The following is a 127,049-nucleotide window of genomic DNA, read 5'->3' as shown; positions in this document are numbered from 1 at the left end:
ATTTTGAATCACGCGATTTATTAGTTTAAAATTTTTTGTTTTATTAACTTTACTACTTTTACTACTTTTAATTGAAATCATATGGAAACGCATTAAAATGGTGATAAAGTATTTTTTGATAAATCACGTGGTGATGTGATTAGATTGTCCGAGCCACTTCCATTGAAGTGGCTGTGAAATGAAATCAATGATGTAACTTAAAATATTAAGTTTTAAGTAAAGATAATAATATGATGATAATTATTCAAAATCAGTAAATCAGTTTAAAATGAGACATATTTACTCATGAATTTTTTTTTTTAAAAAAAAAAGATCATCTATTTTCACATTATTAATACCGTTTCATTCCGATTGCGCAATGTAAAAAAACGTGGCAAAAATACTCTCGTAACGTATCTTTTTAATTCACTCTCGTTAATAAAACAACAATTTACGATGATTGCGGCTCAAAATAATTATTGAAATCAGAATCTCGCATTCTCACATTATTAATATAAAGGTTAAAGTGGCTCTGCTATTCAATTGTAGATTTAACATGGCGCAATGTAATAAAACGTGGCAATTGTACGTCTTCTTTCATTGGTAATACCTGAAAATAAGCAACGTCGGCCCGCATTATGTGCGATTTTGGTCAGAATTATGATGACTTTGGCCGGAGTTAAATTTAAAAAAAAAAAAAATGGCTGCTTAAATTTCGGAATACTAATTAAAACAATGTTATCATAAATAATGAGTTAATATAGAAAATTTTCCTATATAAACACTTTGAGAAAGAGGAGAGAAATTTTTTATAAAAAATAAATTAACAAACAAATTAAAAATTTTATATAACAAATATAACATACATAAAATCAATCATGCGATCTAAATATTTGTCTTTACTATTGTTTTAGCGGGTATTACCCAATAAACAATTTCTTCATGTTAAAGTTTTTTCTTTTTTTTATTAATTTTAATATTAATTATTAAAATGGAATCTTTTAATAATATTATAAAAGCTTTGGGTAACTCAGAACCAAATGATGTAAAACATGACGCAGATGCAGAAGCTCAACCTAGGAAGTGGCCTGGGCCAACATGACGCAGAACCAGAAGCGTTGGAGGAACGTGACGCTGACGCAGAAACTTGGTTTCCTAAGAAACTTTGATTTTAAAAATTCAAAATTTTAAATGTTCTTTTTTTTAATTACTTGTTTATTTAACGTGCAAGACAAACTTAAAATGTTAAATGTTCGTTATAAATCATAAAAAATAATTTACTGTCCTGATGTATATAATAAAATTATAATATATTAAACTTTTTTTTGATCATTGATACATATTTACTTACTAATTGTATTATTATCTTGATTAGGGTAGTGTTTGGATCCGAATCCGGTTTGACCTGGGTCAATCCGGATAAAGTGCAATTATCCGGGTAAAAACCGCGGTTTTATCCGGATTTCATCGGATTTTATCCAGATTGCAGATTTCGGATAAACTGTTGTATTTCATGAACTAATGATCAGAACTTTATGATTTATGGCTTGTTTGAAAGCTCTTAGTGTTACAAATACGATCATAGTACTCAAATTTGTTGATAATTGGATTTAATTCCACCTTTTACAAAATTAAAGTTTTTATCCGGATTGAGTAATTATTTTATCCGGATAACGGTTTTTATCCGGATCCAAACACTAGATTAGGGATGCCAAAAGTTTCGGTTATAACCGATTATAACCGATTATAACCGGTTTTTACCAGTTCGGTTACAGTTCGGTTTCAGTCCAAGACCGACCGGTTAACCCTCAGTTTTATATATAAAAAAACCGACAAAAAAAACTGATCAGTTAATCATATATTCCAAAAGAAAAAAATGTTTGTTTTATTAATTTTATTGAGAATACTATTAAAAATTATGATTTAGTTGTATAAATACATATATATTATTCTTGTTTTTGAAATAATAGAAAATTTATATTTTACGCATCGATCACGTGATTTTTCATTCTGCTGAAAAAAATCGCAAAATTGACATTATTATCGTAAAAAAAAAATTATAACTTTAAGAAATATTATCAAATAAAATTATAATTAATACTTTCTAACATTAGTTCATTCAATTTGCAGTAGTTTTGCGATCGGTTTTACAATTCGGTTTTATCGGTCGGTTTTGCAGTCAGTTCGGTTTCAGCTGAAAACTGCGGTTTTAAAACCAAAACCGAACCGAACTGACCGTTGGCATCCCTATGCTTATTAGCACCCCATTCGATCACCAAGTGATTTATAAACATTAATTCTGGCCGGGCATTAAAATTCTGTAACATCTTAATTCTGGCAAAATTTATGGAGCAATTACCTGAGTAATACCTGGGTAATATGTCAACATAAAACGGATACTCATAGATACTCGAGTATACCCGAATTGTATCTGGGTAAACGGGTAACGGGTCGCAGCTCTACTTCGCAGACTTCAACTTTCGTCATGATAGTAAATGCAATGGATCGAAAATGTAAAAACAGAGAGAAAGAAACTTCTGATCAACGTGAACTTCGTCATGTCTACTGTATGAAATATAAACATAAGAAAGGACTACAGAATAGCATAAAAATTAAAATGATTAGAGATCAACCTCATGAAATTGGTTTCTATTTTCCTGTGATAACAAAAAATTAATTTTTCATTTTTTTTCATCAGAATTTTCATTAACACTGATCTGGTAATCTTGAAAAGAAGCAATGCCTTGCAATGGGAATTGTTCGGAAGGAATTGCGATTACTGCCCCCTATTTTAATTTACCAACCTACAGTATTTCTGCATTCCCATGCATCTACCCAAGGAATTCTGTAAAAAGAAATTTCGATATCCTCAGGAAATTAAAGAGCCGTAATATTTACTATTCAGAAAGTATTGTATTAGGATAATACTATCGCGTTGCACCAGAGACGATAAAGTAAGAGAGTAATAATAAATACACTTATATTTTATTTACCATGCAGTGTGAATAGGTCTAGTTTTTTACTATTATTATGATGGGATTAGTAGGAAATAAATGTAATAAATTACACAATTTATATGATTATACAAATAATAATGAGTTGTGTGCAAGTGTTATACAGTATATGAAATATTATTATTAAACGCAAATTTTATTTATCACACGAAATGAATGTTGCGGTACTGTGAAATTTATGATTTATTTATAAATTCATTACAAAAACAATTTTGTATAATAGTTTATTGTTACATTGTTACAAAAAAAAATCCTTTTTTTTTATCTTAAAAAATTTTATTGTAACATTAAAAAAAATTACATCCTCTGTGAAAAAAAATACATATATATTGTTACCATATCTCAAAGAAATTCATTATAGCAATCTATTGTTATAGAAAATAAAATATCTCACTAATTACTAATGTGAAAAAAAAATCCCCAAAAATCAATTATAACAATCAATTCCTCAGAAAAATTAATTATAACGTTCTATTGTCATGAAAAAAACAATTTCCCATAAAATTTACTATACCGATCTATTGTTACAAAAAATAAATAAGTAAATTAATTAGGGAAATTATTATTAATAATAATAATGATAAGAATCGGGGGAAAAGACAATTACCGTGAGTCCGTAATGCCGCAGCGTCAATCCGATCGCCGATCCAAATCTAAATGGTTTAAGAATGTGGTTCGGGAAAAAAAAATTCGATTTGAAAAAAAAGCCAAACCGAAAAAGAAAGGTGAAAAAAAGTTTTTCAGATAGCCAAACCGAAAAAAGAAAAGTGAAAAAAGAATTTTCGGATTGGAAAAAAGACCAACTCGAAAAAAGAAAAAGGTTTTAAAGAATTCGAAAAAAAACAGAAAAAAAAATAACAATAAAGAAAATTTGAAAAAAAAAACGAAAAATAAAATTTGGGGAAAAGTAAAAGGATAAAGAAAGAAATCGGTTTAAATCGGTAAAAAATTCTGATTAAAATTTCATTAACCGGAATTGGATTATTAAATGAACTTGACTTAACTTGGACTAATCAAGCGGGTCTTAGCTATAAAGAATACGGATCAGCAAATTCAGGCTAATCTAAACGTTACGGTTACACATTGTATTTTTTTTTAGTTATACAAGAAACTTTTTTTTGATTGACAATCACAAATCTCACCCAATCCAAATGATCGACATAGTTTATAAGCTGGAATTTCGGGCACAAAACATCAGATAAGAAGCTGTCCATGGTCAGATCAGACCATGGGATTTGATTGGTTAATACTTGATTAATATTAAGCTATCAAATAAGGCAATTCTATAATTTCTGACTGCAGATTTGCCTATAAACCAGCATGTAAGGATTGCAATAATATGTATTTTGTACTACCTAATAACCAAAAAAAGTCAAAAAAAATTTTAAGGTTACACATTAATTATAGCCAAAATTAAGGTAATTCAAGGTAATTTAGGCCAAATCATTTTGGACAAAATTGTCCACTTATTTTCAAATTAGCCAATCAAATTCTGCAAATCATTTTGGACAAAATTGTCCACTTACTTTTAAATTAGCCAATCAAATTCTGTAAAATTACACCATAAATTCAGCCAAAATTAAGGTAATTCAAGGTAATTTAGGCCAAATCATTTTGGACAAAATTGTCCACTTATTTTCAAATTAGCCAATCAAATTCTGCAAAACATTTTGGACAAAATTGTCCATTTACTTTTAAATTAGCCAATCAAATTCTGCAAAATTATACCATAAATTCAGCCAAAATTAAGGTAATTCAAGGTAATTCGGGGCAAATCATTTTGGACAAAATTGTCCACTTATTTTCAAATTAGCCAATCAAATTCTGCAAAACATTTTGGACAAAATTGTCCACTTACTTTTAAATTAGCCAATCAAATTCTGCAAAATTACACCATAAATTCAGCCAAAATTAAGGTAATTCAAGGTAATTCAGGCCAAATAATTTTGGACAAAATTGTCCACTTATTTTCAAATTAACCAATCAAATTCTGTAATCAAATTATCAGTTACGTAATAAATTCAGCCAAAATTGAAGTAATTCTGGCCAAATCACTTTGGACAAAATTGTCCACTTGCTTTTAAATTAGCCAATCAAATTAATTAACCAATTTAAATAGTCCAGTTAGAATTAAATAATGATGTAAAAATATCTATTTTTGGATAATTTTCTAAAATTTTCTGGAAGTAAAATTTTAAAATTTCCTTTTTAAAAATTTGTATAACATTATATAACTTTAACACAAATAGGATTAAATAGGATCCTGGGCATCTCTTATAGAACTCACAATTGACTTTTTGCCAAAAAAGACTCAATTTGCTCTTTTTTTATTTTCCGTTTTTTGCGATTATCTCAGCATTCAGTGATCCGATTCATGCGGATTATTTTTTATTTTGTAGAGCTCGATGAGAGCTACAAAACAAAAAAAAGTTCACACAAATTGGACCACTGAATGCCAAGATAATTGCAAAAAACTGATTTTTTTTTGTGAAATTTAGGTCAATCTGTGAAATAGTTACCCTCTGAGTTGTATATGTAATGTTCAGGATCCTGATTAAATGGTATAAATGCTGGTCAGATTACCAAATTTTAACTACCAATATGTAATTTTGGCTAATATTTAATTAACCAATCAAATTTTATGGGCTGATTTTGTCCATGGACAGTTTTATAGCTAAGATTTTCTGCGCAAATCTTCAGCTTATAAACTTTATCATTTTAACTTAACCAATCAAATTTCATGGTCATTTTGTCCATGAACAGTTTTATAGCTAAGATTTTCTGCGCAAATCTTCAGCTTATAAACTTTATCATTTTAACTTAACCAATCAAATTTTATGGGCTGATTTTGTCCATGGACAGTTTTATAGCTAAGATTTTCTGCGCAAATCTTCAGCTTATAAACTTTATCATTTTAACTTAACCAATCAAATTTCATGGTCATTTTGTCCAATGGACAGTTTTATAGCTAAGATTTTCTGCGCAAATCTTCAGCTTATAAACTTTATCATTTTAACTTAACCAATCAAATTTCATGGTCATTTTGTCCATGGACAGTTTTATAGCTAAGATTTTCTGCGCAAATCTTCAGCTTATAAACTTTATCATTTTAACTTAACCAATCAAATTTCATGGTCATTTTGTCCATGGACAGTTTTATAGCTAAGATTTTCTGCGCAAATCTTCAGCTTATAAACTTTATCATTTTAACTTAACCAATCAAATTTCATGGTCATTTTGTCCATGGGTAGTTTCTTAACTGATTTTTTATGCAAAACCTTTTAGCTTATAAACTATATTATTTGACTATCGGCCAAATTTATAAATATTGGCCAAATTTATAAATTAATTTTGATAATTCTGATGTTATAATATTATTTTTACATTTTAGTTTAATTTTACATATATATATATATATATACTATATAAGGAAATTATGCAACTTTATGCATTAAGGTTACACAAAGTAAATTTAGGTTTAAAATAAAGCTATACACATCAGGAATAATACTATGGAATCAAAATTATAAAATCTATAAATAAAAAAAATACTGTTATATTTAGATTACCTGTATAAATAAATTTAAATTGTATAACATTACTCCTATTAGCATTTTATCACGTGACATTATGCGAATTCCTAAAAAAGGAAATTTTGCTTCTTATAAAAATAGGAATTTTAGTTTTGCAAGTATTCCAAAAAAGGAAATTTTACTTCTTATAAAAATAGGAATTTTGGTTTTGCAAATATTCCAAAAAAGGAAATTTTTGCACTGATTATATAATTCTGGCCAGAATTAAAAATATTGCCTTTTGTTATGAAGTAATAGGTCATAACTAGTAATTGATTTTAAAGATTTGTTTATTTTAAATAATAATATTTTATTTAAATTGAAATAATATCAATAAAATAATATCAATTAAATTTTATTAATCTTCTTTGTATTTTTATAAATTATATAACAAATTTTATTAAAATTAGAATAATTTTAATTAAATTAATTTTATAGTTTAGCTTAATAAAGTAGTAAAATATTGTATAAATTTATTAATGATTTTTTTTTAAAATTTTATTATAGATGCAGTCTTATCATATTATAACTATCATAATAAATTTATTAATAATATTAAATTTTTTTTTAATAATTTAAAATTAAGTATTTTTTATATATATTAATTTTAGCTAAAATATAATTTAAACTAAAATCCTTATAATTTTTGCCAAAAATACTTATTTTTGAATAATATTTAATTTTAAAAAATGATTTTTTTTTAATATTTAATTAATATATATATTAATATATATTTATTATATTATATATATTATATTATTATTATTAGAAGTTATTTTAACATTACACTTAAAAAAATTATAAAAAAATATAAATATAAAAAAATGTTGTTTGTATTATGTTTTACAATTTATACATATAAAAAAATATTTTTTATGAATTTTTTTAAACTGTAACTTTTTTTCCAAACATACTATTAACTTCCAAAGTTTTATATTTTTTTATTTAATAACTTTAGAGTGTAATTTCACTAGTCACCACTTTAGTCAAATGAAATCCTTGTATATTAATTTTTATAAGTGTATGTATAATAGGACCCAAACAATATATATATATAGGTCAGATGAAAAATTCAAAATTTACTAAGGTCAATAAGCAAATATTTTTCATGTTTACTAAGCAAACTTTTATCTAACCCATAAATTTTTTACATTGCTAAGCAACTTATTTTATGACATATATATATATATAATTTTTTTTATAAAATATGTATATAAAAAAAACTAAAAAAAAACAAAAATTTTTGAAATAATGCATGGATAAAGCTATTATTATTTTTTATTTTTTTTGTAATATTATAAATGTTTCTTATAAATATTTTCGTATATCTGTTCTGTAACTTCGGAGCGTAATTTAGGCACTTCGGTCAAAGGATACGTCCAAAACCTTCTTAAGTAAAGTTGTTCAGCATGTTCGAATCTACTTATATACAAATTTTTATCATTATTGAATAGATATTTGTGGATTTATTCATGTTTTTTGTAATGCTACCAATACGCGGAATTTTTATTTTTTAAAAAAAAAATTTCTAAGTAAAAACGAAATAACTTTTATTGATTATTACAAAAATTATAGTGTAAAATTAAAAAAAAAAACCAGAAAAACACTTTTTCCCTTTTCACCCACCTGTTCTTCTCATATATTTTTTTTAGTATTACACAGACGCGTATATGTTATATTTTAATGTTACGCAATCACGTATTTGTTATGTCAAAAACATGTTACACGATCACGTCTAGTAAAAATGTTTCCTGTATCACGTATACAATTAACTAGTACACAAATATGTTTATAAATTTGTTTACATTATTTTATTAAATTTTTTTAATGTAAAAAAATGAAAAAAATGTAAAATATATATTGTATTAAAAAAATCTATTCTACTACACAAATATGTATCTGACTATTATTTTAAAATTATGTTATCAAATAAGCAATAATAAATCTCTCATAGGAAAAATTTTTATATTTCAACTAAGAAAACTCAAAACTTACATTTATATATATTGTTTGAGGTTCTGGTATGATACATATAAAGAAACCCATATTTTTTCATAATAGTATTAACTTTCAATTTTTTTATTTATTTATTAACTTCAGCACATAATTTTACCACTTTAGTCAAATAAAATCAACTTTTTAAATTAATTGAAAATTGTTCAGCAAGATCAAAACCACTTGTATATTAATTTTTATGGGTATAGGTATAATACATATAGAGAAACCTACATTTTTTATAATGGTACTAACTTTCAAATTTTTGTTCTATTTATTAACTTCAGCACGTAATTTTACCACTTTAGTCAAATAAAATCAACTTTTTAAATTAATTAAAAATTGTTCAGCAAGATCAAAACCACTTGTATATTAATTTTTATGGGTATAGGTATAATACATATAGAGAAACCTACATTTTTTATAATGGTACTAACTTTCAAATTTTTGTTCTATTTATTAACTTCAGCACGTAATTTTACCACTTTAGTCAAATGAAATCAACTTTCTAAATTAATTGAAAATTGTTCAGCAAGGTCGAAACTACTTGTATATTAATTTTTATGGATATAGGTATAATATATATGGAGAAATCTACATTTTCATAATAGTACTAACTTTCAAATTTTTTATTTATTTATTAACTTCAGCACGTAATTTCATCATTTTAGTCAAATGAAATCAATTTTCTAAATTAATTAAAAATTGTTCAGCAAGGTTGAAACTACTTGTATATTAATTTTCATGGGTATAGGTATAATACATATGGGAAAATCTACATTTTTCATAATAGTACTAACTTCCAAATTTTTCTTTTTTTATTTACTAACTTTGGAGCGTAATTTCACCACTTTAGTCAAATGAAATCAACTTTCTTTATTAATTAAAAGTTATTTAGCAGTATAAAATCTACTTAATACTTATAAGACTTATTACATTTTTTATATTAATACTAACTTATGAATTATTGTATAATATATTATTATATTTAAACTATATACTTTATATAAATATTTTTATTAATAAATTTATTAGTTTTTTCAAAACAAAACAATTTAAATTTTAATAAATTATGTAATATAAGTGAACTTTACCTTGGGTGAATTTTATCTCTGATAAATATTAAAATTACTCTTTTAAATAATATTTAATTTTAAAAAATAATTTTTTTAATATTTAATTAATATATTATTATTATTATTATTAGAAGTTATTTTAACATTACACTTTAAAAAATTTATGAAAAATATAAATATAAAAAAATGTATAAATGATTTTTAAAATTAATAATAGAAGTTATTTCAACATTATATATATATATTATTAAAAAATTTATAAAAAAAAATAATTTCTAAAATTAATAAATCAATATATTTAACTAATTATTATATTTTATTGTTTAATATAAATAATTAACAAGTATTTTTTTGTTTAATTTATAGTAAAAATTTGTTTAAATTATTTGAATTGTAAAAAAATTAAAATTTTTACTTTTTAATTAAAACAAATAAAATAAAAAAAAATAAATGCCAAAATCTGATTTTTTAAAATCATAAATAACTTATATTTCAAAAATCATAATAATTGAATTACTAGTTGTTAAAAAATTAGTTTTCAAAAATCACAAAAATTGATGATTTGCAATTTTTATACTTTCAAAAATTACAAAAATTGATGATCAATTTAAATAAAAATCAAAATTTTTGTGATTTTTGAAAATGATTTATTAATAACTAGTAATTCAATTATTATAATTTCTGAAATTTAAGTTATTTATGATTTTAAAAAATTAGATTTTGGCATTTATTTTTTTTTATTTTATTTGTTTTAATTAAAAAGTAAAAATTTTAATTTTTTTACAATTCAAATAATTTAAACAAATTTTTACTATAAATTAAACAAAAAAATACTTGTTAATTATTTATATTAAACAATAAAATATAATAATTAGTTAAATATATTGATTTATTAATTTTAGAAATTATTTTTTTTTATAAATTTTTTAATAATATATATAATATATATATATAATGTTGAAATAACTTCTATTATTAATTTTAAAAATCATTTATACATTTTTTTATATTTATATTTTTCATAAATTTTTTAAAGTGTAATGTTAAAATAACTTCTAATAATAATAATAATAATATATTAATTAAATATTAAAAAAATTATTTTTTAAAATTAAATACTATTTAAAAGAGTAATTTTAATATTTATCAGAGATAAAATTCACCCAAGGTAAAGTTCACTTATATTACATAATTTATTAAAATTTAAATTGTTTTGTTTTGAAAAAACTAATAAATTTATTAATAAAAATATTTATATAAAGTATATAGTTTAAATATAATAATATATTATACAATAATTCATAAGTTAGTATTAATATAAAAAATGTAATAAGTCTTATAAGTATTAAGTAGATTTTATACTGCTAAATAACTTTTAATTAATAAAGAAAGTTGATTTCATTTGACTAAAGTGGTGAAATTACGCTCCAAAGTTAGTAAATAAAAAAAAGAAAAATTTGGAAGTTAGTACTATTATGAAAAATGTAGATTTTCCCATATGTATTATACCTATACCCATGAAAATTAATATACAAGTAGTTTCAACCTTGCTGAACAATTTTTAATTAATTTAGAAAATTGATTTCATTTGACTAAAATGATGAAATTACGTGCTGAAGTTAATAAATAAATAAAAAATTTGAAAGTTAGTACTATTATGAAAATGTAGATTTCTCCATATATATTATACCTATATCCATAAAAATTAATATACAAGTAGTTTCGACCTTGCTGAACAATTTTCAATTAATTTAGAAAGTTGATTTCATTTGACTAAAGTGGTAAAATTACGTGCTGAAGTTAATAAATAGAATAAAAATTTGAAAGTTAGTACCATTATAAAAAATGTAGGTTTCTCTATATGTATTATACCTATACCCATAAAAATTAATATACAAGTGGTTTTGATCTTGCTGAACAATTTTTAATTAATTTAAAAAGTTGATTTTATTTGACTAAAGTGGTAAAATTACGTGCTGAAGTTAATAAATAGAACAAAAATTTGAAAGTTAGTACCATTATAAAAAATGTAGGTTTCTCTATATGTATTATACCTATACCCATAAAAATTAATATACAAGTGGTTTTGATCTTGCTGAACAATTTTCAATTAATTTAAAAAGTTGATTTTATTTGACTAAAGTGGTAAAATTATGTGCTGAAGTTAATAAATAAATAAAAAAATTGAAAGTTAATACTATTATGAAAAAATATGGGTTTCTTTATATGTATCATACCAGAACCTCAAACAATATATATAAATGTAAGTTTTGAGTTTTCTTAGTTGAAATATAAAAATTTTTCCTATGAGAGATTTATTATTGCTTATTTGATAACATAATTTTAAAATAATAGTCAGATACATATTTGTGTAGTAGAATAGATTTTTTTAATACAATATATATTTTACATTTTTTTCATTTTTTTACATTAAAAAAATTTAATAAAATAATGTAAACAAATTTATAAACATATTTGTGTACTAGTTAATTGTATACGTGATACAGGAAACATTTTTACTAGACGTGATCGTGTAACATGTTTTTGACATAACAAATACGTGATTGCGTAACATTAAAATATAACATATACGCGTCTGTGTAATACTAAAAAAAATATATGAGAAGAACAGGTGGGTGAAAAGGGAAAAAGTGTTTTTCTGGTTTTTTTTTTTAATTTTACACTATAATTTTTGTAATAATCAATAAAAGTTATTTCGTTTTTACTTAGAAATTTTTTTTTAAAAAAATAAAAATTCCGCGTATTGGTAGCATTACAAAAAACATGAATAAATCCACAAATATCTATTCAATAATGATAAAAATTTGTATATAAGTAGATTCGAACATGCTGAACAACTTTACTTAAGAAGGTTTTGGACGTATCCTTTGACCGAAGTGCCTAAATTACGCTCCGAAGTTACAGAACAGATATACGAAAATATTTATAAGAAACATTTATAATATTACAAAAAAAAAATAAAAAATAATAATAGCTTTATCCATGCATTATTTCAAAAATTTTTGTTTTTTTTTAGTTTTTTTTATATACATATTTTATAAAAAAAATTATATATATATATATGTCATAAAATAAGTTGCTTAGCAATGTAAAAAATTTATGGGTTAGATAAAAGTTTGCTTAGTAAACATGAAAAATATTTGCTTATTGACCTTAGTAAATTTTGAATTTTTCATCTGACCTATATATATATATTGTTTGGGTCCTATTATACATACACTTATAAAAATTAATATACAAGGATTTCATTTGACTAAAGTGGTGACTAGTGAAATTACACTCTAAAGTTATTAAATAAAAAAATATAAAACTTTGGAAGTTAATAGTATGTTTGGAAAAAAGTTACAGTTTAAAAAAATTCATAAAAAATATTTTTTTATATGTATAAATTGTAAAACATAATACAAACAACATTTTTTTATATTTATATTTTTTTATAATTTTTTTAAGTGTAATGTTAAAATAACTTCTAATAATAATAATATAATATATATAATATAATAAATATATATTAATATATATATTAATTAAATATTAAAAAAAAATCATTTTTTAAAATTAAATATTATTCAAAAATAAGTATTTTTGGCAAAAATTATAAGGATTTTAGTTTAAATTATATTTTAGCTAAAATTAATATATATAAAAAATACTTAATTTTAAATTATTAAAAAAAAATTTAATATTATTAATAAATTTATTATGATAGTTATAATATGATAAGACTGCATCTATAATAAAATTTTAAAAAAAAATCATTAATAAATTTATACAATATTTTACTACTTTATTAAGCTAAACTATAAAATTAATTTAATTAAAATTATTCTAATTTTAATAAAATTTGTTATATAATTTATAAAAATACAAAGAAGATTAATAAAATTTAATTGATATTATTTTATTGATATTATTTCAATTTAAATAAAATATTATTATTTAAAATAAACAAATCTTTAAAATCAATTACTAGTTATGACCTATTACTTCATAACAAAAGGCAATATTTTTAATTCTGGCCAGAATTATATAATCAGTGCAAAAATTTCCTTTTTTGGAATATTTGCAAAACCAAAATTCCTATTTTTATAAGAAGTAAAATTTCCTTTTTTTGGAATACTTGCAAAACTAAAATTCCTATTTTTATGCAAAATTTCCATTTTTTAGGAATTCGCATAATGTCACGTGATAAAATGCTAATAGGAGTAATGTTATACAATTTAAATTTATTTATACAGGTAATCTAAATATAACAGTATTTTTTTTATTTATAGATTTTATAATTTTGATTCCATAGTATTATTCCTGATGTGTATAGCTTTATTTTAAACCTAAATTTACTTTGTGTAACCTTAATGCATAAAGTTGCATAATTTCCTTATATAGTATATATATATATATATATGTAAAATTAAACTAAAATGTAAAAATAATATTATAACATCAGAATTATCAAAATTAATTTATAAATTTGGCCAATATTTATAAATTTGGCCGATAGTCAAATAATATAGTTTATAAGCTAAAAGGTTTTGCATAAAAAATCAGTTAAGAAACTACCCATGGACAAAATGACCATGAAATTTGATTGGTTAAGTTAAAATGATAAAGTTTATAAGCTGAAGATTTGCGCAGAAAATCTTAGTTATAAAACTGTCCATTGACAAACGACTACGAAATTTGATTGTTGCTTAAATGATAAAGCTTTATAAAGCTGAAGATGCGTAGAAATCTTAGCTATAAAACTGTCCAATGGACAAAAAATGACCATGAAATTTGATTGGTTAAGTTAAAATGATAAAGTTTATAAGCTGAAGATTTGCGCAGAAAATCTTAGCTATAAAACTGTCCACATGGACAAAATGACCATTAAATTTGATTGGTTAAGTTAAAATGATAAAGTTTATAAGCTGAAGATTTGCGCAGAAAATCTTAGCTATAAAACTGTCCATGGACAAAATGACCATGAAATTTGATTGGTTAAGTTAAAATGATAAAGTTTATAAGCTGAAGATTTGCGCAGAAAATCTTAGCTATAAAACTGTCCATGGACAAAATCAGCCCATAAAATTTGATTGGTTAAGTTAAAATGATAAAGTTTATAAGCTGAAGATTTGCGCAGAAAATCTTAGCTATAAAACTGTTCATGGACAAAATGACCATGAAATTTGATTGGTTAAGTTAAAATGATAAAGTTTATAAGCTGAAGATTTGCGCAGAAAATCTTAGCTATAAAACTGTCCATGGACAAAATCAGCCCATAAAATTTGATTGGTTAATTAAATATTAGCCAAAATTACATATTGGTAGTTAAAATTTGGTAATCTGACCAGCATTTATACCATTTAATCAGGATCCTGAACATTACATATACAACTCAGAGGGTAACTATTTCACAGATTGACCTAAATTTCACAAAAAAAAATCAGTTTTTTGCAATTATCTTGGCATTCAGTGGTCCAATTTGTGTGAACTTTTTTTTGTTTTGTAGCTCTCATCGAGCTCTACAAAATAAAAAATAATCCGCATGAATCGGATCACTGAATGCTGAGATAATCGCAAAAAACGGAAAATAAAAAAAGAGCAAATTGAGTCTTTTTTGGCAAAAAGTCAATTGTGAGTTCTATAAGAGATGCCCAGGATCCTATTTAATCCTATTTGTGTTAAAGTTATATAATGTTATACAAATTTTTAAAAAAGGAAATTTTAAAATTTTACTTCCAGAAAATTTTAGAAAATTATCCAAAAATAGATATTTTTACATCATTATTTAATTCTAACTGGACTATTTAAATTGGTTAATTAATTTGATTGGCTAATTTAAAAGCAAGTGGACAATTTTGTCCAAAGTGATTTGGCCAGAATTACTTCAATTTTGGCTGAATTTATTACGTAACTGATAATTTGATTACAGAATTTGATTGGTTAATTTGAAAATAAGTGGACAATTTTGTCCAAAATTATTTGGCCTGAATTACCTTGAATTACCTTAATTTTGGCTGAATTTATGGTGTAATTTTGCAGAATTTGATTGGCTAATTTAAAAGTAAGTGGACAATTTTGTCCAAAATGTTTTGCAGAATTTGATTGGCTAATTTGAAAATAAGTGGACAATTTTGTCCAAAATGATTTGCCCCGAATTACCTTGAATTACCTTAATTTTGGCTGAATTTATGGTATAATTTTGCAGAATTTGATTGGCTAATTTAAAAGTAAATGGACAATTTTGTCCAAAATGTTTTGCAGAATTTGATTGGCTAATTTGAAAATAAGTGGACAATTTTGTCCAAAATGATTTGGCCTAAATTACCTTGAATTACCTTAATTTTGGCTGAATTTATGGTGTAATTTTACAGAATTTGATTGGCTAATTTAAAAGTAAGTGGACAATTTTGTCCAAAATGATTTGCAGAATTTGATTGGCTAATTTGAAAATAAGTGGACAATTTTGTCCAAAATGATTTGGCCTAAATTACCTTGAATTACCTTAATTTTGGCTATAATTAATGTGTAACCTTAAAATTTTTTTTGACTTTTTTTGGTTATTAGGTAGTACAAAATACATATTATTGCAATCCTTACATGCTGGTTTATAGGCAAATCTGCAGTCAGAAATTATAGAATTGCCTTATTTGATAGCTTAATATTAATCAAGTATTAACCAATCAAATCCCATGGTCTGATCTGACCATGGACAGCTTCTTATCTGATGTTTTGTGCCCGAAATTCCAGCTTATAAACTATGTCGATCATTTGGATTGGGTGACAAATCTTTATGGAAAGTTCGCGTAAACTGAGATTTAATTTGGATATATTAATTATTTTTATAGAAAAGTTTGTACTTAAATTATATGATTACAGACTGTATAACGCGATAATTTAATTGTAACATTTATGGAAAGTTCGTGTAAACTGATAGTGCATAGTTTTCATATTCAGAACCAGTATTGGCAAAACATTTTTTTTTAAAAATCGCGTAAAATATTACATAATGTTCAAATAAAATCATATTACATACGCGTGAATATCCTAATTTGAATTATCATAAATTCATTTTTTTTAGTAATAACGAGGTGTAACCGTCGCGTTGCGGCGGGAATGATACTTGCCCATCAAGTAAGAGAGTAATAAAGAGAGTAATAATAACACACGTCTCCCATCACTCCTCTTCATCTTCTCATCACTTTTTTACGTCTCCCATCGCTCTTTTTCGTCTCCCATCACTTCTTTTCGTCTCCCATCACTCCTCTTCATATTCTCATCACTTCTTTACGTCTCCCATCGCTCCTTTACGTCTCCCATCGCTCCTTTTCGTCTCCCATCACTTCTTTTCGTCTCCCATCACTCCTCTTCGTCTTCCATCACTTCTCTTCGTCTCCCATCACTTCTTTTCGTCTCCCATCACTCCTCTTCGCCTCCCATCACTTCTCTTCGTCTCTCATCGTCTCCCATCACTTCTCTTCATCTCCCATCACTTATTTTCGTCTCCCATCACTCCTTTTCGTCTCCCATCACTTCTTTTCGCTTCCCATCAGGCCATCACTACTTTTCATCTCTCATCATGTCCTGTACTCCTATTTCTCCTTTTTGTTTCCTATCACTTATCATTACTCTTTTTTTCTCTTTCATCTTCTATTACTTTCCATTACTCCATTGTTATTTCATGTTTTTATTAGCATCTTTCTCCTTGGTCATTGTAATTTATTTATCTTTTTATTTATTGTTATTGTTTAAATACGGTGATTTTTTTCTTTAAAATCGTAGATGTGTGGCTTAAATTTTAATATTTGCAAATAAAATTTCATTAAATAAGATTATTTTGAATAAAATATGCAAAAAAATTTTTTAAAAAAATATCTTCGCAATAAAATTTTAAGTTTAACCGATCAAAATAGCTAAGTTAAAAAATCAACCATCAGCCGACTAATAAATTTGTACATCATGTGACATATTTGGAAAAAAACCCAGGCGGTGATCGGTTAGCAATCCTCCCAAAAAAATATCTCACAATCTCCCAAAAATCAATTATAACAATCTATTGCTATGAAAAAAAAATTCTCCAATTATAACAATCTATTGTCATGACAAAAACAATTTCCCATAGAATTTATTAAACCGATCTATTGTTACAAAATATAAATAAGTAAATTACATGTCAGTCTATTTATATTGAGCCTAAAAATTAATTAGGGAAAATATTATTACTAATAATAATAAGAAGAATCGGGAAAAAGGCAATTACCGTAGTGCCACGTCAATCCGATCACCGATCCAAATCTAAATGGTGGTTTGGGAAAAAAAAATAACAATGAAGAAAATTGAAAAAAAAGCGAAAAATAAAATTTGGGGGAAAAGAAAAAGGAATCCGTAAAAAAAATAAGTACCGAAAAAAATTCTGAAAAAAAAGAACAATAAATCTGGTCCAAAAAAGACTGAAAAAAAAATTTAAAATAAATTAATAATACGGTCTAAAAAAAAAGACCGAAAAAATAATAATATAAAAAAAAATCGGTCTTAAAAGACCAATAAAAAAAATTTAAAATTTTTCAGTTTGGGAAAAAAAACCAATGAAATTCTCGGGTTGGAAAAAAAACCAAACCGAAAGAGAAAAAAAAATGAAAATTTTTTTTTTAAAAAAAGGAAAAGAAAAAGGAAAAAGGAACGAAAGAGAAAAGAGGAAACTTAAAAAAAAGAAAGAACTGAAAGTAAAAATCGATTCAAGGAAAAAAAAAGAAAATTAAAAAAAAGGGAACTGAAAGAATTCAATTCGGTTCGAAAGAAAAGATAAAATTTTTTAAAAAAAATGAATATAAATCGGTCGATTAAAATTTCATACAATATCGAGTTTAGATGATCACTTACAATAATATATATATATATTTTTTTTTTTTTAAAAAAAAACTTTATTAATAACATGATGATCGCTGAAACAGCGCATCATGTTCTAGACGACATGCATCTGCTAATAAAGTATCTATCTACTACAATCAAAAACAAATCAAAAAAAAAACATACAAGAAGAAAAACTAAAACTAAACCCAACAATAAAAAAGAAAACACGAAATTTAACACTAGCTATTTATACTCCTGGTTTTAACAAATTTTTTTTTTAACCAAGCGTTTGCGCCAATGCTAAACTCCCTCGAACTCCCACATATAGATACTTTATTAATCACAAAAATCCTTCCTTACGCATTTCACACTTCTCAAAAGTAAAATGAAACAACAAAAACTACCCTAATTCTAAACCAAACTAAAAAATCTTCCTAACAACCTACATTTATTTACATTGCTACCGCCCAAGTCAAAACTAGAATCCTCATCTCTTCTCTCATGTGATTACTGCGGATATGGCGATCCCCTCAGATAATTTGTTGCCGCAATTTGTCCCGCAGTAAATCACCTCATTTCCTGACCATCCAATTGGTTCCTCACTGAATCTTCCGTTTCTACTTTTAGATTTCATCCGCGTGCTAAATTTTTGCTGCGCTGACAAAAAATTCTGTGACGAAAAATTCCCAAGAAACCACTATTTCCAAGCTATCCAAGAAGCTTCCAAAGGCCAACTTTTTATTTTTCCAAGCCTCTATTATTGCCCACTGATAAACTTTTATGTGGAGCAACACCTAGCCCTTCCTTGGCATTTTTGGGTCACTACCATTAAGTTGACAACGAGAAATAAATTTTTTGGTCGAAAAAATCTGTAACCTTCTAGCAAACTTCTTCTAAACTTCATATCAAAATGTTCAGAAAGGACTGAATAAACAGTTGGTGATGTTGAAATGCGTAAAACAATTAATTTCCATAAGCACTTTTGAACTCTTCCACCTTTTTTCGTCCTGAAATTTTTGGTCCGAATGATCGGCGGGAAGAGTTCCCATAGTTGGTTCCGCCATAATATATATTTTATCGAGTTTTTAATTATCATTAACCTTGTGTTTATCTTAATAATAATATAGGATTCCCTATAATAAATTTATTCCGTGTTTTTTATTCTGTTATTCCCGTAAATGTATTATATTCACGGAATTTATAGCCTCAAAATGTATAGATTTTTAGTTATTTTTCCGTAATATAGAAATTACGGATAAATCTTTTACAGAAATGATATCTTCTAACAAAAATGTTAATTTATCGTTACTTATAAAGATGATCAACTGGTCCTAATAAATATTGTGTATTTGCATCAAAAAGATTTTTTTTCTTATTACGTGATCAGCATAGAAAATTTTCTGTGTACACTATTAGAAAATTAGTTATGGTTTAGACAACTTTTAAGGCAACCTCAAACTTGCCAAAATTATTAGAATTTAGAACATTTTAAATAATGAATTTAAAGATGTGATTTTATTTTTGTAATTTTTAGAATACACAAATGATAAAATACAGATAGGTATGGCACGTAATTTAAAACAACATGTTCTAAAACAGTTTTCGTTTTATTATATATAAATTGATTTTTTAACCTAAATTTAAGATTTAAAGCATTAAGCTTATAATATCGAAGTGTTTTAAAACATTTTTTAACACATGTTTTAAAACACCGAAATCGTTTTAAAACATGTCCCTAAATACAGAATACAAGACAAAATATGTAATAGTGATTCGAATATTAAGTAATTTGATAATATAATAACACAAGTAAACTAACGAAATATATATATATAAAGTACAAATGTACAATGTATTATTACAAATAAATAGATAAACTATAGACAAATGATTATTTAACAATACATAAATGTTTAATTTCCAATCAGATCTGACGATAAAATTCGTAAATGTAAAGAATTTTATTTTATTACATAATTGTACAGCCACCAGATTCACCCGGTTTTTCAGTGGCTTCAGCAGTTGCGATAGATGGAATGGATAGTTTAATGGTAACTTCAGTCTGATTCATTTTGTTAGGAAATTTAAAGAATTTAATTGATTTTAATGAGTTTGAATTATGCGAAAAAAACTATCAAAGTATTTTTCTTTTTCTTTTTTTGATTGAATTTTAATTTTTTGTCTTCTAAAGAAAATTTTTTGCTAATTTATACTTTTTCATACTTTTGGATTGAAAAATGTTTAATATTGTGTGCATTTACGCATGTCTCCGTGTTTGAAAAAACAATTGTAATTGATCTACAATACGTCAAATTTTTAGTTACACTTTTTTAGGAGCTGAAACATCACAACATACAAAAGAATTTCATACAGACAATATTTTCACCATATTTGTGTGTTAACAATATTTTTTTAAAATTCAGTATGAGTATTGTCCTAAAATACTATATCATTATATATATTTTTTTTTTATATATTGTTGTATTATCTTTATCTATTATTTGAAATCATTGCAATCATGTGGTGTCACGTTAAGACTCCTTTGAATTGTGTAATTGTGTAGCTTTTCTCCCGCTCATCAGTTATGTTACACAAACAAAAATGAATAGTATTCCTAAAGGAAAATTTTTGGTTACATTAATTTCCAAAAAGGAAATATCGTCTCACGTCGCTTTTCAGCAACAGGGATCCGCCTTTTTTTTATTTTGTAGGTACCTATCGGGTACGACGGAAACATGTCATGTATAGAAGCCTATGTATGTCTGTATAGTGATCAACGTACGGTATGTATGGTCATTTTTACCATACTGTAGGGTGGGGTGGTGTATACTGTAGAGTGATGTATACCGGACATTGCCATACATTGACCACTATACGTACATACATAGCTCACCGTACGCTACATGTTTTCTATATAATCGTACCTATCTGGACAATTTAACGGTAAATGTTGATCTGTAGAATTTATATAAAATAGTCACCTTTTCTTAGGTAACAATGTCAATAAATGATCGGCAAATTCGTGATGAAGAAATTAAAAATTTAAATGTAAAATTTTTTTTAAAAGAAAAGGTGGATTTTTTTCGTCATGTGGGAAAATCCAAAAAAAACTGAAAAATATTTTTTTTTTAAAAAAAAAGAAAATTTGTCATATGGGAAAATTCAAAAAACTGAAATTTTTTTTTTTAAAAAAAACAATGACTATTTCTAAAAAGACAATGATGATTTCTCATGTGAAGAATTTCATTGTCCCGATTAAATTATTTTTATAGCTTAACAAATTTTTTATTGGTTTAGTTGCTTAAATCTGTCCTACGCCAATCATTTATGCAGCCTAATTCAAAATTGTATTAGGATTAGGGCTGCCCAATTAAGCAAATAAATGGCAAATGATGCGCCACTCTGAATCCTATATAAGAATCTGTAGCACAGGGCGCAGGCGCATGATGCTGGACGATCCAATTTAAATTAATATTTTTTTTTTTGTTTCATATCTTCATATCTGGCAGGTTATTAATGTCAATTTTGGTATATTTAACAAATATTTATCATGATCTGTGAAAATGGACATCAATTTTGGGGTTATGTTGATGAGAAGAGGAATTAAATCCACCTTTTTATGCGGGGTAGTCTAAACGTTATGGGCGCACAGGGATTTTTTTATAAATATAGATAGATAGATTAGTCATCCGTTGCTTCGCATCGGGACCAATGAGTTTTTTTAAATAGAAAAATTTAATATTAGAATAATATAAATTATATTTATAATAATTTAGCTTATATTAATGATTTGACGTTTGAGTGTAGAATGAAATTCGGATAATTAAGGAAGATTATATAACAATTTTTCACCTAGGGTGATTTAACCTATATAATTACCCTCATTATTATGCGCACCCTATTAAATTTTATTGGCTAATTAATGTGCTGATCATTTCTTATGTTTATTAAGAGCCGATCCGCCTACGAACGACAGAAAATTACTATATAAATTCGGGGCGAGGTTATTATAAAAATGCCAAAATTGGCTAAATTTTATGGGCTATAAAAACCGCAGATCATCATGCTGTGGCACCAAAATTCACATGATGATTCCTTAAATGTCAAAGATGAAAAAAATAAAAAAAAATTGAGAAATTTATTTATTTGTTCAAAACTTTACTTTGAGGCAGCGTCAGATTTGACAGGTATGTATATATATATATGTGAGAATTTCAAGTCGTATATTACGTTATTTTAACATATATGAACACTTAAAATTATGTTCTCATGTATTTTATATGTTTGAAACTACTTGTTTTATATAATTCTAATATTTTCTCTTGCTTTTAGTTCACATGTTACTATGATCTCTTTCTATTTTCATGAGGAGTAACCCGTAAATTAATTTCAAATGGTGGAAGTTTTGGTATATGTATTCTTATCTAGTTTTTCAATTTGAGTGCATCACACAAACTCTTAGCATTAGTTTGCAAAATATTATTAGCTTTTTGAAAGTGTTGTAACAATAATATAAAAAAAAATAACATACAATTACCAGAACAATAGGTAATAATGGCTTTTAGAAGGATTTATATAGCAGATAGGTTATTTTAGGTTGAATTTTTCATTTTTAGATCTTTTCTATTTGTACGTTAGTTACGCTTGTTTTTAGCCAAAAAACCATCCCTTTGACAATAATATTTGAGTAATTTTCATGCGTGAAGCAATTTTACTGAATAAATGAATATTTAAGACACGGTAGGTGTCAGATTTTAGCGTTTATTGTGAGTTTCTATGTGAAAATATTTTTCTCGATATTTTTCTTGGCATTTTTAAGTTTCATCACATGACTTGGTATCACAACATGATTTGTGATGATTTTGATTGGCAAAATTTTGCCTATTTAGTTTATTTTTTGCAATAAAATTTCCCCCGAATTTATATAGTAATTTTCTGTCGATCATAGGCGGATCGAATCTTAAGATAAATCTTTTTTTTCTTTAGGTCCTTTCACTCCTTTGCACGACACTTAAGGTACTTTTTTTTTCAATTTTGCTTCTTGCATTTTGTTTCCTACTAACTTTATTTTATTTTTTAGGTCCTTTGGCTCTTTCGATTTTGCAATTAAGATATGAACACCATTATATGGCCGTTTCGTTATTTTTTATTCCATTCTTAATATTTCGTTTCTTACATTTTGTATTTCGTTCTTTTTAGGTCTTTTGGTTCTTCTCTGCAACCACTAAGGTATGTTTTTTATTTTTTTGTTTTCGTTTATTTATTACATGTAATTTCTGTTCCCTACTAACTTTATTTCTTCTTGTATTTTATGGGTTTGGTTTTTACTTGGTCCCCCTGTTTATCTCATTTTCGTCCCTTCTCCATTTTTTTGTTTTGTCTCTTCATTTCTTTTGCTCTTTTTATTCTTCCTTTCCTTCGTTTTTTCCGTTGTTTTTTATTTCTTTCGTCTTTTTCATTCCTTTACACTACCTTCATTCCTTTCGTTTTTATTCCATTCCCACATCTCTTTACCCTTTGTTCCTTTCATTTTTTATTCCCTTTGCTCCATTTCGTCCCCTTCATTTTTTTCATTTTTTTTTCATTCCCTTTCGTTTTTTTCACTCCCCCTTTGCTCCATTTCGTTCCTCCCTCACTTCCCCTTCGTTTCTTTTATTCCCTTTACTCTCCCTATTTTTTTCATTCACCCTCATTCTTTTTGATTAATTTTTCAGAAGTATTTTCGAAAAAACTTTAATAATAAATGAAATGAACAGATTCTAACACATTTAATTATTCAAATATTTTTCCTAAGTTGGTTATAAGTTTAAGATTGACGTAATATAAAATAAGAAATAATTATAAAATTTATAATTAATTAAAAAAATATTTGTAGTATTTTCATAATATTATTCTTTTGATACTCGTTTTACTCGATAAATTATTAATTTAACTAAACCATTTGAGTTAAAACCTTTATTCAAAAATCTGGTGATTATTTAGAAAATTTCGGATATGGATTTGGTTATTATTAAATCAACAATTTCTTCAATTAATTAATTATAAAATATTGAAAAAATGTCAATTTTTTTGATTTTTATGAATTTGAAAATCAAACTATTTATCCAGCGTTCGATTTAATTGAAAAAATCTTAATCAACTTTCTATCAACGTCGACCTTATATGTTATATTGATTTTTTTTAAAAAAATAATAATTTTTTAAATATATTTATTATAATATTTTATTTCTTTATTTGATAATAAAAAAAGAAAAAAAAATTTAAAAAAATTTGGGGAAAGAAAAAAACAAAAAAAAAATCAATTTAAAAAAAAATAACAATACGGTCTAAAAAAAAAGATCGAAAAAAAAATAATATAAAAAAAATCGGTCTTAAAAGACCGAAACAATGAGATTATTTAATAAAAAAAAAAATTTTTCAGTTTGGGAAAAAAAAATTAAACCTGAACGGGAAAAGAATGAGAAAAACAAATTTTTTGGTCCCAAAAAAAAAAACCAAACCGAAAGAAGAAAAGGGAGAAAAAATTTTTTTCAGTCTGAAAAAGGAACCAAAAAATAATATTTTGGGCAAAAAAAATTAATAATCATTATGAATAAAGTAAAATTTATTAACTGAAATTGGATTAGTTGATTGGAATGCACATGGATCGAATAGTTTTTGACCATAGGCAGAGGCACGTCATGGGGTTTAATTATATGGTATGGGATTTCAAGTTACACAATTCAAATTATTTATACGGAAGAAAATTTTTTTAGTTATATAGATTTTATAATTCTTGAATGAAATTATTTATTTTTTATTTTTTTAATTATCACAGATTGGTGGTATAATTTTTAAAAGAAATTATTTGACACAATTAAATCATTATAAACACGCTATATAAATATTAATGGACGTATAATAAAACATTTTATTGAACACAAAATATTTAAAAGATTATGAACTTTTTATTAAGATACTACGACAATATATCTATCTACTATTTTGATAATTAAAAAAAAATTATAGGAATAGGAAGAAACTACATACAGTATATACTATAATATTTTTTTTTAAAAAAAGAATATTGTTAGGATTCACAAATCTTTTTATTTTTTTTTTTAAACACATTTAATTGAAGCTTCGGAAAATTTCTTTCCTTTATGCTTAACAAAAAAGGTACTGCCAGCAAGTTCTATAACTTTAAGACCTTTATAATCTTTTTGAAAAGGTGAAGTACCACCAGCTGAGAAAATTTTGACATTTTCAAATGTCTTTAGTATAATCAATCTTTTTCCCATCCTTGGTTATTACAAAAAATTCATAATTTTGGATATTCGTATCTTTTTCGAAACCTCTAGTAAATAATCCACGAAAATGATAAGAATCAGTACTGGACCTTTTATCAAATTAAAATAACCAGTTGTCCAGGTCCATTGACCTGCATCCCCATTAGAAAAGTCAGCGTAAGCGAAGGTAGAGAATGGAATCGATTCTAGCAAAATCGATTAATCAAAAATCGAATTAAAAAATCGAATCTTTATTGTGGCGCAGTAATTCAATTTTTTTTAGCCTTTATTTTTTTAAATTAATTAATTTATTTTTTATTATTTTTATGTAAATTAATTTATTTTCCTTTAGTTATTGCACAGTAAAATTACTTTAATTTCTTAATTTCGGCCGGAATTATAATTTGGCCAGAGTTAATTGTATAACCTAAATATATAAATTATAATTAACTTTTTTGTAATCATTATTAGACGTACATCTTGATAATAGAAGGATTGATTTCGGACTAACCTTTGGTCAATATGAAATTATTGCATCTAGAAGGAATGAAAATAGACAAAAGCATGGGATAACTTTTTGTTATCCAAATGATGATTTTTGATTTTATAAAGAGTTAAATTATAAATTTTACCTTATTTATATAATGTATAAAAACTAATTTTTAGGCAAGTTTTTATTCATTTATTTTATATATAATATGCACTAAAATTGTAAAAAATTTAGTTTTTTTTATACTGAAATAAATATAAATATATAATATGGTAAAGGTGAATTTTACCTGAGGTGAATTTCCCTCTGGTGAATTTTACCTCTGGTAAGTGCTACAATTCACTTATATATATAATAATATATATACTAGTAATATATATATATAGTACAGTATATCTGGTATTATAAATTATTTTAAAAAAACGTATATTTTGCGTAGTATCCATTTCTTTATTTTTATGAGATTATATCGTAGTACTAAATTTTATGATGTTGATCATAGAAGTTTTGATTTGAATATGAGATTTAATTATCTGAAAGGTATTACACATAGAAAATCATAAGGTAAATATTTGTTGGTGCAACATAAGATATCACAGTGATATTCGGAATGTAAATAATTGTTATATAATTTATTAGTATAATATGGGATGTTATATAATAATAATAATAATTAACAAATATTAATAACTTATATTATTAAATAAAGTTTCATATTTCCAACCAGTTTTATCATCAACTTCTTGAGCAACAACCTTAATTGTTATATTACTAAACAATAAAGTAATCGAAATAGCACTGTTTTTAATTGTACTGGGCGTACTAATCTTCAATGTACCAATTAAATTTACCCCAGGAGAATCACAATATTTTACATCATGTTCATCTGTAATAAATAAATCTATACTATTTCGTGAAATGAAATTTGAACTAAAAATCATTGAGATTCCTGTATCAATGGGAATTTCATTCCCTTGTTTAGCTATTTGTAAAAAAATATTAATCATTCCATCTGAAAGTTTACGTTCAATTGGATCACTAGGATTCCATTTGCGAGTAGCTTTGATTCCTAAAAGAGATAAAATAGGAGTTTATTATACTGTATTTTTTAATTAATTAGTTTACAACTTACCATATGTCTTTCAAAAACACGCGATGAAGATGAAACTGTTTTTATTTTATTTAAATTATCTAGCTCGTCTAGTATCAATCCATATTGTATTGATTTTACGAATTTGTAATAAAGAATTAGTCAATAAATTTACAGCCATTACTAATATTAATCTATCTTAACGCACTCATACCATAAATACGATGAACAGAAGATGCCTCATTTGACAAGTCGTGAGTAGGTTTAACGTTTAATCCATTTATTATAGCACCTCTAATAACTGCGGCTGTTGGCAATGCAATAATCGGAACTTGATCTATAAAGGCTTTTTTTTACTCTACTCAAAAGATAAGGCGATTTACTAAATTCACCTACTAAAAATATTGCACGGCATCGTTCCTTAACATCATTTAATTGACCATCAATCAATTTTATGATTCTATCTACAACTGGATCAAACATCCTTTTCACTGATTCAAAATCGAGCTTTATGATCCATCCAGCTTCTTCCATTTGCTCTTTAAATTCTCCCGTAACATATTCCTGTAAATCAGGACAATATTGTTGCAAATTAAGCTTGCATGTCCTAAAACATTCACGATCCTCGTTAAATTTAAATCTAATCCGAGTAGAAAAAAATTGTTTAATCAAACACTGTACTTGTCCATATTCACATTGTTTTAATTTTTCTAATGCTTGAATTCCAACTTTACGCTCAAGAAAGTGTAAAAATTCCTTATCAACAAATGTAAAACCACATAGATCGCCGACACGTTTAGTAATCTCATTTAATCGGTTGTTTTGAAGAAATTTCGCGTTATAATATCGACTGTGTCATCACCACAATCTGCAACTAGGAAAGAATCTTTATTTTTAAAAAAAGTATATAACAGATAAGTAATCTATAAAAAGCAATTATTATAATTTTTTTTTACATAAAAAAATCCACTACCTCCATAATGAAGATTATGCCCCTTAACATTTAGGCAATATAAAGCAATTGCATCCGCTGTAACAAAGAAAAAATTAGTTCACCGTCCTAATCCAATGACATGAAATAATTAATCATTATACACACGTTCAGTAGTAAACTCAAGATGTGTAGAGTTTAATGTAGTCAAGAGACTAGCTTTATATGCACATTCGCGCATGACAGTTGTATTATGGGGTGGCTTCAATTAATATTATTAAAGAATTTAATTATTAGTTGTAAAATAAATAACTACTAATAACATATCTTGTACGACATACCCATTCAGCAGGAATGGTTAGAATTAAACCAACTTGCTGCGGAAAACTAATTGTCGGCCACATCCTTTCTAGTGTACTTTTAATCAATATCCGCATTTGAGTTAAATAATCTACGATTGCTTTCTTGTAATTTAATTGCGGAGGTAACCAAGGTTTTTGATCTTCTCTTAAATTAGATAGATGTAATTTAAACAGTTCAATTGGACAAGAACGCTTATTTAAATCATCAACTGTATCATCCAGTTCCTCATCTAATGCCAAGTCACCCCAATTTATAACTTGAGTATAAGTTTCATTATACTTAAGTGCAGTAGGAATTTTAGAAACACCTTCACGTCCTGGCCTTTTAATTAATTATTTTACTAAAAACACTCGTCAAAAAAAAAGTAAAAAAAAAATATTTAATTTACCAAGTAGAGTTCATTACGATAGTTTCCGGATTTTCTATATGCACATAGACAAAACTCGAATGAGTCGTTCCGAAATCTATAGCAACAAGGATTCTAATTTTTTGCAGATCCATTTTTTTTCATCCAATTTTGACTTTAAAATTGATTCAAATATCATAAGATATTATTGCATAGAAGATATGAGCGGAAAATTTTTTAATGGAAGCGGTTTAGCGCATATATATATGAAACATTGTCGCACAAACTTGTGCTACATGCTAGGTGTTCATATCGCACGACATGAATTTGGCAATTTGGTAAAGAAAAAAAAATATTGATATTGTTTGATATAAAATAATTTTTTCAATAAGGACAATTATAAAGTAACGATAACGGATAAGTTGTAATTCATTTTTAACTTTAAACATATCAAATGTCCGCCAGGAGACCTATTTTGCAACAGACCCTTTGCTGTATTTGTATTTCGGCTGTAGTTGTAGCAGGTGATTATTACACAAGCAGATCGGTAAAAAAATTTCCTTTTGCAACAAGATTCTGCATTCCCCGTCATATATCCAAAATTATAGTCTTGCATCTATATTTTAAAGTTTTTTTTTTTTCTTCGGAAATTTTTTTAAAACCATTTTTTTTTTTATTAAAATACTAGGGTCGATACTTGCAAATTTTGGATTCATATGTAATGAAAAGACATATTAGAATAGCAATCTTCTAAAATTTAGATATATTTTCGGTTCCATCATTATAAAACATAAAATAGTAAAAATTTTAATAAATTATTTATTATTCATTTTTCAGGTAACTATATAAAATAAACCGTAATTGATGAAAGATTTCAAAATATTTTTTTGCGCATATTGATAATCTCGTTTGGAAGATATTTCATACCAATAAATCGCTTTAACTAAATCTTTTGTAATTCCATTTTCGTATTCATAAATGCCAGAGTTCTTCTAAAAAAGGCAAAGATAAATGGGTACGGTATATACCGAATATTACTCACAATACTCCATTACCTGATCATGAACGATCAAAACCTTCTCGTCGTCGTAGTGAAGATCACGTTGATCTTCGAGAGTATCGAAAATCAAATGATAGGTCTAATAATAATAATAATAATAATTCTGAAGCAGAACATAATCAATTATCCAGAAATACTTTTTTTTTTCTTTAGTGTTAAACGGAAGTTGTTGGCTGAAGAAAAGAAAATTATTTTTTTTTCTTGCATACTGTTGCACCCTTGAGGAATTTAGTTGCCTCATTTCTACGCGTTTGAGGCTAAGAGTGGAAAGATCAGACACAATTATTACATAATATATCTAACTCTAATAATAATATTAGGTCAATGTGAGTCATATTGAACTTTTGATTGACGCAATAACTATTATTTCAGATTCATATATCATGTTAAGGTTAGGTCGTTAGTGTTGTTACATAATGTATTTAAAAATGCGTAATATACATATCTAAATTACATTTCATTAAAAGAAATAAATAAGTAATGACTGACTTAACTATTGTAAATCGTTTGGTAAGAATGTTAACCATCACGTTAATAAGATTTTCATTTTGATCGAAAATAAAGCAAATTTTTAAGACTAATTAAATAAATATGACATAACAGATGATATACTGATGCTTTTGAATTGTTATTGTTAACTATGCCATTCATATGAATAAAATTTGGGGTACACGAACAAATAATTTTCTCTGGTTCGTGATCATGCTCATCGTTGGAAATCGATCCTGACCTAAAACATTTAGTAAATGTTTACTCATAATATGTATAGTCAAATTTGATGCAATTTTAATCACTAGTCAATGAAAAAAAAAATAATGTTATTGATAATATAAAAATTGTACAATTAATAAATTTTATGAAGAAACATTAATTTTATAACGTGTAAATGAATAAATTATTTGAGATGATCAGGTGATTCAGCATGTAGTACAATGATTTGACATCATCCATGTCGGACATAAAATTATTGTATAAAATACTATTTTTTTAATCACAAAGCCACTTTAATATCTTAAAATTATATTTAATAATATTATATCTAACTTCAAATATGATTACTAATCACTAAGCCACAACAAAGTATTGGTTATTATAATCATAAATAATATTATATTATAATAATTAAGCTCCGCACATCATCTCATCAATCTCATCAATTGCAGAATCACGAGATACAATAGATACAATGTTAGTCATCATTTTTTTACTCACGCGTCGCGATTTTTTTACAAATATATATATACTCTCAACATATATATATACCATCAGGTTTTTCTAAAAAAAAAAATACTCTCATACTCTACCCTTACGCACAACCCACACTTCCAGCCTACATATCTAATAGAAGATGTAAAGGAAAGGGAACTATAAGAGAAGACCTAGAGAAAGAGGGAAAACGAGAGAAGAGTGAGAAATACACAAACAAACACGCACCATCCACCCATACCCTGTTCCTTTATATCTTCTGTATTAGCAGAAAACTCATCATCACCCCTAGGCTAAGACCGTTCTGAAGAAGCCTAATAAACAAAGACGTCGCGTACACCTATGAAAGGGACGAAGTGACGTCCGTGATCAAATTTTTGTCAATATTTCAGCAAAGCTAATAGTAAATATTTATTACTTTATTATTTTTATACTTGAATCTTTATTATTAATATTAAAAAAATCTTTTTTTTTATTATAGAACGATAGGATAAAATGAAAATGAAGGTGCACATAAAACACTCCACATATTATTTGTGGAGTTTTCAGTTGTTTTATAAACTTATTTCTTAGAGGAGTTCTTGAAAAAGGGTGTGTATCAAATATTAAAAACGCGAAAATTTTTTTTTTTTTATGTTTATACTTATACTTTATATTTGTTATCTGACTTCTTATCATTGGATCATATTTATTCCTTTTTTTATTTATCAGTTATAGCACTATTTTGTATTGAAACATTAGACAACTGATGAAAGCTCTCTGAATGGTGCATTACCAGTTTTCTAGATGAGTGTAAAATGGCTCAAGAGACTTTAAAAGAGGTGTGTATTTTTTATTTGCAAAGTGGGTAACTTCCTAAGCTAAAATTAGAACGGATAACTCATTGAGTCGGGGAGTTCACAAATTTTACTTAGGAGGGTACTGGATTTATTTGTTTGGGTTGGGTAAGGGTGAGCAAAGTGGGTAATTCCTTGAAATTACCTGCTTTTTCTTTTTTATTTTTATTTTTATTTTTTTATTCCCTTTTTTTCTTTTTTTTCTTTTTTTTTATTTCTCTTGTTCACTTGATAACCAACTCAAGCAAATAACATCCTACTTTGTTATTGATAAAGTCTGCTAATTCTAAAGGAGGAATTGGCTATGTCTTCTTTACCATTAAATAAAAATTTAGCACACTATTAATAATTTCTTCTTTCTCATAATAGGTAAATGCAGAGATTTACAATCACTGATAGAATGAAGAAATTTCAACTTTAAAAGAAATAATATATGGTAAATAATTAATTTGAAAATTATTTTAAGAATATTATATTTATTTTTTTTCTTTTTTTTAGTTAATGGTTCTATTAGAAATACTAATTACGAATAAACTGAATCATTTACTGCTAAAATTAAAAACATAATAGGTAATATAGCTTTAGTTAGTGATCCTGGTGTGTGGTAAAGATTAAAAAAATTTTTTTTTTTGATTTATTCTTTATTCCCCTTTCTTTTTTATTTATATTATCCCTTTTTTTATTTCATAGGCCAGCAGATTTTTTTTTGTGAGAAGATTCAGTTTCTTTTTTCTTTTTTGTAGATCAGTTTGGAAGTTCTTTCCTTTTTGTAGGATGGTTCAGGATTTTTTTTTTTTTAGGTCAGTTCAAATTTTCTTTTTTTTTTGTAAGTTGGGTTCAGATTCTTTTTTTTTGTAGGTTGTTTCAGTTTTGTTACTTCAGAGTCTTCTTTTTTTGTAAGTCAGTTTTGGATTTATTTTGTTGTTTTGGTTTCTTTTTCATAATTCTTTTCTTTTATGTAGGTCAGACATTCTGGAGTTCTTTTTCTTTTTTTATAGGAATGCTGACCTTTGGTGACTTGGATGTTTGCAGATACTATATGAGGGGTGAGTTTTGTTTCCAATTAAGTTAAACATTCTTATGTTTCTTTCTTTTTTATTTTTTTAGGTTGTGAACTTATAGATAATTTTGGTTGCAATAGGTGGTTTTAATAAGGAGGGAATTTTTATAATGTAATTGTATTTTGTTTATTTTTTATTTTTTATTTAATTTAATAAAGTAAAATTAGATTTATGTGACCAAATCGTATAAATTTTGTGATAAAATCAGTGATCAAATCATGTAAATTCCATATGAATCCCGTGCAAATTCCATATCCAAACCATATTTTTAGTGATACGGAATTGTGCATTTTCCGTATCCTATTATGATACGTTATTTCTAAGGAAAAAAATCGTATAAAAACTTTATAAAAAACGTATCCAATTTTTTTATAGGGCTGGATAGAATTAAAATGTTTAAATAGTGAAATTAAAAGAAATTGGAGATTTTTTCATAAAAAGAGGGGAGAAATTATACATGGCCTGCGTTATACGATATATTTTTGTCCTATTTATTAAATCTCCAGATAACGTACGGAAATTTTTGTTTGATCAAAATATGTTGAAATTATTATTAAAAAAAAAATTGTGATTTCTAATACAGAAAATGTCCGGAATATATATGGAAACTTTTTTTTCAAAAATTTCTTTGGAAGGAATGTGTCCGAGGTACATATATAGAAATTTATTAAAAAATATTTTTGAATTTTTCAAATTAAATAAGTCATGTTCCAATTCTTTTTTTAATGTTAGCATTTTTTAAATAAAATAAAATAAATAAAATTAATTTGATATTAATTTGATGATGTAGTAGAATAATATATAATAAAATTTTATGAAAAATTTTGTACTTTGATGACGTACGTGCAGTTTTAGTGAAATAAGAAGCTAACTACCAACCGTGAGTTATAAGATATTTTGCAGTTTCATATAATAATATTTTAAATACTTTTATTTACTGTAATTAATTAATTTTGAAATTTATTATAAAGAATTTATTATTTTTCAACAAACTTTAGTATTTCTCAAAGTAAAACAATTAAAAGCTTTTATCCAGTATCATAATTTTGTGAAATTTGGCTCTATTATTATCATATATTGGATGTATTTTTTTTCGTTTTTTTTTATAAATGAAATTGTGAAATTCTTCTTTAAATAGATCTAAAATTGGAATTAAAAGAATGGTTTTATCAAAGAAAAAGGATTTGAATGATATTTAAATAGAATTTTAGATTGTAATAGTTTTAAAATCAATCAAACAAATTTTATGCTATCTATTATTTTTAATGTAAAATTAAGTATATCTTTTGTCAACGACTGTGTGAAAATACAACTTTTTTAATTAATGCAGTCAAACTAAAGTTCTGAGACAACTGAATATCATATGATGTACGGCATGTTATTCTTCGACATCTAAATCCACACAATTAGTATTATTTTCAGAGTCAACTATACTTTTATCAGTAAATGACTATTCTGTTTAGTAATACAAATAATCACGTGATTTGTGCTTCGAGTGCAAAACTATTTTTACAAAAATAAGTTAAATATATGCACAGACTGTCTACATTATACATGCATTAAATTCTACTTTATTTATCACAACCTAACTCTAAATTTAGCAATCATTAATTTATTCATATATATATATAAATGCGTATTAAAAATTGCTGTTTATAAAATATTGCATATTTTGAAATGAATTCGATTATCACGCCATATTTTTATTATTATGCCATATTTTTATGGAAAAATAAATTTAACGAATAAATTTATTATCCAAAATAATAAAAATTAAAAAACCGGGGAACGAAATCATGCATAAATACCCGGATAAAATAAATAAATTGTCATACATCACACACACACAAAAAGGAGGTTTTAGGACCCGAGTAATACATAGATAGTAGGTAATAACTCATTTACTATTAACTATACGCATCTCTTCAGGGTCAGAATTACATGACATTATCCAAAAAAAAGAAAGGTTTTGTGTATTGCAAAATAATCACTCAAATATAAACCTATCAACTTTTCTTGTACTATTCAAAAAGTATTGTATTAGGATAATATAAATTTATAAAAATGCAACAAAGAAAGATATTTCTATTTCATGCCCTATAAAAAAATTCTGGAAAAACTCTGATAAATAAAATTATTTTTCTAGTTTTTATTCCGAAGAAACTCAGACACGTGATCATTTTTCTGAAAAATTTTTTATAGGGATAATATATTATTGTACGATGCTTAATAATGATATGATGATGTGTGCACGAAGTGGCATAACACCCGTCAACCCGTAGAGCATCATATTGATTAGCGACAAACTTTTTATTAACTTTTTGTAAGCTTTATATTCAGATTTTAATATTAAATTATTATAACTAATTGATTTACACCATGTAATATAAATTAGATTTTTATAAATTATATTTAGTGTATAATATATAATTCTTGAACGAAATTATTTATTTTTTTAATTATCACTGATCATGGTATAATTTTTAAAAGAAACTATTTGACACACAATTAAATCATTATAAGCACTGTATAAATATTGGAGAGCGCATAATAAAAAATTTTATTGAACACAAAGTATTTAACTGATTATGAACGTTTTATTATTAAGATACTACGAAAACATATCTATCTACTATTTTGATAATTAAAAAAAATTATAGGAATAGGAAGAAACTACATACAGTATATATACTATAATATTTTTTTTTTTAAAAAAAAAGAATATTATTAGAATTCGTAAATTTTTTATATTTTTTTTAAGCATATTTAATTAAAGCTTCAGAAAATTTCTTTCCTTTATGATTAACAAAAAAGGTACCGCCAACAAGATCACAAATGTGAAAACCTTCATAAACTTTTTGAAAAGGTGAAGTACCACCAGCTGGAAAAATTTTGACACTTTTTATAAAGTCTTTAGTATAATCAATCTTCTTTCTATCCTTGGTTATTACAAAAAATTCATAATTTTGAATATTCGTATCTTTTTCGAAACCTCTAGTAAATGATCCAGTTAAACGATAAGAACCAACATCTATGAAGGTGCTTTCACCTGAAATCCCATTATTAAAGTCAGCGATAGCGGTGGCTTCTCGTTTATTCAATGGAGCTGTTTGAGTTGATCCAATAAAGATCATACAAAACAAGGCGACCGTGGCCAAAAGGAGCAATTTTCTTGAGATCATTTTGATTTTTGAAAAATTGTTGAATAAAATTAATTTATAATTAATAATTATCGTTATAATAGAATTATTTTTTTTTGGTTAGGGAAGTGAAGCAAATTGTCGCTTCTTTTATATTTGTCAAGAATCATTAATTTACCATCATCTTATCAAGATAAAATTTATTAAATATAAGTCTTACTTAATTTAGGAAAAAATAATTAATTAAAAAATATAATATATATATTTCAGGAAAAAATAAATTGCTCATTTAAAGTTCATTCTATAATTAAAAATAGAATACGTGCATGAATGCATCATGCATGCTTATTTATTTCGATTGAAGTCTTCCAATTATGGTTCTTTAGGATTTTTTTTTTTACATTGTTTGTGCATAAAAATTTGTCATATACATATGAATTCGTTCTTTGAAATGTATACATTTTTTTTATCCGATCGCTTGCTATTGTAACAATCGCAAAATATTAATACCCCTTTCCTTTTCTCTATTAATTACTAGTACAAATCGACACTATTTATAGAAAATTAAATAAAAAATTTTCTTAATTTATACAATCATCATTGCGAAATGAACAATAGAATTATTGTCCGAAGCATTACCGAAAATGTATGTCTGTCTACCCAATCAGGATGTGTAACCATTTTTATAGTTTAAAGTTTAAATGATCGATCGAATTTAATTTTAATAAATAGTTTATATTAGTGGATCGAAAACGTAAAAGCAGGGAGAAAGAAACTTATAAACGTAAGAAAAGAAATACAGAATAGCGTAAAAATTTATCTAATCAAAATGATTGGAGACCCAACCCCAGGAAATTGGTTTCTATTTTCATGTGATAACTAAAAGTTATTTCTTCATCAGAATTTTCGTTAATACTGTTCTGGTAATTTTGAAAAGAAGCAATGCCTTGCAGTTCGGAAGGAATTGTTACTGCCCCCTATTTTGATTTGCCAACCTACAGTATTTATGCATTCTCATGCATCCACCAAGGAATTATGTAAAAAGAAATTTCAATATTCTCGGGAAATTAAAAAGCTGACGAATTATGTTACACCAGTGTCGTACGTAAAATCTCTTGCATTGGTAGTTTTTTGTCATGTGATACGTACTAACGTATACAGTGAATTTGGGCTTTTTTTGTGTCATTTCCTTTTACACTCTTGTGATACAGCTGTTTTTCTAGCATCTACTATGGGATACTCATTCAACAGTTTTTAGTGGACCTATTTGTTCCTAAAGTACGATACAATGAAAATATCATCCTTCGGTCCCTAATGAAATCTGCGAAACTAGATGCTGTCATATTAATTCACTATTTGACCCACTTGAAACTCACGACACCAACATGTTTTCTCTTGCTACCTTTTCATGTTATCATCGTTGAGTTGCATAACAACAAGACATATTATATTTTTGACTTTACTATGTTCTAACAAGTAGAAATAAAAATGATTAGTTGTACATGACCGAAAATAAGGGTCACATTACCCGGATATTTCATGAAACACAAAACACAAAGTACGATTTGTATATATGATTATATGTCATAAGGTCATGTGTATGCGTCATCTGTAAGCAATATCAAAATATTTTAACCAAATTTACATAACAGCATCAGTTGAATATCAATGTTACGCTATGTCACATTCACCGTATATTAACGTCTTCTTTTAGAATTATATTTCTTTAAACAATTCCATTTTGTTAAAACCTTTCGATCGGTTCATCAAAAAGACAGACAAAATGGTTTTTGAAGGTAAAGTTCGTCTCATAATTTTGTGAATTGAAAATATTTAAAGAATGTAATTTTAACATTCTTTTTTTTTCTTTTTAGTAGGAAAATAACATTGCTTCCGGAATAGTTTTTTTTAAAGATCATAAAGTTCAGATTGACGAAGTTGAATTTTTGGAATTATTAAAGAATATAATTAACGAGAACGGGCTTCTTAGGCACTTTAGCAAATCTTGTTCAAGGAAAGTTATGGAAATGTAATTTTAGTTTAATTTTTATTTTTTTTATTACATTCTTTATTATAATAATATTTAATATTCAATAGAAATGTTTAATATAAAATTTTCCTTTTTTGTTGTATTTTGGCTTTGTAATGAAAGGCAAAGGACAATACGAATCCTGTTCAGATGGATCTTGAATATGTTGTCGTACCTTTTCATAAAGGTACCATTTTCGTTCTGGTGTTATTCCTTTAGGTATTATTATTTCTTTGGGAATGATGAATAAGTTACTCCGTGTCCTTTTTAGTCAAATTTATTGGTTGAAATCCTTCTTTTACTGCTGTTTTAATTTCTACATAACTCAATATAAAACGGTTTTGCTTTTTATTAATTTATGAAACAGTCGGCATTAACACAATTAATCGAACAAGCAAAACAGAAGAAAAAGGACAAAGTATGTTTAGTAGCAGGGCATACTAAATTCACACCTAATGGATTCTTTGGGTTATTTAAATTAAAGCTGCGACATTCTAGAAGCGGATGTTACATGAGATTTAGTCAATGTTGTTAAAGATAGAATCAACTCCTGGTGGATTCAACAGTAATGGCAATGGGATGTTTTTAATGGTTGGCGAACATCCTAATTAAAACATGTTTTGCTGATTTGAGCAGTTTTGAGTCTTTTTTAAATGCTTCAATATCTTGTTATGCTGATTTTTTATCAAACTACTTCTGAGCTTCAGACATTTCACTTTCTTCATAGTTCAATGAATCTTTGCTCCAAATTTATAAAATTCTTCAATTTGAGTATTAGTGATAATTTGATTGAGCTGCATTATCGTCTATAGGTTGTATATTTTTTTATAATCTTTATCAGTAATACTTATCATCATAATCAGTATTAAATTTATATTCTATCAATAAAAAGATTTCGAAACAATTTTTTTTTGTTTTTATGTGCGTTAATTGAAAAAAAAAAATTTAGTAGCTACTAATCTTAACCTGAATACTCATAGAAAGAATTTTGAGAGAAACCCTATTTTTGTTTAATTAGTGATTAAGAGACAAGAATTTTTAAAAGGAAACACATTCTTTATTTTACAAGAGTTTAAATAATGACGAGATTAAAAAAGAAATGATAAGAACGCCCATCCTGTTTCAAAAGTTTTAACCATTTATAAATAGTTAAACGCGCCAGTTTAAAAAGTATTTGATTTTATTAAAAACAAAATCAGATTATTTAGTAGACAATAAACAATTTATTAATTTATTAAAGATATTAACATTAATCAAATAATTTTTTATTTAACATAATAATATCGAAAGTACAGTACTCAAAACATATGAAAATAACTCATCAAGTAGAAGCTTTACAATATTTAATTATTAGAGATATTATTGTTAAAATTCCAAATACTATGATTTAAATTATTGCTCCTGTTAATAAAAGTGAGAGGTGGCGTGACTAACGTTTAGATTAGCCTGTATGAATTGCTGATCCATATTCTTTATAGTTAAGACCTGCTTTATCGGAAAGTCATGTTGTACATCTAATCCAATTCTGGTTAATGAAATTTTAATCTTTTTTTTTTATTTTCATTTTTTTAACCCATCTTTTTTTAATTTTAATTTTTACAAATGGTTCTTTTTTTAAAAAAAATTTCCTTTTTTCTCTTTCGAAACACCTTTTTCTTTTCCTTTCTTTTCTTTTTTTAAAATTTTTCGTTTTTTTTCCTTTTTCCTTTTTTTTTGTTTTTTTTTTCTTTTTTTCCGTTTAGATTTTGTTTTTTTTTCCAAAACCGAAAAATTATTATTATTTTTTTTTTAATTTTTTTCAGTCTTTTTTTTAGACCATATTATTATTTTTTTTTTGAATTTTTTTTTCGGTCTTTTTGGACGAATTATTTCTTTTTTTTTCAGAATTTTCAGTACTTATTTTTTTTAAAACCGATTTCCTTTCTCCCAGATTTAAATTTTTTTTCGTTTTTTTTTCTTTTTCTTTCGATTTTTTTTTCAACCCGATTTTTCTCTTTTTCCCTCCCCAAATTTTTTTTTTAGTTTTTATTTTTTCGAATTATTTTTATTTTTATTTTTTTTTTCTGTTTTTTCCGGTTAACTTTTTCTTCAATCCGAAATTTTCCCCCCTTTTTCCTTTTTCGGTTTGGCTTTTTTTTTTCTTTCCCGAATACATTCACCATTTAAGTTTTGGATCGATGCTGCGGCGCCACGGCAATTGTCTTTCTTCCCGATTCTTATTAATAATAATATTATTATTTTTTAGGCCGTATCAAGCTCAATAATAGACTAACATAATTACTTATTCATTTATTTTTGTAACGATAGATCGTTATAATTAATTTTTCTGGGAATTTTTTTTTTTAGTGAGATATTTTTTTTTCTAGAGGATGTAATTTTTTTTAATGCTACAATGGAATTTTTTAAGATAAAAAAAAAGATTTTTTTTGTAACAATGTAACAATAAACTACTTATATAAAATTGTTTTTGTAATGAATTTGTGAATTTCACAGTACTGCAACATTTGTTTTGTGTGATAAATAAAATTCGTATTTATTAATAATATTTCATATACTGTATAACACTTGCACATAATTCATTGCTAACATGAAAGGAAGCGAAAACGTCAAAAGAAAAACCAAGAAAGCAATGAAACGTGAAAGACTCGTTATTTTAATTTAATTTATTTTTTTATTTAATAATTTATGTAAAAAACACACGGACATTGCATATGACTTTGCATATAATTAAAATTTAAAGATATTCTTTGATCTGAATTCAGCCCAGTTATACTGATATTATTTCTAACTTGGACAATTTTTGCTAAAGAATTATTGAAGGCTTTTATTAGAAAACCTGTTAATTTTACCATGACTTAATATTTTCGTTAGTTTTGAATATATTAATAATAAATGAGAAAATTAAAAATATTAATTAAAGACCATATTAAACACATTATTGTACAAGCTTTTTGGTATTCTTTTCTCCAAGTTCAATGAATAAAATCTTTTCCATATTTTTAACATGTTTATTTTTCGTATATATGATATTAAAAATTTAAATAGTTGCTTTGAATGATAAAAATACTACTTTAGAATTTCTTTAAAATTAGTGGTTATCCATCTTTCAAATAAACTATTATTTTTATGCTTTTATTTATTAAATTAATTTATTTTTAATATCATACTATTATAATCAATCAATAAATTTATATCCGATAATGAAAAAATACTTTGTGAAATATATGGAAAGAATTATATGAAATTCTAGCAGATATATTTTTCGATCTTTTATTTATTATTAACTTTAGTATAGAATAGAAATGAAAATTGATAGAATTGAGTAATTAGAACATAAAATTATTGCGCGTTTTTTCCCTGGAATAAATAAATTTTTAATTATAATCATTTTTTTAAAAAAAAAATTATAATGCATTATTCATTTAAAATATTTAATTTATTTATTTAGATAATATATGAAAATCAGAAAATCAATATAATATTCTAAGGTACATTGCAATCAACATATTAATGGATACTAAATGTGAAAAATATTGTTTTAAATTTTAAACTAATTTAACTAAAAAAAAAAATAAAATAAAATAAAAATTTTAATAAGGGTAAGCTTCTGTATTATCATCCTTTGGTTGAATTTTTTTTTGTCTCCTCCACTGATGTTTTTATTTCATCCATTATCTTCTGTATTTCATCCATTTTCGTCTGCATTGTTTTTTGCATATCATCAATTGTATGTGTTGTTGTCTGCATTGTTGCCTGTATCTCATCAATTTTGTCAATTTTCGTTTGCATCCCATCAATTTTTAAAATTTTTTCCTGCATTTCTTCTATTGATATTTGTGCTCCCTTAATATTTTCTTTTATGTTTTTTGTTGTAAAAGCCTTAATAAAAAATTGAGTCATTGTTGTTGAAGTAGCCAGAAAGTTACCAGGAATCTTATCAACAAAATAGGACACATTTCTTGTTAATGATAGAATCAGTATAAACACGCATGCTTTAACAAAGTAAAAATTGATTGGCCAAAATAATGTAATCAATAATGTTTGAAGAATATTTGGAAAATAAAAACATATAATAGATAATACATAATATATTCTCCATGCCACCATTTGCGTCATGCCACCCATATCTTCAATTATAATAACAATTATAAATAACACAAAAGAAACTAAGCATATTCCGAATAATATAAGAAATATTATAGAAATTGAATTAAAAATATGTTTATGTGTGATGGTAATTATCCAGAATATTGGAATAACTAGAACTGGAAAAAGTGTCAAGAAAAAAAAAATTGAACCAAAGAAAGTTTCCTCATAATTATAATCATAGTGATCACCAGCAAAATAACCAATTCTTTTTCCTTTAATTATTACGAGAAATGCGCAAATTAAATGTAAACACATGTTTATGATTGAAAATATCTTTATGCTCATCAAGTCATCATAGGCAAAAGAAACTACAAATGGAATCACCCAAGTGATCATATTATACAATACATCATCTAGTAATGGTAATACTATATTTTTGATGGACCCATCTTTACCTGAAGCATTGAGAAAAATCACAAAAAAAATTGGAAAAAATGTGTTGAGAATTGCATCATACAAATCTGTATGTGATACATAATCTATGTCAACAAATGATGCAATTGATGCTGAAGCAAGTGGAAATAGTGAAAAGAACATAATATTCCAAATGATAAAATTCAAAAGGTTTGATATCCCACTAGTTTTCTTTTTAATAGTATTGTGGTTAATCCCATTCTTGAACATGATAAAATCATGAACATTTTGCTTTTTAATTCTTTGATAATTTTTCATAGCGAATTCGTGTGGCGAATTTGTAAGATGAATATTTAACTTATTTTATTGTGTATTTATAGGCAATGTATATCTAAATATTGTTACATTTATGCATAAAGTCTTAATGAATTGCATTTGTATTTCCGAAACATATTTAAACCTAATGGGACGTCTCAATAAGAAAAAATACAATCAATATTATTACGTAAAGTTAATACAACGTTGTAACACCTAAGCCCGTGATAAATCACATTGCCACCTTAGGTATTAACAAAATATCTCTTTATTAATAATATAAATAAATACAATAATATGCTTGGTTTAATAACATTAAATAACTAATAAATAATTCATTATCGAAATTCATCCAAGAATGTCCTTCTCAAAAGGTGATCTTCACACCCTTTTATATTTGTTTTAGTGTAACCAAATTCATAATTTCGATTCATGGATTTAAATTATCAAAGTATTTCCATTATCTTAATTCTGTATCCATTTGATCATCGTGACCTCCTGAATTATGATTTATAATATTAAAGTAATGATCAGCAAGTTAATCACTTGACACCTCAGATCACTTGACTTCATTTAATTTAGTATCTTTCGGATCTTTATTTATCCTTAAATCTCGTGACTGATAGTTTAATGTCATCTCGGACCAATTATCCTTGAATCACCTGATCAATAGTTTAACGACTTTTCGGTCTAATTATTAATACAACTAAAAATAAATTAAAATTTTATACACTAAGATTAAATATAATACTGCGCCTCACAATTAATAAATTTACTATGTATACTACGGCATTACAACTATCCCCCGCATGAAAATTTAATGCCCTCATTAAATTTATTCTAAGAATCGAACTCGTGTCTCGAAGTGGTAGGTGCGAATTATACTACTAAATCAAGCATGCGTTGTTACTTGACTTAGCTGCGTCCTGCAGCTGTTCCCGTGGTTTGTCATGTGTTCTTTTGAATTTCACGGTTTTCTTGTACCGGATTTCACTTAGGTCTTTCTTTGGAAATTTTCATTAATTTTTCCTATTTTTCCAAAATTATTTTTATGTCATGTGATTTTATTTCACATGATTATAAATTATCTTTATTTTTCTAAGTCCATTGATGATGGTTATCATTTACTCATCGGTGTATGGTAAGTCTTTAACAATTCTCCATTTACAGGTGTTTTCTTGATTACACCCTTAATATCTTTAATTTTGTAGGCTCCGTTTGGTAGTATTTCATGAATGTAAAATGGTCCCAACCATTTTGATTCCAATTTTCCAGATAATTGTTGTGCTTTGGCTTTATCATAAAGTAATATTTTATCTCCAATTCCAAAGGTATGTTCTTTAATTATTTTTCTGTCATGATACTCTTTTTGTTTTATTTGAGATTTTAATATTTGTTCTTTGGCTTCATATCAGATTTTTGGTAATTCTTCTAATAATCCAACTATTCTGTCACTTAGGTTGATTCCTTTGATATCTTCATCCATTATTGTCCGTACATTTCTTCCATATGTTAGATAAAATGGTCGAATTTTTGTTGAACTGTGCTTTTTATTTCTGTAGGCGAATAATATGGGTGCTATCTTTTGATCCCAATCATCCTTAGTTGATAATTTTGCTAATGCTTGACCTAATGTTCGATTGAATCTTTCAACCAATCCATTTGTTTCTGGATGGTAACTGGTAGAAAAATTCCATTTTATCCTGAATTTTTCCATTAATTCTTTAATCATTTCATTGTTAAAGTGACTTCCTCTATCACTCAATATCTTCATTGGACATCCATGTCTACAGATGATATCTTCATAAATAAATTTTGATACTTCTTTAGCAGTTGCTTCTTTTACTGCTTTGGCTTCTGGCCATTTTGTAAAATAATCCATCACTACTATGATGTATTTATTACCATTTGTTGTTGTGTTCAATGGTCCGACAAAGTCAATCCCGATTTGATACCATGGTTCTACTACTTTAATTGGGTGTAATTCATTTTTCCCTTGTGGTTTTCCTCTTCTCTGACATTTATCACATGTCCTTACATATCTTTCAACATCATTCAGCATATTTTCCCAATAATATTTATCTTTTAAATTATCATAAGTACTTTTGATTCCCATATGTGCCGATAATTCATGACTGTGAGCCAAATATAATGCTCCCATCTTTTCAAAGTCTTCTATTACTCTGATGTTTTTACTATTTTTCTCAATATACTTTTTACCATCAGTTACTCTGATGTTATCCTTAATCTCAACATTTTTAACCTCTATTGGTGGTTTATCTCCATCTAATTCTATTATTTTATTATATACTCTTTCCCAATCTGTGTCATTATTTGATATTTTAATATTAGCATATTTTTCTCCTTCGTAAATATCTTGACATTCTTTAAATGATTTCACCATCTCCATATATCTTTCTTCATTTAACAATGGGTATGATGTTTTATGTCCTTGATCCTTTTTCGAATATTCTCTACCTTTGTAATTTTCCCAACATTTTTCATTTTCTAAAAATATCACTATTGATTCATCAATTATCCTTTTGTTCCTAAATATTTCCTTTTCTAATAGGTGGTTCTCATATCTTGATATGTATCCTCTATCAAATGATGGTGTCTGTTGATAAAAGTACTCACTATAAGGACTTTTATCTAATATTAACCAATCCTCATTATCATGTTCTTCCATTCTCCTGTTGATTTGTTCGACAACTTCCTTCCTGAATTCCCATTCTATACCTTTCTTTGGTATTTTATACTTATCATTGTCCTCTCTTCTCCTTTTAAAGGTGTTAAACCTCACACTTTGTCCTACTTTTTCAAATTCTTTTATAAGTTTATTTACGATGAATGTTTTTCCAGTACCATCAACTCCACATATAATTATTATTTTAGGTCCCATTTTTACATTGCTCGGGTAATTTCAATTTATTTATCCTGCTTAACTCTTTTGTTATATATTTTTGAGTCTCAAGTCTTTTACCTATCTATTTATATTATTCTTGATAATGCATCCGCATTTTTATTTTCTTTTCCTGGTCTATGGGTTATTTCAAAATCATACTGTTCTAATTCCATGACCCATCTTGATCTCTTTCCTTTTGGTACTTTTGCAGTCATCAATCCTTTCAAAGCTGCATGATCTGTCACTACCTCAAATTTTCTATTGATCAAGTATTTATGGAAATGTTGTATTCCCCATACAATTGCATAACATTCTTGTTCAGTTATTGGCCATCTTTGTTCTGTCCTGTTTAAACTTTTACTGGCATATTCTATTACGTATTCTTGACCTTTATCATCTTTTTGAGCTAATACTGCCCCTAATCTTATTCCTGAAGCATCTGTAATTAATATAAATTTCCTTAACCAATCTGGTTGTCTTAACACTGGTTCTTCGGTTAATTTCCTTTTTAATATTTCTAATGCTTCATGTTGTTTGATACCCCATTCAAACTTTTCATCTTTTCTCAATAAAGACGTTATTGGTTTTACTATTTTTGAAAAGTCTTTAATAAATTTTCTATAATACGTACATAATCCTAATATTGACCTTACACCTTTTATATTTGTAGGTGCTGTTAATTTTTGTATCTTTTCGACTTTTCCTGGACTTGGTTTTAATCCATTTTTACCAACTACATGTCCTAAAAATTCTATTTCTGTTTTTCCAAATATACATTTCTTTAACTTTAGTATTAAACTGGCTTCCTTTAATTTTTCTAACACTAACTTTATGTGTTTTAGGTGGTCTTCAAAATTTTCCGAATATATCATTATATCATCAATGTACACTATTACAAATTCATTCAGGTATTCCTTTAATACTTTATCCATTAACCTTTGAAAACTTGCAGGCGCATTTGTTAACCCAAATGGCATGACATTATATTCATATAATCCTGCTGAGCATATGAATGCTGTTTTCTCAATATCTTCCTCGGCCATCTCTATCTGATTGAACCCTGATGCTAAGTCTAAGCTTGTGAACCATTTTCCTGAGCTTATCCTTTCTAATTGTTCGTCAATCCTTGGTAATGGATATGCATCTGCTATTGTAACTTTATTTAATTTTCTATAATCGATGCAAAATCTATAATTTCCAGACTTTTTTCCTGCTAAAGTCACTGGTGAAGACCAAGGGCTTCTGGATTCTCTAATTTTTCCTAATTTTACCATTTCATCTACCTCTTTTCTAATAAATTTACCTTTTTCGTCGTTTTCTTTGTATCTCTTTTGAGCTATCGGTTCAGTACCTTCTTTTAGTCTTATCTCATGTTTCACTAGATTTGTCCTGTTATATTTTTCACCATCGTACTCAAATATATCCTTATATTTTTCTACTAATACTTTTAATTTACCCTTTTGTTCATTGGTTATATCCCCTACTTTAAATTTTTCAATAAATTTTTCATGGTCATTTTTATGCTTCTTTATCGTCTCTTCAGTATCATTCTGACCAAGACTTATACTTTAAAATTTTCATTTTCATAATTCTCATAATCATCTTCATATATATTGTATAATTCATCTTGGTATAATTCATCTAATAATTCATCTTCAATCAATGTCTCTTCGAATCCTTTGATGGTCTTTTGTATATATTTTACTGGTACATCCATGGTTTCATCATCCATTCTAAGTATTATTGTTTTATCTGTGTAATCTATATTCGCCTTAAACATATCTAATACTCCATTCCCTAACACAATTTCATTCTTTCCAGAATCAATTACTTCGACCTTAATGGGTATCTCCTTATCCCCAAACTGTATGTATATTGTTGTGGTACCTCTTGATGCTACTTTATCCTCATTTATCATCACACATCTTACTGTACTTGGCTCTTCAATTCTTAGGTCCATTTCATCCATTATTTGACTAGTTATTACATTTACTGCTGCCCCTGTATCAAACATTACATCCTTCAATTCTTGATTTATTATTAGTTTACCCCTTAATGCTGTCAAATGTTCAGCTTCAATGTTATTTATTGGTTCTTGTAGTCAATCTACTTGTGGATATCTTCTCATACCATCATAATATATTTTTCTTTGTTCTGGGCTTATATCTATAATTTGTGAAAAAGTTGCATTTGCTCTGGTACTTTTCATATCCTCTAATACGTTATATTTTGGTATATTTCTTTGAAATGCGCTTGTCCTATGAATACCTTCAACACGTTCATTTTTACATTCTGATGCATAGTGACCTTTTTGTCCACAATTTCCACATGTATTATTATTTCTTTTTGTTTCCTGAGCTTTTCTCAAACTCTCACTAGTAAATCCCCTTTTTGGTAATGCTGCTGCCTTATTCTGTTGACTGGCATATTTATCATTTCTTCTGCGTGCTTGTTCTCGATCAATTTCCATATCTATATCTCGATCACTTGACCTATTTTTTATATTACTCCTTGTTTGTCTTGGATTATTATAAAAATCTTGATCAACATGGTTAAATACTATATCATTGTTTTGGTAATATGGGTCACCATAATTGTATTCTTGGTCATAATCATCTTGATAAACTTGGCCATCGTAATCGTATTGGTCATTGTAATCATTATAGTTATCAAATTCCATCGTATTAAATCCTCGATTATTATTTTGGTAATTTGGTTGTCTGTTATAATTATTTGATCTTCCATTATAATTATTTGGTCCTTTATTATAATTTTGGTTGTTTGGTCTTCTATAGTTTGCTTGACCATTATTTACTCTACATTCCCTTGCATAATGTCCTGGTTGTTGACATTTATAACATGCTCGCAATGGTTGTCCTTGTCTATTGTTATTTGGTGGTCTCCTTTGTCCACTAAGTTGATTTGTCAATTTTACCTCTAATTTTTTAAACATCTCGGTAAGGTCATCCTCATAATTTTTCTCCAATGGTTTTTCAAATATATTCTTTGGCTTGTCATCCTGTATATCAATTCCTTTTCTTTGGGTACTAACTGGTATATTACGTGTTCTTCTTATTAATTCATTAGTAGCTTCCTCCTCTCTTCTTGCTGTATTCACTGCATCATTTAAATTTGCTGGGTTTTGTCTTCTGACTTGATATCCCAATTCTGGTGTTAATCCTTCGATATAATTATCCACTTGTAATTCATCATCTAATGCATGGCCTCTGGTAGCTATCCTTAATATTTGTCTAAACCTTATCGTATATGCCTCAACATTTTCATTTACTCCTTGTGTTATTTTCCTTAATTCTAACATTTTCCTTTTTCTAACATCTTCCCTGGTAAATCTTTGTTTAATCCTATGTTTTAAATCATTATCATTATCGTTATCTTGCCAATTTATCAAATAACCATTGTTTGCTTCCTTCTTTTCATTATACCATTGTGCTGCTGCACCTTTCAAACAGGTAGCTGCCATTGCTGCTTGTCTAGCTCCATTTACTCCTGCTGCTTTTCCTATAGCAGTAAATGCTATTTCGAATTGTCTTACCCAATCATTAACATCTTCTTCTTCCTTTCCATAAAATTGTGGCATACTAATTATTCCTCCAGCTACATTTCCTGCATCCTCAATTGCATTTGCTAATGGGTTGGCTGCGACTAATCCAGCCCAATTACCTCCTATATCATGTCCCGTTGCTGCTAGTAAAGCCGCTCTAAAATCTTCCCTTACTTCAGCTCTTGTTGCTCCCATAATTATTGGTACTATTGGTGGGATTGGTGGTATCGGTGGTGTTAAAGGTGTTTCAGATAAATTTTCTATATTATAATCAGATATTTCACTTTTATCCTCAGAATTTGGTTCTGAACTTTCACTTGAGTCAAAACCAGGTCTATTTATAATGTTTTCTTCATAAGGTTCTTCAAAATTTTCATTGCTATCGGTATCATTTGGATTTAAAATTTCTCCATCTTTTCCAGATCCATCTGATTCTTTTTCAGATCCATCAGATTTTTCATTATCAGATTCATTTCCACTACTTTCACTATCCTCAATTCCAGCTTGTTGTTTTAGAAATTTATCCAATATCCGTTTTAAATTTTTCTCCAAATCATTTTTATTTCCTTGGAATATTTCAATAAATTCTTGATCCAATATTTCTCCATCAGTATATCCCATACTGATTAACCTTAATAACTCTCCATCAGTTATTTCTATTTTATTATCATCACATATTTGTTTTAATCTTTTGACCCTGATATCAATTTCATTTTCGTCATTCTCACAATCCCTACACTTGGTTTTTCCTTCGTCAAATTTATTGTTCATCCATCTTATTCCACATTCATTACAAAATGTGGTATTTTCATTTATCCATTCATATAATTTTATCCTTAATTCTTTGTCATTCGTATCAATTTCCTGGAAATATTTTTCCATAAATTCCGTTGTTAATATTATACTATTGCTTATCCTGAATTTTCTTATTCTCTCTATTTCTGACACATTTAATTCGTATCCTAGTTTTTCTAAGTCATCCTTTAATTCTAATAATTCTTTTTGTTCACAAATTTTACATTGTCCAATGTCTGCTATCATATCAGGTAACTTTCTATTTCTACAATTTCCACATCTCAATGTTTCTTTTGTCAACCATTCATTTATTTCATCTTTTAATTTTTCATCACTTAGTCCCATTAATTCGAAAAATGTACCTAAAAAATCCTCTGTTAATATCAATTCTATCCTTATCCTTAGGTCCCACATTCTTTGTATATCTTTGTCAGTGAACCTTCCACCCATTTCTTCAATTTTTCTTTTTAATAATTCCACTGTCCATTCGACATTGTCCTCTATTTTTATTTCATAATGTATACTACCATCACTGTCCTCTAGTTCATAACTTTCAGGACTATCACTTTCTGGGTCCTCAGGTTCCCTTGTAAATTGTTTGGTGTCAATAAATCTTTGTCCTACTTTCTGCATCAATCTCTTCCATGCATCCTTTCCTTCTTGAGTGTCTGCCTCACATCTATTCTGATGTTCTATCTGGAGTATTAATTCAACTACCTTTTCACTCCTCAACAGATCTTCTGTTTCTTCATATAATAAATCCCTGAATAACTTTATTGCTAACTTCTTAACATGTATTGCTTTCATTTCATTTTCCAATATCGTGTTATACCAATCCCAAAATTTTTGAAATCTATTTTCAACATCCCAATCTTCTAAAATGTATCCATGTTCCATTATTTCTGGACATCCAATTAATCGGTCAAATACTTCATTTTCTAAGTCTCCTTCAATACAATCCCTTACAATTACTACAATTATTATCCTTAAACCTTTTTCTTTCATTTTTGGTTGTTGTCTGTACCTTATTGATTCAATTATTCTATCTACTATATTCCTACATTTTCCTTTATGTATTGTATCCTCCCTTTCTCTATTGTCCATACTTAATAAATTCAATAATTCTTTATGTGTCACATTATTGTACATTAGTATTGTATCCTTAAATTTAAATAAAGCATCCCAAAATTTCTTGAATGCTGCTGATACTTCTCTTTCTATTGGGTTACATATTTCACATGCTAAACATTCCTCTGGTTCTATCACTCCTAGGTCGTGTTCTTGTTTATGGTTTATATATCCAGCATTCCAAACATGGTACCATTCCATTTTTAATAAAATTCTCTGAAAATTTTCACATCTTTTACTTTTTATCCTTCTTTTATATTTTATTTGACCTATACTGGGCTTGCCTTTACCTCATTTGTTCATTACTGAGTATGGTAGTTTACAGGTTTGTACAAATAAATTTATATTCCATAAAATTTTCCAACCTAAGGTTGAAGTGTGAATCCATATTTGATTTGTCCGATTATTTGTTGTATTTCCAAGACTGATGTATCTTTCCACGGTGTCAACAATTCATTTAATAAGTGGGAGATTCAAATCTCCCTCTTTCATATACTTCTACTACGCCTCTAATTCTATTATATCCTAAAATTTACTGTGCTTTGATAATCTTTAATTAATAATCTCGACACCTGTATTAACATTTTATATAATTTTACTACGCTACAAAATCTCTTATCATTTATATCCTTATTAATTTTTAACAACTTTCTTTGAATATATTTGTCCAGCAAATATTTTTAATTCTTGTTAACGTTAATCATAATTTTTCTTGGGTACCCTCATAGAATTATTCTTAGCTAAGTTCACACAGAATTATCTTTAAAGGTCCTTCTCAGACCTATTCCCAATTGATCACACAGAATACCTCAATTGAGTTCACACAGAATCACACAGAATCACACAGTATTAACCCTGCCATCTTAATTTATAGCGTCGGCCCTGGGTACACTTTTATATTATCCCCGCCATCTTAATTTATAGTGTCGGCTCTGGGTACACTTTTATATTATCCCCGCCATCTTAATTTATAGTGTCAGCTCTGGGTACACTTAGTATGATCAAAGTCCATACAAGACTTAATCTTAATCCTCTCATTCAATTATTTACAATATTTTTATTCAAAACCCCTTCTAACTTGATTAGCCTCGCATTTCCCTTGATAATCAATTACTGCCATGCATATTTGATTCATATGCATGGAAATTATTGTAATAATAATTTTTCATTGACATATCAGCCGGTGGTCAAGTTAGATCAAAAATTATAATTTATGAACATTATTTTTACCTACATGTTTATATTTATTCGAATTAATATTTTTTTTATCGGTAACCTTTATTTTCGCATATCTTAAAATTTTAACATTAATACATTTTTAAATTCTTTTTCAACCAAGACTTTAAACTTTTTAATTTTATAACTTCTTAATTTTGTCGATCCTTAGGTGAAAGATTTTAAATCTTTTTCCTGTGATGATCATGTGATAAATGATCATTTCTTTTCTCGGAAATCCTCCTATTCGTAACCTGTAGTGATCATGTGAGGATGATCACTTTTCCTTTCTCGGAGCATGCACCACTTGTAACACCTAAGCCCGTGATAAATCACGTTGCCACCTTAGGTATTAACAAAATATCTCTTTATTAATAATATAAATAAATACAATAATATGCTTGGTTTAATAACATTAAATTGAAATTCATCCAAGAATGTCCTTCTCAAAAGGTGATCTTCACACCCTTTTATATTTGTTTTAGTGTAACCAAATTCATAATTTCGATTCATGGATTTAAATTATCAAAGTATTTCCATTATCTTAATTCTGTATCCATTTGATCATCGTGACCTCCTGAATTATGATTTATAATATTAAAGTAATGATCAGCAAGTTAATCACTTGACACCTCAGATCACTTGACTTCATTTAATTTAGTATCTTTCGGATCTTTATTTATCCTTAAATCTCGTGACTGATAGTTTAATGTCATCTCGGACCAATTATCCTTGAATCACCTGATCAATAGTTTAACGACTTTTCGGTCTAATTATTAATACAACTAAAAATAAATTAAAATTTTATACACTAAGATTAAATATAATACTGCGCCTCACAATTAATAAATTTACTATGTATACTACGGCATTACAACGTAGGGCAAAGAGTAATTTATACTTTTACGTTTTAAGGGTGTTACGTACCACATGTGATAAATTGCGTAATATGCATTCTGCAGTTCGGCGGATATACAGTGTAACACTAATGATCAGATGCTCAAATCACGTGCTTTATAACACGTGGTCTCTACCATAAAATGAACAAATGGTTTACGGGAATACGGGTTAAGAATATCTGAGTTTACCAAAACAATGGAATAGATCTTGTCATCTATACAGAAGATGAAAGAATTAGTATATCATTTACGGTAAATACAAAGAAAATAACTACTGTATAATCTTAGGTCACAAATATGACAATAAAAAATCATTGAAAAAAAATTATAGAAAGGTTATAATTTAACAAATGTTATTATAATTAAATACTACATATAAGAACAAACAATTTTACTGTAACAAAAATTAAAATATAGGAAAAGGCGTACCAATATGATAATAATGGAAGACAATTTTTTCATGAATATTTAACAAATAACGAATTGAATAATTATTGAGAGAATCATAAATTTAAAAATAGAAAGGGCAAAATTGAAAAGAACGGCGTGGCGAGATAGTAGGACAGAATCAAATCATGAAGTAGAACCAGAAATACAATACTCACTATAAATAAGGATCTTATCTTAATAAAGACCATTTTTACGATAATAAAAGTAGAAATATTTAGCATAATAGAAAAGAATTAAAAATTTTAAAGTAAGAGAAGACAAGAATAAAAACAAGGAGCATTTACTTTTAGATGATGTAAGAGAAATAATCAAAAGGAATCATGGAAAAAACTAATGGAACCCATAGAATAAAAAATATGAACAATCAAATTACAGATAATAAGAAAGAATTTTAGAATAAGTTAAAGACCATTATCAAGACTGGACTAAATTACTTTTGAAGGTTTAAAGAGTACTGTAATGATAGTACTTTTAAGAAAAATAACAAAATTTTGTTTATTAAGAGAAAATATATTAAAAAATTGGAAAAAGCTTGATATTTTCAATTAGAAAAGGGAATGAATACGAATGATGATTAAATTAACAAGGCCAATGAAACAGCAATACGTAGCAGTATACTACATACAAACTAGTCTAATTAAAGTTATGATTAATACTTTTTTGGTAAATGTGGAACAAAACAAATTTTAATGTTAAATGAATGGCATGTTAATCAATTGTTTATGATTTGGTAACGATGGTCTCAAAAATTTTAAACATAGATAAGTTCTAATAAATAACAATAAATCATTTACAACTCAGTTCAATATAATTCTAGTGATAATATTAAAATTGAGGTTATACGTTATCCTCCTGTAAAACGGACGTTAAAAAATTTGAGGGAAATTTTGTTTTGTAATCGGTTTTCTTTTTTTAATTCTTATATTTCTTACTCATTCAATAGGATTAACAACCAATTCATGGAAGTATTTCTTATTACTTGGTCTTAGGATAATTTTCTCATTGATTTTCAAATAAAGGATTTATATATTTTGCTCTAAGGTTAGTAAATATTAATAAAAATGAAGTTAATTCAAAGTTTTACTTATTTTAAAATGATTTTTTAAATAGTAGTTATCGGGAAATGTTAAGTACGAAAATGCCAAGTATGGAAGTGACAAGTGAAATATCTTTTGTAACTGGTGAAATTATCGAGAAACTAAAGAGAAACCATATCCTTGTTAGGTTGATTAATAATAAATTGTAGTTTTAGTGAAATAAGCCAATTATGAGTTAAAGATATTTGCAGTTCAGCTAATATTTGATACACTTATTTAATAGCTAGGTATTTTTTATTATTATCATATGTTGGATGTATTTTTTTTCGTTTTTGTAAATAAATTGGTAAATTTAAATCACTTTCTTTTTTATTCCTAGAATACAATGTTTTAAACTTATCATCAGGTCATTAAAGTTCACAGAGTTATCAATATTTCTAATTTTTGATCCCAAATGTAACTTACCTTATTGTTGTTGTGCCCCAAATCTCAATATGCCCCAAATTGACAATAATCATCGATGATTACTATACTGTATGTGAAAAGTAATGATTTGAAAATTCTTAAGGCATTATAAAGATGGGCTGATAATTTAGGCCGATCGTTGATTTGGGGCAATCGTCAACTTGGGGCACAACAGTTATATCACATTTTTGGATAATATAAAAATAGACACATATTCTTATGTGGCAACGTCAATAAATGATCGGCAAATTCGTGATGATATAGAGATGTCCGCTTTGTTATAAATTGTTAGTTTTTTCTTTTCATAAAAGTAACTCAATTAGATACGCATATTTACTAATCGTTAGTGAGAATAAAAAAAATTTTACTTCTTTGTGGGCTGAAGGTTGCATTAAATAAAACAAGGCAATTAGAATAATAATTTGTGTATTATATAATTTTCATTAATTGTCTTTTTTTTATAATATAAATTGGTTAATACTTTACAATAATATATTATAATTAATAAAAATTTTATAATATTTAATTTTTTTCATCTTTTTATTTCTCTTTTTTTTATTTTTTTATTTTTTTTATGGTAAACACATTCTTGAACGTAAAGATAAGGTAATGTTACATAATTTACAGAATTCTTAAAATCAAAAATAAAAAAAATTCTTTTTCACGTAATAAATTCATTAGAAAAAGCGATCGATAACAAAAAAATTTGAATTATATCAAAAAAGAAAGTAAATATATATATATTTTTTATTGTTTTACAATCTAGTAATATAATTTTTATTAGTAATATGATCCTTATCCCTTTTTTTTTATTTGATTTTGGACGAAACCGATGAAAAAAAAACTATGTATATTCTATTTGAAAATTAAAATTAACCAATTTGGGACTTATAATAATAAGATAAACCAATATAGTATAAATATCCGGAGTAGCATGTTTTGATATATTCATTTTACCTGCGTCATGACAATCAATATAAACAAATTAGACAAAGTAAAAAACACAAAAGAAAATAAGTATACATTAATACATTATGTAAATAACTCTTATTCAAAAATATATTCGGAAAAATATTGCACAAATTTGCAATGTCTGATGACTGAGGAGTGAGGACCGAAATTCTATACTATCTTCTTTTTGCTGCATCATGAAGTACAACACATATGGTCTTCCAATAATTACATGCGTAATCAGCTATATCACGTGGTTGTATTACGTCTCTTTGTTAGAAAATCCCTAATCAATATAATTAGTTAGAAAATCCCTAATCAATATAATTATTGAAATCCATACTAAGCTAAGATTTAAACCATAATTACTATCATAAAAAAATATATATTGTTACAATATTAAGCTAATTACAATATGTAACTCAGGAATATTATAATACAAACTTTTCTTTTTATATTTTCGGATTTTGATTTGTTTATAATGTTTATAAAAAGGAACCGGGCAATCAATTTATTAAAAAACGTACGCTATTCATTTTAAAATTCACTAAAAGTTATTCGGTAAGTTATTACTTATTAACTTTTAATAGCAAAAATCAGGATGAAGAATAAAGTCATTACCGTTAATAATGATTAGGTTTATTATCAGCTGATTTTTTGTTCTAAAGAGGCAATATTATATTTAATTCAAAGTCATTGTTTACGCACAATTAGTAATTACAAATTTTTCTACAAAGACACATAATTCTGTAACACCCGAAACCAATCTATGAACTACTACTTTGTAGTAATTTCCATTCTCTGAGGTTATAAATTCCGTGAATATGCTATATTTAAGAAAATGGAAGCTATTTACAGAAGTTTTACCGATTCTGAAATTTAAAATTTAAAAAGAAATAAGTTGTGAGAACTTCATATTTAATGATCGCAATTTTGCTAGTCACATTCGCGTCTAAATTCTAAACTATAACTTTTTTTTTAAGGAGTAAGGACTTCCTATTAATATTAATACAAGATTATTACTGTGCGGGCTTACCAGCATTTATATAATCGACCACATACAGTACGGTATATTCATCTCCATATATTATAACAATATATAGGATGGATAGTCACATATCAAAGGTCAAGGCTCTATATAGAGGGTATTCTGTCTCTGAAACGTCAAATAAAGTATCGGAAAATGGATTTTGCAAAGAGTGCGGCAATTTGAATAGTTTTGGTGATGATTGGAGTACGTGGTGTACATCCTGTAATAGTCAGCACTTTATTGACAAATTTCCTTCTTGGACTAGCGGTAACAACAATATTGATGAACTTATAAGAAAAACTCAAATTAACACATCCCATTATGAGAGTACATTTGAGTGGATACCTTACGATCAATTCACTGACATCAAATTTATTAGTAAGGGTGGATTTGGGCAAGTCTTTAAGGCAACCTGGTCGAATGGACCTATTCTGTATTGGGATCGCAAGAAGAAACAATGGTTTAGATGGCCACGTGTACCTGTTGCTTTGAAAATGCTGTACAACTCTCATAACATTTCATCAGACTTTCTAAGTAGGTAATATCGATATACGTAAATTAATTTTAATTATTTACAAATTACAATTTTAACAATAATTTTTATTTGCAGACTACATCGCACTTAAAATTATACAGAAATTCTAATACTTGCTCAGAAATTGTTCGTTGTCACGGCATTTCACAAGATCCGAAATCCAAAGGATATATAATGGTTTTAGAATACTGTGCCCGTGGAGACTTGGGAAAATATCTTTTTGAAAACTTTGCTGACTTGACTTGGTCTAAATGTCTTGATCATCTTTTGGATATTGCTCGTGGTCTCAATACTATTCATTCAGAAGGATTGATGCACAGAGATATTCATAGTGGAAATCTCCTCATAGATGTAAATTATGCGGGTATTGGAGATCTGGGATTGTGTCATCCTGCAGACTCATCAGTATCCAAAAAAAAAGTTTACGGTGTTATGCTGTATGTAGCTCCAGAGTTGTTAAGGGTAAACCGTTCACCCAGGCGTCTGATATTTATAGTTTTGGAATAATCATGTGGGAGTTATCCTCAGGCCATAGACCTTTCCCTAACATTCCACATGATCTCAACCTTGCGCTTCAGATCTGTGATGGGTCTCGTCCAGAGATCGTCGAAGGAACTCCCGAATGTTATAAAGAGCTGATGCAAAAATGCTGGCATAAAAATCCAAATGAAAGGCCAAATATTGCAAATATTGTAAGAGAAATAGAGAAATGGTTGAATGATATTTTTGAAGGTGATGATGTGTGGAGCAAAGCTGATAGAAATCATAGTACGATCAAAAAGCTACCAAAGATCAAAATACATTCAGAGGCCGTATACACCAGCAGATTGCTTCCTATGATAAATAATGAATTATTTGTTAAACGAAGTCAAGAGTCTTGCAATGAATTAATTTGTTACCATAGTCAAGCTTCTTGTGATGAATTTAGAATAAGTAATAACAATAATTATAGTATTAATTCAGAGCTTTTACTTATTCATAATTTGGTGAGTGAAAAATAATATTGATTAAAATTTTACTATATTAAATAAAATAAATTATAATAATTAATAATAAAAAAGAACAATATTAAATAAGTATTGATATAATTTAATAATATCACCGTATCATGTGATTTAAAGTAAAATTTGATTGGCATAAAAAAAATTAAAAATTATATTTACTGTATATGTGACAAAATTTTTCAGTACGTTTTAGTTAACTATTTACTAAATAAGCTAAACATTATTTATTTTTAACAGTACGTAATAAACACAATAGCATCTAACAACAAATTACAATGGTAAAAAAAATAAAATAAAAAATAATAAAAAACAAAATAAATAATGAAAAGATGTAAAAGGGGATAAAGTAAAATATGATAGGAGTGAAAGGAAAGGAAAAGGTGTGAAAAGAGATTAAGGTAAAAGGGGATCAAAAAAAGAGAGAAGGATGATGAAGAATAAAAGAAAGGAGATGAGATGATGATGAGAGATGATGATGGGGTCATAGGGATCAAAAGAAAGGAGAAGAGATGATGATGATGAGAAATGATGATGGGATCAAAAGAAAGGAGAAGAGATGATGATGAGAGATGATGATGGAGATCAAGAGAAAGGAGATGAGATGATGATGATGATGAGAGATGATGATGGGGATCAAAAGAAAGGAGAAGAGATGATAATGAGAAACGAAAGAAGATGATGAGAAACACGAAAGAAGATGATGAGAAACGAAAAAAAAGGTAAACCGTGATAAAAGACGAAGAAACATAAAAAGAAAATGAAAAAATGAAAAAATGAAAATAAAGGATGAAAGGGAAGCAAAAAGAACGATGAGAGATGAAAGGGTGATAAAAAGAAAGGTAGGAGACGAAAAGATGATGAATAAATTGATAAAGGACGAAAAGGAAGAAAAGAATGATGACGAACGAAAGGGGAATAAAAAGAAAGATGAGGGAATGAAAAGAATAATTAGGAATGAAAGAGGAATGAAGAGACGAGAAAAGGCGAAAGGATGATGAAAAGAAACGATAAGGGATGAAAAGGTGATAAAAGATGAAGTGAAAAATGAAATAAAAAAGGTGAAGCCCAAAACGAAATAAAGTAATGAAATTAAATCACAAAAAAAAATTCCAACCAAAGTGTATTTACTTGGACCCTGATACCAAAATCTAAAGCTGAAAAGAATTAAAGAGAGAGTTAATGTTAATTAACAAAAAAATATGAATGTTAAAAAAAAATTACCGGAAGCCCCAAAGTCAAGATAAGAAAGCACCTACAAAAAAAAAGTTAGTTAAAATAAGAGATGATCGATACTTACGTCATGCTAATTTAATTGAATCACGTGATAGAGGTGGCAAAATAATCCCAAGTGTGAAGTGTCACTGATTTCGGATTTTTTCCCTTCGGGGAAAAAACCCTATTATTCCCCATGAAATAAATAATACTTATATTTTTTGGCTGGATATTTTTTTTTTATAAATCTTTATTATAGCAGTTCTGGTCTGATCCAAACCTAAAAGGTGAAAAAATGAAATTAAAAAAAAAAAGTAATAAACCGAATAAAAAGTAATAAAAAGTAATAAAAAAAAATAATAAAAAAAACTGAGATAAAAATATATTTAAAAATTTTTTTTTTAAAAAAAATCAACGTTCTACTGCGGCTGCTGATCGTCCCAAGTTAACCTTTTTCGTTAGTAAAATAAAAAAATAAATCTGATCAAAATTTTCAAAATTTCATTAGTCGAAACTGGATTAGCCTCTTCCTCCATCATTCTATCATTACTTTCTCTTTCGTTACTTAGTTCATATATATATATATTTTTCCTCTAAACAAAAAAAACCTCACACTTAATAATCTATAATCTTGAAGAATTTAAGTTGAAATTCAATAACTTCTCAATAAATTTTATAACGGTACAAATCAAGCCTGAAAAACATTTAAATACAAAGAGAATGAGTAATGAACAATAAATATTACAACTGGTGGATAATTACTTAAATATATCCAGTTCATCACCAAAGTAATTTATGTATCTTGAAACTTTAAACATTGAAAAAATGTCCTGGAAAACAGTGAATTAGTATCGAGAAGTTAAGAAGTTTCTTAAAATAAATGAGAAGATTTTTTTAATAATGTTTGTTTATTTCCCAATTTAAAATAAAAAAAAGTATTTCAACTACATTTAATTAAAATATAAAATACGTTACATATTGTCATTCTAATTATAATTAAATAAAACTATTACTCATCAAATTCAAATTTTTAATCTAATACTAATAAACCTTTTATTCGTTATCAAGATATCACTTTTTTCATCAGCATAAAAGTTTTTGAAGAACGTGAGGGAAACTCAATGGGATACGCCATATCACCGTCATCAGCATCTGAGCGAATAAAGCCATTTCGCGTGTAGAATGAAATTGCAACCTCATTAATATGACGCGTATGTAGCCAGATGAGACGGTAACGCTCTTCAACCGCTTTGATGAGATTTGAACCAATCTTAATGCGTTGGAAATCTGGATGAACTACAAACTGCTCGATATAACAGATATCGTCTTTTGTTTGGACACATATGAAACCAACCACAAGTTCCGAAGAGTCTCTAGAAACCTCGACCCATAATTGTAGTTTTCCCGATTGTATTAGAGACCAAGTAGCATTAAAGGAATGCTCAAGATATGAACTCAAAGTTTGTTCCTGCGGTAGGTCAAATAGGTCAAGTTGCAAATCACGGTATGCATGGGAAAAAGATTGCGTGAACAGATTACTAAATGTAGCCCGTTGCGCCTCTAGAACAGGACCGGTTGCTAGAACTTTAGTGATATAGTTATTGTTGAGATTAGCAACGTAATTCTTCTTGCAATTGTCTTGTATGGTCATTTTTTTTAGTGTCTGTAGACTGGCTGCCTTTTTCGACTATGTTATCTTACAAAAGGAATGTAATTTTTGGGGGAGGGATTAAATTCCCCACTTATATATGTAGTTAATTAATATTGGCGTTGAAATATGCCGAATTTCATAATATAAAGATTTTGTGACCCTAATGGAAATATAAAAAAGAAAATTTTTGTTACTGTGTTGATAAGTGGATCACATTTTTTACATTCCCATATTTGACAAGTAATTTATTATCAGATCGCTGAAGACCTGAAGTGCTGAACCCGGAATTTTTTAGCACCCAATTGACTTGTTTTTTGGCTGAGATTTTGTGCAGCTTATAAATTATGTCGATCATTTGGATTGCTTTATAAAAAATCTATATACGGAAATGATACGTTTTGTATATTTGCGTTTTAATATATTCCGTATCACACAATTCCGGTATAATTTCATTTTTGTATGACCCGCCGTAAGCACAAAAAGAATATACGTAAATTATTATTTGAATAAACATTTTACATATTCAAATGACCACTTTTATACATGTGAATATATAAAAGTTATCATTACATATGTAAAAATGGTTATTTGATTATAACAAAATGTATATTCAAATAATAATTTATGTATATTCTTTTTATGCTTATGGAGTGCCATAAAGATTCGCAACTTATGGAAATTAAAGATTTATGATAATCTATAGATGAATGGAGTGATACATATTTCCTTTTTTTTCCTTTTGCCGCTAAAAAAAAAAATAAATTCTTTACAAAAATAAAAAAAAATAAAATGTATATATTTTATGTATAACTTGAACGATACTATTAATAAATTTTCTCGCACTAGAATTTTACTGTGAATGGCCCTGTTACTAGCATCAACATGATTGGTCTTATTCCTACTGATCCTTTCCATAAAAAGCTTAAACTCTTAACCTGAATAAGCTTTCTATAAACAAATAATAATATTAATATTATTATTAATAAAAAGATAAATATTAGAAAGAATGGTTACATTATCGAAAGCATGATCCTTGTCATAAGAGCCATGTCAATTATTAAGATATAAATACGTCTATCTATTGTGTTGACATTGTTACATTTATTTATCAAAATCTTTGGGTATCAAAATTTACCAAATATTTAATTTGTGAATGAATCAATTAGATGAAAAAGAGCCAAAACACGGAACATGTTACCAAAAATATACAGGTTGTCGATCTTGTAATTCAATAAAATTTTCATAATCGTACTAGTAGTAATGATGACATTGATAAGTTCATTCAAACACAGTTATCAGCAAAAATAATTTCCAAATATAAAATCCTAAATATATCGCAGATGGATTTGGAAAGATATATAGAGCAAGTTGGAAAAGTGGCTATATTTCGAGATACAAAAGACATAGTGATGGTATGTTTGCCCTGTAAAAAATCTGATCCGTGTTTTATCTTTCCATGTTTTTTCCGTGAATGTATCATTTTCATGGAATTTATAGCCTTAAATCATGGAAATTTTCATCTCGCTAACACGGATATCGTGAATGTATCATTTTCACGGAATTTTTATGGAAGACACGGAGAAATAATGGAAATATTCGGATAAAAATTTTTTATAGGGTTGTAGCTCTTAAAGTTTTGAATAATTCACAAAATGTTTCATTGGAATTTATTAATGAGGTATCTTAATTATATCATGTTAGTTATCTGATTTATTAAATTTTAAAAATTATAGTTTTGTTCAGTGTGTGATTTTGGTAGTGCGGAAGTGTGCGCTTGCGCACAATTTCTGCACAGTTGCACAAACCCGAACAGTTCCGCCACAGTTCCGCACATATCTCGTACAGTTGCGCACAATTTTGACACTATGAGATTATCATTTTCAATTAATAAAGAATATTCAATTTTGTAAGAAAAATAAAAGTATTGTGTAACTATAATTATTACATTGCACTTCTTCTTTTTTAAAAAAACTTAGTAACTAAATTTACATAATATGGTGATAAAAATTTTTTTTTGCGCACCATTAAAAAATTATTTCGCTTTGCGACATTTGCGCACTACCCATTACAATTTCCGCACATGATCCCACCATACGGTGTGCGCTATCCGCACACATGTTTAAGTTTGAAAATCATACACTGGTTTTGTCAATAAATTTGTTTAAAATAATTAGGTTACAATATACTATCTAAGTTCACGAATATAAGATATCAGATCAAATTATTATTAAATGTCACGGAAAAACTCAAGATCCCAATACAAAAGATTATATTATGGTTATGAATTATGCTAAGTAATCTACGGAATTCATTGAACAATGAAAAAACAATGTTGCATAAAAGTACATGAGATTTATATTTTATTCCATATTCCACTTGGGCTTAGAAAAATTCTATATTAAAGATTTAATTCATCGAGATTTAAAAGCTGCTCAGATGCAAACCCATCAAATCGAACATATGCAAAAGATCTTTCAAGAATGGTTGAAAGATTTTGTTAGGTGCTGTACATGAATGAACAACCGGAATTAATTAAAACAGAATTAATTAATCAAATTGAAGAAGCAGAAAAATTAATAATGTTTCATCAACTGATGATTCATCTTTAACAAATATAATACATCCTGAAGCTGTTTATAAAAGCAGCCCACTTAGCTTCAAAAATCTTTCTGAACTAAAGAATTCTGATAATTATTATGAAATGTATGATAATATATCGACCGTGAAATATTCGGGTAATAATTTGATCTTCATTTACTTGTTTATTTACCAGGTTATTTATATTAACTGCTAATCATTTACAGGAAGTTTCTAAATCTGACTGTAGCGATTTGATTAATTTACGAACAAAAGTGCGTTTAATCCATCAATAATTAAATAATAAATTATTATAATCAAAATATTCATAGGCTACTATCTTTTTCGATTTCGGGAGGTTTATATAATATATAGAAAGTACATTCAGTTTTGCTTAACACTGATTTATAGGGTGGGATGATACAAACTTATCTTGTCATATATAATAAATCAGTTTATAATTAAGCAATATTTATTATTATGCATATTGATATCAATTAGTTTGTTTAATTAGGGATCAATTTATAAAAATATAATTTAAAATTTATAATACATATTCTTTGCTATTAAGAATAAATAAAATCATAAATTAATATAGTACATGTACGACTACATTTTAGTTTTGTATAATAGTAATAACGGATATAGTGTAAACATTATTGGTATTAAAAATGATGGAAAAAATTTCTCAATAAATTCAATATGATTGATAAATGATTCTACAATCAATACCCAACTGATATAATATATTTAAGTAACCATCTTAAAAGTAGCAAGTTTTAAAATCAATCTAAAATATTTATAAATTAACTTATTTATTTTACTGTATTATTTATTTATTTATTTGTAGTCAAAAAAAATAGTCACATGATAATTGATCAATCAAAATGCGCTATATATCGATATCGTATATATAAAATTTTAACATATCGACGGTAAATTAATTAGGGAACTGGGTTTTTCATTCTATAATACAGTAAATTTATTATGGTCAAATAAGACCCCGAAACAATGAAACATATATAAAAGGCAAGGTAACTTTCAAATTTTTTATTAATAGCTGTACGCAGGAGGTTTCTATAAGTTTAGTACGCAAAATTGCCTCCTTACTTCAGAAAAAATATACAAATTAATTATCATGACAAACTTTTAATGTTAATACATAAATGTATATATTAAATATTTTTTACAATGAATATATAAGTATTAATGAATATATGAATTAATATTTTTTACATAATAACTTTATATAAAATTACTGTATTGCTAAAATAGTACCTTAAATTATATTATATGTATAATTTGATATTACTTCATCAACAGGTTTCCATAAAATACGTTGGAAACCAATTACTAAAATGACAAATCCTTTCAATTTATTAGGATTTGATTCAACTACTTTAACACGTTCATCAAATATTCTTGGGCTAAAGTAATCAGCAACTCTTCCCTTTGAGATTGTATTCATATATGATTTCAATTGGCTTATACTATTATTACCTATAGTTGTTTGGTTTGTTCTTTTACACTCTTTAGACCAATATGTATATGATCTTTTTAATAAAATTTCTTCATCTTCCTTTTCAAGGATTTTATCTAAGTTTTCTAATTCAATTGCACCATATTTAACTTTCTGATTTACTATTAAACCAATTAATGGAATATATTTTAATTCTAAGCTAATATAATTATCTCCTGTTCCTTTCAAAACAAAAATATCTGAATATCCAAAGCGACCTTATCCCTTTAGCTTTTTACCATCCATTACTAATGAAAGCTCTGGAATACGATATTTTAGTGGTAGAAGATTTTCAACAATTGCCTGAAGCATAGATTCATTTGCTGAAGATAAAGACATCCTTGATCTTGTTAAAAATAAAAAGGTCTTTAAAATTTCAATAAAAGGTATAATATTGTTACGATGAAAAACAATGTGACGAAATCACGTGATATAGATGTTGATCAATGGTAATTACCGGAACGATTAATATTACCGATGAATGCCCCCTTTTTTCATTTTTGTTTGTTTTCCGCAGTATTTTTGCGATAATTTTATTTTTTTAGTTTCTATTTGAAACGCTAAAGGGAACGAGGCCCAAACGGGCGCCTTGGTCTTATACAAGGTTTTTAGTTCTTATCTTATCCCATACTAAGGGACTATGTCAGCTTTAAGTTACAACCAACCCAACTCTTCCGTGGCTCCATATGAACCTTCAAAACCTTGTCCGCAGTTGGACGTACATTCTAATAGCAGACGATATATTCCTGAAGGCAGACTTGCTAAAGACGATGTTTCAAAGACGACTATTAAACCACAGGATAACACACTTCCGACTATCTTAGTCAACGTTCCTCTACCTTCTTCAACACTTCCGACCTTCTCTTTTTTGGTCTCTTTCGAAAAATTTCACGTGACCGCTGCGTCCAAAGCAGGTTATAACAAGATCTACGAATGTAGGCATTCAAAAAGTTTCTTTTTTGAGGTTGTCGATCAAATACCAGACACCAATGAAATTCATCTGAAGATTTACACAAACGATCATTATATGTCATCTACCCCAATTCGGTATTATTCCACAAGCAAATTACCTAATCATCGATTTCAAATATCAAAGTGCCTCACGCATTTTTTTTTGCATCAACGAGTTATTCCTCGGCGTATTCAAAATAAATTTTTTAACATGATACGACTCAAGTTGTTAGATAGACTCAATCTGATAGCATCACGTGAAGGAAAAATCACGTGCAGTAACAACATTACGAAAACTTTTTTTAACTTCTCTTATAAACGATACAGATTTCACTTTGGTATCTATGTAGCTTGTAATTACTTACCTACAAAGAAGTCTCTCCATTATAAGACAACACCATGTCGTACACCGTGCCCTTTTGTTAGAAATTTTAATCGACACGCTTGTATCCAACATCATTCGGCCATCGCTCAAATTACACATACACCCTCAGAGGATAAGGCTGCATCAGCACCCGTGAATAACATCATTCATCACAAGAGTATTCACGCCAACATAATTTATGAAAAATATAATGATAACTCAAAGCAAAAAATTTTTTCGAATCGATTGGGCATTTCTTATACAACGCGTTATGAAGCGCACAACCTTGACTCACTTTTACCCCCTTACAAGGCTGTTGGTCCCATGTACACTAAGATTTATGAAAATTTCTCTCGTATGTTAAGTTCTAATCCACGAACAGCTGTACGACAAAAAGCTCGTTTTGACCGATCTTGTCGACGTATCTTCAATAGTAATAAGCCCAAATCTGGGATGGCTCTCAAACTCCGACAAAAGATTAGACTGGCGAATCAATGGAAATTCCTTTTCTATCCGTACCAAAGGATCAATAAACGGATTTTTCACTTAAAGTTCAACTTGGGATTATTCAATCGCTTCCCAAGCGTTCCCTTATTCCGTTTTCCATACGATCAGAACTGTACTCTTTTACATTTACCTGATGATAGGTTTTTCCCTCCTCACATTACCTCTGCACTACGCAGTGCTATCAAGGATCAGGACTCCGAAGAAGAGGATATTTCTTCAACCATTGATGGCCGGGATGATACATCTGAAAATTCTTATAGGAATTGGTATATCAAGAATCTTATTGACGAACACTATGGTATAGGTGCATCGGAATACATCGATGCTGTGCTTTTAATACAAGACTCTACAATTCAGCTATCCTTAAGAGACGCACATATTTTAGGTTTAGATGAAGATCGCATCAGTGAGATCAAAGCTCGTGATCGTCTTAACGAACGGTTAAATGTCATTAAGGACATAAAAGATCATAATACTTCTGCCAAACATTATCTTAGGCGTACTAATGCTATGGAGTTTTTTACCCAAATGACTGATAATTTTGATGAACGTATGGCCAGTATTCGCAAATTCGCGTATGGAGCAACTACAAGGAAACCCTTCGACAAACGACCAGGAGCTTCAAACCGTCTTAATAAATTGATAATAGATTATGGACGACAATACAGGGATGAACATTACCCCTTTAAACCATACCATGCCATCATTCGAGCAAACAACATCGAATACGTAAAAGACGACCTAGGTGATACCTCCGACGACACGAAAATACTAGAACGTCGGCAAAAAAAGCGTCGCGCGAAACATAATCATTATAATAATTATGGTGATCTTATACCTTTAACAAAAAAAATTTGTCTTTTTGATTGTAGGGATACCAAAGAAGATGACTTCTTACCCTCTAATATAGATTTATTCTTTAAATTTCGTAGTTAAATCAAATTAACTTAGTTTCTTTTTTGTAATTCATTTTTTGAATTTTTGGTTCATATTAAGTTAGATATTAACAATTACAAATAGTGTGAATCATTCCACCTATGACAGTATTTACAGGTGGCGACCTTTATGGTTGAAAGAAAAATACGGGTTAATTAGTTCGCTTTTTAATTGGTTCATTGGTTCCTTTCTGGTAGGGGAGGGGATCATTCTGGTTCGTTAGATTTAAAGAAGTTCGGGTCCGTCTTCGGGGGGATGATAGCTAGAAGTAGGATAGCACGGTTACGTATATGTCCTGTTAATAGTCTGTCCGTCTTCACATAAAATAAATAAATAAATAAAATTACCGATGAATGATCAACGTCAAGATCAATGTTCGAAATGTTTAATATATTAAATATATTAAATACAGTATATTGCACATATTGCACATATGGTATATATGGTACATATCAAACATTTTAAACATTTTTAGTTTGGAATTTTATGTATATATAGACCTGTAATTAGACCTTAATTAAGAGCATTATTCAATATAGAAACATGTGTGAAGAATTTAATTAATAAAATGTTTACCCTTTAATATACACCTTAATTTTAAGTTTGGTTTTATATGGTTAATCTGCTTTCCCTTATTTGTGTCTGATTGTATGTGCCAGTGTGAAGCGATACTCTATTCACATCTGATTGGATTGATTTTAACATATACTGTACGTTGATCTTTAAAATTACTTTCTGCTTTATTAAATACTGCTTTCCCTTATTTGTGTCTGATTGTATGTGCCAGTGTGAAGCGATACTCTATTCACATCTGATTGGATTGATTTTAACATATACTGTACGTTGATCTTTAAAATTACCTTCTGCTTTATTAAATATAAACATTTTTTAATGCATAGCTTATTTTTAAGCGTATAAGAACTGACATCTAACAATATTACCTACAACAAGGCTTTCATATGCTGAAGCAACAAGAAGTGCATCATTAATAACATGTCTATATATTAAATTATTTTTATTTTGTTCTAAAATTTGTCTTTGTTTCTTCCAAGATTGATCTGCATCATTCCCTTGTTCTTCTCAGTTCTCTTGTTTGTCTATCTTGAAGAATAATTTTTTCATTCCATTTTTCATTAAAAATAGATTCTAATTTTTCACCTGAACAATATTCTTTACTTTTAACATCATTGTATGTATAACAATTACGAAACATTAAACGAATATCTTTTTCAAATTCTTTTAAATTTTTGTATTGATTATTTTCTAATTTTAAATTTATAGTAAATAGATCCATTGGATGTTTTATAACCTTATTTTTAATATTCTTTTCAGAAAATAAATTAGCATAAGATTCATTTTCAAGTTCATGAAATATATCATAACAGAAATTAGTAAGTTTAATATTCTTTTTAGATAAATCTAGTTGTTCAGATTTAGAAAGATTTTTAACAGAACTTTTAAACTGTATTTTTTGAAAGTAAAGATGCATCTTGTTGTAAAGGTTCAGAATGTTTAACTGACTTTTTTGGAAGAAATGTATCAGTGGCAAAAGTATTTTCTTTTTCACATTCTTTAATAATTTTCTGACTTTTTTTGTATTCCTTAATAACTTCTTGCCAGAATATTTGCAACTCTTTCTTACGTTGCGAGTCTTCTGTATTTACCTATTATGAGAAAGCAGATTGTTAATTGTATGCTAAATTTTTATTTAGTAGTAAAGAAGGAACATAGCCAATTCCTCCTCCAGAATTAGCAGACTTTACTAACAACAAAGTTAGGGTGCCTGGAATGAGAGCCTGGAGTGGTTACCAAGTGAACGAGACCAGTAATTCTCACAAAGTGACTACGCAGAGTATTAGGAGTTACCCACCCTTTGCAAAATAAAAACAAAACATACCTTTTTTTTTAATTCAATAAAAGTATTTGAATCCAATTAATCTTTTGCTTTATACAAAAAGTGTTTAATCCAAGTAATATTAAAGCTTTGCCACTTGGCTGATGTTAATGAAGAGTTAGTAGTTAGTTGAGTTAATGAAGCAATAATAATATTTTGGTTAAGTGTCAAAAATCCATGGTATGACAAATTTTTTGATTCATTTAAGTAATAAACAAGAGCTTCATAACCAATATAATTTTCACCTGTACTCATGATGATTAGTTATTAATTATTTTTTTAACTCAAAAAATATAAAAAAAAAGCAAATAGGATTTTTTTTTTATAAAAAAATATAAAAAAAGCAAATAGGATTTATAAAAAAAGTAAGAAATTAGACATCTTAAATACAAAAAATAATATGACTTGTACTGATATATTAATGCAAATTTAATTGTCAATTTGACTCATTATTACAAAAAATAACAAACTAAAAATTCAAAGTTTATTTTTTTTTTTTGTAATAGTGGGTCAAACTGACAAAAGATGATTTATTTTTTAATATTTATATTAAGTATGTTTCATTATAATAATGCTTATTTTTTCTTGATAATAATTATAATTATTTGCGTATAATACATTTTTTCAGAAAATATTTCTAAAAATACAAATAAAAAGTGATAAAACTGATACATTAATACAAATTAAGCATTGCAAAATAAATCAGCTTTTGTCAGTATGATAAATTTATTGTAAATAATATGACTTAAATTGACATATTGTAATATCATATTGCTTTCTCTTAAACAAATACTTTATATTTTGAGTAATCATGAGTACAAAGTGTGGGTACCTAATACTCACTATGGTTCATAAATTAACCCTGAATGGTAAGATTATCCATTTACCATATGGAATCGAATTAATTCACCAAGATTTACATATTAGGAATTTATTAAAGCTCAAGTATAATACTGTTATAACTGACATGGGATTATGTAAACCTGCAGACTACAATACATCAGAAAATAATGTCTATGGCATTTTACCTTATGTTGCACCTGAACCAAAATTATACCAAGCAGGCATCTGATATTTTATAGTTTTGGGTATAATTACGTATGAAATAATTTCTGGATTGTCTCCATATCATGAAGTAAGTCATGATGAAAATTTAGCAATAAAAATTTGTGATGTAATTTATTCAAATAGTAAAATACTCAGGGTATAAATTATTTATCTATTTTAAAAATTGAATTATAACCGGGCATTTTATATGGAACATGTGTGTAATTCTAAACCACATATCATACCCGGGTATATTATAATGGGGAAACGTCAAAGGGGGATCTTTTAGTCAGTGCTATACGGTAATAATTTAATAAAATGCGTAGACTAATTAAAAAAAAAAGAGTTTCAATACATAATTATTACATGCTAACAAATATGCAACAAACCCTATAAAACTACTAATAATACGTGCTCTTGACTTGTTTTTATCGTCTATAGTTAAAAAATAAATTAAATATGATTATTAGTATTTTATTAAGCACTCTATACATAATACATAATTATTACATGCTAACAAGTATGCAACAAAACCTATAATACGTACTCTTGACTTGTTTTTATCGTTATAGTTAAAATATGATTATTAGTATTTTTATTAAGCGTCCAAAAACAATTTTTTACAAATAAATATATGATATATAACTTTAAAAGTCTTGATTATTGTCTTTAAATACAACAAGAGTTTTTTATTAGTACTTACAGTGTCATTTTAGCGTTACAGATCGAAGTGTGATCTAAAAGTGTGATCTAAAGTGCAATATCAAAGTTAAGCAGTAAATATACTAAATTGTTTCTAGTAAAAAAACTTCGAATTCAGAGTATACAGTATGTAAAGAGTCTATTTATCGGATCAAACAAAAAAAAAAATAATTCATTTATTACAAATAGTAGGAGAGAAAAAATTGTGATCGGCGTGGCTTAGAAATTTTGTGTTAAATGATCAACGTCAATTGAAAGCGGCAATAATTTGATTGATAATAAATATTGATCATTTTCATTGGCCACATACGCCAAAATGTTTTGATGAATGAGACCATTACTTTATTCTTTTATTCTTTATTTTGGTTCTTGCCAAAAAAAAAAGGCTTATAACTCTAATCCCGAATGAGTTTTCTATTAATCTTGTTAAAGGTTCATTTTTGCTATATTTGTAACTGTTTAATTATTTATTATTTAAAATGAGGTAGTGTAACTATCTTTGTTATCTTGGAAAAAATGGTATAGATTGCATGTGATATTGATATTGCACATCACGTCGATCATCTGAAGTACGGTATATAAAAATACTGTATAAACGTTCTAAATCGTTCCATTATTTCCAACAAAAATTTTCAGTAGATAAATTTACAAAGATAAAAAGATTTTTAACAATAAAATTTTTAATTTAAATTTTGTCATGTATCCATTAGATGGAAAAGAACTAATATATGAATGCATTCGATGCAAACAAATAAGTGATACAGAAAGTAAATATTGTGAGAATTGTATTTCAAAAAATAATGAGGAAAGATATGGAAGATGTAAGGAATGTAATGAAATAATTACAGGAAAGAATTGGTGTCAAACTTGTAATTCAAAAAGATTTCAACAAAATTTTGATAAATGGACTAGTGGTAATGATGATATTGATAAGTTCATTCAAAATACTCAATTATCAGCAAAAAATTGTTGTCAAATATTAGAGTGGATACCATATAATAGATTTAATAAACCTGTATTTATTGCAGAAGGTGGATTTGGTAAAGTTCATAAAGCAACATGGAAAGATGGTTATATTTCACACTGGGATACGGGTAAGAATCAATGGAGTAGACTTAATAAAAGTAAACTTGTAGCTATTAAAAGTTTAAGTAAATCACAAAATATTACAATGGAATTTATTAATGAGGTATAATTTACATTGTATATTTTAATATGATTTAAATTATTATTTTTACTAATTAATTATTTTACGACAATTAGATTACAATCCACTTGAAAATACATAGAGTCAAGTCACCGCTACAAGTTATTAGATGTTATGGAATATCTTTACATCCCGAAACAAAAAACTATATTATGGTTATGAATTATGCTGAAAAGGGGAATCTACAAAATTATTTGAACAAAAAAAGAAAAAAGATAAAATATAAAATAGGTAAATGGCCTCAAGTGAATTTGGATTTGAATTTGCAGATGTGGAAATCTAGATTTGATATTTTATTTAGTATTTCAAGTGGACTTCTTAAAATTCATGGTAAAAGATTAATTCATCGAGATTTGCATATTGGAAATATAGTATGTGATTCAATCCCATGTATAACTGATATGGGATTATGTAAACCAGCAAATTATAATGAATTAGAAAATAAGGAAGAAATGTATGGTGTTGTATCTTATTTGGCACCTGAAATTTTAAGAGGAGGATGTTACACTCAAGCATCTGATATTTACAGTTTTGGCATAATTATATATGTAGTAATTTCAGAATCGCCTCCATATTATAATATTGCTCATAACGGTTTTTTAGCAGTAAATATTTGTGAAGGGCTAAGACCCGAATTTGATATTAAAGTACCTCAAATAATTTTACATTTAATTAAAAGATGTTTGGATGCAGATCCATTAAAACGACCAGACATAAAAGAACTTACAAGAACATTTCGTAGATGGCAAGAAGAATATAATAAGTATTATAAAAAGAATGAAGAGAATCAAGAAGAATCAACTCGAACGGAATTAATCGAACAAATTGAAGAAGTTGAAAAAATTAATAAATCATTACTTAATAATTCGTCTATGATAAATAAAAAGCATCCTGAAGCCATTTATAAAAGTATACCATTTAATTATAAAAATCTTCCTGAACCAAAGAATCCTGATGATTATTATAAGTCATATGAAAATATATCAAGCAAAAAATATCCAGGTATTTAAATTAACATAATTTAACTATAATAGACTAATTTACTTGGCTATCTATCAAATTATTTATATCAATTACTAATCATTTACAGAATATGTTCTAAAGTCAGACAATAGCGATGATTATGAATCATTTAGAATTGATTGAATATTGAATTTTACTGTATGAACAAACGTAAGTTTAATTAAATGTGAATGTGAATGTTATTTCATTAGTAGTAATATTATTCTAACTTCATAGTAATTAAAATATTCATAGGTTGTCATAGAAGATGATAAAATATATTTTGATTTACTTATTTTATTTATTATTTTTCATATATTTTTAAGTATATTTATTTTGTTCAACACTGATTATAGAGTTATCATTTTCTTTATATAAATAAAAATCAGTTTGTAATTGAGCAATATACGAGACAAATTTCAAATTAAAATTTGAAATTACTCCATTATAAAACGCATACTTGTAATGCACGTTTTTTGTCTATCCAAGAAATTAACTTTTGTCTCGTCTCAAATAGGCTTTATTTATAAGCTATTTATATAAATTTAAAGTCTATTCGAAGTAAAAATCCTAATAATAAATTATTGTGTATTATTGTGTTTAAAAAAAATATACATTTGCAGTGAATATTACCGAAATTTTTAATTTTGGCCAATATAAATCGTTTGATAATATTAATAAGTCATGCGGGTAGATACTAAATAAACCTTTATAACCTTTTGAGATGTGACGGACTTGTTCAAAATATTACAAATAATAATTATCTGATTTATAAATTCAGTTCATAACAGTATCGGAATAAATTAATGCGTAATTAATTATTCCTAATAAGTGTAATTTTTTGGATAAACACAATTACACAAACGAATTTTGAATAGACACGTCTCTTAATTCTGAGATATTTTTGTAAACATCACTAAAAATTTATAAAAATTAGTTATCTATTCGATTTATTATTCTTTAAAAAAAAAAAGAACATGAGAGAGGAATTGCGAAAAATAATTATAATTATAACCTAATAATTATTTATAATCGTCATTAGATTGATTTTTTAAGCTCTTAATAAAAAAAAAAGAAAGAAATATTGAAGTTATTGTTTTATAAAATCAACTTTCACCTGAAGTCTATTAACTTTCTATTTTCGTGACACAGAATTTCCAAATTAATGGAGTCTACTTCTAATACTCAAAATTTAACTGTTAAGAAACAATCCCGATAGGACAGGAGTTAATAAGTATACAAAATTTTCTTGTTTGCCTTAATAGTACCAATACTTTATAATCAAAATATTTTTTTTTTATACATATATTGATGAAGTTCAGTACAAAAGTAATTATTTTCTTTGAATAATTTGACCGTTTTTCATACAACGGTAAATTCGGAGCGCGATTACATTGGCTGACGATCACGTAGTAGACAGCGATCACAAAATTTAAATAATATCTAGTCCTTCACTTCGCCCAGGACAATTATATTCTAATTTAACAAAAGCATCTGTTCGTTATTTACGGATTTTTTAAGGCGGAACCAATCCGCTAGATTTGAAATCACCAATTTTGTAATAAGAAACCTTAATTGCAGCTAGGGATAGGGAGGTACAGTTCCGAGTAGGTTCTGAAACCTAGTAAAGGTTGAGGTTGGAACATTCTGAGAACTGTTCTAACAATTTTAAAAATTCGAACCGAACCGATTGATTCGAAAAACATCAAATTAGGGTAGATCAAGGCTCACCATTACTTAATAACGAAACAAAGATTTTTTTTTAATACATGTTCTACCACAGAACCGAAGAGGAACCGAAACAGAACCGAGAAGAACCTTCCACGTCATTTAGTGCAGCTAATAAACAGAATAATTTCCGTCCTTTTTTTAAACTAATTCACGTCAAACGTTCCCACGTATATTTTTATAGTATCATTTGTAAACTATTATTTAAATAAAATGTGAAATTTTCCGACTTTACATTGACAATTTTGTAATTAATACGTACAAACAAGACGAGAGAGATTAAACAAATGTTAAATTACCTGAATGAAATACAAAATTTATGAAATTTATGGAAAATTTATTATTATTTGTATTATTACATGATGGAGTTACTATGGGTTCATTAAAAAACTATTTATACTACAGATGAAATAAACTACAGAATTAATGAAAAGTATACGCTTTATATTTATTACTGTAAATTCTTTTTTTGTGTTCAACCCATTGTCGAACTATTGGATACGTATGCTTAGAGAGATTTGTATTATTTAAAAAAAAGTCTCTAAGGGTTGTTCCACTAATAGTATCCTCTCCGCACACGCTATGAACATCTTTAAGTAATAACGAATAATTGATTTTTGTAGTTAATCCAGTCGTAGTTTTAAATTTTTCCTCTACAATTTCTCTAAATTCTTCACGGAGTATATCAATATCTTCAAGGTCATCTTCTATATTACGTTTCTTATTTTTGGAAGATTTTGAAGCTATAAATATCATACACTTTATTAGAGATCAAATTTAATCCATCAACGACGCAAATGACAATATCATAATTACTCACTTTTCGTATCTTGTTCCAAAATCTTATTAACCGAATACGCGATGTTTAAAGATGGTCCCAATTTTTCACCACGATTTTCAAGTTTTTCTTCCGTTAACATGAGAAACGTTCGCCCAATAATTTTATGGTATTTGAGAACCTCGAAATCATTTTCGGTTAATCCCAAGTTAGATTGTTTTAAACGATAAATTAAGTCTCTAGTATCTGTTATTTTTTCGATTTCCTCAGCGGATGGTAAGGAAGGAAAGGAGGAAGACATTATTATTTCATAGTTTCCATTTCCGTTCTGATTCAAGATTTATTATTTGATTTGATAATCAGAAACAATATATAATAATTTCATTAACATAATATATGTGAACGCCATTCGTTAGTCAAATGACGAAAGGGTACTTATATATTTTCCTTTTTCATGTGAAAAAAATCCTTTTTCATTGTCGTCCGCTTAAATTGATTTATTATATTCCCATGGTCTCGTGGATTAAACGTGTAAAATACTAAAATAACATTTCAATTTAAACAAGTTTTATGACTCACGACATATAAACTGACCCTGCATATTACAAAATCAAATTCCATATTTGTTACACCAATTTTACCCAAAAATTTCCGGGACAAGACTATTCCTTAAATAGATCATATTTGAAAAAAAAAACTTTTTATAAGGATTAAACAGTATATTGGAATGGACCCATGGACCCACGTTATTTTGATGTTCCAAACCAATATACTACCCGAAGATTTCAGGAGTTACCAATAATTTTATTAAATTAATTTTATTTCGAAAAAATATAATAATATGATTTATTCAATTAATTTTTTTTTTTTTTGGCTCAAAAATATTTAAATATGATACAAAATAACATGAAATTGGTGCGAATTTCATAATAAATTTATTTCTCCTCTTATTATTTAGTATTTATGAAAATTCTTTTCATTCTGAATGGTGAATTTTTAGTTCAGGTTGATTTAACATAACAAAAAATTCGCATCCTGTTTTTCGTTACATTTTCGTACAATAATATTTTTTTTTTTGCGATATAAGGGGTAAACAATTATTCTAAAGTAGTGAAAAGACGATCTTCCATTAATGTAAATAAATGGTACAAAATCAAGGTTCAACGCCATTCACGTTTTAAACCTGTTGAAGTAACCCGATTTGCCTTTATCCGGTAAGTATTGTTTTATCAAACTCCGTCCATTCCACACTTTCGAAATGGAAATTTCTTTGTCACAAAATAACAAATCTATAATTAGCAGATTCATCACATGTAAATCGAATAAGGATGGTTTTTTTATATATATATTGTATATTATATAAAAAACTAAATTACTGCGCCTTGATGAGACATCTATAATCCGTAGAACTTGAAAAGATAAAATATAATAATAATAACTTCAAAAATATTAGTCCAATTTTAAAGTTTAATTTTTTTAATCTTTTTTTAGATTTATCTTTTATTGAGCCATTTAATATTAACGAAACAAATAAATAGCGTAAGTGCTGTAGTTTTTTCTTAATTGATTTTATTAATAAACATTGATTTGGCGGACCTATAGACTTATACTATACTGAGTATACTCATAGAAATTTTTTATTTTAAATGTCTCATTTTATTGTTATTTATAAAAGTTTCAATTTAAGAATTTTATTTAATTAAGTCAACATTACTGACGAGAAAAAATGAATTTTTTAAAAACTACTCAATATCATGTTACTATAAGAAAAGAACTAAAATATCATACATTCTTTGTTTATTTTGTATAAATTTTAATAATTTTTTATTTTATATAGAAAACAAGATTAGAGAAAAGTAGATATGATGATAAAGTGATTCATTCAACTAAACCAAGTTCTATAACTTCTAATATTTACTCTCATTTTATGATCAACCCATTTTCTAACTATTGGATAAGTATGTTTAGAGAGTTTTGTATTATAAAAGTAAAATTCTCTAAGAGTCTTCACACTAATAGTATCCTCCCCGCACACTCTATAAACATCCTTTGCTAATAATGAAAAATTAACTTTTGATTTCAATCCGGATATAGACCTAAACTTATCCTCAACTAACTCTTTGAATTTTTTTTGGAGAATATCAATGTCATCTAGATCATCGTCTATATTCATGCGAGTAGGTCGAGTAGGAGAATTCGAAGCTAAAAAATATAATGTATTAAGATCAAATTCAATAAAACACAACGATGCAAAAGACAATAATAATAAATACTCACATGATCTTGATCTTGAGTTTTTCTTCCGAATCTTATTAATCGAACATATGATGTTCAGCGTTGGTCCTAATTTCACTCCTCGACTTTCGAGTTTTTCTTCCGTTAATAAAAGGAACGTTCGCCCGATTATTTTATGATATTTGAGAACATCGAAGTCATCATCTGTCAATCCTAAATTTGATTCTTTTAATCTGTGTATCAAGTCACTTGTTTTTGATATGTTTTCAAGTTCCTCAGTGGATGGTATGGAAGGAAGGAAGGTCTGGGAGGAAGAAATTATTGTTTCATGGTTTTTCGTTTCCGTTTCCCTATCTTCTTGTTTAGAATAATTTTCCATGAATAAAAAATATCAAGACAGATTATGTCGCAAAAGTTTACGCTGTTAAAATTGAATGGTTGTATTTGGGAGGGAATAATATTTCATTGTTTCATATAATAAGGGTATGGTATTTTATTTTTGTGAAAATTTTCACGTGAAAAAAAAAATAATAAATAAAATGACGAAAAAAAGAAATACTTAATATTGATGCAAATAAATCAATTCTTCTATTATTACATTAATATCGTTAGACTTGGCATCGTATTGTAGATTACGCATCGTAGATTACGCATTATAATATAAACTTTAATTTAAATTGATCAGTATGTGTATCATGTGATTGACAGATTTACGAATTCTTTAATATTAATAACATTTTACCTAATAAACTTCTTACAAATATTGTGAAAATGTTTGCCTTTTTAAGAGCCTTTTTGATAGCGCCTTTATTTAAAAGATGTTGAAACGATGTTGATCGATCGTAATTCCTTGTCGTAATGATCAGCTTTTAAAATATACAATCACTTGATTATTCGTTAAATTTATTTTAAAAGTAATCAAAGAAATAATGTTATATATCTGTTTAAAAAAAAGCAAATCTTTATTACTTCTTTGTTTATTTGTGCACAAATACATAATGCACAAGTTCCGTAATTTGCCAGAGATAAAAATAAATATTCCTTTGTGAGAATATTTATTTTACGCCAAAAATTGAGCAACCTTAAAAAGATTGGTTAAAAAAAATTTCCATTGATTTTCCTATGTGTAGGTGACATTTTTTAGTTATTATTTTTTTTCTTTTCTTTTTATTTCAATTATTTAATTAATTATACTTTTTTTTACCTTATTTATTTCAGTATCGATCTTGAGCTTTGAAACGGAAGGAATGGATCGAAATGGAATGCTGATAAGTAAATCTTTACACCATATTTTTCTTATTCCCGATCACTGTTCAATTATAAATTTTTTTTTCCATTAAATTCAGAATGACCAAACTGATACATCACTGATGCAAATCCAATAAGTCCACTCTATAAAAAAAATTATTTTGTTTTATTATTATTAATCATACAAATTAATGATGAACTCTTATGTTTGACTTTAGAATAGACGAGCAGATACGTTGGCTGAAATAAGAAAAAACACGAGAAATTTTTCTATTATTGTTTGTTTGTTAGTAAGTTTTTTTTTACCTTAAATTTGGTTTTTAACTCAAAATGGAAAAAATGATCAAAATAGATTTGCGGTAATTTGGTAAATGACTTTATATTTTAACAATCAATTTATTACTAATTATATATTAAAATATTTTTTTTTCACTATTCAAAAGTGAATTTTTATCTTTTTTTTTAAAAAAAAAGTTGATTTGTTATCGAAATAGTAAAGTAAAATTAAAAAAAAAAGAACTGGGTTGTAACTTAATCTAAACAAACAAGTTTACAACCGATTTGAAAGAGATAAATGGTAAAAGATTTAATTGAATGTGAAATTCTTTCCTTTTGTCTTATATAAACATTAGATATACCATAATAGTAATTACTTTTCATATAATACATTTAAATTATTTAAATTAATTGAACTTTTTCTGATAATTTATCCCATCAAATATTAAAATTTTGTTAGTATTGGAAAATAATTTTCAAGAAAAAAAAATTTAACCAATATTTAAATAATTTAAATAAAGAATATCTTGTAGCTTACATTACTTGCTTTGAAAATCTTGATACCTGAGCTTGATGCTGGTTCTGTATCAGATTGATACAAAGAAGCCTCGGAGAAAGCATTTGTAAGGGGACAGTGAGAGATTCTTCGTCACCGAATAAGTTATTTGTTTGATTATATTATTAAGCTAACTTTGTTCACGTGTCATGATCGGCATTAAAAAATTGTTGACCAAATTTTTGGATTTCCCAACCCCTCCTATTTATCTGCTTAAGCAAAGTTATAATATTTTCAAATAACTTCCTTTCTTATTTCGTTTATTAATATAAGAATAATTTTTGTAGTTTAATATTTTCCATAGGTAATAACGCAGTCAATTATTTTAAAGGCAACTTGCTTGATTTTATTTAAGATAATTTACAATATCTTTGAGCGTAACTACCTTGTCATTATTAAATTTTTATAATTTTGAATTTTGAGAAAATATTTGCGTCATTAAATACCAATTTGTTTTTACAATAATTTATGTTATTAGGGTTATTAGGAAAAATGATGTTATAATAGATTGAAATTTTAATTTATTGTTTTTCATAACATTAATTATTTTTATTTTACAAGCAGCTGAAACTTTTATAATCTTAACCTACTTTAATGATGATTATATCATAACTGAATTCATTCGTTAATACGAATTTTCTTCACATAATAATAATGGAAATTACTTCTTTTTAAAATTTTCTGTACAGATTTATAGTAACTAAAACTAATTGGTCAATACATTTTTTTAAAAATTTTTCAACCTAAATAATTTTAACGTGATTGATTCTAATTATAATTTTTAATGCATGCATGTTGTTACTGATGATGATATTGATTGACTGTACTGTATTTTTCAAAATTCAATAAGTACCTATATAGTATAATGAAATAATTTTGGCGTTTGATGATCGACACAGCTTTTTTTTTGTGAAACAAGTATTTTGGAATTTGATTGAAAAGGAAATTTATAATCAGTAGTAATTTCTGTGATCATCAGCTGACTTCTTGAACCTAAATTAAAAATAATTTTGTAAATCGCTGCTGTGCAACTTTTGATACGTTTAAATACGCCCCTTATTTTTTTTAAAAAAAAAAAAAAAAATTTTTTTTTACTCCGTTTAGATATAAAATTGAAGTCACATTTATTAATCCAATATGGAAGAATTTATGCTCAATGATGATGCATTTGAGCAAATAAAAGATTTTAACCATAAAGACCTAACTGAAGAACAAAGTTTGTTAATTGATAAGTTAATATTAAATGAGGAATTAAAAATATGTTATAAAAAAAATGGTTTATGCAAAGAATGTAAGCAACCTAGAGCTTCTCGTAATTGGTGTCAATGTAAATTTCAACAAAATTTTAAAAATTGGACCAGTGGAAATCATGAAGTTGACAAGTTTATACAAAAAGTACAACTTGAAGCTAAAGTTTATGAAGAAGTTTTAGAATGGATTGAATATGATAGATTTGAAAATGTTGAATACTTGGCAAAAGGAGGATTTGGAACTATTTATAAAGCAATTTGGAAAGATGGATATATAAATAAATGGGATTTTGAGAATAATAAATGGAAAAGAAGTAAATGTTGGTCTAAGGAATATGAGAATTTTCCAGTTGTTTTAAAATGTTTACATAATTCTCAAGATATTACATCCGATTTTTTAAGAGAAGTAAGTTACTTATTTATATATAGTAAATTCAAGATATTGTCCTATTATAGATGTTAAACTGTCTATTAATTATTATTATTATGGATTCTTTTTTAGATTGAAACCCATACTATGATTCCAATGAAAAGTTGTATAGCACACTGTTTTGGCATTACTAAAGATCCAGAATCTGGAAATTTTATAATAGTAATGAATTATGTAATAAATGGTAGTTTAAGACAACATTTAAATAATAGTTTTAATTCAACAAAATGGGATGAAAAGTTGTATATTTTAGAAAATCTTACAGAAAGCCTCCTTTGTATTCATCAAAAAAGGTTAATTCATCGTGATTTTCATATTGGCAATATATTAAAAGAAGAATATTATACTATAATTACTGATTTAGGATTATGTCGACCAGCAAATGTAAAACCATCTCAAAATGAATGTAGCACCAGAAGTTTTAAGAGGAAAAGAGTATACTCAAGAAAGTGATATATATGGATTTGGAATTATTGCATATGAAGTCTGTACAGGGATTCCTCCTTATCATGATATTGCTCATGATAAATTCTTAACTATTAGCATTTGTCAAGGACTTAGGCCAAAATCAAATTATAAAATTCCTCAATTAATTCTAAACATAATTAAACAATGTTGGGATGCTGATCCTTTAAAACGACCTAACACTAATGAATTATATTTTTTATTACACAATTTATTGAATGAATCAAATACTGAAATCAAAAGGCAAATTGAAGAAGCAGATAAAATTAATGAGAAGTTAACAACATCATCATCATTATATACTGGACCTACTCTTTCATATACTACAAATCCTCAAGCAGTTTACACAAGTAGACTTTTAGATTTTAAAAATCTTCCAGAACCAAAAAATGCTATTGATAACAAGGATGATGATAATTCATTTGGAGAATATTCAGGTAATTAATTTCCTAATTTAACTTTACAAAAGCATTCTTTAAAGATTTTATTGATGTATATAATTATTTTTTTTTATATATTATAGAATCAATAGAAGCAATAGATTTTACTAAACTAGACCTAGGTACTTATATACATTAACTTTTTACATGATTTATTTTATTAATAATATTATTTAATAATTTATTTTTCACTTATAGATAAAAGTAACTGAATTAAAGAAAGGAAAGGGATCTTGGATATAAATTTCTTTATTATTTACTATTTATTTTCTTTAACATTACTATAGTATGATATTTTATTGGAATATATTTTTTATGATTAAATAAAGTATTTATAATTATATGAAAAATAAATATAATGAATTGTATGGATGTTTTAAATTGTAACAAAATTAATGTATTTAATAAATATATTTATTAAATTATACATTAAAAAAAAAATAGTTTGATGGTAAATATAATAATGGTAAAGTTGAGCCAAATTTCTGATTACCAATCATTCAGATCCAGTTTAATCACAGAAAATCACTTGGAATTCCTACACCTTGAGCTGGGTGGATCACGTTGCGGCTAATTATTTTTTGGCTAACTACACCATTATGTAAATACACAGTGAAATTTGATAAACCGGATTTATCAGTTACACTAAAAATATCCATAGCAAAAAAATTTCGATATACCAGGTTTCATATAAAATCATGTGATAATCCGATATATCAAATTTTTATGCGATGTAATAAAAATTAAAAACTTTAAAAAACTCTTTATTTTAATTTATCAAAATATTACATACTAAAAACAACTAAAGTTTTCTAATCTAACCTTCTCCTGCCTTTTCTTACTATCAGAAATAATTTTTTTCTTTAAATTAACCAAATTTTGCATATCTAAACTATAAATACCTAAATAATTTTGTCGAACATATTATTATAAAAAGACCAAAAAAAAAAGATCCAAAAAGAATATTGGATCACGTGAAATCAATTTAATTGGTTTTCAAATGTAGCAGATCATGTGATCCTGGTTATATACTATAGCTGGTTAGAAAATTGATCCGTTATAGTGAATATCAAGCTTTTACTAGTAAACTCTGGTATATTGAAACTAATTTAATATACGTCCGATTTAGGCCCAAATCCGATTTATCAAAGATCTGGTTTATCAAATTTCACTGTGTATGTTAAATTTAAATTAAAAATTATTTATTTTCTTCATATTTTTTTCTTTAGGTTCAATCAGAGATCTCATATAATGCAGAAGTAACCTGGACATTCTTAGCAGATACAGAATTTCCTTCTTTTTTTTTGTTTATCTTTCAATTAGTACTTCATATTTATTTTCAGAACATTAAATCTAATTATAATAAATTTGGGAATTGCTAAACATCGCCTGATTCGATCACATGGCAGATTTGATATTTTTGATTGGCCAGGTTGGCAATATGATCGTGTTATACTATTTATTTGTTTATCGAATCTCATTTTCAGTATAGATTCGAGGTTTGTTTCCTTGGTTCTTTCAGTTTCAAAGTATTTTTCTTTTTTTCTTTTATTTTTATTTCTAACTTACATTCTTACAATTTCTTACTAACTCTATTTCATTATTATTAGGTCCTTTAGTCCTTCCAGTTCTGCAATTAAGGTTCAGTTATTTTTCTTACTTTACGTTTTGTTTCTGTCTTATATTTCATTTTTCACTAATTTTATTTCATTTTTTTTAGATCTTATAATTCTTCTGGTTCTACAATTAATAAAGGTATATTTTTTATTTTTTATTTATTTTTTATTTATTTTTTATTTATTTTGTTTCTATCTTATATTTCGTTTCTTACTAGCTTTATTTTTTTTCAGTAGGTAGTAAGTAAGTAACGGAAATTGGCTAAGTGAGTAACGTAAAGTTACTAATTTAGGTTAATTTACGTTACTGCCCTTAATTAAGACACGGAACGTAAGATAAATTTTTTTACCTTACGTTACTCACCATATCTAGCACCACGTGATTTATATTATCAATTTTTGCATATTTATCTTGGTAAAAAATTTATTTTAAAAAAGAATTTTTCATACTATTAGAGTTGATTTTCTTATGCCTTTAAATATAAAAGAAAATTGATTTTATACTTTTAAAATTATAAAAATTATTTATTTTAATAATTTATTAATAAACATAAAACAAATAAAAACATAACAGATAAGCTTTAATTAATGTCTTTATTATTTATAAATTAAATACAGTAAATAAACGCGTTACGCGTAACGCGTCCTAATATTATTATGAAAATAATTACAACTCCACAAATATGAAAGCCAAACCCAGTAAAAATAGATCTTTGAGTAATCCAATAGTACCATACCTATTAAACAGCTTTACTTATCTCCAAAAGACAATTAACTTTAACAAAGATATCAAAACTATACTCTAAATTTTTTGTATACAAAATAACCAAAAAATAAAACAGTTAATATATGACAGGCAGTTTAATAAACAAATTTTATACCTAAATAATTGTTCAAACTTAATTGTCTTTGACTTTCTATCTTTTTATAAGATTTTGTTTGACATTTTGACATTAAAAGAAAAAAACGAGGGAGTTATGTAAAATGTAAACAAACAAATAGGCTGATCGTGATGTGCCACAAAAAATCACTTACGTTGTCACGTGAACCATATAAGATACGTAACGTAAGATAAAAAAAATTTCACTTTACGTTACGTGCCTTATATTAAGGGGAGTAACGTAAATAAATCATGTGACTTTACGTTACTTACTTAGCCAATTTCCGTTACTTACTTTCTATATATTCATTTTTTTTTTACTTTATCAGTTATGGTTTTATTTTTTATTATTATCCTTTGCTACCCAACCTCCTATCATGATCATTCTTTATTTTTTGTCTCTCATCATTTTTCACCTCCTATTACTTCATTATTCCATTTTTTTCTTTTCCCATTATTTTCTATTACATCTTTTTATTTTCCATTATTTCTTTTCTCTCCTGTTTACTTCCCATCACTCCTTTTCATCTCCTATCGCTCCTTTTCATCTCCCATCGTATCCTATTACTCCTTTTTGCTTGTTTCCTATCACTCATTACTCTTTTTACTCTCCCTTTCATCTTCTATTACTTTCCATTATTCCATTGTTATTCCTTTTTTTTATTGGCATCTTTATTCTTGACCATGGTAATTTACTTATCTTTTCTTTTATTTGTATCACTTCATTAAAAATAAATACAGTGATTTTTTTCTTTAAAATCGAAAATGTGTGATTAAATTTAATACTTGCAAATAAAATTTCATTAGATAAGATTATTTTGAACAAATATGCTTGAAAAATAATTTTTTTAAATATCTTTTGTGATAAAATTTTAAGTTTGGCCGATCAAAAATTAGCTAAGTTAAAAAAATCGGCCATCAGCCAATTAATAAATTTACTTGTACATCATGTAACATATTTAAAAAAAAACTAGCAATTCCCATAAAATTTTACTGTTTATCAAAGCTTGCTGTTATATTTAACATTTATTTGTTTTAGTCATTAAGCTAACTTTGTTCACGTGTCCATGATTGGAAATAAAAAAATTTTGACCAAAACTTTGGATTTTGCCCTTTTCTACTGACCACCTTTCATTTATCTGCTTAAGAAAAATATTTTTAAATAGCTTCTTTTCTTACTTTATTTATTAATATAGGAATAATTTTTGTAATTATTTTTCATAGATAATGGATACTAAATCAACATAGTCAATTATTTTAAAGGCAACTTTCTTGATTTTATTTAAGATAATTTACGGTATTTTTGAGTGTAACTACCTTATCATTATTAAATTATTAAATTTTTTGAATTTCGAGAAAATATTTATGTCACTAAATACCAATTTTTTTTTTAACAATAAAATTACATGTTATTAGGAAAAATGATGTTAAAATAGAATTGAAAGCTTTAATTTATTGTTTTGTCATAATAATTATTTTATATTTAAAAGTTGAAATTTTTATAAACATAACTTACTTTTAAAAATGATTATATTATAATTGAATTTATTTGTTAATAAATAAATTTTCTTCACATAATAATGAAAAAATTTTCTTTTTTATAATTTTTTTGTACAGATTTAAAGCAACTGAACTAATTGGATAATACATTTTTTAAAAAATTTTCAATCTAAATAATTTTAACGTGATTGATTCTAATTTTAATTTTTAATGCATGTTGTTACTGATAATGATATTGATTGACTGTCAAAATTCAATGAAGCACCTATATCAGATATAGAGTATAATGAAATAATTTTGGCGTTTGATGATCGACACAGCTTTTTTTTTGTGAAACAAGTATTTTGGTTTTGGTTTGGAAAGGAAATTTATAATTAGTAGTGATTTCTGTGATCATCAGCTGACTTCTTGAACGCTTTATTGTTTTTGCCTAAATTAAAAATAATTTTGTAAATCGCTGCTGTGCAACTGTAATACATTTAAATACGCCCTTTTTTTTAAAAAAAAAAAAATTTTTTTTTACTCCGTTTAGATATAAAATTGAAGTCACATTTATTAATCCAATATGGGAGTATTTATGCTCAATGATGATGTGTTTGAGCAAATAAAAGATTTTAACCATAAATACCTGACCAAAGAACAAAGTTTGTTAATTGATAAGTTAATATTAAATAAAGAATTAAAAATACGTTATAAAGAAAAAGGTTTATGTAAAGAATGTAAGCAACCTAGAGCTTCTTATTATTGGTGTCAATGTAAATTTCAACAAAATTTTAAAAATTGGACTAGTGGAAATCATGAAGTTGACAATTTTATTCAAAAAGTACAACTTAAAGCTAAAGATTATCAAGAAGTTTTAGAATGGATTGAATATGATAGATTTGAAAATGTTGAATACTTGGCAAAAGGAGGATTTGGAACTATTTATAAAGCAATTTGGAAAGATGGATATATAGATAAATGGGATTTTAAGAATAATAAATGGAAAAGAAGTAAACGTTGGTTTAGGGAATATGAGAATTTTCCAGTTGTTTTAAAATATTTACATAATTCTCAAGATATTACATCCGATTTTTTAAGAGAAGTAAGTTACTTATTTATATATAGTATTTCAAGATATTGTCCTATTATAAATGTTAAACTGTCTATTAATTATTATTATTATGGATTCTTTTTTAGATTGAAACCCATATTATGATTCCAGTGGATAGTTATATAGCACACTGTTTTGGCATTACTAAAGATCCAGAATCTGGAAATTTTATAATAGTAATGAATTATGTAATAAATGGTAGTTTAAGACAACATTTAAATAATAGTTTTAATTCAATAAAATGGGGTGAAAAGCTGGATATTTTAAAAGATCTTTCAGTAAACCTCAAATATATTCATGAAAATGGGTTAATTCATCGTGATTTTCATTGTGGCAATATATTAAAAGAAGAATATTATACTTTAATTACTGATTTAGGATTATGTCGACCAGTAAATGTAAAACCATCTCAAAATGAATGTAAAGAATTATATGGAGTATTACCCTATGTAGCACCAGAAGTTTTAAGAGGAAAAGAGTATACTCAAGAAAGTGATATATATGGATTTGGAATTATTGCATATGAAGTCTGTACAGGGCTTCCTCCTTATCATGATATTGCTCATGATAAATTCTTAACTATTAGCATTTGTCAAGGACTTAGGCCAAAATCAAATTATAAAATTCCTCAATTAATTCTAAACATAATTAAACAATGTTGGGATGCTGATCCTTTAAAACGACCTAAAGCAAAAGAATTAAAAAGTTTATTATACAATTTATGGGGTGAATCACTGACTTTTTCTGGCGAAACTGAAATCAAAAACCAAATTGTAGAAGCAGATGAAATTAATGAGAAGTTAACATCATCATCATCATTATATACTGGACCTACTCTTTCATATACTACAAATCCTCAAGCAGTTTACACGACTAGACTTTTAGATTTTAAAAATCTTCCAGAACCAAAAAATGATATTGATAACAAGGATGATGATAATTCATTTGGAGAATATTCAGGTAATTAATTTCCTAATTTAACTTTACAAAAGCATTCTTTAAAGATTTCATAATTATTTTTTTTTTATATATATATTACAGAATCAATAGAAGCAATAGATTTTACTAAACTAGACCTAGGTACTTATATACATTAACTTTTTACATGATTTATTTTATTAATAATATTATTTAATAATATATTTTTCACTTGTTGATAAAAGTAACTGAATTAAAGAAAGGAAAGGTATCTTTGGTATAAATTTCTTTATTATTTACTATTTATTTTCTTTAACATTACTATAGTATGATATTTTATTGGAATAAATTTTTTATGATTAAATAAAGTATTTATAAAATTATATGAAAAATAAATATAATGATTTGTATGTAGTTTGTTATAATAATGTAACAAGGTAAAAATTACATTGTATTTTATATTATGTTAATCTTGTCATAAAGTTACCCAACCCAAAAGTAGGATAAAAACCTATTATGACCTGGCCCAAATTTTTAGTTCAGGTTTGATCGGGTACCCGATCTGAGCTGATCCACTAATTAGATATTTGACGGTTGAAACATATTAATTAGGTGAAAACTAAAAACACTAGTGGGAATGGTAAACAATTATGAAGAACAAATATATTAATTAAATTTAAAGCAAATATAGAAAATTTGTTTAACGTGTTCAAGTTGGAACTAGTGACAATTGTAGCGGTGGTAATTATACTTCCTGCTGATAATAGCAAAGTTGATTTATATGTTGATAATATGTGTTTTGCAATGTTGGAAAAACTTTGATAGATAATTAGAATTTTACTGCCGTATGTAGTAGGATTTCGTCCCTATAGTTAATTTCATTTGTATTGTTTAAACAAATAAACTAAATAAATATATAAATTGCAGTCTTTTTTTTAATTTTAATGAAATAAATTCTCAGATCTGTACTAGTTTCCATTAACAATTAATAATAAAATAAATTATATGATTTAATTTTAAAAATATAGGTTTTTTTTAACAATAAAAGAAAATTTACGTTTTGTTTGATCATCGAATAATTTTATAGGCAATTCGTATTATTGTATAGCCATTAAATTATCCAGCCAATTGATTTAAATTTTTTCTTGCGTAAATAGCCATATACGAGATACTGTACATATGAAATCAAAATAATTTTATGACTATTATGAAAATTAAAACAATTAAAATTTTTTATTTTATTTAAAAAAAAACATCCAAAAGTAAAAGAAAAGAACTCTTTTACTAAGTACAATTAAAATTCATTTTTTTAGGGTTAAGCCAGGTTGAAGAATAAGATCGGGCTGCGGATGTTTAGAAATAATTTTTTGATTTGTGTAACATGAAACTGTGACATACCTGCGGGTGACTAGACAATCTATATAGTTATATATGATACTAATATATTTAAAGGGCTGGCTCCTAGCCGGCCCTAGCACTATGACTCTAGTTATAAATTATAATAAAGTAATGTTAAAGTGTGAAATTATTTTCAATAGTAGAATATATTATTTGATCACTAGGTGTAACCGTCGCGCTGCGCCGGGGATAAAACTTCTTGGTATTTTGATAATAAATATTTACAATATGGTAAGGTTAGACTAATAAATTTATATAATTTATATAATTTACATATTTAATTCTATTTCATCATTTTTAGGTCCTTCCTTTAGTTCTTCCAGTAAGGTTCAGTTGTTTTTCACTTTTACATTTCGTTTCTTACTCATTTTTTTATTTTTTATTTTGTTTCTGTTTCATATTTCGTTTTTCACTAATTTAATTTATTTTTTTTCAGATATTTTAGTTCTTTCAGTTCTACAATTAATAAAGGTATTTTTTTTATTTTTTTTTTTATTTCGTTTTTATCTTATATTTCATTTCTTACTAACTTCATTTTTTGTTTAGTACTTTATGGTTTATTTTTTACTTTGTTTCCTCATGATCACTTTTTTATTTTTGTCTCTCATCATTTTTACTTTATACTACTTCTCATTATTTGTTTCCCATTATTTTCTATTACATCTTCATTTTCCGTTATTTCATTTTCTCTCCTATTTACTTCCCATCATTTCTTTTGTCTCCCAATCACTTCTTTTCATTTCCATTACTTCTTTTCGTCTCTTATCACTCCTTTTTATCTTTCATCATTCCTCTTTGTCTTCCATCACTTCTTTTCGTCTCCCATCACTCCTTTTTGTCTCCCATTACTTCTTTTGTCTTCTATCACTTTTTTTCGTCTCCCATCACTCCTTTTCGTCTCCCATCACTCCTCTTCGTCTCCCATCACTTCTCTTCGTCTACAATCACTCCTTTTAGTCTCCCATAACCCCTCTTCATCTTCCCATCACTCCTTTTCGTCTCCCATCACTCCTCTTCATCTTCTCATCACTCCTTTTCGTCTCCATCACTCTTTTTCATCATCCATCATGTCCTATTTTTCCTTTTTGTTTCCTATCACTTCTCATTACTCTTTTTTACTCCCTTTCTTCTTCTATTACTTTCCATTACTCCATTGTTATTTCATTTTTTATTAGCATCTTTCTCCTTGATCATTGTCATTTACTTATCTTTTTTATTTATTATTATTGTTTTTTTTATTGTATCACTTCATTAAAAATAAATACAGTGATTTTTTTCTTTAAAATCGAAAATGTGGGACTTAAATTTTAAAAAATTTCATTTATTGCCGTTTTCAGAAATGTTGACAATCTGAAATTTTGACCATTTTATACCAAACACACCGAACACACCGTGAACACATACAAAAAATTATGCAAACTTGAAGTATTCATGCATAACTTTATATAAAAACTATTTTTGTCATTTTTTAGATATGAATACAATTGAAAATATGAAAATTTGTACCGAACACACACCGAACATAAACGAACACACCAAACACACCGAACATTGGCAAATACAAGCAAATACAAGTGAATACATATATGTAAATAATATAATTTTTATACATTTTTTTATGCACACTATCTAAAAATATATTAATTTTGTTTTTTTTAAAGGAAAATTTGTTTTTTTTTAATTTTAATTGCTGTGTTCGGTGGGTGTTCGGTGTGTGTTCGGTGTGTTCGATTTATAGAAATGATCGACATTCTAATGTCAACATTTCTGAAAACGGCAATAATAAGATTATTTTGAATAAATATGTTTGCAAAAAAAAATTTTTTAAAAAATATCTTCGCTTGTTTAACCGATCAAAAATTAGCTAAGTTAAAAAAATCTATACGTTTGCCGATCAAATAAATGGCCTTAACTTTTAAGTTTAAATCAGGCACTGAATCATGCTACACAATTCAAGATTATGTATTTTTGTATTATATTTTATAAAATATAGATTGTTAGATCGAATATATTTAACCATATTTTACTCGATTATTGCGGCCGAGTAATCATTAATTTATTATTATTGCTCTTTTTTTAGACTGTAAGTGTGACATGCCTTTTTAATCATTTTATGGTATAAGATTTCGGAATCCCGTTCTAATCTCAGAGTATATTTACTGATAACTTAATAATTAGATTATATAACTTGGAACTGGCCAAAATTTTACCTGATCGTAAGTCATTAATATTGTTCTTTTTTTTCCTTTTTAATCATTATATGATGTAAAATTTCGGAGGTAGAACTTTTTAGCGAAATTAACGAAATTGTGCGACTAATTTTAATCAAATTTTGAAATATTTATCTGAAACTTTACGTGATTAATAAATAAACCATTAATATTGTTCTTTTTTAGATTGTAGGCGTGGCATTTCAGTATTGTCTTTTTAAGAAAAATAGAAAGAAAAATTATTTAAATATCGTTTCAAAAAAATATTACCATTGAAAAAAAAAATTCAGCCTAAAAAAAAAAACTACGAAATTGTGCGACTAATTAATCAAATTTTGAAACTTTACGTGATCATTAATAAATAAGTCATTAATATTGTTCTTTTTTTAGATTGTAGGCTTGGCATGCATTACCTTTTTAATCATTTTGATTTCGGAGGTAGAGTTATGTAAATTATTTTCTTATATATTCTTCTTATTTTCCCATTTGATTCTATTTTTTTTTTCTAATAAATCCTTTCGAAAAAGCAAGGTATGTTATGAAATAATATTTTTTATTTTCTTTCGTAATAGAGAAAACAAAAATGAAATGTCAATTATCCTGAAACAACCTTAAACGTGTACATAAATAAATTTTTGAAGAATTTTTTTATATATATTCTATATCCACTTTATGATTTTATTCTTTCTAAATAATTATTACTAAACAAGTCGCGGATAAAATTAATATTTCTTGTTATACCTTTTTAAGAAAAATGCCGTATGATCCTGATGATGATGAAAAAAAAATCGAGTCTAGGGTGTCTTATCTCCAATCACAAGTACAACATAAAACATGTTCACTGTCAATTATGACCTCACCTCGGAATTTCACGGACTTTTCTGGTATGATAACGAAACCACCTAGTTCAGACGCGCCTAGATGGAGATATTATGAACCAGGTTTAAATATTGAAGGTATACATATATATAAAAAAATATACATCTACAGATTAAATTATACTTACTTCGATATAGATTATTTTACTAACGTATTTATACGTATTTACTTGTTAGGATATTGCAAAAACCCTTCTTGTGCAGCTTACAATAGTAGTCGAGTTATTAAGCCACTAGGTTTTCGGGTTTTCAAATTTTGTATTGATTCATATCTCTGCAAGTGTCCTCTTTGTGGATGTAAATTTAATGAGGAAACTTGTGGTTTTTATAAAACTCGATTTAGATATTATGGATATCAGGAGGGAAACAGCAATAAGTTTGATAGTGGGTGGACTACCGCTTCTAGTACTGGATACACTACTTTTGATTCTTCGGATAAACACCTTGTTCCGTGGCGTCAACTTACGATTGAAGCAACTGATGATTCATGCACCATAATTTAGCTGTAATTTCTTTTTAAGGATTTTATAATAACCATTCCTTTTTAACTAGGCAGTTTTATCTTTCTTTCCTTGTGATTTTTACATATGCAGAACATATTTAGAATGAAATAAATCAAATTTTTTAAAAAACAAAAAAAACCGCCGAATATTACCTTTTGAATACATGTATTATACAAAGAAAGACAGTTCAAAAACATATAATTTTGCATTATTACATAAATTAAACGCATAATTGAAATTATTATTCATCAAACTCTTTTTTAAAGGCTTAAATCGACAAACTATATATTATCATGTTATAAACGTAAGGGTTCCCATTTTCTGGTAGTAAGTATTTATTATAAATTCTTATCGTGCTAAAAAACTTTTTTATTTATATTTTAAAATATTCGCAATACTTAGCTGTAAAATTGAATCATTTTTATGTATACGATAAATGAATGGATTTTTTACAATTATATATATATACCCAACTTTCTTCTAAAAAAACTAAGGTCTACTGTAATCTAAACTATACCAACATCGTAACTATCTAAGAAAGACACCACTAATTACTGTACTAAATCTGAGACTTGTTTACAGTTTTTACCTTCTGTTTCCGTACGTTCGTATCCTTGTCCGAGAGTCTCTGTGTACAAGAAAAATTCGTTCGATTATGTTCATGCAACTCCTCCTCATTTACCCCTTTATTACCCATCTTCCTCCCATACCTATTTCGAATTTTCGATCCTTCTTGTTGTAGAAATTAGATTCCGCTTCTAGTACATTTAGTACTTTTGCCTGACTTATATTCTCCAACATTGTTGATAAGCTTTTAGGTAGTAGTACGAAATTATTTTATTGAAATTGGTGACTTATTACGAACTTTGTCTTCAAACAAAAGAGTCCATCCTAATTAAAAAAAAATTGCTGTGATCATCTTCCAGAATTAGTTCATTCTTCTCCAGGGTGACGACTTGTTCCTGACTCAATACACCTTTGATCTTTGTCCACATCTTTTCCTTTCTCTCACAACTTCTGCACAACATTTATTACTTCCTCTGATTTAACGTAGTCCTTAGTAGAAGAAGCTTTATTTTTTGATGTTTCTTTAAACATCAAATTCTGTCTACCATTTCTACCACTTTGTCTATTGAGACTATCTCATTAGGATCTGTGTTTTCGTTAGAACTTGATGGTAATACATCAACTTTATTCGTTTTTGGTACCCCAGTTGGTCGACCCAGTATGCTATTAAATTTTTCTTAACAGTTGGTATTATCCATATATTATCTAGTCTTTTCCGCTCCTGTTCAATGTGAAGTTCTCCTAGGAGGCTTTCATCTGTCATCTAGTTTTTCAATATAAAATAATGGTAACATTCTGATATTACATAAGTAATATCAAGTATAAATATATATATTTTAATAATCAACTAGAGATTGAAGAAGTGGTATAAGATTCATTAAAGTAAAGAAGGAAAAAAGAAATCTTAAAGAAAAAAGAGGACATGAAAGAGAAGACAAGGAAAGTGAAGACTTAAAGAAAGAGAAAACACAAAAGAGAAGACATGAAAAAGAAGACATAACTGAATGGAGCATTACTGGTTTCCTAAATGAGTGCAAAGTGGCTTAAGGGAGGTGTGTTTTTTTTTTATATTGCAAAGAGTATTTTTTTTTTAATGGAAATAAAGAATTTATTAATGAAATAAAATACTTTTTAACGAAAATATAATATTCTTTTAACAAAATAAGTTATTTTTTAATAATTTATTTTCTTAGAAAAAAAAAAATTATAATATCTTTTCACCATATATACAGTATATTCAATACTATATTTTAATAAATTTTATTATTAGAGAAAATAAAAAAAACAAATGGTGGCTTGGTTGTGCCACAGATGTAACTTCCTGGTGTATTATTATATATTAAGCATTTTTAAATAAAATAAATATTAGTGATATTACTAAACAATTATAAAGTGTTTAATTAAAAAAGAATTATTTAATACAACTAGCCAGTATTTTTTTTGTTCCAGTACCCACCACAGAACATGGGACTGACGGGAGTTTGATCAAGGGATCAATGAATCAATGATCAAGGATCGGAGCATATTATATTTTAATAAGTAAATTTCACCCTGCACAAAAAAATCCTATCTGTCATCCTTCTCTATAGACATCCTTGACTAACATACGCGAAACTAACAAGTCTCACTAGACCCGAATTCTTATCCCTTGTAATGGGAAATGAGTGTCGCCAGAACGAAATCAATTTGGCAACGAATTAACTAAGCTTCTGAAAACTAAGATCTACAAATGTACCATGTGATTGCTACGGAAAAAATAATTTATCCGATCAGTTCATTAACTCTGGTTCTTCTCTATTCCTTTGACTTTTTTTTGTCTAGTATAATTTTTTTTGCAGCGCTATATGAAACTGAATCCAGTGACGAAGAAAAGAAAATCTCTTTGTCAAGTAAAAGACCATAAATTTGTTGATTTGAATAAATTGATAAATTTATATTGTGTAAATAAAGTCATAAAAACTTTTTTTTATTTTTTTTTGCATAAGTAAATATTGCGTAATATGTAGTGTAACGTTTAATTTTATTTTATTTTTTTTTAAATGAAAAAAAAAATAAAGAAAAAATATATATATAACCCATCGATTCATAAGGAGGGTGGGTGGGCGTTATACTCTTAGATTTAGGATTCATTATTCTTATTCTTAAATCCAATAATCAAAATCCAAGATATTAAATTCGCAGGGAAACTTTTCGTGTTGATCACAACCAAAAAAGAGTATACTTTGCAAGTGTTTTGATGATCGTTTAACCGGGAGTCTATGGGGCACTTTATTTTAAAAAATATGAAAAAAAATTGTAACACTATATTTCAGAGAGTACGACAGATTACCGAATAGGAAAAGGCCATTGTCTGTTTTTTACTCTACGATAATAACCAATAACGTCAGTAAATGAAAATTTAGTAGTTGAGACGAATATTAAATGAATAAAATTTAAAAAATTAAAACATATAAGCGAAAGTTTTTTTTTTAAAAAAAAAAGAATAAAACTAAGTTATAACTTATTTTGATTAGCATTATTGATACGTAATTAACTCTTTAATCTATCAATTATATAACAAAAAATAAGAGGTATTTTAATCGTAGAATTAAGTGTAAAATGAAAAATGCTTGTTTCAAGTTGCATACGCAAAAATTATAATAATCTTTGTTGAACTCATAGCGATACCTTTATTATCTTCTAATTTTACAATTTTACTAGTATATAGACTATATTAACGAAAAAATTATATTTAATTCAGACTTATTAGAGGATGCATTCTATCGCCAACGATGGACGTATTTTATACTAAGCGATAATTTTACGTTATATTTGGTATTGAGACTAAAGAGTGGCTATCTCTCCTTCTACTACTTTATTAAATTATGAAACATGAAATCTTCAATAAACAATAAAATACCCTGTATATTAGATCGCTCAGTTTATTAATTTAATAAATGTAAAATCATGATGAAAGTTTTAAAATTATAATAAAGTAATAAAGTGTAAAACTATTTTTATTATTATTATGATTTACAGTCAATAGTAGAATAAAATGAGCATAAATCGATTTATTGTTCAATAATTATTCGATCTACTCGATTATGGCGGTTGAGTACTAATTATTAAACTAATAAAAATAGTTAAATAATAATAGTAAGCGAGTTCTACTTAGAGAACAATAAAAAACTAATGAAAAAGGCTAAAAGAAACAAGTGATAAGAAAGACAAAATTTTCCGGTTTTCTGATATAAGAGAAGATAGCATAGTTAGGACTAAGTCTGAATGATAATAGATAACTAAAGTAAAAAACGCACTTACAATAAAGAAGATTTCTTAAAATTGTCTGTATTACGTGTGATTTCTCACTGTCTATATAATGTATATTGATGTAGCGACTTAAGGCGTTATACATATCTACATTGTTTCCGACCGGTTTGAAGTCGTGGTTTGCACATTTAAACTGCCAACTGCTCCAAAGGCTGCCATGATTGCACGAAGTACACACTATCTTCATGTGAGTTCCTATTTTCATTCTACCACCACAACTCGCATGCCACCAGTGAGTAATCACATCTTTCTTTGGACATTCTTTAACCGGTACTGGACACTGGAGAGCTAACCATTCTTCATTTGAATCTGGTGGATAATAACCCATAGTGAATAAATTGGATTATTTTAATAATGTCAACAATCAATTCTTTATATAAGAAATTGACTGGTCTTTATAAGAGGTTTTTTGGAATTTAATATAAATTGTTTCGAAAAGGTCCGTCAATGAAACATTTATTTGCCGATAACTTGATGATTAGATAACTTAGAACTATCTGAAATTTTAATATAATCATTAATAAGTATTGTTCTTTTAGATTGTAGAGAGGGATTTCTGAATTGCCTTTTTAATTATTATGGATGTAAGATTTCGAAGATAGAACTTACTAATCTAAGTAAAATTCGCAATCAATTTTGGAATATTTATTTACTGATAACTTAACTGTTAATGATTAAATAGATTAAATAGCTTGGAACCGGCTGAAATTTTACATAATCATTAATGAATAAGTCATTAATATTATTCTTCTTTTTAGATTATAGGCGTAGCATTTCAGCATTGCATTTTAAATCATTTTATGGTGTAATATTTCGGAGGTAGTACTTTCTCGCGAAATTTTTAGCGAATTCGCGTTCTAATCTTAACCAATTTTGGAATATTTATTTACTAATAACTTAATGATTAAATAGATTGGATGGCTTGGAACTGGTTAAAATTTTACATGATCATAAGTCATTAATATTGTTCTTTTTTTTAGATTGTAGGGTGGCATTTCAATATTGCCTTTTAATCATTATATGGTGCAAGATTTCGGAGGTAGGACTTTTTAGCGAAATTAACAACTGAAAATTGTGCGACTTAAATTTTAATTAAATTTTGAAACATTTATTTACTAATTCGGCTAAAGCTTCACATGATTATTAATAATTAAGTCATTGATATTGTTCTTTTTTTAGATTGTAGGGTGGCATTTCAATATTGCCTTTTAATCATTATATGGTGCAAGATTTCGGAAGTAGGACTTTTTAGCGAAATTAACAAAATTGTGCGACTTAAATTTTAATCAAATTTTGAAACATTTATTTACTAATTCGGCTAAAGTTTCAAATAATTAAGTCATTAATATTGTTCCTTTTTTAGAATGTAGATTGGCATATCAATATTGCCTTTTAATCATTATATGGTGCAAGATTTCGGAGGTAGAACTTTTAACGAAATTAACAAAATTGTGCGACTTAAATATTAATCAAATTTTGAAACATTTATTTACTAATTCGGAACTGGCTAAAGCTTCATATGATCATTAATAATTAAGTCATTAATATTGTTCCTTTTTTAGATTGTAACGTAGCATTTCACCATTACCTTTTAAATCATTTTATGGTGTAATATTTCGGGGTAGAACTTTTTAGTGAAATTTAACGAAATTGCGCGCCTAATTTAAGTAATTTACAATCAAATTTTAGAATATTTATTAATTTGAAACTGGCTGAATCTTTGCATAATCATTAATAATTAAGTCATTAATTAATATTGTTTTTTTTTTTAGACTGTAGATGTGGCATTTCGACATTGCCTTTTTAATCATTTTATGGTGTAAGATTTAGGAGGTAGAGTTATGCAAATTATTTTCTTATATATTATTCTTATTTTCTCATTTAATTCTATTTTTCTTTTTCTAGTAAATCCTTTCGAAAAAAGCAAGGTATGTTATGAAATAATATTTTTTTCTATCTAAATTTTCTATTAAGTGATATTATTTTTCTTTCGTAATAGAAAAAACAAAAAAGAAATGTTATTACAATTGCTAGCTCAACCCTTAGCCGCTGACGCTTTGACGGCATTGGATACCTTTTTGAACTCACTCGAACCTCTTGAAGGTTATATTGTAAAAACAGGTCGTAAAATTAATTTGCAACTTTATGGTTCTGGAAGAAGTATCAAAGATTTTAATGGAACCGCTTCGCAATTTCAAAACGCAATTGTGCTCCAGCTAATGGGCTGTGCGCTGACTTTTAGTCAACAACATAATCCATCTCTATCCTTCCCTATTATGAAACTAGCCAAAGATAACTTTTATAAATGGGTATATCTTTCACAAGTGCCTAGGGATAGGGATATATGTCATTTTCTAATCGAGATACACGATACGTTAGAAGGTAGATTTGAAAATATTTTAAAGCAAAAAAACCCAGGGACACAAAGCCAAATTACATTAGAAAGCAATAACAAGGCGCTTTTCTCCTACCAACAAGAACTTAGTAAGGTTGATGATTTTAGGAAATCCGCTGGTAATAAAGTTTTAGGTGAATTACCATTTCAGCAAATTGAAGGGGATGAAGAAGATCGAAATAAGGGCGAGGCTATTTTCAAAGAAATTGAGTCAATGTATCGTTTCGAGCATAGCGAATACGATTTGTACTCTCCCTACGAAAAACAGCAAAATACTTATAATAATAATCCTGCTCACTCTTCCTATGCTGAACAGCAACAAAATACTTATAATATTAATCCTGCTCACTCTTCCTATGCTGAACAGCAGCAAAATACTTATAACAATAATCCTGCTCACTCTTCCTATGCTGAACAGCAGCAAAATACTTATAACAATAATTCTGCTCATTCTTCCTATGCTGAACAGCAGCAAAATACTTATAACAATAATTCTGCTCACTCTTCCTATGCTGAACAGCAGCAAAATACTTATAACAATAATCCTGCTCGCTCTTCCTATGCTGAACAGCAGCAAAATATTTAATAATAATAATCCTGCTCGGAATAAAGAATTATCTGCTAGTAATTTGGTAAGCGATGATAACATTTCAAACAATGATAGTCTTTCTTTACTAAATTAACAAAAATAACATTGATTTAACCTGTATATTTTTGTTATTTAGGGTTTGCTTAGGTAATTTACTTAAATGTTTCAAGGAAGTGATAGCATGAAGATAATTTCATCTTTTAATCTTTCAAAGAAAATGTGTTTGTCAAATGCCAATTAAAAATCAATTTATTGTCTTCATTTTTTATTCTGTTAATTAAAAACATAATGTATAAAAAATATTGGACCTAACGTAAGAAATATTTTATGATATATTCGGTATATGAGGAATATATTAATAAACATATTTTCAATATTTTATTATGCGGCTCAGTTGTTAATATTTTTATAATTGTGTAATTGCGCGTTTTTTAATGAAAAAAAAATCTAAGTACAAAAAAAAACTTGAAAACAAATCCAAAAAACGTATCTGTATATTTTTTTATTTTATATTTTTAACAATACTTTTATTCCAAATTCATATTTTTTTTTTAATATTTCTTTAGCGAAAACAGTATTTTTTAATGAAATAAAGAATTTATTAATGAAATAAAGTACTTTTTAACGAAAATATAATATTTTTTAACAAAATAAGTTATTTTTCGAAAATTATAAAACGCACCAGTGGTGTCGAACACCGTATCACGTGATATTATTTCATAGTATTACATAATTATTTATTTTACACCGGCAACGCGTTCCTTTGTTTTTCTTGGTTTGGGAATGTTACTAACGTTCCCTTTTAGTATAAATATCATTACCTAAACAATTATAAAGTGTTTAATTAAAACAAAATTTAAATTATATAATAATGGTTAATAGACTTGACCCTTGATAAAGGTAAAAGAATGTAAGATGAATATTTAATACAAATTAGATTATTCTTAAAAATTTTTAATAGCTTTCAAATAGCACCAAGGTAAATAATAAAATCTCAGGTAGTAAAAATATTACTTTTTTTGTTGGATTAAATATTGTAATATACAAATTTCGATGAATTTGGTATAATTAATCCTCTAATAATCTAAAATCAATTTATAATTGATTTGTCCTTAGATCTTGATTTATTCCATAATGTTTACCGATAAACTTTCATAGTAAATAAATTTATGATCTAGTATCATGCATAATGGTAATAAATAATTAATCGTTGATTTCCACTAATTGATTTTTTTATTGTTGGTATAAATCTTAATAATTTTATAAATAAGCAGGTAATTTTAAATTTTTTTTATTGTACAAAATTTTTTTATTCTATGATAAGGTAATTGCCTACTAATAATCATGGAATAAAATATTATGTTGAAAATTATTCTTTTTGAATTTTAAAAATTTTTTTTCGTGAATTGTTATATAAACTAAATTTCATTTTTTAAATACAGTATATGTATTGTCCCTTTATCTTTAATAGAAGTAGTATACACATAAAAATTAGAGTAAATTTACATAGTAAGTCAAATAACTTAATACCATGAAAATTCTGATTATTGTTTGAGAAATCAAAATTTTCTTTTTTGTAAGTAAATGGTTTATAATAAATAATGAGGATATCTTCTAGCAAGAAAATATTTCTTAAAAAGAACATGTCTTTGAAAGTTTCTGGAACATTTGCAACAAATAACTCATATCAGGATATAACCATTATTTTTGCTGTTACACTCAAATCGAACATAAAAGATAATATCATAACAAGAAATAGATTGTATCGTGAAATATATATACCATTTTAATAAGTTGAAAGTTTGAATACATTGGAAGCTTATGTTTTATGCATTAAAATTCTACGTTAAATTAAGATATAAATTTACTGTATAATATGTAGTAAATGTTTTTTTATAAGTAAAATAAGTCTTAAACTTGAGATAAATTTTATAAAACAATTGTTAGATAATGTTTTATAACCAACATTTATTTCAAATTATATATGTAAAAACATTATTTCTATTGTAGGAAGATTCAAACGAAATTCTTGCAATTAGACAGATAGAATATGCGCAATAAATGCAATAAATGAGTTTATTTAATGAATTCTATGTAAATGGATTAATTATATTTTTCTCTAGAGTGATTTAACGATACATATATAATAAACATAGATAGATTAATGACCAAATATGTTACTGTACTGTACATAAATTATGGTTTAATTATTATATGTAAACTGTAGAAATGTTTTTATAAGTTTATTCTCATTATAGTAGTTTTGGTTTTTTTAAAAAAATACAAAAATACAACATATTTTGGATTAAATAATATCATGCAAATATCCTGATAAAACATTACAGATAAATCAACAGTCTCTTAGAGTCAGATTTTGTATATTCTCGAATTTCAAATATTCTTATTGCAAACCATCTCTTAATGAGTAAAATCAAAGAGTTAGTTAATTAAAAATTGGAGGATGCTTAAAGTCGTTTAGCAACAGCCATTATTTTCATTATTTTTAAAATCTTTGAACCCATAAATATCTAAATAGTAAAAAAAACTTATACTAAGATGTTTATATATTAATAAAAGTTAGAATGTATAGAGAATGGTAAGATATGATAACCATTAACGGATTCTCATCAACTTCCAATAGAACCCCGAGTCAATCGAGCCATATATATAGGTCAGGGAGATCGGCACACATTTATAACTCTACGCATTTCTCAGGGCCGGCACTATGTAATGCTGGTCGGAATTATCCACAAATGGAAGCAATCTACATGATTTTGGCTCATTCTAAGCAAATAACCAGGACCTGACCTTTCTATGTATAACTTGGGGTCCTCTTCCAACAGTAAAGTATAATATTTAGCATATTTACCAAATTCTAATATGAGTTGACTTCAAACATTTTGATAGATTTAAAGATAACTAAATTTTTTTTTTTGTAAACTGAAAAATTAAGCAGGGCTTAGAATTAAACAGGCTTAGAATTGAGTAGAGCTTAGAATTAAACAATTCTTGGCTTTTTGCAAGACTTAGTATTAAACTGGATAAGGCTAAGCCAAGGCTAAGGCTTAGAATTGGATAGGGCTTAGGATTAAACTTAATAGGGCTTAAAAAATCTGAACAAGGCTTATTATAAATAGTACAAGCACTTTGCATATCAGATAAATTTTTTAAAAAAATATTGAACATAATGAAATTTGTAGCAATTTAAGTGAATTAATTATAAAATGTTTTTGCTCATTTATTTCATTTATTTCCACTGAGTACTACTAATTGAATATAATATGATGTTATAATTGGGAACTACAAAAATAATTAAACTGATTTTAGAATTTAGACTTACCAATAAGATTATTGATAAAAATTGAATCATTGGGCATTAATCTCAAAACTGAAAGAATTTACTGTAAAAAAAAGGGTAGATAACCTAAAATGAAAAAATAGATCTTTAACAAGAATTAAACAACTACAATGAGTCAAAACATCAACTCTAGGGGAATGATAAAAATTATCATTAGAATTCGTTATTAAATTCTTTTCATAAAAGGCAATACCATAATATATTAAACAATAAACATGTAAAAAAGACTAGAAAAAGATCCCAATTTTTTTCATTTTTCCTCATTGTTCTTTTAAAACATCATTATTTTAAAATCTTCAAAATTACAAATTTTTTTACATTGAAGTTGAGTGCAGCCAAGGATATTAACGATTCTACTAAAGCTTATACAAGATATAAATGAGTGTCAGAGGTTTATAAATATGTGCCGAAAGGTAGTTACCTTTCGATTTCAGTGCCTAATAGTTATTGGCGTATAATTCATAAAGGAAATTTTAATTCTATTATTGAATCTTGGAAGGGAAAGGAATGAAACGTACATTTCATTTAAAACCAAATTTGGTTTGTTAAAAAACAAAAATGTCAAAATGATGACACTGCAAGACTAAAAACATTAAGCAGGATTATTAAAATTCAGGTTCTGTGACTTAAATTAAGATGAAATCAAAACTACCTGCACAACTATACATACATAGTTGATAGAAGAAATAACTTTATCAGATTTATTACATACAACAGTAATATCTTCTAAAACTAAATCATTTTGAAGATTTTCTTGAGCATGTCATGAACATTTTGATGTATGCCATTTTCCAAACATGCAGGTTTATTAAAAAGCAAAAATGTCAAAATGATGACACTGCAAGACTAAAATCATTAAGCAGGATTATTGTCTTAACCTGATATCACAACTACCTGCAAAATATACATAGTTGATAAAAGAAACAATTTTTATCAACTTTATTAACAACAGCAAAATCTTCTAAAACTAAATCATTTTAATATTTTAGAGTTTTATACAGATGGTTCTCTTCTAAAAGATAATTCATCCGGTCATGCCAAAATATTAAAGAGATTTACACTGGACTAGATAATCATAATCAGAAATATTTAAAATGTTTATTGAAGAATTTCAGGATTTGGAAAGTATTAAAATTAATATTTCTGGAAGTTCAAATGAAAAAGAATTATTTGAAATTATCAAAGATTGTCCATGATGGATTTTGGATGGATTTTTACAACTGATTATCATTAGATATTAAAATATAATGGTTCTATGACTCAATAGGCTAGTTTTACCAAGGCTGAAATAGTAGAGATTCTTACTGCTCTTATCATTTGTCCTTCTGATAGTAAAGTTAATATTTTCACAGACTCTGCCTGTGTAATTAGCACCTTTAAAAACTCCAATTCAAATTTCTCCTTATAGAATCCCTAATCAAAATAGTCATCTGTCATTTAATAATTATATTATTAACAATTATGACATTAGAAAGTCACTTGAAAGACTCATTAATTATAGAATGTTAGAACATCATATTAGCCACAAAAATTTAACACAACTAAAAGACTTTACGTTAGATCATATAATAAACTGTGAATACTCACAATATTGGATAAAATTAAACCCTTTTGACAGTTCTACCAACCTCAAATTCAGCAAAATAGTTGGATGGCGTATAAAAAATTCTAACTACCAACTTCTGATGCTAGATATTCAGTTCTTAATAGAAATTATCCTGATCTTCTAAATTGCTTCGACACCTGTTTCTTTATAATAATACTCAAGAAACCAATTATCACCTATGGATGTGCCCTGACGTTATAACAAAACTTTCTGATTTTTGAAAAACATTATTCTACTTTCAAGATCTTAATTTCCTCCAACACTGACAAATACTCAGCCTTATACAACAACATGATCAGATTTTGCCACGTCTTTTGCTGGATAACCAATCCTCCAACTTTTATTTTGGAAGCCCCCAAACTTCATTGTATCCTACTTAACTTAATCTCTAAAGAATTAATTCACCATTTTAAAGCAACCAGAATTAACAAAACTTTGACAAAAAAATTATTAGCAACCTTCCTGTTTGATCTACACCAGGACATTTACAAGACCATTTTTCCATTCTTTGGAAAGAATGTCACATAATATAACCAAAAATTCATTCTCATCTTACCATCATGATAAAAGACGAAAAGACACATCAAAACCTCAAAAAAATAGTCGTTCTAATTTATAACACATTCACGGCTATCTCAATCCCTTTAATGATGCAAGATGAGCACATGATAACTCAATCTTATAGATTTATCTAGCAAGTTTGAATTTCCTCCATAACCTACCTTGGCTATCATCTTTAAATATTGATTTATCATCATCTAATTTTACACATTCTGTGCATTCTAATACTGTAGATTTATTTTATTTTTTAATATAGTCCCTTTGATATTATATATAGATTTTTTCTTTTTTGTTTTTTGTAGATTATCTCAGTATTTTTTTAGTGCGTTCATTTTCTCAGTAGCGGAGTTTTACTGTACCATCGAAGGGTGAGGTCCAGGTGCTGGGATGAATATCGATATTCCATCTGCATAGAACCCTCTTTGTATTTTTTTTTGTGTACATACGGTTGTTTTTGGGATGGATCCCAATAACCACTCTTTAAGAAATAAAATAAATAAAATAAATATTTTCCTGTTGATCCATATCCGAATGGCAGATACTATTTTGATCTGGATATTATCCAACAGATGATCCTATCCTCTACATCTCGATGGTATGTATTCGGACATATGTGGTAGATTTTTATCTTCAAATTATAATGCTGATGGATATCCGCACTCGGCACTGTCTGTATCTCCGGGTGAGATAGACGTAAACCAATCATAGATCCCATGTCAGCTAAATTCACTAGTTCTAGAAAACTGGTGGATAGGAATTCTCATCAGATTTTCGTTTTTCATTTAAAGTGTCGATATCTTTGTCATTTAATTTGATAGTAATCATAATCCTCAATGTTTTTATTTAATGTATTATATTTCTTGGTAATATAGTGTGAAATCTCTAAATACATATAAATTCCTAAAAAACAAATATCTTGTTAATGTAAAAATTCTAACTGATAATTTAAATAGATATGACCTTCAACTTTAAAATTATCAGATGTTTTTACTTTTCTAAATTGCCGTTTAAAATTCATAATTTCAATGTAAATCTAAATTATAAGAAAAAATAACAAATACCATTATGAATTAAATTTTATTGCAAGTACATGCTCAGACTTACATAATAAAGCATGAAATTCAATTTGCAATCAATGGAAATTCATAAAAAAGCTGGAAAATTGTCGGATATTCATCGTCATATTACGTCATAAGACATCATATCACGTGATTATAAATCTTGATTTCTGATTGGTTCATATTAGTATTATTATAAAATATAATAAATTAATCCTTTTGAAAATGATTTTTTATTCCATAAATGTATCATATTCACGGAATTTATAACATCAAAGACGTGGAGACTATCCGATTTTTAGTTATTTGCCGTAAATGTATCATATTCACGGAGTAGATAAAATTTATAAAATTCAGTCATATGATCGGAATTTTAAGCTCTGTCGGCTATTATGTAGGTTCTGTACTGCAGTGTAACTATTTCAAATTATAATTTTGAAAAAATAACAAAATACCCGAAAAATTCCGTAAAAACTCCGTAGATCTGCCGCATGATCGCCAGCGAATAAAAATACGAAATTCTCTTTCTGCTCGGCGCTATGAACATGTGGTGGAACGTAAACATTCATTCTGAATGAATAAAGTTATAGTGAAACATTTTTTTTTTTCATTAATTGTTTTTTGAGCAAAATTTGGTGGTCTATAACTAATTATATGTATTAATAAAAGCGAAACTTTGGTAAAGCATATTAATTCTTGTAACAAATAATCATTTTTAAAAATCATAAATCATAATTTATTTCAAAATCTTAATGAACGCACTAATATAATTTAAGTCATTATACGATACCTAATAATTTCTTATAATCTTAAAATAAAAAAAAAACATAAAAAAATAAAGGACAAATGTTGTGGAGGGAATAAGAAAATAAAGATCATTTAAAATATATAGTATGGTTTACTGAAATGCGTCTTCATTAATGTATAATTTAAACATTTCATCAGCTATTCTATTATCTTCATTTTTATGTGATGCAGGCGAAATATTTTCATGATTTTTATTCAAATGATTGTTATTAGCGATTTTCCTGTTATTACGGCAGTTATCATCAAAAATTATTTTTAATTCATCCATCGAGTTATATTGAGGAAGAATTACCGGTTGTTGCGTTTGTGAAGCGATAGATTTAATAATTCTTTGATTGTCGGCGTATAGAATGAAAGAGTTTTTAAAATCATTCGATGAAGAATTCCAGATCTCTCCTGCTTTAACGGCTTTCTCTTTAGGCGATAATTTTGGGAATTCTTCATCTAGTATCTTTTTATAAAAAGAATAAAAGATTATATAACCATTCGCTGATTTCGGCATATTTGAATAAAAAAGTAAATAAAAGGATGCTAAGAGAATGAACTTTCAAGCATCTTCTTATATACAGTTAAGAGCAGTAAAACGCTCATTATATTCCATAAGTAAAATTTCGAAAGAAGAAGTGAAACAAACAATGCTGGAATTAATAAAATCATTTTTGTAATATAAAAATAGAAAACTAAAAAGAAATTTTGTTCAAAAAGAATCATATCCTAGAATTAAATTTTTTAATCAAAGAAATTTATCCATGAAAATTTTTTATCAACTTTCAGTTTACTAAAAGTGGCTCCTTCCTCTTTTACGTTTTAATAATTTAACAAATTATCTCCGGATTCCGACCAAATTTGGTTATGCTTAATGTTAACAAATTTGGAAAGGTTCAAATTATTTACTAGCGAATAAAGGAAATTGAATTGAGGCGTACTTAAAGTTTCCTTAATTTTTTTTTATACCAGAATATTTTGTTCAAGTTGGTGAAACCATTATCAAAGTTATGGAAATAATGAACAATGTGTAGTTTAAATTGTGATCAACTAATTACACACGTGAATTATGAAAAGCCACGACAAGAATGGTAAATCTAAGCCACATTAAATTTAAACTTCGCCTCGTGCCGATCAGGAATTTCGATTATTGTTTGTTTATCTTTTTTAGATATTGCACTGACGGTTAATTTCGTCGATATATATTCTCTTAATTTTGTGTGGAGATTATGGAACCAGACAAAGAAAAAAAAAATGTATTTAATTTGTTTATTTCACATTTTAGGATTTTATTTCTTTTTAAATTATTTTCTTTTATATATAAGGCATTGTTGTATTAAAATCTAGCTTGTTAATTATCTCTTTTTATCTAATCTTGTTTGTTAACGTAGAAAGAATTCCGTGTATTTCGTAAGGAATCGTAAATTACGTGCTTTGATGTCATTAACTTGTTTTAACGTTCATACGGACGGCTTAATTCCGATTTTTGTTTTCGAAAAAAAAAATGTGTTATGTTAAAAAAGAAAAATCCACCTTTCATCTTATGTTCTCTTTAGAAGTGAGTTTGCATCTAAGTCGTAATCCTTTTTATTATTAATTGAACCCACACAAATATATATAGAGATGTTTAGTTCTTGGTTTTACAAAAAAAAAAGTCCTAATATCAATTAAATAATCATAATATTTCAGTATTGAACTTTTCTTAAACCTTGAAAATAATGCCGCGCCGTAAATCACAAAAGTCTATCAAAAAAATGTTATCTAACAAATCTCCGAGAATTCAAAATCCTTGGATATCGTATTCAAATTATTTTTACAAGCAGCTTCGAAAAGAAAATCAAAAAATCAAACGTACGGATGCCGCAAAGTTGGCTAGTGTTGCATGGAAATCAATGTCAGCCGAACAAAAATATCCATGGTATCATTCATCTAATCTAAAGAAGATAGAAGGACTATTAAATTTATCCAATGTAAAATTGCTTGAATCTACGTATGATAATCAATTTATTATTGAAGATGTTTCATTAATGTCAATGAATCAAGCAAGAAAGAATAATTCAACGGAGGAAGATCATTGTTTAAATAGTATGATTCCTTCAGCTGCGAGTCAACCGATCAAAAACAAGAATGAAGAAAATTTTCTATCTACGTATGATAATCAATTTATCATTAAAGATGCTTCATTAATGTCATCGAATCAGGTAGAAATGAATAATTTAATGGAAGATCATTATTTAAATAGTGTGATTCCTTCTGTTGCGAGTCAACCGATTGACGAAGAGAAAAATGAGAATGAAGACACTTTTTCATTATTAAATTTATCCAACGTTGAATTCGAATATACGTATGATAATGTCATTGATGTTTCACTGATGTCAATGAACCAAACAAGAATGAATACTTTGACGGAGGAAGTTCATTGTTTAAATAATATGATTCCTTCAGTTGCGAGTCAACCGATTGACGAATCACTCGAATATACTTATGATAATCAATTTATCATTGAAAATGTCTCGCTAATGTCAATGAATCAGGTAGAAATGAATAATTTAATGGAAGATCATTATTTAAATAGTGTCATTCCTTCATTTGCAAGTCAACCGATTGACGAGAAAAATGAGTTTCCATTATTAAATTTAGGATTACTCGAATCTACGTATGATAATCAATTTATCATTGAAGATGTTCCACTAATGCCAATGAATCAAGCAACAATGAATAATCCAATAGAGGAAGATCATTTTTTAAATGGTGTGATTCCATCATTTGTGAATCAACCGATTTACGAGAGGAAAAATAAAATTGAAGAAATTTCTCCATTACATCTTACGTATGATAATCAATTTATCATTGAGGATGTTTCACTAATGTCAGTTGCGAGTCAACCGATTTACGAGGAGAAAAATAAAGATGAAGTAAACGATACAGATGATGTTATTGGTTCAAAAATGTTTGATTTCGTAAATTAGGATATGCTTTTGAACAATTAGATATTTAATAAATATTCATGTAAATATATACTTCGGTATTTAAGTATGCTTAGCGCCTTAATACCTATATAATATTGATGAATACAATAATTTTAAAATTTAATTAGCTCTATAATAAACAACAATCAAATTATTAAATGTTTGCGAAATTTAGATATAAGTTATATACCTAAGTAAAATTTCTAAGATTGTAAGATATGAATTCTAAGAGTGTCTCTAGTTGATATATTCTAGACAGAATTATCCAATGTAAATTAAATTCAGCTTTTTTAAATTACATTTTTTTTTTCGCTTAATTATTAACTTTGTGTAATTTTCAACATAATAAATAATTATGGTTTGATAAGCAAACTATTATTAAAACATCTTAATAATTCTACAATATCATACATAAACATTATATTCTGTTCATTTCATTAATAATTTCTTTAAATCAGTAGTTTGAAATAGTATAGTATCTACTACCAATTATAGCATTGTTTGGAAAAATTTTTTTGGATTCCTTTATTCTTATTTGTAGATAAAAATAGATGTCAATCGGGAACATTCCATTTGTGATACTTATTATGGCACAGCACCGCACCGCCTATACTGTATTATGCTATTTTCTAGCCCAGAATAATAATTATAATCATTATTGTGCTGATCATGTATCATTTTTTGTTAAGCACATTTTATATATAGTTAATATTAGAGACAAATTTGACATTTAATCAAGTAGAAATGATAGGAATTTTTGGCACATAACCATTTATGAATTTATTTGTTTATTCATTTATTTTTTTCGTTATTGTTTGTTTGTTTATTAATGAAATTGTTTTAAAAATAGATTTTTTTTGTTAGCGTGTGATACACTACTTGGACAAAAGTAATCGGAAATTGTACATAATATTAATACCTGAAATTTAATCAATCAAATCCAGTAAGTATAAGTATTGATTTTCATATTGCTGGCTTACATACTGTATTACTATGTCGACTGTGTAAAATAATTGTAAAAAAAAGGAAAAACTAAATTGTAAAAAATTTACACTATTTTAAAATTGTACGAATGATTGTAAATTCTTTTACCATTTAAAACTTATTGCTTAATAAATAATTAATATAAATTTTCGTATCTTAAAAAAAAAAATAACAATGCCATCTGCTTGTTTAATTTTAGATAGCTATAATACAAATGTTTTTTTTTTACTACTAATTTTTGTAGTTATATGAAGATTAGTAACGTAAAATTATACATATGTATTTCTTAGAGTTTACTTTATCACATATTGAAATTTTAATTATTATTATTATGTACGTTTTTGAGCAAATTAATCAAAATTAGGGCGCCCAACGCTTTTGTCCAAATAGTAATTTGATCAAAAAATTTTTAAAAATTTTTAGATATATATTTTATCAACAAAATAAGCTGGAAAGTTTCGAATTGAATTTAAATTTAGACAAAATTCAGTTTGCGAACTTATATTATGAAAAAAGTGCGTGCGGACTTTATTGGAAAATGCTTAGAAACTTACTGTGAATAATTTAGACAAAATTTTCAATTTTTTTCAATAAGCCATTTATCTTATTTTAGCTCTGAAGATGTAGAGTTGCTATTAAGGTTGGTGAAGAAACAGCACATTCCATGTATGAAGAAATAGCCTTCTCAGCAGACCAAAAAGGCGAATTACGAGACTTACTGCGGGAGGCGCAGCAAATGAACAAAGAATATGCCTACCAACATCGTAGAAAGATGAAAAGATAGAAAGATTAACAAATAAATTAATGCTTAGACATAAAAATGAAACGATACAACGATCAGCCATATGTTTCCGAAAATTTTTGTCCGACGTCGTGACTCGTGAGACCTACTAATATATGATATACCTAAAATATGATTAAAAATGATATAATGACGGCTTTAAAGAATTTGGCTACGTGACATGGCTTAGAGTTAAATATTCATTCAAATAAACCACCTCTCGCAAACCCACCCTCCTTTAGAAAAAAGCATCAAGAAGCGTCTACTCTAATAATCAAAATGTCGATAAATACTTTGATTGTTAAAAGCTTGAATCATCATCAGCTAATCGATTTGGCAAGAATGTGATTCAACCTCATTATACGAGACTAATTAAACGTGATTGAAATTTTTGATCGATGATCACGTAATAATTTTAGGTCAGTTTGAGTATGAAAAACTTCTTGAGCACAATAGTATACTGTGATCGTCAGCACATTCATAAGAAAATTTTCATTCTCCTTTGATTAAGGTCATAAAGATAGAAGTTAAACACACTCAGAGCCTTTGATCTGACAAAATAATGATTAAGACTGTCCTTACCTTTTATATATTCTAATTTTCTTTCCAAATCCTAGAATTTGGGAACTCATCACCTCGAGTTTCACGAATACGAGTTCAAGCTCTAGCTTATTGAAATCACTAAAAATATAGAAATCAAATTTTCATCATCACATCCCTCTTTAATTCAAACACGAAAACAGGTAGTGTACTGTACATTCTTGAATCTTGATTAATTAAATAATTACGACTTACAATGCAATTTAATTCCATAACCACCAAAAAATCATGTTATCTTGCGCGCATTGTGATCAGAGTTGCTAGCTTGGTCGTTAACACTTAGAATCATACCTAATCTAGATAATTCAATAACAAACTTCTCAGCAAATTTAATAACGGTACAAATCAAGCCTGAAAATCATTTAAATACAAAGAAAATGAGTGATGAGAAATAAATATTGACAACTTGGAAGATTTGATGGATAATTACTTGAATATATCCGGTTCATCATCAAAATAATTTGTGTATCTTAAAACGTTGAACATTGAAAAAAATGTCCTGGCATAACAGCGAATTAGTATTAGTATTGAACAGGTTCTTCCTACAGAGATTTCTAAATACTTGCTAAGCCATAAACGAAATTGGCTTTAAAAAGGCTAAACTTGCCATAGATCAGCATTCGAACATCAAAAATCATATTATTTATGTGCATAAACGAACAAATTTCTGAAAGAATGAGATGTATACCTTATTTAAAATAATCAATCATACTGGAATCCAACATACGTAATTGATTATATAATCATCGTTATATATATATATATATACCCTTAGACGATATTGCTTCAAATTAAAAAAACCCACGAATGTTTGACATATCATCTAAGAATAGTTTTTATTTACACTCTCATCGCTTCATATACAGTACATCAAAAGTAGGTAGACACCTCATTCTACTTTGTTAAGGTACAAATTCATTATCAATACTTGAATTAGAAAACAACACGTTTGCTTCCAAATATGAGAATAGACACAGAATTTATAATACACACCTTCAAGTGCTTTCCTTCTGATCTATACTTTCAAGATCACGTTCGCTCATTAAACATATTTGATGATGATCGGACATCTAAAATAGAGGTCATAGATTGTTTATGATAAATAATAAAACAATTACCAATGTAGAAATGTCACGCATAATTTTCTTTCCAGATCTGAACAACCATCTATACCATTTAATAACAAAAGAGTATTCATACTATTCGTTTCCTATGAACTTATCGGTCGGAGCTATTGTAGAATCACGGGAAGTATCTGCATTACCGTATATAACAAGTAAAGCATCTTAATAGTCTCACATATGCACATTATTAAAGAAAAAAAAATTAAAAAACTTACAAAAACTTTATTGCGCTGTAAAATCCAACAAGTTGAACTGATGATGCGTCTTTTCAGAAATAGTTTGAATATTTTTGATGAGACATATTAATTGTAATTTAAAGTCATTTAAAATCAATAAATATTTTTTTTTTCAGCAGTGATAAATTTTCAAACTGGTTTTTTTATCAAGCCCATTGTAGTCTTCATCTATCTACGTAAAAAGAGCAATCACGTCATCCTTCCGCATATCTTGAGTTTCTGAGGGCCTATGATTATCAATATGTGTTACGTAACAAGTTGTCCCATTAAATGCTCTTGGATTATTCTAGATGCTGACGCTTGAGATAATGAGGCGTAAAGTCAAGAGAATTTGCTGGAAATTTTTTTTTTAAAGATAATAAGTACGTAATAATGTGCAATAATAATCAGACATAATATTAAGAAAATGCGTACATTAATATTTCATTATTGAACTGCTATCGAAGGTTAATGAATAAATGCATTCACGTAAATAGAGTTCAAGTAATTTAGGAAAATAACATTAGACCGAATCCGCGATGATCGATTTTTCACGGTACTCCAGGACTATAAATAGGTCAGGGGAGATCGGTACACATTTACTATTAGCTCTACGCATTTCTTCAGGGCCGGCACTATGTAATGCTGGTCGGGGCATTATCACAAATGGAAGCGATCTACAGGACCTGACCTTTCTATGTATAGCTCGGGTCCTGGTACTCCCCAAAAAATATTACTTGGACAACCATAAATTTCAAATGATATTTCGCAATTTACACTCCGAAAAAGTTTGTTTTTATTTTTATTTTTATTTTTGTTACATTACATAATCAATAATTCCAAAAAAGGCGGTAAGGCTGTTTTTATTTTTTTTTTGTTACAAAGGGAATAAATTCCGGAGATTTTTGTATGCATAGATATTATAGATATTTCCTATCATAGTTGTTCATTAAAATTTGAAGGGAATCGTATGGTTGCTTAAATTTATGTCAATAAGTCACACAAGTACGAAGTCCAATTATTCCTTTGTAAAATTGTACTTATTTGGATTCTTTATAATACCATATGCATAAGATGCATATGAATTATAATCGATTTGGTTTATCATTTAAACAGTATTTCTCAAGCTACAGTAACCAAATTAAAAAGGAAAAAGTATAACCCCTGTATATGATATTTATAATGATATGAATTTATATAGTATATTTGTATTCCACGATAACGATATATCGATTATAGAACAAATTAAATCAAATTGGTTTAATCATACACTTTTTTTACGAAAACAAAATATGAAAATTTTTTCATTAGGCTTAAATAACCATTTAAATTATTAAGCGCAGTTGATTGTCTGAAGTCTGATCTTACATACTGATTATCTCTTTATGAATTAAATTTTTTCGATTCGTAAGTCTTTTCCGATTTTTCCTTAAAAAAAAATAGAATGGAATCGATCTTAATCATTTTTTTCCATGAAACAAATTATGGAAATTTTTCTATTAAGTTAAGCAACTATTTCGTCATTCATTAAGTTCAATAACACTTTCAAATGTCCCGTTAAAGAAAGAATAAACCAAAAAATTTTTAATTCTTTGTAACAACCCTTAAAAAGTTAATCATTGCGATAATTAATAATATTAGAATTTTTTTGTATAAAAATAGGACGAAAAAATTGACCCAGCGATATCATTTACTTTAGAGTACATACTGTACACTATAAATCGTAAGTCTTCATATATAAAAACATACAGTATTTCCTAGAAAATGCAAAATATGACAGCTGATGATGAGGATATTCTCACTTTCAACTGTATCTTTCTTCCCACGAGATACTATCAGAGTGATATCTCAGAACTTGCAAGACATTCTAAAAATGAAAGATTAACAAACCTCAAATTAGTAGCTAATATTACCAAACATCCGCCTGATGATGGCTATTATATAGCTGAACAATATGATGTCATCGTGCTTAAGGCTAATAAAAAAGACGCGGTTGATGTACTTAGGCATCAAGTTACGAAAAGGCTGAAACCTTTGTTTAATATTTCTTCCAGCACATTACGTCTTTTTATGCTTAAATATGATACAAGTATCTATGAAGTCATCAATACTTATAATAGCATGGTCCCTGATGCAACCGAAGTTAAAGATAACTCGGATGAAAACAAAAATGACTCAGATGAGTCAGTCAGCACAGACAGTAAAACATCCCAAGGAAGCATGACCCCTGATACAACCGAAGTCGAAGGTAACCCGAATAAAAGCAACTTAAATGACTCAGTCAATTCAGACAATAAAACAATCCAAGAGGCAATCGACAAATTTGACAAATTACACAAATTACCCAATGCCAACCGCAACGTACGTAACCGAGTCAACCGAGTTAACCCAGACAATCAAGCTAATCCTTTGAAATCGAGAGAAATGAAACCATACGAAAAGATTGGTTATTATTTTGACAAAAATGGTCGGACTAATGATATTCAAATCATTGCTAGTGATGATAAATATGATCCATACAATACAGGAAAAAAATTCTTAGAAGTTCAGGAATATTGATTCAAATTAGTAGATGTTAATTATGTTAATTATAACATATTGTGTTTTTTCTACTTGTTCATTTTAATATTATTTATCTTCCACTTCTGAAATAATAAAGTTTATAATAAGTCACAGATCTTTGATTCTAAAATGTCATAAAATGTCGAAATTTTAAGTTGAAATTGATAAAGTGTCGCATCACTTTTGCTTAATAAAAGAAACTTATTAAATGAATAATAATAAACGAACGAAACTATTGCTTTGAAAACAAAGTTAATCATATTTAATCGGTAAATTTTTTAATTTTTTAATCAAAGTCTTTAAGATGCGAATGCAAAAACTTTATTTGTAGTATTAAACGATTAAGAAAAATAATTAAATTATGTAATATTGTACATTACCAATAAATACAGTATACTATGACTACAAAATCCTTTTAAAGCAAAAACAAAATACTTTTGTATTGATAGTTGAATTTTTAAATTATATTATATTATTAATTGAATCCAGAGTTCACATCCGTTATTCGTTAAAAAATATTTACGGATATTGTAATTCGGGTCATTTTATAATGCTGGCCAGAATTCCTTTTTTATTTTTTATTTTTTTTTAGAAAAATATTTTGTGTGGAACCGATAAATAATTCTGCCCGAATTACTATGCATGGGGTGTACCATAAAACTTATGTATAAAAGTTTATTATTATTAGAGATTTTTTTTGACGATCATTATAATTTATAGTAATCCCTGTTAAAATTCACACGTCCATAACTCTAGATTCTACTTATTGTTTTCATCCAATTTCTGTGAGAACGCTCCAAATAGTTGTTTTTTTCATATGATACCTCCCTTTTCAAAAAAATAAATAAATAAATAATTCAAGCCTTTTTAGTTTTTTTAGATACTTCTCAATAAGAAAAAAATGATTTTCTTTAGTATTTTCAAAAAGCGAGGTATTACTAGTGCTCCGCAAAATTCGGGTCTAACCCGGATAATTCAACCCGAGTGAATTTTAAATCGGGTCGGTACTAACAATTTTAATAACCCGTGACCCGCATGACCCGACCCGTCGGGTCGGGTTATTCATTTCCTTGACTCGGGTTTTGACCCGAATTAGACTCGGATAATCATTAAAATCACTGATCACATATTGATTACGCGTTAATATTAATTAATTTTATATAATTTTGTTAGATGAATGAGGTAGTATAGCGAAAATTGCTAAAGACACCTTGCAATTACAGATATGTGTATGAATTATTATTAATTATTAATATTACATTAGCTAATAAGTTTATTTTGATAATTAATAAAGCAACCAGCGTTCCAGTAGAAAGAGTATTTGCCGGTGGAACCGATTTGATAGCTGCAAAAAGATGTAGTCTTAAAGCAGATACAATTAGAGCATGCATGTGTTTAGAGTCCTGGCAGTCATAAAATATAGTCAAATTTCTGTTAAAGCAAGTGATACAATTTCGATTTCATAGTTCAAATATAAAGCAATAAATAAACAGAAATTGAAGATATCTTTAAATTCGTGCTTAGCTTTAATTTTAATAATAAAAAGTTGTGTGACCTATATGATCATCTTTTAGATCAATTACCTTGCGTTATTGAAGAAATTATGGTTGAAAAAATATTTTTGATATATTACTAAGCATACAGCAATGAAAATTACTAAAATTTCGGGTTTAACCCGGGTTATTCGAATTAAATATACTCGGGTCGGGTTAAAATCGGATCATTTCTATTTTTGCCGGGTCGAGTCGGATATATTCTCCAAACCCGACCGAATCCGACCCGGTAGGAGCACTAGGTATTACGTTATTCTTTGGGTACTCGTGTATTTGTCTAATCTTTCACTATTGCATAAAGACTAATAATAATGCATGGTTTATTGAATTTTTAAAATTTCGGAAATTTTAATGGCTTCTATTTCAAAGTGTGCGCAGATAAATTACTTTCCGAGATGTAATTTATTAATATCAGAAAATAAAGTTAAAATATCTGAATGAATCTAAGATATCCGGTATTCAATTCATAACCGGCAAAACTAAACTAATTAGTTGATGGTACACCCAACGTGATATGACCTAGAGTTAAATATTAATTCAAGTATCAAATAGAGCAAAAATTCACTTAAATCCACACTTAGATAACTTTACTATCAAAAAGCAGGTTTACAGTAACTAGGCACTTATGAAAATGAAAAAAATTATCTCAAATTCGTATTTGCATGACAATTAATTAAAGAACTAAAGGAAATTACAAGGATGAAGATACGGATAGAATAATAAGCGAAGCAAAATAATATAGGCTGCTTTTGGGAAAAATTTATAATACTTAATCTTATATTTTCCCTAATGAAGACAAAATGCTTGAAAATTCAATTAAAGATGGAACTCACGACGGTCTCCAAGCGAAATCAATTGACGAATTATTTGGAAAAAGATGATTAAAACGAAGTCGATTCATTTGGTCGGCTGTCACGTGACAGTTCTGGCGACAACAGAAGGTATTGAATAACAAAATAAAAAGAAAAGAAGCATCGAAACATTCTTGTGTAGATAATTTCGGAGATCTATATCGAAGATGAAGGGAATGCCAATATTTTAATCCGTGACAAATATTCTGATTTTATTCTTTTTTTATCTCTAATTTATTTTTTTTTTTGTTAAAATTTATTTGTAGTGTTTCATTAGGGCCGGTACTTATCATCATTACGTGGATGTAGGCCATTAGCTACACGTCAGATTGCAGGTATTAAGACCATCCACATAACAGGCGAACCTATACCACGCGGCCTTCCGTATACTACCCCAACCTGTAAATCTCAAGGACCCAAATTCCAGGCCAGCCAATACCCCCATTCATCCTCATCTCGTACTACTATGGTGGCTAGACCAGTATTTATATTAACCCACCCCAGCCTAGGAGTACAAGGGACTTCCAGCGAATACAACGGACAATCATCTAGACACACTTCCATACCACCATCTTAGGTATATTTTTTTTGTTAAAATTTAAAAATTTATAAAAATAAAAATTTAAAATAGTACAATAATTTCAAATATATTAATACAAAATAGGTTATAATATTTTAGTATAACACAAACCATGATTTTATTCAATTTTTGGTGGACTTAAAATACTGCCGCAACGCTAGAGTGCGTTGAGAGGGAATATATGATTTATCATTTATTTAATCAATGTGTAATCATATGTTATGTAACGTGCCTTGAAATATACATAAAATGGCCATGCGTTAGAAAGGGGAAAATTGCCTCTTATGAATAATACCGGTCAAAATTTTATTACCTTTCTAGATATTAGCTAACATTATCTTACATTATCTTAATTCCAGCCCTGCTGAAGAAATGCGTACAACGGACTACTCTTAGACCTGAACTACTCCTGAACTCCTCACGTATATGCATTATATTAAAGTTTTGAGAAATTTGGTAACCCAACTAACCCATGATGATGAAATGTTATTATATTGATATTTATCTCAAAAAAAGGAATCGAATAAAAAGTCATGTCAAAGTCAATCATTTATCGCTCTTCTACCGAATATATATAAACGTAATATTATTGTAAAATTAACAATTATAAAATATTAGTTATAGATAGGCTTTATAAAGGGCATCTTTCGTATCTGACATGATTACTTGATCATGAATTTGTTTATTTTATCGGGGTTAATTTTCAACACTCGAATGAAATAAAACAGAAACAAATTTTTATCCGGTTGCACAAGACTTGTAACATCTAACATACACGATCTTTTAAGAACACAAAATTCTGTTCGTTGACACAGAAAATAATAAAAAGAAAAGAGAAAGATTTATTGTATATTTTGTTTAGAATATAAAGTACGAAAAAAATCTGACCAATAAAATTCTTCAAATCACGTTACCGAAAATCTTTTGGGTTGTGTAAATATTCTACCGCAGTATATGCTATTCACAGTAAACGTCATTAAATCTAAATAGTTTATAAGATGTATCTCTAGTATTATTTATTTATATCCTGAAATAAGATGAAAAGATTTTTTTAGTAATATGTTTATTTCTCAATTTATAATAAAAACTACATTGAATTAAAATACAAATACATTATACATTATCAGTTTAATTATAGTTATTAAATAAAACTGCTACTCATTAAAGTCATATTTTTCCTTTTGAAATTGATCTAATCCTAACAAATCTTTATTCGCTATTAAGATATCACTTTTTTCATCAGCAAATAAGTTTTTGAAGAACGTGAGGGAAATTCAATGGGATACACCGAATCATCGTCATCAACATCTGAGCGAATAAAGCCATGTCGCGTGTAGAATGAAATTGCAACTTCATTAATATGACGCGTATGCAGCCAGATGAGGCGGTAGCGCTCTTCGATTACTTTGAGGAGACTCGAACCAATCTTAATGCGTTGGAAATCTGGATGAACTACAAACTGCTCGATATAACAGATATCGTCTTTCGTTTGGATACACATGAAACCAACCATGAGCTCCGAAGAGTCTCTAGAAACTTCGACCCATAATTGTAGTTTTCCTGACTGTATTAGAGACCAAGTAGCATTAAAGGAATGTTCAAGAAACGAACCTAAAGTTTGTTCCTGCGGTAGGTCAAGTTGCAAATCGCGATATGCAAGGGAAAAAGATCGCATGTACAGATTGCTAAATGTAGCACGTTGCACCTCTAGAACTGGACCAGTTGTTAGAACTCGTTTGGTAATATAATCATTGTTGAGAGTTTTATCAGCAACGTAATTCTTCTTGCTATAGTCTTGTGCGGTCATTTTTCGTCCAAGTTATCTTACAAAAGATATGTAATTTTTCGAGGGGAGACTAAATTCACCACTTATATATGTTACTCTTTTGAAGTTGATCGATATTGGCGTTGATTCATAATATGCTAAAATTCATAGTATAAAGATTTATGACCCTAATGGGGAATATAAAAATGAGAATTTTTGTTACGATGTCGATAAATGGAACACATTTGTTGTATTTCCATATTTGACAAGCTATTTATTATCAGATCGCTGAAGTGCTGAACCCGGGATTTTTAGCACCCAATCCAAATGATCAACATGTCTCTTGGCTGAATTTTGTGCAGCTTATAAACTATGTCCGATCATTTGGATTGGTTGATAGACTATTCACTTTAAATGATCTACAATATAGCCCCGTAATACCAATTTCTGTACTATGACAGTGTATAAATCTAGAGAAAAAGAAAATTAATGTGCACATAAGAAAAAATTTTTTGCGCACATTTAAATAAGCTTACATATAAATTTGTGCACAACTGTATGTTAATTAAATAATATTAAGTTTTAAAAATTGTGCACAAAAAAAAAATGGCACATTAAAAAAAAACATTGTGCACATGAATTTTATGCATTGTTTCGTAATACTTAACATAAAAGGATATGTAAAATTCATATGGTCAAAACCCGCATTTCTGAACTTTTAACATAAAAAAAATTTTTTATTTAAAAAACTTTTGAGAAACTTTTAAAACTTCGCGAATGTCTAATTGTTTTTGGCGAATGTAAAATAAAGAATATTATTGGTTCCTATTTTTGGTTTAATTTTGAGTCGACGTTGTAATAAATATTTTAAAGATTTTTATATATTATTTGTTCTTGTATGGATTTTTGGCATACAAATAAATATCAATACGTAACAAAATAAGCCTAATAATATTCCAAAATATAACATTATTTAACAAAATAGCATTATTTATTATATCAAGTAACAATAATTTTCTAGTTTTATATTAAAGAAAAAGAAACGAAACAAATAATACATTTACATTTCTTTGTCATTAATACTAGGAAAACGGAAACCATCGCATTTATTTACTCGGTATCTTTTTTTGTTACAACATAAAAAAAAATATAGCATAATATAACAATATGCAACACCAAATAAAATTAGTGTCACGATAATCAAGCAAGGGCTGATACGTCAGCATATGGAAGGAAGGAAATTGAATGGGTTACCACAAAATCGACAGTAGAAAACCTTCGCTAACACTTCGGACAATAAATATCTTGTAAATAAAGAAAATAGTCAATTTGTAAATATATTTACATATTTAGTAAGAAAAATTTATTATAAATCAATCTACAAAATCAATTCAATTAGTTTAATAATTCTCGAGGTGAATCAGTTAATTAATAATGTGTATATTCGGATTTGATAACAAAACCGTTAGACTTAACTAGCAGATATGAAAATTTTTCCAAATTGGGTTTATACTTTAATTTTTTGCAGGAAGGATGGCTGAACTTCTTCCTGTAAAAAATGTTGATCCGTATTTTATATTTTCATGTTTTTTTCGTGAATTTATCATTTTCATAGAATTTATAGCCTTAAATCATGGAAATTTTCATCTCTCTAACACGGATATTCGTGAATGTATCATTTTCACGGAATTTTTACGAAAGCCATGGAGAAATAATGGAAATATTCGGATAAAAATTTTTTATAGGTTCTATCAGTCACTTTATGCTTTATATCTGGTTACTAAGCTCGCGGATAATAAAAAAGGATAATGAGTATGATTAGTGTTGTCATATAATGTTGAAAGCACATGTGAACGGAAATGTTCAAACCTTTTCATCTTGCAAAGACTCAAAGTTGGCTTTACGCCTGAATTTTACTCATCTAAGCCAATTTCTCCATATATTTGAGATTTTCCTGATCACTCCCAAAAAAAAATTCTGAAAAAAACTCCGATAAATGATCATATTTCTAGTTTTTATTCCGAAGAAACTCAGACACGGATCATTTTCTGAAAAATTTTTATAGGGACTAAGTGAATACTCTATCGCATCCTATTGACCACAAGTCTCAAAAAACAGTAGTTTATGTCTAATGTATCTTATTCGAAAAAATATAAATTTCAGCAAATAATTTTTGTTATAGGAAATGTACTGGAAATGTCCATCGGGATTATAGATCATACCAACCAGCTAAATAATTACCGAAAGGTGAGGCGTTATTGATTGGCTAATAGCAATTGTATAACATCTGAAAAACTAACGCGAAAAACAAAATTGATAACAACAATGAAAACAAATGTATCTTATTTTAATTTAATATTTAAAATTAAGATAATCATGTATGGTATGGCTTTTTATGTATGCATTGTATGATTTGTATGGTTCACCAATACATACATAATCGACCATCTCTTTAAAGAATTTGATTTTTTCCAAATTTCTTTACATTAATAATTATATTGACTTATTAAATAATTGTATGTGTGTTTTGCAGAAATAGAGAAAGATTGGTGGCGGCACCCAGCTCGGTATTTTTTTTTTGCGTCACATACATGTGCTCATGTGCGACAATATATATGGATCACAAGAGCGCTTTGTGCAACAGAAAAATTTCGAAGGAAATATATACGTTAACAGTTACTGTTTCCTCTATCTTTTTTCCCGAACAAATGCGAAAAAAGGTGAAAGAAAGTCTGCATGCAACACAGGCCTCTCACATAAATAAATATTAGCGTTTAAAACCATATGCCATGAAGGGCTGAGGACTTCGCAATTTCGAGATCTTCAGGCGTAAAGCCAACTTTGAATCTTGCAAGATGATAAGGTTTGAGCATTTCCGTTCACATGTGCTTTCAACATTATACGGCAACACTAATCATACCCATTGTCCTTTTTTATTATCCGCGAGCTTTAGTAACCAGATATAAAGCATGAAGTGACTGGTAGAAAAAATTTTTATCCGAATATTTCCATCCTTTCTCCGTGGCTTTCGTAAAAATACCGTGAAAATGATACATTCCCGGATATCCGTGTTAGAGGGATGAAAATTTCCATGATTTAAGGCTATAAATTCCATGAAAATGATACATTCACGAAAAAAAACATGGAAATATAAAACACGGATCAACATTTTTACAGGAATAAGTTCAGCCATCCTTCCTGCAAAAAATTAAAGTATGTGTATGTCAGAAGTTGAAGTTGTACTTGCATACGAACAAAATTTTCTCACTACCTACGGTAGTAAGGTCTTGTATTTAGGAAAGCAAGATGAGCGATATTACTCAATTGTCTTATTGTACCTAGAGTCAACTTAATGCTATAGAGTTGTGCAAAACATTCACAATTGTCAGGTGTCAAGCAGTTAGCGCACTTGAAGCTGTAATTCAAAACAGCTTGGGGAGCACCGTTTATCTAGATATTCGTCAAATTCATCCTGGAAGCGCTATTAGAAGGCTGCATCACAGGATTTGATTTCTGATCCTGCCGTGTACAAAAATTTTATCGTGACATCCGAGCTTGAATAATTAGAACAACGCATTGCCGTCTTTAAAGCTAAGAATATTGGGCTTAAGAATGGCTTAAGGATGAGAATACGAATTTGAGACAGATTTTTGATGAGAATGCCAGACAAATACTGACCTCAGGTCTAGAGTTAATTTTATGATGATGAAAGGACGAAGTAATGTTGAGCCCGACTATCTTTCCAGTGTCATCCTA

The 127,049-nt window shown here is 27.1% G+C and overlaps 23 protein-coding genes across 25 annotated transcripts; 11 read left to right on the top strand and 12 right to left on the bottom strand.

The window, feature by feature from the left end:
* Positions 1–26,930: 26,930 nt before the first annotated feature.
* Positions 26,931–29,132, bottom strand: OCT59_011791 (uncharacterized protein; the record flags this gene model as incomplete). The annotated part of the gene is made up of 7 exons (XM_066134017.1): positions 26,931–27,316; positions 27,552–27,674; positions 27,730–28,065; positions 28,311–28,367; positions 28,437–28,530; positions 28,610–28,952; positions 29,020–29,132. 7 exons carry the CDS (start codon positions 29,130–29,132, stop codon positions 26,931–26,933), a joined length of 1,452 nt encoding a protein of 483 aa, XP_065989322.1.
* A 6,764-nt stretch (positions 29,133–35,896) lies between these two features.
* Positions 35,897–36,322, bottom strand: OCT59_011790 (uncharacterized protein; the record flags this gene model as incomplete). The annotated part of the gene is made up of 1 exon (XM_025329712.1): positions 35,897–36,322. The coding sequence occupies one exon, from the start codon at positions 36,320–36,322 to the stop codon at positions 35,897–35,899; it is 426 nt and encodes a 141-aa protein (XP_025164654.1).
* Positions 36,323–41,924: 5,602 nt separating this feature from the next.
* On the bottom strand, positions 41,925–43,130 carry OCT59_011789 (uncharacterized protein; the record flags this gene model as incomplete). Its single annotated transcript, XM_066134015.1, has 1 exon — positions 41,925–43,130. One exon carries the CDS (start codon positions 43,128–43,130, stop codon positions 41,925–41,927), a length of 1,206 nt encoding a protein of 401 aa, XP_065989321.1.
* Positions 43,131–50,277: 7,147 nt separating this feature from the next.
* On the bottom strand, positions 50,278–51,718 carry OCT59_011788 (uncharacterized protein; the record flags this gene model as incomplete). The annotated part of the gene is made up of 2 exons (XM_066134014.1): positions 50,278–50,291; positions 50,389–51,718. 2 exons carry the CDS (start codon positions 51,716–51,718, stop codon positions 50,278–50,280), a joined length of 1,344 nt encoding a protein of 447 aa, XP_065989320.1.
* Positions 51,719–57,638: 5,920 nt separating this feature from the next.
* OCT59_011787 (uncharacterized protein) lies at positions 57,639–59,782 on the top strand (the record flags this gene model as incomplete). Its single annotated transcript, XM_066134013.1, has 4 exons — positions 57,639–58,102; positions 58,201–58,450; positions 58,678–59,085; positions 59,648–59,782. The coding sequence occupies 4 exons, from the start codon at positions 57,639–57,641 to the stop codon at positions 59,780–59,782; spliced, it is 1,257 nt and encodes a 418-aa protein (XP_065989319.1).
* Positions 59,783–59,876: 94 nt separating this feature from the next.
* OCT59_011786 (uncharacterized protein) lies at positions 59,877–60,098 on the top strand (the record flags this gene model as incomplete). Its single annotated transcript, XM_066134012.1, has 1 exon — positions 59,877–60,098. One exon carries the CDS (start codon positions 59,877–59,879, stop codon positions 60,096–60,098), a length of 222 nt encoding a protein of 73 aa, XP_065989318.1.
* Positions 60,099–61,378: 1,280 nt separating this feature from the next.
* On the bottom strand, positions 61,379–61,966 carry OCT59_011785 (uncharacterized protein; the record flags this gene model as incomplete). Its single annotated transcript, XM_025317064.2, has 1 exon — positions 61,379–61,966. One exon carries the CDS (start codon positions 61,964–61,966, stop codon positions 61,379–61,381), a length of 588 nt encoding a protein of 195 aa, XP_025179133.1.
* A 3,856-nt stretch (positions 61,967–65,822) lies between these two features.
* On the bottom strand, positions 65,823–66,401 carry OCT59_011784 (uncharacterized protein; the record flags this gene model as incomplete). Its single annotated transcript, XM_025310759.1, has 2 exons — positions 65,823–66,244; positions 66,302–66,401. The coding sequence occupies 2 exons, from the start codon at positions 66,399–66,401 to the stop codon at positions 65,823–65,825; spliced, it is 522 nt and encodes a 173-aa protein (XP_025179131.1).
* Positions 66,402–66,702: 301 nt separating this feature from the next.
* OCT59_011783 (uncharacterized protein) lies at positions 66,703–68,820 on the top strand (the record flags this gene model as incomplete). Of its 3 annotated transcripts, XM_066134010.1 has the most annotated exons (2): positions 66,703–66,976; positions 67,508–68,820. In XM_066134010.1, 2 exons carry the CDS (start codon positions 66,703–66,705, stop codon positions 68,818–68,820), a joined length of 1,587 nt encoding a protein of 528 aa, XP_065989316.1. The 3 variants fall into 3 exon arrangements, with proteins under 3 accessions (XP_065989316.1, XP_025179130.2, XP_065989317.1); XM_025310758.2 differs by lacking the exon at positions 66,703–66,976 and having other exon boundaries at positions 67,735–68,820; XM_066134011.1 differs by lacking the exon at positions 66,703–66,976 and having other exon boundaries at positions 68,413–68,820.
* A 1,063-nt stretch (positions 68,821–69,883) lies between these two features.
* On the bottom strand, positions 69,884–70,309 carry OCT59_011782 (uncharacterized protein; the record flags this gene model as incomplete). Its single annotated transcript, XM_025308701.2, has 1 exon — positions 69,884–70,309. One exon carries the CDS (start codon positions 70,307–70,309, stop codon positions 69,884–69,886), a length of 426 nt encoding a protein of 141 aa, XP_025179129.2.
* A 3,325-nt stretch (positions 70,310–73,634) lies between these two features.
* On the top strand, positions 73,635–74,816 carry OCT59_011781 (uncharacterized protein; the record flags this gene model as incomplete). Its single annotated transcript, XM_066134009.1, has 4 exons — positions 73,635–73,652; positions 73,727–73,758; positions 74,350–74,672; positions 74,761–74,816. 4 exons carry the CDS (start codon positions 73,635–73,637, stop codon positions 74,814–74,816), a joined length of 429 nt encoding a protein of 142 aa, XP_065989315.1.
* A 1,881-nt stretch (positions 74,817–76,697) lies between these two features.
* OCT59_011780 (uncharacterized protein) lies at positions 76,698–77,581 on the bottom strand. Its single transcript, XM_025317063.2, has 2 exons — positions 77,221–77,581; positions 76,698–77,143 (listed from the first exon to the last, which is right to left on the bottom strand). Exons 1-2 carry the CDS (start codon positions 77,477–77,479, stop codon positions 76,824–76,826), a joined length of 579 nt encoding a protein of 192 aa, XP_025179127.1. The 5' UTR covers positions 77,480–77,581; the 3' UTR covers positions 76,698–76,823.
* Positions 77,582–78,506: 925 nt separating this feature from the next.
* Positions 78,507–79,784, top strand: OCT59_011779 (uncharacterized protein; the record flags this gene model as incomplete). The annotated part of the gene is made up of 5 exons (XM_066134007.1): positions 78,507–78,509; positions 78,670–78,717; positions 79,016–79,136; positions 79,273–79,514; positions 79,659–79,784. The coding sequence occupies 5 exons, from the start codon at positions 78,507–78,509 to the stop codon at positions 79,782–79,784; spliced, it is 540 nt and encodes a 179-aa protein (XP_065989314.1).
* A 2,846-nt stretch (positions 79,785–82,630) lies between these two features.
* OCT59_011778 (uncharacterized protein) lies at positions 82,631–84,290 on the top strand (the record flags this gene model as incomplete). Its single annotated transcript, XM_066134006.1, has 5 exons — positions 82,631–83,149; positions 83,246–83,579; positions 83,659–84,075; positions 84,162–84,200; positions 84,277–84,290. The coding sequence occupies 5 exons, from the start codon at positions 82,631–82,633 to the stop codon at positions 84,288–84,290; spliced, it is 1,323 nt and encodes a 440-aa protein (XP_065989313.1).
* A 4,349-nt stretch (positions 84,291–88,639) lies between these two features.
* OCT59_011777 (uncharacterized protein) lies at positions 88,640–90,368 on the top strand (the record flags this gene model as incomplete). Its single annotated transcript, XM_066134005.1, has 6 exons — positions 88,640–88,829; positions 89,133–89,158; positions 89,254–89,474; positions 89,754–90,127; positions 90,209–90,247; positions 90,331–90,368. 6 exons carry the CDS (start codon positions 88,640–88,642, stop codon positions 90,366–90,368), a joined length of 888 nt encoding a protein of 295 aa, XP_065989312.1.
* Positions 90,369–94,447: 4,079 nt separating this feature from the next.
* On the top strand, positions 94,448–95,211 carry OCT59_011776 (uncharacterized protein; the record flags this gene model as incomplete). Its single annotated transcript, XM_025330353.2, has 2 exons — positions 94,448–94,649; positions 94,749–95,211. The coding sequence occupies 2 exons, from the start codon at positions 94,448–94,450 to the stop codon at positions 95,072–95,074; spliced, it is 528 nt and encodes a 175-aa protein (XP_025179123.1). The 3' UTR covers positions 95,075–95,211.
* An 871-nt stretch (positions 95,212–96,082) lies between these two features.
* OCT59_011775 (uncharacterized protein) lies at positions 96,083–96,404 on the bottom strand (the record flags this gene model as incomplete). The annotated part of the gene is made up of 2 exons (XM_066134004.1): positions 96,083–96,212; positions 96,283–96,404. 2 exons carry the CDS (start codon positions 96,402–96,404, stop codon positions 96,083–96,085), a joined length of 252 nt encoding a protein of 83 aa, XP_065989311.1.
* Positions 96,405–98,607: 2,203 nt separating this feature from the next.
* On the bottom strand, positions 98,608–99,278 carry OCT59_011774 (uncharacterized protein; the record flags this gene model as incomplete). The annotated part of the gene is made up of 2 exons (XM_066134003.1): positions 98,608–98,865; positions 98,942–99,278. Coding segments are annotated over 2 exons (339 nt in total). The 3' UTR covers positions 98,608–98,863.
* Positions 99,279–100,965: 1,687 nt separating this feature from the next.
* OCT59_011773 (uncharacterized protein) lies at positions 100,966–101,931 on the top strand (the record flags this gene model as incomplete). Its single annotated transcript, XM_066134002.1, has 1 exon — positions 100,966–101,931. One exon carries the CDS (start codon positions 100,966–100,968, stop codon positions 101,929–101,931), a length of 966 nt encoding a protein of 321 aa, XP_065989309.1.
* Positions 101,932–109,415: 7,484 nt separating this feature from the next.
* Positions 109,416–109,826, bottom strand: OCT59_011772 (uncharacterized protein; the record flags this gene model as incomplete). Its single annotated transcript, XM_025325868.1, has 1 exon — positions 109,416–109,826. One exon carries the CDS (start codon positions 109,824–109,826, stop codon positions 109,416–109,418), a length of 411 nt encoding a protein of 136 aa, XP_025179120.1.
* Positions 109,827–111,027: 1,201 nt separating this feature from the next.
* OCT59_011771 (uncharacterized protein) lies at positions 111,028–112,278 on the top strand (the record flags this gene model as incomplete). Its single annotated transcript, XM_025310757.1, has 1 exon — positions 111,028–112,278. One exon carries the CDS (start codon positions 111,028–111,030, stop codon positions 112,276–112,278), a length of 1,251 nt encoding a protein of 416 aa, XP_025179119.1.
* Positions 112,279–117,746: 5,468 nt separating this feature from the next.
* OCT59_011770 (uncharacterized protein) lies at positions 117,747–118,541 on the top strand (the record flags this gene model as incomplete). The annotated part of the gene is made up of 1 exon (XM_025329842.2): positions 117,747–118,541. The coding sequence occupies one exon, from the start codon at positions 117,747–117,749 to the stop codon at positions 118,539–118,541; it is 795 nt and encodes a 264-aa protein (XP_025179117.2).
* Positions 118,542–122,403: 3,862 nt separating this feature from the next.
* On the bottom strand, positions 122,404–123,375 carry OCT59_011769 (uncharacterized protein). The gene has a single exon (XM_025317059.2). It carries the CDS (start codon positions 123,333–123,335, stop codon positions 122,748–122,750), a length of 588 nt encoding a protein of 195 aa, XP_025179116.2. The 5' UTR covers positions 123,336–123,375; the 3' UTR covers positions 122,404–122,747.
* Positions 123,376–127,049: the final 3,674 nt, after the last annotated feature.

This window comes from Rhizophagus irregularis, chromosome 2 (genome assembly GCF_026210795.1).
Source record: "Rhizophagus irregularis chromosome 2, complete sequence".
NCBI lineage: Eukaryota > Fungi > Glomeromycota > Glomeromycetes > Glomerales > Glomeraceae > Rhizophagus > Rhizophagus irregularis.
The sequence above is the reverse complement of the archived record's forward strand: the minus strand, read 5'-3'. Positions and strand labels throughout refer to the sequence as shown.

Bases quoted from the DNA above. Each gene is read 5' to 3' on its own strand.
- OCT59_011769 (XM_025317059.2), bottom strand. From the start codon at position 123,335: ATGACCGCACAAGACTATAGCAAGAAGAATTACGTTGCTGATAAAACT.
- OCT59_011780 (XM_025317063.2), bottom strand. From the start codon at position 77,479: ATGTCTTCCTCCTTTCCTTCCTTACCATCCGCTGAGGAAATCGAAAAA. The intron at 77,144-77,220 runs GTGAGTAATTAT...TGATATTTATAG, and splicing joins TTTGGAACAAGATACGAAAA to CTTCAAAATCTTCCAAAAAT.